A 120,634-nucleotide genomic window follows, 5' to 3' on the forward strand; every position below is an offset into this window, starting at 1 on the left:
TATTTATTTATTTATTTATTTATTTATTTATTTATTTATTTATTTTTTTTACAGAGAGGAAGGGAGAGGGATAGATAGTTAGAAACATCGATCAGCTGCCTCCTGCAGAGCCCCTACTGGGAATGTGCCCGCAACCCTGGGACCCTTCAGTCCGCAGGCCGACGCTCTATCCACTGAGCCAAACCAGTTAGGGCGGGAAAAAACTTTTTAAAAATTGATTTTTAGAGAGGAAGAGAGAGAGAGAGCGAGCGAGAAACATCAATCCGAGAGCCAAACATCAAGCGGCTGCCTCCTGCACGCCCCCTCCCAGGGATCCGCCTGCAGCCCAGGCATGTGCCCTGCCTGGGAATGGAACCGGCACCCTTTCCGTGCACTGGACGCCGTCCAACCCAGTCACACTGGCCAGGGCTGTACTGATTTCTTAAACCTTAATGACATACACGGTTATTTGTCTTTTGAACATACTTTGTAAAATGGGGTTAACAATACCCATAGCGGGTACATCAAGAGGCTTACATAGGAGCTAAATATTGAGGGCTAGACCTGAGAAGTGACGAAGTCTGCATCTCACTGAAGGCTGTCATCCCTGTAGGAAGAGGAAGGGGACCAGGACGCTGGGGGCCACGCCCTAGTCCCTCGAGATGACCTAGGTGGGAGGAAACCTCAGAAAGGGAAATGGGGAAATTGAAAGCACCCAAGACAAACTGCCTGGCTCGCTATTTTTTAAAAGTTTTAATAAAGTTTTATTTTTTCAAAAACGTGCAGGTTGGTGGGACCTGTTGTTCACGCATCTTCACCAACACCTGGGGCATTGAGGTCTTTGGTGTTTCTGGTGTAAATTACTTGAGCTCTGTGCTTTGAAACTAGTAGAACCGAGGATCTTCAGTCTCAGAGGCAATAGCTGGGCACTTCCTGACAGCCTGCCACGTGTTGCTTTGCCAAACAAGACTGGGCTACTTGTCCTGCACTTTGCCTTTGGACCACCCCGATTTCTTCACTGGGTCTTTGTTTTCCTTGGCCTGTTTCTTTGACTGTTGTCCTTGGGCAGCACCGCGAAACACGTCGAGGCTCGTTGCAACCCTAATCAGGGTGTTTCTTTTTTTTTTTCCTTTTTAAAATATTTATTGAGAGGAAGGGAGAGGGATAGAGTTAGAAACATCGATTAACTGCCTCCTGCACACTCCCTACTGGGGATGTGCCCGCAACCAAGGTACATGCCCTTGACCGGAATCGAACCTGGGACCCTTCAGTCCACAGGCCGACGCTCTGTCCACTGAGCCGAACCGGTCAGGGCAAGGTTGTTTCTTTTACTCGCTGAGAAACTCCCAGAAAAAAACGCGAAAAGCCCGCTGGGATCCAGTTTCCCCCATTCATCTCCCACGGTTAACCCGGAGGGGGCGTGGTCTGTGGGTAGGTCCCGCCTTCTTCTCCAACCCGAGCCGCGATTGGCCGGAGGCGCGGCGGCGCAGGGAGGCGGGTCCAAGGGGCTCCGCCTCCGCCGGGGCCGCCGCCATCTTAAGTCGTGCGGGGTTCCGGGAGGGTCCGAGCGCATCCCCGTTCCCAGCGGTTCGGCGGGTCGCAGTCCCGGGCCCGCGTCCGAGTGTCAGGTTGGAGCCGGGAAGCGTCCCTGGGGGGAGCGGCGGCGGGGGCAGGATGAGCGCGGAGGCGGCGGACCGGGAGGCGGCCACCTCCAGCCGGCCCTGCACCCCGCCGCAGACCTGCTGGTTCGAGTTCTTGTTGGAGGAGTCGCTGTTGGAGAAGCATCTCCGCAAGCCCTGCCCGGGTAAGCGCGGCGCCTGCAGCCCGACGGGAGCGGGGCCCGGCCCCCGGGCTAACCGGCGGGCTTCCAGGCCCCCCGCGCTTTCTGGGCCCCGAAGCCGCGGGCAGCCCGGGCCCCTCGCCGAGCAGGAGGCAAGTCCGGGTGCGGGGCACCCCCGCGGCGGCCGAAGGAGAGCGCGGAGCAGGCTCTTGGACCCCCGGGTGTTGGTCCTCTCACCGCGTGGGGTGTTAGCACCTGCGCGGCGGTCTCTTCGGAGGTGGCCTGGGTGGCGGAGCCTGGCTGTTCGGAGAACCGGGGCCGGGATCGGGCGTGGGGGGCGATGGGGAGAAATCAACGGTTCCGGGGCGAATCCTGCCGCCAGTGAGGTCTTCGGTTCTTATTTAACTGTTTTGTTCCTCAACGAGAGGGTTTTTTACTGAGTCTTAATCACGTATTACAAAGTTGGGCTACACCTTACAATGAGAAAATCTTTGAAGAACGGGAAATGCTATCCATCTGCAAGATGGTTATGGTCGCAGTGGTCGGCAAACCGCGGCTCGCGAGCCGCCTGCGGCTCTTTGGCCCCTGGAGTGTGGCTCTTCCACAAAAGACCACGGCCTGGGCGAGTCTATGTGGAAGAAGTGGCGTTGGAAGAAGTTTAAAAAATGTGGCTCTCCAAAGAAATGTCAATCGTCGTCCTGTTGACATTTGGCTCTGTTGACTAGTGAGTTTGCCGACCACTCTGTGTAAGGGTGATAACCATCAGTATCCCAGGCCGTGCGGGCTGCTCCGGGAGGAAGGCTGGTTTCCAGGCATTTTCTGGAAAGAGAAGGTATGAAGAGGGAAGGTCCTTGGGCAGGACTTTGCTGGTTCAAAATTGGAACCCAGATGTGGTTGGTTCAGCCTGAGAGACTGGCTTTCACGGATGGAAAACGACTGTGTGCGGAGTTGGTGTGCTTCACCTGGGTGATCTTTTTTTTTTTTTTTTTTAATATATTTGATTTTTTACAGAGAGGAAGCGAGAGGGATAGAGAGTTAGAAACATCGATCAGCTGCCTCCTGCACACTCCCTAGTGGGTGTAAGGCCGTGACGACCCTGTGGCAGAGCGACGACCCCAAATCAAACGCCGAACTCGAGTCTTGATGCAAAAGCAAGAGGTTTCTTTTATTCAAGCGCAGCGCAGGGACTCACAGGCAGCAACTCTGACAAGAGACTGCTGACCGGAGCCCTGAGCCAGGGTTGATTACAAGCTTTTATGGGCAAAAACCACACGCAGGTGGGGGTGGAAAGGTGGGGGAGATGGCCCGTTCTCGTGGGAACGGAATGCTTTATCTTTAACAGAAAGCTCGTAAAAACAGGAGTTTGCTTTAACAGAAACTAGAAGCCAGGATGTCTTTAATTTGTTTCAACAAAGACCAGGACATTTACTGATAAGCACTAAAGGGGAGTTCAGCACGCTCTTTTCTGGGAACTGAACTATGCCCACTTAATCTTAACTATCTCTGCCTCCCAGAACAGCCTCCGGAGCGCCAGCCCTGAGAGTGCATCCTTTCATGGGGATGTGCCCGCAACCAAGGTACATGTCCTTGACCGGAATCGAACCTGGGACCCTTGAGTCCGCAGGCCGACGCTCTATCCACTGAGCCAAACCGGTTTCGGCTCACCTGGGTGATCTTCCCACCTGTGTTACCTTCTTTTCATTCATGGCTTTTGACAAACATTGGCTAAGTGCCTTCCGGGTGCCAGGCGCTGTGCCTAATGCTTCAGAGGTTGTCTCATTGAATTGTTTCGTTCCTAACAACCCTGTGCGGTCAGGGGTGTTATCTCTGTGGTGCAGGTGTGGAGAGGTAGCTGGTGCAAGTCAGACGAATTACGTTTCAACACAGTCATGCTAGTGGTTTCATCCCTTTCCTCCAATGTGGACAGTGGTTATTTGCTGGATTGGAAATCTGTGGCCATGCCCTTCTTACCTGGCAAGCGCTTTCTTCTGCATGTGAAGACTCCTCTTCTTTTAAAAAAATATATTTTTGTTGATTTCAGAGAGGAAAGGAGAGGGAGAGAGAGAGAGAGAAACATCAATGATGAGAGAGAATCATTGATTGGCTGCCTCCAGCACACCCCCAAATGGGGATGGAGCCCACAACCCAGGCATGTGCCCTGACGGGGAATTGAACCCAGGACCCTTCAGTCCGCAGGCCGGTGCTCTATCCACTGAGCCAAACAGGCTAGGGCTGAATACTCCTCTTTATCCCTTCCTCTTTACTCCTCCTCTTCCTGACCTCCCCCTTTATCCCCAGGTACAATTCTTATGTATCATATTCCGCAGTCATTACAGCTACACAGCTGCTTGGGTTTCTTTTGTTGCCATAAACCAAAACGGTAAATCCCTTTGCATCTTCCTAATTACAACTTAATTTTAAGAGTTTATTTTCTTCTAAATCCTAGATCCTGCACCGGTTCAACTTATAGTTCAGTTTTTGGAACAGGCTTCCAAACCTTCAGTTAATGAACAAAACCAAGTTCAACCTCCACCTGATAACAAGAGAAATCGCATTTTAAAACTACTTGCTCTTAAAGTTGCTGCACATTTGAAGTGGGACTTGGACATATTAGAGAAAAGGTATGCGAGATTCAAATGAAGTTTATTGCTTTGGTGGCTCTGAAGCTGGGGAGATTCTGGCCAGGCCGAGGATGCCAGATTGGTTTGTCCTCCCGGTCCTTAACCCTCACCTGAAGGCCCTCAATAAAATGGTGGGATCCAAAAATATTTTAAAAATGAGTAAAAAAGAAGAAATTTATTTTGAAGTACTATTTAGATAGCTTGGTTTATTTTTATATATGCTTTTATGATATCAGCCTTTAAAATGAAAGTTATTTTTCTGTATATTCTTGATAAAATATGCAAGTATTTGACAAGAAAGTATTTGAGTGTTAGATGAATTTAAATCACCTTTTAGAGTAAAAACTTTATTAATATCAAGGCAGTTTAGTTAATGGTGATAATGATTTGATGTGGTGACTAAAATTCTCACTTAAAAGGTTTTAAGTGTTTCAATTTTTACATATCTGAAGAAAATGGATAAAAATTAATGCTATAACCCTGGCTGGTGTTGCTCAGTGGGTTGGTGCATCAGCCCATACCCAGAAAGGTGGTGTGTTTGCCTTCCTGTCATACCTAGGTCGGGGGAGCATTGGAGAGGCAACTCGATGCTTCTCTGATCCCCACTCCCCCCCCCCCCCCCCCCCCCGCCACACACACACACACACACTTCTTCCTCTTTCTCTCTCTCTCCCCCCCTTCTCCCCTCTCTCTCCCTTTTCCCCTCTCCTCCCCTTCTTCCTCTCTTCTCCTTTTCCTCCTTCAATACCCCTCTCTGAAAAATCAATAAACATATCCTCGGGTAAAGATTAAAAAAAAAAAAAGGTATGTTACATAATATTATGAATTATTTGCTATTGAATAATAATTCAGTTAATTTTACTGGGCACAAATCAATAACTATCTCCCAAAATATCTTATTAGAATCAGTGTTTATTTGTTTACAAATAAGTAATACTTTCAAATCTATGCTTAGAAATGATTTATTTTAAAAATATTTTTATTGATTTTTAGAGAGGGAGAGAGAGAGAGAGAGAGAAACAGAAACGTTGGCTGCCTCTGCACACCCTCTCCAGGAATGGAGCCTGAAACCCGGGCATGTGCCCTGACTTGGAATCAAACAAGCAGCCTTTCAGTGCACAGGATGACCACCAAGGGAGCCACGCCAGCCAGCGTGAAAATGATTTATCTTTATCCTCTTCTCACAATTTAAATAGAAATACCTTATAGGAAGTTTGAAAAAATTCAGAAAATAGGAAATAACAGGAGAGGAGAAAGAAGTGTTTTTAATATTTTTGCTGGTTTTTTGCTTTATTTTTAAACAAGGTGTGATCATACCCTATATACTGTTTTAACAGAATATCATGAACATTTTCTTATTTTATGTATTTTATGTAATTCCATTGTATAATTTATTAACTTTTCCTTCATCGACAGTCATTTTGTTTTCTAGTTTTTTCACTTTTATAAATCACAAACCCTTAAATATCTTTGTCCTTAAATTTTATCTGAATTTTTAGTTACATTCATAGTTTAGATCATTAAATTGCTGGATCAGGTAGTGTAAACATTTTTGTTGTTGTTGTTAATCCTCACCCGAGGATTTTTTTTTTCCCATTGAATTTTAGAGAGAGTGGAAGGAAGGGAGGGAGTGGGGGAGAGAAACATCGATGTGAAGTAGACACATGGATTGTTGCCTCTCATACATGCCTGGATTGGGGCCAGGGATTGGACCTGCAACCCAGGCACGGGCCCTTGACCGGAATTGAACCAGAGACCCTTTGGTGTGAGGGCCAACCATGGAGCCACTTTGGCCACAGCCAGTATAAACATTTTTAGGGCACAAGTTGCCAGATTGCATTCCAAGAGAGTTGTGTGAATTTATAACTCTCATTAGCAGTGCTTAAATATTTTTTGCACCACCTATTCTCTAGCATTGCATATTAAAATTTTTAAAAAATATATTTTTATAGATTTCAGATAGAGAGATAGAAACATCCATGATGAGAGAGAATCATCTATTGGCTGCCTCCTGCACTCCCCACACTGGGGATTGAGGCTGCAACCCAGGCCTGTGCCTGGACCGGGAATCGAACCGTGACTTCCTGGTTCATAGGTCGACGCTCAACCACTGAACCACACCGGCCGGGCAACATATTAAAATTTTAAAAATTTATTCTTTAATCTGAAACCTATCTATTAATAGACTCAAGAGGCATAGCAACAGATAGCAATGTGTAAAAAAGTGTGTTTATGGGATAGTTGGAAAATTGAACATCGATTGGCTATTTGGTGATAATAAGCAGTTTAAAAATTTTTAGATGTGCAATTAATGCTGTAAATATGTTAAGAGTTACTTTTTGGGAGCACTATTCTGAAATACTTAGGGAAGAAATAATTTAATATTGGAAATTGGCTTCACAATAAATGGGAAGGAGGCAAGAGCGTAAGAGTAGAGATGAAACAAGATGGGCCATCAGTTGATAATTGCTGAACTGAATGATAGGACATGGGGATTCATTATATTATTCTGTCTACTTTTCTATGTTTATTTCAAAATACAAAACTTTCAAATCTTAAAATTGGATGTTTTCATATAAGTTGAGACAAATTAATAAGATGGCCCTGTAGATTTAGTCCTTTTAACAATGTAATTCTTTGCAGTGAAGATACTCAATTGTATATTTCGTGCTTCTTATGCAGACATGTACCTTTGCTTCTTCCTTTTAAGTTTGTCTGTTCCAGTATTGAATATGCTGCTGAATGAACTGCTGTGCGTCAGTAAAGTTCCTCCCGGGACAAAGCATGTAGACATGGATCTGGCCACTTTACCTCCCACCACTGCCATGGCTATACTTCTCTACAATAGATGGTAAAAATAAAATTTTTTGAGAGTACATTTATTAAAGCTGGGACAGTGAAACAAGAAAGGGCTTAGGATAGAAGCAACAGGTGAGAGCCTATGCAGGATTGCTTTGTTGCTTTAAAAAGGTTATAGGAAAGAAATGAAACTAGGTGGGGCTGCTTTGGCTGGCTGAGAAGTCAGAGAAAAGGGGGCCTTGGAGACAGGGTCCCGGGGTAAGCGCGGGTCGAGCTGCTGCTGCCCATTGCTCCCTTGGTCTCAAGTCTCGTAGGGACCCTTGAAGTTCAGGAGATGCATGCCTCTGGGGGTAAATAAGGGTTAGGGAAGGTGCAGGTGTGCTCCCAGGATGGAGAGCATAATGGTAACTTTTTTTATAAACCTAAAATGTGTTGGCAGCCTCCGTTTAATTTCACTTAGCTTTCAGGTGTGTGCATTTAAGGGTTCCTTTTACTTCATAGCTCTCTCAGAGGATCTTGGGAAATGAGTCTAATGGAAAAAACTTGTGACTGCATAGATGGAAAGCATTTTGATTTAAAATAATTGTGGATGATTTAGAAAGTTTTTATGTTAATTCAAACTCCCGGTAATTTATACTATGAATCTTCTAAGGAATACTTGAAAAAATAATTGAAGTGACATTTATAATGTATTAAATTTTCTTCTTCCTGTGTTTTCTTCAGGGCAATTAGGACAATCGTTCAAAGTAGTTTTCCTGTCAAACAGGCAAAACCTGGACCTCCTCAATTAAGTGTGTAAGTTGGCAGATGTGACTCTTACCTGGCACTTTTTTCATATAATCTTTACTTGGAAATTTTTAATAACTTCTACATAGTGGTAGAGCGAAAATTGGAGGGCAGGAGGCCTTCCTCAGAAGCTGGAGTTGGAGGAGTTAGAGAGTGAGAGAATCATGTAGTGTTCTGGATATTTAGCGTACAGAGCTCTGAGAGAAGGGGAGTGCTTTGTGGATTGTGCCTTTCATCTTACTGAGTATTAGCTGACCTTCAAAATACTAAGATTTTTTTTCATTTAATTAAATTTACTTGAAGATATATTTGTTTTTATGGGGGGAACTATTTTAATATATGTAAATATTGTTTTAGAGTGCAAGAGTTACTACAAAAGTTTGATCATATCTGTAATTTAAAAAAATATATTTCATTGATTTTTTACAGAGGGAAGGGAGAGGGATAGAGAGTTAGAAACATCGATGAGAGAGAAACATCGATCAGCTGCCTCCTGCACACCCCTTACTGGGGATGTGCCCGCAACCAAGGTACATGCCCTTGACCGGAATCAAACCGGGAACCTTTCAGTCCGCAGGCCAACGCTCTATCCACAGAGCCAAACCAGTTAGGGCCATATCTGTAATTTTAAGCTTAATTCTTAAATGCCAGGTGGCAGCTTATTAAAATTTGGAGCTAGAGAGCATAGTTTCTAACTTGAAATAAATAAGTTTTTGCTGCCAGTAAGTTTTATTCTTTAATTGAGGTGTTTGTTTTTTTTAATGTGAAGCATATGAGAAAATAATGGTAAATGAGCATTTTAATTGAGTTTTTGTTTTTTTAAGCATGAAAAGAAATAGCATGAAAACATTTTTATTAAAATCTTGTTTTCAAGGATGATGCTTTTAAGTTTTGAATTTTCAGTTCTTTGAGTAACATTTGGTATTCTGCAATTATTTCTCTTTTAGTATGAATCAGATGCAACAGGAGAAAGAGCTAACAGAAAATATTTTGAAAGTGGTGAGTGTTGGCATCAGTTATACTTTAACATTCTGGGACATTTAGAGCATATTTAGATGCTTCTCCTAAGCTTAGGTATGTGAGAGTTGGCAAGGTCTAGGTGCAGTGACATTTAGGTTTTCACTGTTTGAACACAGCTTGCTAATACGGTAACTTGTACAGATTTTCATTCTTAATGATAGAGTGCTTTACTACCAGTTCTGTTGTCGAATATTTCATAATACTTTAGCAGATATGACATCTTTATATTCTCTAAAAATTTTACGATAAACATTACTTATATTTTAAGTTATGTTTGTAGTTAGAAAAATCAACATTTTTTTTATTGATCTAGTAATATAAAAGTAGAAATGTGGGAGTTGCTAAATACAGAATTACAATGATCTGTAATTCTGTATTTAGCATCTACAAATTTTTTTTAAAACTTTAAGGTAACTATTTCAACAAATTTAATTGCATTTCAGTTGATTTAAAAAAATTTTTTAATAACTTAGTACACTAAGCTACTAAGCATCCTGTAAATGTGTTTTGATTAATATAGTCCATTGCTGCCATTTTTGTATTTTAATAATTTGTTTATTGAATTTTTATAGCTAAAAGAACAAGCTTCTGATTCTATTTTGGTACTAGAGGCAGCCCTTAAATTGAACAAGGATCTTTATGTCCATACAATGAGAACATTAGATTTATTGGCCATGGAGCCAGGCATGGTAAATGGAGAAACCGAGAGCTCTACAGCTGGATTGAAAATCAAAACCGAGGAGATGCAGTGTCAGGTATTTATTTCAGTATTTAATTAGTGCATGTCAAATTGTTGGAAATCTTATGGGATCATCCCATTATTTATTATTTTGTTGTTGATTCTCACCCAAGGATATTTTTCCATTGATTTTTTAGAGAAAGTGGTGGGGTGGGGAGAGACAGAGAGAGAAACATCAATGTGAGAGAGACATTGATTTGTTGCCTCCTGCATGTGCCATAACCAGGGACTAAGGCTAAGGATTGAGCTTGCAACTGGGGTACCAGCATCGAACCTGGCACCCTTCAGTCTGCTGGCTGATGCTCTATGTGCTGAGGCAAACTGGCTAGGGCTTTAGAAAATATGTGTATTTTTATTGATTTTAGAGAGAGGAAAGGAGAGGGAGAAAGAGAAAGATCGATGAGAGACAATCATCAATTGGCTTGACTCCTGCACGCCTCTTACTGGGGATTGAGCCTGCAACCTGGGCATGTGCCCTGATCAAGAATCGAACCGTGACTCGAACCGTGACCTCCTGGTTCATAGGTTGATACTCAACCACTGAGCCACTTTGGCTGGGCAATTGTGTTAGACTTTAAAAAAAAAGTAGGCCTTATTTACTTATACTGTTATTTTTAACATACTTTTATTGATTTTAGAGAGAGAGGAAGGGAGAGAAACATCAGTGTGAGAAAGAAACATTGATGGGTTGCTTCCTGCACGCCCCCACTGGGGACTGAGCCCGCAACCTGGACATGTGCTCTGATAGGGAATCGGACGGTGACCTCCTGGTTGATAGGTCGATGCTCAACCACTGAGCCACACCAGCGGGGCCCCCTCCTCACACTTTTGGAGTGATTCCCCAGTATCTCTTCCCCTCTTCTATTTTAGAAGAACTCTCTACCATCTGAAATTTGGTGGGAGGAGGCAGAGCTTGCTTCTAGTAATAGAGCTGAAAATTCCAAAAGCTAGCTTTCTCTAGCCTTACCCGGCTTGGGGGCAAGAATGTCACGTAGGTGTGACAGACACATACATTTAATTTAGACTGCATCAAGAGCTAGTAAGTCAGTGAAGGGGGGATGACAGAGTCCATTGTGATGATGAGGAGCAACAATTGTGATAGTAAAATCTAGTTTCCAGGGTCAGGACTAGCAAGGGCGTATGCAGTTCCTCTTTCAGTGTTTCTAGCACTGGGGGCTAAGGTTGAGAGGAGCTGTGGAGTCCAGTGTTGAGGTAGCTGCTGCAATGGTATCTCATTAGACCAGTTGGTTCTTGTCCTGACTGCTTGCCTCCCTGGCCCCTTTGTTTTTCAAGCCTGATGCTTTGACCTTACCAATAATTCTGTAGGCCACTTGAAATCTTACCGATAAATCTATTTTCTGCTTAGTAAGAATTGGTTTCTGTTGCTTGTGACGAAGGTCATTAATTAACTTCTCGTTGAAATGTTGTTTTCTTATGGATGTACCTGTGTTTTGCTGAGATAAAGATAATTTTGGATTTTGTCAGCTTCTAAGTACATGAAAAATTAAGCAAATTGGTGTTCATTACCATTTTAGGTGTGTTATGATTTGGGTGCAGCATACTTCCAGCAAGGCTCTACAAATTCAGCTGTCTATGAAAATGCCAGAGAAAAGTTTTTTAGAACCAAAGAACTAATTGCAGAGGTAAATACGGTCATACCAGACACATGATATTCAATCCTTCACAATATTGTACGTTTTTGGCTTTAATTTTTTTGATAAACGGTAAGTGTTTATTGTAGTAGTAACTCTGCCAAGTTAAAAAGAAAATACTGAACACAGTTGTTAAAATCTATACCACTACTGACTGGAAGTAACCCCTGTTGTCATTTTAGTTTATTTTCTTCACCGGAATCGAACCTGGGACCCTTGAGTCCACAGGCCGACGCTCTATCCACTGAGCCAAACTGGTTAGGGCTGTTTTTATACAATTAAGCTTATTCTGTATATACTACTTTGCTTAAATCTTTGAATAGACATTTAAAATGTATTCTGTTCTGTGATTTGCTTCATTTCCCTGATGTTAGGGCATTTAGGTTGTTTACTGGTTTTATTTATTACAAAGCAGCAATTTTATATCTCCAAGCATAAATTTTTCTTTGGATTTTAGATGCTTTCAAGTTAAATTCTTGCAGGTAGAATTGCCACTTCCAGTGGTTACTTTATTTTTCCCAATCCTCACCCAAGGACATGCTTAGAGAGAGGAAAGGGGAGAGTGGGAGAGAGAGAGAGAAAAACTGATTGGTTGCCTTTTGTAAGTGCCCCAACTGGCGATGGAACCCAAAGCCTGGGTATGTGCCCGGACCGGGAATCAAACCAACAACCGTTTAGGGCACAGGAGGACACTCAACCAACTGAGCCACTCTGCGCCCACTGATTTTTTATAGGCTGTAAACCAGATTGCTTTGCCGGATACCTTTCTCTAAGAGTACTCTAATCAGCAGTGGGGTTTCTTTTATAAATTGCTAATTTGATGAGTGGAATATGGTATCTTTAAAAATTTTGCATTTTCTTAGTTCTTAATAAGGATAAACTTTTTCAAGTGTTTATCATTTGCGTTTTTCTTTTTATGGTTCAGACCACTGAAATTTGAAGTGTATAACTGTTTTTGTATGCCTGGTGCCTAGAAAATGTCCCACTTCAGTCTCCTTTCCTCACCAGAGAAAACATTTAAATTCACCAGAGATCTATGTTAATTCTAATCTGGACTCATTGGGAATCCCCATTTTACTTTGCCTGGGGAACTCATCAAATTTCTAATTTTACGGTATTTAGGGAGAGTAATTTAAAGCTTTATATTTAAAAAAATGTCTTTAAAACAATTTTTCTGTTTTGGTAGAAGCATTCCTGTTCTTTCTAGTTGACAGAAGAGTGAGCTTTCTCTGTTCTGTAAATTTCTGCCAAGTATTATAAATTATAAGTTTCTAACAACGTTTACTTTGTTAATCAGATTCTTAATTGTCATACCTACTTAGAGTGACAATGTCTACGTGTATGTTGGCCTGAAAACTCTAAACCAGGAGTCAGCAAACTTTTTTGTAAAGGGCCACATAGTAGATATTTTAGCTTTTGTGCACCTTACACAGTATTTGTTGCATATTCTCATTTGTTGCTTTTTTCCCTTTAAGACCCAAAGAGTCATTCTTAGCTCAAGGGTTATGCAAAAATAGGCCACAGGCTTGATTTGGCCAATGAGCAATCATTTTTCTGACCCCTGTTCTAAACTTTTAACCTTTATATTTTTTATGTTTCCTCCAGCCCCGAATTTTTCTTTAGCATTTTCTTGTATTGTTCAGATGCACTAAGTGGGTGTTAGACTATTGTTTCTATTGCATTGATGGATAATGATATATACCTCTTACTTTACAGATAGGTTCATTATCTCTTCATTGTACCATAGATGAAAAGCGGCTAGCTGGCTATTGTCAAGCATGTGATGTTCTCGTACCTTCTTCTGATATTACATCTCAACAGTTAACTCCATATAGTCAAGTCCATATTTGTTTGAGATCTGGCAACTATCAGGTAAGTCTTAACGATGGAGTTGCATTAGTGTAGTTGAAAAATTTTGGAAGCTAGATAGAACTGAATTTGAATCCTGGCACTATCATTTACTATTCGTGTGATTTGTGGCAAGTCAAACTGTGAGATTGGCCTATAAAATGGTGGTAGTAATTATCCAATTTCATAGGCTTCTTGTGGGAATTAAGTGAGAAGTTACTACTTATAGACTCTGAGGCAAAACACTGTATAGATGCTGACTATTATTGATATTATCCTCTCTTGAAGTTGTACAGTTTGCCCATTTTAAGTGAATTCTGTAAGAAACTTTATATGCAGAATTTTTAACTTTTTAAATTACAGGTAGAGAACTTTTAGTGTTATGTAGCCTAAAGTTTTTTAAAATTTCAATTACAGTTGACATTCAGTATTGTATTCATTTCAGCTGTACAGCATAGTGGTTATACATTTATATAACCTACAAAGTGATTCCCCCAATAAATCTTGCATCCACCTGACACCATGTATAGTTCTTAGAATATTATTGAGTATATTCCTTAACCTTTTGCACTCGGATGTTGAGTGTGACTCGACACGGTTAGCATTAGAATAAAGGAATTGAGAAAAAGGCAAGCGAGTGCAAAGGGTTAAGCTGTACTTTACATGCCATAACTATTTTATAACTATCTATCTGTACTTCTTAATCCCTTCACCTTTGTCACCTAGCCCCCCTCCCATCTGGCTACCATTTGTATGCCTGGTGCCTAGAAAATGTCTCACCAGAGGAAAGCAGGCTGAAGTGTCCTCTGTATCTATGAGTTTGCTTCTGTCTTGCTCGTTTATTTATTTTGTTTTTTTGGATGCCACATATAAGTGAAATCATATGGTATTTGTCTTTTCTGACTTATTTTCATTTAGCAAATACCCTCTATATGGAGACTAAAGTTTTGTGTCTGATTTGAAACTATAACCTTGTAGTCTAGCCTTACTGTAGCCACTGCAAATATTAAGACTGGAGGAGAAAGTGAGCAAGGCAGTTTTGGTAGGTTTGGATGGTATGTTGCAGAACCCACTTTGCCAACGAGCCTGGTCATTATTTTAATTTTACTCATGCAAAGGGCTTAAAGTAGTATGTTGAGATTTTTTATCCCCCCTCCCCGCGACCCCCCCCCCCCCGGCCTGCCCTCTGTGGGTATATATTTAGTTTTATAATGAAAATCACTGGGAATTAGAATTTGTACTTTAAAATCTTCTATTAGAAAGCCTTTATTCTAGAAGGTGAACAGTGCCTTCATGTTGTTTAATCCAAAACAGGAATCATGAAATGAAATAGCTATAGCATACCTTTAGTTTTGTGTCTTCAAATATGCTTTAGTCCAACTTTTTAGTTCATTCTTCTCAACTAGAATTATTCCCCCCGCCCCCCCCCCCCCCCGAAAATAGAAGAAAAGAGGGGCTAATACTTTCTTCCCCTCCCTCTGGCCCTTTAAAAAAAATAGTTCTACTTTAACCTAGGGAAGAAAATTAAACTTTCTTCAGGATGAATTATAGATGCAGATGCATTTATTAAAGACTGGAGGTCTTTCAATTGTATGTCCCTAGTAAGGCTTATGGAGGGTGGGGATTAATTATGGTTAAGAGAGAGAATCTTTAAGAAGCTACCTGTGCAAATAAGACCTTAGAAATAGATAGGTACAAGTTACTGTGAATATAACAAAGTGTCAAAATGTGTAAATCAGAAAGTAGTATAATTGGGTAGCTAGGAAGGGGAAATTGCGTTTTTGTTGTAACTGAAATTTATCACTTTAGTTATTTATCACTCTAGTTAGAAATTATATTTCACCTTTTACTACTTGAATAGGATTCTCTGTATGAACTATCTTGTGTTTGTTTTGTGCTGATCAAGCAGTTGTTGAACAACTGTAACAAATGAGTCTTCTTACCCGTAACAAGGGCTATTTTGCCCTGTGTAACCATCCCTTGCTCATGTTTGACTATGGAGGTGAAACAGTGGTTGCCCTATAGTTTTGAAACCACTTTTGTCAGTACTTTTGGGATAGCAGTTGATCAGCGTTAACTGTTTCTAAAATCTTCCCCATCTCCTCACACTGTCACCCCTTCTTTCTCTCCTCTTCCATTGCTTGATAAAGAGCTGAAAAAGTCTGTATGTAACAATGTGGGTATTTTCTGTAATTCACTAATTTTAAACCACTTAAATTTATTAGGATAGTATTTTGGCATGTATTTTTCCAGCTGAATTATTTTAAATTTATTATTTTTTAAAGTTTGTTGTATTAATTTGTGTTTAAAGTGAATGAGAAGAATTTTTTAAAAGTTCTGATAATGTAGCGGCACTGCCTCTTACTAATGGATTCTTTTCTCACCTCTCATTTTTGGTCCATGATCTTTAATTTAAAAACCATGAGGGGAGGGAGCATCTGAGATCCTGTTCCCCGGCAAGTGTTGTCAGTTGGCTCAAATATCTTACACAAATTTTCATTCATAAATAAGTGTAACATTTTATGATTTTTCTTCAATGTGTATTTTTATTATAGAAAGACTTATTTTAAAAATTTATTTTTAAATTTAATATTTTTTGGGGAAAGGCTTTATTTTTTTGGGGGGGGGGGGAGACTTTAAAAGTAAAGAAACTTTGCCATGATTTTTGAAATGGATGCAATTTTATGTCTGTTCTAGGAGGTAATAAAGATTTTCATTGAAGATAACTTAACCTTCGGTTTACCTGTCCAGTTCCGACAGTCAGTACTAAGAGAACTCTTTCAGAAAGCTCAACAGGGGTAAGTAAGTAAATCCAAGAATTACTTTTTGGTTTTTGAATAAAAGAGCAAGTGCGCATTTCAGGTTTATCTGAAACCTCCAAATTACCTATAAGTCTGTGACAATACTTTCACATTTGTTAGTATATGGAAATTAACATAGTCAGAGGAACCCTTAAATGTTCTATTAAAAAGTGCTTGGGAGAAAAGATTATACATAGCAGAATTCGATTCTATTACCTAATCTGTAACTAACTTGTCTCTTGATAAATTCAAAACTTTTCTGTTATGCTTTCCCCCCTGACTCGGATATTTACTAGTGTGCCTGCATAACCTAAAATCTTAATCTCTCAAGAATAAATGGCTCATTCTTGTGAATTTAGTTTTGTAATATATACCTTTTTTTCATTTAAAAAATATTAGTGGATCTACTTTTGTATTCTACAGAAATGAAGCTCTAGATGAAATCTGTTTTAAAGTCTGTGCCTGTAACACAGTCCGTGATATATTGGAAGGTAGAACAATTAGTGTTCAATTTAACCAGCTATTTCTTAGACCTAATAAAGAGAAAATAGACTTTCTCCTTGAGGTAAGACATTATTTCCCCTTTTGACTTACAGTTTTGCTTTAAGACCAATGACATCTTAGTTGCCAAATCCAGTGCCCTCTTTTCTGTCTTCATCTGACCTGATAATTGATACTGCTGACAGACTGCACTCTTCCCTTCCCTTTTTCCCAGTTCTCCTACATTATTGGATTTTCCTTGGTCCTTCATTGACTTCTATTTTACTCTCCCTTTAGTGTTTTTGTTTTACAAAAGTTTTGTCCTTGACTCTTTCATCTTCTCAGGTCATTTTGTATTCTCATCCAAAATAAAGTGTCAGTCACCTTTTCTATCACCTGTTTACTAAAAACTCTCAAATCACACCTTTAACCTCCTCTCATGTCAGTTCTAGAGTCTGTGCTTCTATGGGATTTTCCAGCCTCTTTCTTTTATTGTTTTAATGTAATAGATATTGAGAGAAGTACAGAAAGCATAACTAACACCACTTAGTTCCAAAGTGCAGCGTTACCAACACTGTAAAAGTCCTCCTTATGCTCTATTTCCAAATCCTCTCTGCCTCTTTGAGGAAATCGCTGTCCTGCCTTCGATGATAATCATTTCCTTGCTTTTCTTCACAGTTGTATCACCTTTATATGCACCCTTAAAGAATATTCTTTAATTTTCCTGTTTTGAGCTTTTATATAAATGAAATCATACAAAATGTATTCACTTTCTTTGACTAAACATATATTTGGGAGATTTTTTTTTCCAGTTGTTGAATGCAGATACAGGTTTTTGTTCTTTTAATCTTCACTTGATAGTTTTTCCATTATTTTTTTATTTTTATTTTTTTGAGAGAGTGGTCGGGAGGGATGGGGTGGTGGGGGGAGAGAAACATCGAGTGTGAAAGACAGATTGATTGGTTACCTCCTGCATGCATCCCGAATGGGGCCAGAGATCCACCCTGCAACTGAGGTACATAATCTTGACTGGGAATGCAACCCGCAACCCTGAGCAAAACCTGCCAGAGCCAGATACAAGTTTATTTTGTGGTGTGTTTTTTTTTTCTTCACATTGCTGTAAGGTGTTTTTTTCCAAATAGAATTAATTTTAATCCTATATTTTATATATCCAGCATACTATCATTTCAACATAAAATTAGTGTAAAAAGTTGAGAGATTTTACAATCTTTTTCATACTAAGTTTTTGAAATCTGTATTTTTCATTTAGAGATTTCAATCTGTACTAGTCCTATTTCAAATTATCAGTAGCTGTATGACTTCTGTATTGGACAGTGCAGATTTACAATATGGCAGGTGGCAGGTGTTTTAATACTAATGGTGAAATATGTTCCATTGCTGTAAGGTGTTTTAACATTATATGACAATGCCACAATTTATTCATTCTTATGATGATAAACGTTTGTGTTGTTTATAGTTTTTTGCTATTGTTCTGCTTGGAATACATACTATTTCTTTATACACTTAGAGGAAGTGTATATGAAATATTACTTTTATAATATTAAAGTTGTTGGTTTTTTTTGCAACCAGCCAGCATGCATGAGAATTCTCGTTGGTCAGCATCTTGGGATTTTTTGATTTGCCTGTCAGATCATTGTAATGGTTATCTCATTGAGTTTTAAATTTCCATTCCCCTCTAAGGAATTTACCGCTTTTCATTTACTTTTTGCTTATATAGATTTCGTCTTCTGAGGTATCTTTTTTTCAAGTGGTATGCCTTATTTTTCTATTGGATTTTATTATTATTTTTTGCAGGCATTTTTTGGATGGTTCTTTATAGCCTTTGTCCTTTACCATTTTTATATATTACAGGTATCTTCTTTGAGTTTGACTTCTCTTTTAAATTCCTTTTTATTGTTTTAAAAGCTCTTAATTTTAATATAAAGTTTGTAAAGGTTTCATGATTGCTGTGTGTTATTTAAGAAAGCTTTTCCTATCCTATAGTCATGAAGATGGTCTCATACTTTATTTTCTAAAAGTCTTATAGCATAGCCTTCTTTTCACATTTGGGTCTTTAATCCATCTATAATTGATTTTTTGGTGTCAAGTGAAGTAGGGGGTCCAGTGTAATTCCCCCCCCCCCCCCCCCATTATATGACTTGGTTTGTTCCTGTACCATTTACTGAATGGTCCATTTTATTCCTTCCAATCCCCAGTGCTGCCTTTATAGAATGCCAAGTGTGTATAGCCTGTTTTTGGGCTCTATTCTGTACCACTTTGCTATTTCCTATACATATGTCCATATTCCTATGTCTTGATATCTAAACCACAGATGTTGTTTTTCAAAGTTGTATTGGCATGCTTGTCCTTTGCATTTGTTGTAAATAGTAGATTCAGATTGTCAAGTTTTAGAAATAAGCCTGATGGACTTTTCTTTGGAGTTACCTTACATTTAAAAATCAAGAAGAATTAATATTTTTTATAATATTGAGTATTCAAATCCATAAGCTGGTCCAGCTTTTGATTTATTAAAAGGCTTAAGAATTTTTTTTAATACGTTTTTTACTGACTTAAGAGAGAGGTATGGAGAGGGAGAAAGGGATAGAAACATCAATGATAAGAGAGAATCATTGATCAGCTTAGGCATTTTTTTAAATGTCCTTCAGAGCTTTTTAATTTTTCCATAGAGGTCTTTTTTGTCTTTTCAAATATGCACTTAAAAGTAGTTTATGAATTGGTACAGAGCTAGAGTTGCATAATGATTTTGTTTCCAACTACTTTGCTAAACTTTTTTTAAAAAAATATATTTTATTGATTTTTTACAGAGAGGAAGGGAGAGGGATAGAGAGTTAGAAACATCGATGAGAGAGAAACATCGATCAGCTGCCTCCTGCACACGCCCTAATGGGGATGTGCCCGCAACCAAGGTACATGCCCTTGACCGGAATCGAACCTGGGACCTTTCAGTCCGCAGGCTGACACTCTATCCACTGAGCCAAACCGGTTTCGGCTACTTTGCTAAACTCTTAAAAAATTCTAGCCCTAGCTGGTTTGGCTCAGTGGATAGAGTGTGGGCCTGCAGACTGAAGGGTCCCAGGTTTGATTCCAGCCAAGGGCACATGCCTGGGTTGTGGACTCGTCCCCGGTAGGCGGCGTGCAGGAAGCATCCAATCAGTGATTCTCTCTCATCATTGATTTTTCTATCTCTCTCTCTCCCTTTCCCTTCCTCTCTGAAATCAATAAGGAAATAGATTTTAAAAAGTTCTATTAATTTATCAGTGAGTTTGTTTTTCTAAACAGTCTTCATCTGTAAATAATGCATTTTGTTTTTCCCTTTTCTAACCTTTTCATTTTTATTTCTTTTTAATTGTTCTTACTGTGCTGCCTGTGACTAGTGCAATGTTCAGTATAAGGGGCTCTGGTGCGCTTCCTCGTCTCATTCTCCGTTCAGAGGAGAAGCTTGCACTGCTTCACCATGTGGAATGATGATGATTTTGTTTTTCTTGTAGCTCTTCTGTATGTGATTAAGGAAGTTTTCATCTATCCTTAGTTCACTACGGGCTCTTTTTAAAAAAAATCATGAATGATTTTTAGATTTTTATCAAATGTTTTCTATGTGTCTATTAAAATCTTGTAATTTTATTTTTCTCTTCTAATCTGTTAATGTGGTGAAGTATATTAATTGTGTTAAACTATCTTTGGAACACAACCAATTAGGTCATGATTTTTCAAAATCTTAATTGACATTAGCATAACTGCTTTAGGTGTATGTCGTGACTTAAAAAATATATATTGCTTGATTTGGTTTGCTAATATTTTAAGATTGTTATACATTTTTGTGCAAGACTGATGCATTTGCTTTTTTTTTTTTTTTTTTTTTTGGTCGTTTGATTTTGGTTTAATTGTCATGCTTACCTTATAAATACTAGAGAGACCGGGTGCAGGAATTCGTGCAAAGGTGGGGTCCCTCGGCCTGGCCAATGATTGGGGCTGATCGGGGCCATCTCGCACAGTCCTGATCTGGGCCAGCTGGCCCGGGGGACGGACCGTGGGAGGTTGACTATGGGAGCGCACTGACCACCAGGGGGCAGCGCCTGCGTTGAATGTCTGCCCCCTGGTGGTCAGTGCGCGTCATAGCGATGGGTCGATTGGTTGTTTGGTCGCTTAGGCTTTTATACATATAGATTGGAAAAGTTAGTGTAAAAATAAACTCATTGCTTCTTTTGATGTTTGATAGAATTTCAGAAATGAAGTATTTGGGACTAGAGACTTTTTTGTGAGAAGATTTTTGGCAGTGGGTCCATTTTATCAGTGATTGTAGAGCTATTCTTAATAGTTTTAAGAAGTTATTTTCTAAGAATTTGTCTATATCATCTAAATTTTTATGTTAGTATTAAAGTTTTTATTACCTTTATAATGTTATAACATTTATAGAGATGTCCCTTCTTGTTTTTAATGAGGCTTTTAAAAAAATTGAGGTGAATTCACGAAAACATATGTTATGTTGCTTATCAGAAGTTAACAAATCTTCCCTAAATTGTTCCATCACACATGTACAATGCCTCTCTATATGTGAATAAATAATCTGATATGAAAAGACACTCAAGTGTTACTTATCATAAGATCTTACATATGATATCAATTTTAATACTAGTTTTAATATAAATTTTTTTTTTTAATCCTCATCTGAGGATATTTTTCCATTGATTCTTAGAGATAGTAGAAGCGAGAGAGAGAGACACACACACAGAGATAGAGGGACATCAGTGTGAGAGAGATACATTGATTGGTTGCCTCCTGCACATGCCCTGACTAGGCCAGGGGATCGAGCTTGCACACAAGGTACATGCCCTTGACCGAAATTAAACTCAGGACCGTTTACTCTGCAGGCTGATGCACAACCACTGAGCCACATTGGCCAGGCCACTTAATGTTTTCATTGTTCATGTTGTAGCATGTGTCAATACTTTAATTCAGCGGTCGCCAATCTTTTGGACCTCATGGACCAGCCGTTGGCGACCTCTGCTTTAATCCTTTTAATGGCTGAATAATATTCCATTGAATGGGTATACTATTTAATGTCTCGTTTGTGTTTCCATTCATCTAAGTATGCTATTCAGTGTCCATTTGTGTCTCTTCATTTGATGCACTTCAGGATTGTTTTCATTTTTTGCTGTTATGAACAATGTAGCTACAAACATTCTATATCTTATTAGAGAATATTAGATAGTTTCTTGAGGTTAGGGACTTTTATACTAATTATATTTTATTTTGGCTTGTAAATGTATGGGAGGAATCCTAATCTAATGAATAAACTCAGGATAATATTAGAATATTTGTAGATAAATAATATTTTTATAACTGGTTTCTGTAATTCTTTATTTTTATTGTTTATTTTCTAAACCTTGGTTAATTTTTTAAGCATTAGTTTCATAGCTATTAGTTTAGCTATTACTGATACTTCTTTGCAACTGAGATGAATCTTCTCTTGCTTTTCTGACAGTAGCTACTGATTCTTATAGTTTATCACTACATATAATTGGTAACGATTTATAAATTCTGGGAGAACTTTATACCATGCTAAATAGACTATTCTTATTAATACCTGCAGTTATTGAAATGATTAGATTTTAGATTTTACTCCCTCTCCCCATTATGGATTTTAATTTTTTGATATCATCTTTTAATTTAACCAGATTTGAGATTGACAAATGGCTGAAAAAGGAAAATTCAGTTGTTTTTAAATTGTAACTTTTCATACCTAGTGTATATTTTTTAAAGCCCATACTCTAATGAAAATACTCAAACTTCTAGGTATGTTCAAGATCAATAAACTTAGAAAAATCTTCAGATTCTTTGAAAGGAAACATGGCTTCTTTTCTAAAGTAAGTACCTTTCTTTTTCTCTTTTCCTTAACTTTGAACTTAGTCTTGTGAGAAAAGTACCTTTTATTATTTTTTGTATTTGAACTGCATATCTTATAAACCAGCAGTAACTGATATTTGAGAACCAGATATGGTTGATTGTATAGTTACTCTTTTTTTTTTAAAAAAATATATATTTTATTGATTTTTTACAGAGAGGAAGAGAGAGGGATAGAGAGTTAGAAACATCGATGAGAGAGAATCATCGATCAGCTGCCTCTTGCACACCCCCTACTGGGGATGTGCCCGCAACCAAGGTACATGCCCTTGACCGGAATCGAACCTGGGACCCTTGAGTCCGCAGGCCGACGCTCTATCCACTGAGCCAAACCGGTTTCGGCATGATTGTATAGTTACTCTTATATTGTCATTGACATCACAGTTTTAAATAAGGACCAAAGTGAAATTTTAAAATCTATTTCAAAATATTGTTAATGTGGTTTATGAAATGGTAATTTGTTAAATGGTTTGTTAACAAAAATTGGTTAATATTGTTTTTCCCAAACTAAATCATGTCCTTCTTTGTTTTATAATATTTCTTACTGATCTAGGAATGTGTGTCTGGGGTTGGAAGATCTGCAGTATGTGTTCATGATTTCTTCACATGAGCTTTTCATTACTTTGTTGAAAGATGAAGAACGAAAGCTGCTTGTTGATCAGATGAGGAAGAGATCCCCTAGAGTAAACCTGTGCATTAAACCCGTGACTTCATTTTATGACATCCCAGGTTAGTTCTCCAGTCTGCTAGCTAACGTTGGCACATTTTGCCCCTCAGTATATTTGAGGATGCCCTGTTAATTGTTTTAATTTGCACTTGTATTGGTAATTAATAGAAATCTACCTGTCTTCCGTTATTATATTTCTATCGAGGCAGTTAAGTGCTGAGACTCTGCTGAGTCTGTGGTTAGTGGAGAATTAGGCCTATCCTCTCTAATAAAATGGTAATATGCAAATTAACCACCACTCCGCTACATAAGCCACGCCCACAAGTCAAGCCACGCCCACCAGCCAATCAGGGCGAGTATGCAAATTAACCCCAATCCAAGATGGCTACAGCCACAGAGAGCAAGGTTTCCCAGGTAACAGAGCAAGCCAAGCTTTCCATAGCCGTTGCAGGCCTAAGCCTCCACTCAAGCTACAAAGTTTCAATTATAGAAGGTAAACAAATTCAAACAAATGGCGGCAGAATGGAGCTGGAGAGAGCAGGCCAGGGTTGCCGGTGGCAACAGGGGAAGCAAAGCTTTCCGCACACCCTGGCCGGGCTCACCCGCTTAAGGCTACAAAGTTTCAATTGTAGAAGGTGAATTAACTGCCACAGAAATGGCTGCCGCCCCAGGATACAAAGTTTCAATTGTAGAAGGAAAATAAATTCCAGATACCAGGGCCTCCCTTTGGGTTGCCAGGGTGCGTGGCCGGCCTGCAAACCACCACAGGCCCCTCACTCAGGCTGCCCCACACCCCAAGAGACCCCCACCCTTATCTGTGACACCCTTCAGGGCAAACCAGCTGGCCCCCACCCCTGTACCAGGCCTCTATCCTATCTAATAAAAGAATAATATACAGATTGATCATCACTGCAACACACAATATAGCTGCCCCCATGTGGTCAAAGATCCTGCCCCCATGTGGACACAAGATGCCCACTACAAGATGGCCAGCAGGAGAGGGCAGTTCGGAGGCACCCGGCCTGCAAGGGAGGGCAGTTGTGAGGGACCAGGCCTGCAAGGGAGAGCAGTTGAGAGGGACCAGGCTTGCAAGGGAGGGCAGTTGGAGGTGATCAACCCTGCAGGAGAGGGCAGTTAGGGGTGACCAGGCTGGCAGAGGAGGGAAGTTGGGGGCAAACAGGCTGGCAGGGGAACAGTTAGGCATCAACCAGGCTGGCAGCGGAGTGGTTAGGGGGTGATCAGCCTGGCAGGCAGAAGCGGTTAGGGGCAATCAGGAAGGCAGGCAGGCAAGCAGTTGGGAGCCAGCAGTCCTGGATTGTGAGAGGGATGTCCCAGATTGGAGAGGGTACAGGCTGGGCTGAGGGACAACCCCCCGCCGTGCACGAATTTCGTGCACCGGGCTTCTAGTATACATAAAAGATTGTAGCTAGGGAAATGGACCAAGGTAATTCTGCTGCTAATGTGTTCTTGGGAGGTAACAAAAGAGGTAGGAGGGGACTGGTAAAATGTGCTAAGACCATAAAAAATACAGGATTCCATGCATTTCAGCCTATATCACTGTGATACTACCTAGTGGCTAAGCATTTAGCTTTGGCAATACTATTGTCTTTTTTGCCTTATTTACGTGATTTTCTTCAATTTTTGCCTTTAATTTATAAATATAACTAGAAAATATAGTCCTGTTAATTAATAAGAAAAATAAGCTTCAATACTTAGTATGGGTGAGGTAGAGAATTCAGTTGGTTTAACAAAAAGGCAAAATTTTAGCAGCTTTGAAGCTCACTGGATTTAAACTGGTTAACTGTTGTAAAGGAAAGGAATAACATTAACACATAAAATGCTGGAAATTGAGGACTGTCTCAAAGGTGAGTTGTAATTAAGGGGTTTAATGATCATTTCATGATTCTTTGAGAAGGCAATATTTCCTCCTCTTCCTCTCCCTTCAAAAAACATACATTTTAAATATTTGTTATTTAAAATTATTATTCAAAATTAACCTTTTATTTATACATGCTTTTGTTAACACATTATGTTAAAAAAGTAGGAGACTGTCTGTATAAGTTTGTTTTTATCCATATATACCACATAGTTCTTTTCATGAACCACTTACTGATTTTTACCTTTGTTTATATTTTCTTCATCCTTATTAAATGTTTTTTTAAATGCAGACATAATACAAATTGTATTAAGTTTTCTCTGAAGATAAAGCTAATATGTAAATTACATTATGTTGGTGAATCAGTTCTGAAGATGAGAGCTGTTTTTAAAATAGATATACTAAGAATAAAAACCCCATAGATATAATACTTATATACACAATTTCAATAAATTATCACTCATACTTACATGATTATTTATACCCTTGACTGAAATCATTATTAAAATAGGAATCTCTTCTTAGCCTCAGCAAGTGTCAACATTGGCCAGTTGGAGCATCAGCTGATATTGTCAGTGGATCCCTGGAGGATTCGGCAGATTTTAATTGAATTACATGGAATGACATCAGAGCGCCAATTCTGGACAGTATCCAATAAGGTAAGAAACCCTCTGTGAAGAACAGAAAATAACATACCCTTTTATTTGCCAACAATTTAGGACCTTCACATGACAATAATTGTGTACTTTGAACATCCATTGACAGAAATAAAAAATACCAGAAAAGATACTATTAAATCAGTAGCCTCTAACAATAAGTTTATATCCCACTTATTATGATAGCATCTACATACACTTTATTTTATTTTATTTTAATATATTTTATTGATTTTTTACAGAGAGGAAGGGAGAGGGATAGAGTTAGAAACATTGATGAGAGAGAAACATCCAACAGCTGCCTCTTGCACACTACCTACTGGGGATGTGCCTGTAACCAAGGTACATGCCCTTGTCCGGAATTGAACCTGGGACCCTTGAGTCCGCAGGCTGACGCTCTATCCGGGTAGGGCTACATACACTTTAAATATATCTATAAATCCTATATAATAAAGAACTAATATGCTAATTAGACCAGACTGTGGACCAACCAGTGGTTGGGGGGCGGGGCCGCGAGGCAGCCAGGACTGCCAGTGCCTACTCTTGCACAAATTTTGGGCATTAGACCTCTAGTGTATATATATAAGATATATTACTTATGTAGTTTGTAGCTAATACTTGCTATGTGCTTAATAGAGTGTTTTTGTTGTTTTTAATACCTTTGTGAGGTCTAAAGCCTACAGGTAGGAACCAATTTATTAAAACTTCTTTATAGACATTTTTGGGTCTAGATACTCATTTAGAACACCCAGCCAGGCACAGTGAGCCCTCCCCTGTGCTCGATCCCAGAATTCCCCTGGCTTGCCTGTGTACCATGGCTGACGAGGAAACAGCCTTTGATGATGCAGTAGAAGAACGTGCGGTCAACAAAGAGTACAAAATATGGAAAAAGAACATCCCTTTTTTTTATGATTTAGTGATAACCTATCTGAAGTGGCCCAGCCTAACTGCTTGGTTGCCTCCACATATAACCAGACCAGAAGGGAAAGATTTGGCTTGTCCTTGGAACACACATGTCAGATGAACAAAACCACCTTGTGATAGCCACTGTGAAGCTCCCTAATGATGACACTGAGGTTGATGCTTCATTGCGACAGTGAGGAAGGAGGATTTGGAAGTTTTGGGTCTGTTGGTAGAAAAGTTGAAATAGAAATCAAGGTCAGCCATGGAAAAGAAGTAAATAGGTCACATTATATAAAGAGAACCCTTGCATGTGATGTTCTTGTTTTTGACTATGCAAAACATCCTTCTAAACCAGATCCTCTGGAGAGTGCAGCCCAGACGTGTGTCTTCGTGGACATCAGAAGGAAGGCTGTGGGTTTTCTTGGAGCCCAAATCTCTGTGGGCACTTACTTAGTGCTTCAGATGACTACACTATCTGTCTATGGGACATCAGTGCTTTTCAAAAGTATGGAAAAGTTGTGGATGTGAAGTCCATCTTTATAGGGTATATATAGCAGGAGTAGGAGACTTTTCTTGGCATCTGCACCATGAATCTCTGTTTGGGTCATTCGCTGATGATCAGAAACTTATGATCTGGGGTACTAGTCAAATAATACTTCCAGATCAGACCAAGCCAGATCTGTTCTGTATGGGAAGACAATTAGCATACAAATGTGGCAAATGGCAGAGACCATTTATAATGATGAAAATCCTGAAGGAAGCATGGGTCCAGAGGACAGGGGTCTTAGATATCTGTACTATCTGTGATTTTAGACTCCTCTTTTTTCCTCTCTCATCCCTGAAATTGATTTAGCACTGGCTTTGAGACACAGAGTTTGTTCAGCTATCCCTCTAGAGTAGGTACCATCTATAAACTGAGGGTGTTTTCTAAGTATTAACTGGGGGACTTGATTAAGTGAAGCCACTGACTTATATTTAAACTAGCGTTCCCGTTGCAGGAAAAATCCTGCAATAGGGTTTCCTGCTGCACTCTACCCCACCCTGCCTGCTCTCCTCCCTTGTCCCCCCGCCCCGCGATCTCCTCCAGCCCCCCTGCTTTTCTAACTTCTCCTCCAGCCCGCTCTCCTTCCTTCTTCCCTGGCCCTGCCTCCGCTTCTCCCTTCTCCCCCGGCCCGCCTTTTTTGCCAGCCCGCCTGCTTTTCCCTTCTCCCCCGGCCCTGCCTCCGCTCTTCCCTTCTCCCCCGCCCCGCCTCCGCTCCTCCCTTCTCCCCCGGCCCCGCCTCTTCTACCCCGGCCCGCCTGCTCAACTTCCTTCTCCCCTGGCCCGCCTGCTCAACTTCCTTCTCCCCCGGCCCCGCCTGCTCAACTTCCTTCTCCCCCGGCCCCACCTCCGCTCCTCCCTTCTCCTCCCCCCGGCTTGCTTGCTTCTCTGCAGCTTTGCTCCCTTCTGCAGCTCTTGGCTTCTTTCTACACTGTCGCGATATGCAAATCAGCCGCCATCTTTGTTTGGATAATTTGCATATTCATCCTGGTTGGCTGGTGGGCGTGGCTTGGGCGTAACGAAGGTGCGGTCAATTTGCATATTTGCCTATTATTAGATTAGATTTTCTTGAGGAATTTTCCAATAACAAGTATCTAAAGTAGCCCCTGAAGGGGGAATATCGTGTGTGCTTATTTTATTTTTCTTATTATGTCATATCACTACGTTCAGACTCATTTAAGTAAAGGCTAGAAGTAAGTAAAGAATAGAGCCGAGTGAGGTCGGTGTATGAACTATGAAGTATAAGTACTGCAGTATGTTATTTTTATTCAGGAAGTAAGGAAGATTCAAGTCATATAAATTTCTATTTTAAAATCTTCATACCTGACTTTCTGGGATGCACATTTTCCTATGTAGACCAGTCTCCTCTTAGTTTCATAAATTAAGTTAGAACTACATGTTTATCTTTCCCCTTATATTTTCGCTTCTTAATGTATTTTTTAAGCTCTTTTTCTAAAATATTCTTTTTAAAATTGATTTTAGAGAGAGAGGAAGGGAGGGGGAAGAGAGAGAGGGAAACATTGTTCCTTTGCCTTGCTTACATGCCCTGAATGGGAGTCGAACCTGCAACCTGGGTGTGCCCTTACTGGGAATAGAACTGGCAATCTTTTGGTGCACAGGGTGATGTTCAGCCAACTGAGCCACCGAGTTCAGGGGCTTCAGCTCTTTTTATATCCTTGTTTTCTTTCTGTGAAATGGTTTTTTAAAAAAGCTTGGGGACCACCAAGATGTATGTTTTTACTGGGCAGTTATACCAGGGGTAGACTGTCTAGTTAAGTTGAGAAGAGTGAGTCAATAGCTTGTATTTGTTTTTAAAGTTAAATTAATCCTGGATTTTAAAAAAAGAACCCAAACAAACAGGTAATGTATATACCTGTTTCTGAGGTTATCTATTTAACAACTTTCCTGCATGGAAGTGCAAATGAAAATAGCTATATATTTTATTGGACTTGAACATGTAAGTGCAGTGAAATGGGAAATTGCTGTGAACATTAATTGGGCCTCATTAGTATTGACATGGTTGTTAATGTTCATTTTTATAGATGAGGAAGTATAACATAATATTTGAGAGGGAGTTCTGACACTTAACTACCTGAGTTTATATTCAACTTTGATACTTTTACTAGCTCTATAACCTTGAGGAAATTATTTAACATCTGTGTGCCTCAGTTTTCTCATCTGTAAAAGGGGGATAACTACTTCATAGTACTGTTGTGACAACTACATAATACATATACTCTCTTTTTCTGTAACTTTCAGAATGTTCCAGTCAATTTATTTATTATTGACTCATTATAGTGAATATGTTCATTTTTAATAGCATTTTGTTATGGCTGTTTGTTTTTTTTAAAAGATGACCTTTGCATGATTTTTTTAAAAATGTGATTGAGGATTATTGAAATATTCTTATCTAGATTGGGCTTTCTCTAAGTGTGTGTATTTACATATTTTTATTTCTTCTAGTGGGAAGTACCTTCTGTTTATAGTGGTGTTATCCTGGGAATTAAAGACAGTTTAACAAGGGATTTGGTATACATTCTCATGGCCAAAGGTTTACACTGCAGTACTGTTATGGTGAGTAAAAGTGTACATTAACTACTGGTTAAGAATATGCTTTACTGCCGAAACCGGTTTGGCTCAGTGGATAGAGCGTCGGCCTGCGGACTGAAAGGTCCCAGGTTTGATTCCGGTCAAGGGCATGTACCTTGGTTGCGGGCACATCCCCAGTAGGGGGTGTGCAGGAGGCAGCTGATTGATGTTTCTCTCATATCGATGTTTCTAACTCTATCCCTCTCCCTTGCTCTCTGTAAAAAAAAATCAATAAAATATATTAAAAAAAAGAATATGCTTTACTAATTTTAACATGAAAGCCAGGAATCAGAATTTTCTATTTTCCTTATCTTAAAATGATAGCCAGTGGCCTAAAAGGATTTTTTAAAAATATATATTTTTAATTGGTTACTGAGAGAGGAAGAGAAAAGGAGAGAGACAAAGAGAGAGAGAGAGAGAGAGAGAGAGAGAGAAACATCACTGATGAAAGAGAATTATTGATTGGCTGCCTCCTGCACGCGCCCTACTGGGGATCGAGCCTGCAACCTGGGCATGTGCCCTTGACCGGAATAGAACCTGGGACCCTTCAGTCTGCAGGTGCCCGGGCGCTCTATCCATTGAGCCAAACCAGCCAGGGCTCATATACATTTTTCTTTTTTGTTTTTTTAAAATATATTTTTATTGATTTCAGAGAGAAAGGGAGATGGAGAGAGAGATAGAAACATCAATGATGAGAGAGAATCATTGATTGGCTGCCTTCTGCACACCCCCCACCGGGGATGGAGCCCACAACCCAGACATGTGCCCTTGACTGGAATCGAACCCCGGGACCCTTCAGTCTGCAGGCGCCCGGGCGCTCTATCCATTGAGCCAAACCAGCCAGGGCCATATACATTGTTCTTAAAAAACAACAACTCTGCAGAGGGTATTATTTCAGTTTTTAGGTGAGAAATCAGAGACTTGAAGGTATTAAATTGTCCAAGGTCACACAGCTAGTAAGTGGCATAAGTGCTAAAAAGGATAGAGAGAAGAGAGCATATTAGAGAAATCTTGAAGAGGTAAAGTCTAGAATTGATTGCTGATTTGCTGTGGAGGGCAAGAGGGAGAAAAGGATCACGGATGATGCTCAAGTTTCTGTTTTGGGTGTCAGGGAACAGATGGAAGTGCCAACAACTAAATGTAAAGAGAAAAACATTTTTGAAGGGCAGATTATGAATTCATTTTTACAGTGTTTAATTTGGGCCTGCAATTGGACACTTGAGCTTGGGAGTGGTCTGGGCTGAAGATACAGATTTGGGAGTCATCAAAGATCACTCAGGGAGAATATACAGAGCTTGGGGGGTGCAACATTGGGTCCAAGAAAGGGTGGTATGATGGATATGAGGACCAGGTACATGTGGAGTTACAGTAGAGAATGTCTAGTTCAGTAGATTGGACAATTAGAAGATTTTTAAAAATATACATTTTATTGCTTTTTTACAGAGAGGAAGGGAGAGGGATAGAGAGTTAGAAACATCAATCAGCTGCCTCCTGCACACCCCCTACTGGGGATGTGCCTGCAACCAAGATACATGCCCTTGACCGGAATCGAACCCAGGACCCTTCAGTCCGCAAGCCGAAGTTCTATCCACTGAGCCAAACCAGTCAGGACCAATTAGAAGATCTTTGTTTAGCTCTGGCTGGGTGGCTCAGTTGGAGCATCATTCTGTATACCAATAAGTTGTGGGTTTGATCCCTTCTCAGAGAGGCAACCAATTGATGTTTCTCTCTCAAATCAATAAAAACATCCTTGGGTGAGGATAAAAAATAAAAAGGTGAAGATCTTCGTTTAGTGAACTGTTTCTTCATGATGATGGGGGGTGGAAGGGAGTAGAAGCCAGACTGGACTGAAGGGGTCCTGTGGAGAGTGATGGAAGACTACTCTTTGGAAAAATTAGGAGATGTGTAGGAAAGGGCTTGGATTGTAGCTGATTTGATTTACAAGTCAATTATGTAGATTAATAGTGTTGTGTGCAAAGATTTTAGAATATGGAATCTTGTTGAAGGGTGTAAGGTATATGGAGAAGTCTGTTAGGAATTTTACACCCATATAAAGTATATAACATAATTTATGTAAAATTTTTTATTTTTGTTTTATAATTTATGTAAAATTTAGTAATATGGCATGTAATTTATATTGATTGATTATTGGATCTTTTTTTAAAAGTTGCAAAAGGATTAAGTATTTATTGGAATAAATCACCAATACAGAGATGATAATAAGATAATTTAGCCTCATTGCCTGAGATAGTGAGTGTTAATCATGTAAATTCATCTTTCTCTTTGTACTCATAAAGTTACATATTTTTGGTTTACAAGGAAAGGTGATCCAGGCTATCCTGTTACTTCTTTTCATAGGACTTTTGTCATGCTAAGCAGTTATTTGCTGCTTGTTTGGAGTTGGTAACAGAGTTCTCACCAAAACTTCGTCAAGTCATGCTGAATGAGATGCTGCTTTTGGATATTTATACACACGAAGCTGGAACAGGGCAATCAGGAGAGAGACCTCCTTCTGATCTTATTAGTCGGGTGCGGGGATATCTGGAAATGAGGCTTCCCGGTAAGACTTGCACAAAGCTACATTTCAGAAATTCATTACTCAAGTAATTGTGGGGAAGTCTAAGAATGTTTCCTTGACTTTTTACTCTCTGAAAAAAGTTATTTCTCTCCGAAAACAGAATTCAGATGTGGACTTCACTTGAGAACATTGGGGAAAATGTAGGAAACGAGTCATTTCCTAAGATTGCTGTAACAAAGGACCACAAAACAGATGATTTAAAACAATAGAAATTTATTCTCTCATAGTTTGGAGACTAGGCATCTGAAACGAAGACATCTGCCTGCAGGGCCATGCTCCTTCTGAAGGTTCTAGGGAAGAATCCTCTCTTGCCTCTTCTTAGCTTGTAGCTGTGTCACTCCAGCATTTACTGCCTTTTTTTCTCCCTCCGTTTTCATTTTCCCCTCCTTCTTTATATGGCAGTGTGTGTGTGTGTGTGTGTGTGTGTGTGTGTGTGTGTGTGTTTGCTCTTCTTATAAGGGACCAGTCATTGGATTTAGGGATTGCCGTCATTCAGGATGACCTCATCTTAACTGAGTACCTCTGCAAAGACCCTATTTCTGTGTCAGGCACATTCTGAGGTTTCAGGTGGACATGCATTTTGAGGGGACACTACACGACAGAAACTATGTTGCAATTTGAAGATACTCTGTTAAAACAGTCAGTGTCCTTAAAGGTGCATCTTGAAGGTTTATTTCCCCATTACCATCATAATCATAGGAAGGCCTCAAAATGATTGCCACTGAATCAGGAACTCACTGTGGTCACTTTAGGAAAGTCCTCTTTTGCCCCATTCTAAATGTAAATATCTTAGAAAAGGAGCTTATATCAATTATCACCTATGTTATATATACATCTTGCTTAGTTAAAGCAATTTCTTAATTTTACATGTTTTAATAAAGTCTTTAGAGCAATTAAATCATTCTGTACTAAAGGTGAAGAGAGAGAGAAACATCAATGATGAGAGAGAATCATTGATTGGCTGCCTCCTGCACGCCCCACACTGGGGATCAAACCCACAACCCGGGCATGTGCCCTGACTGGGAATTGAACTGTGACCTCCTGCTTCATAGGTTGATGCTCAACCACTGAGTCATGTTGGCTGGGCCATACTATACATATTTAATGTTATGAACAATAAAATTGAAGTGTAAAGGAAGGTGCTGATGTGCCAAAACAAATGGCTGCTGGTCTTCTGGGCTCTTTGAATGAATTTAATGGTTATTACATTCTGATTTCTAACAGAAGTTACAACTTTCTAGCACTCAAGATAGAATACCTTTGAGTTTTAATGCATCAGTGCCCTTCAGTATTATAAAAATTAGTCTAGTATGCTGGCACTAACTGTTGACTGACATATACTACTCTGTCTGGGTAGGGTGGGGTTTAAGGTAGAAGGCTGAGTTTTCATACATGCTTTCTCTAAAATGGAAAAGCCCAAACATTTATTGATTGCTAAATACATGTCAGATAATTGTTTTAAGAGCTTTAGGTGCATAACTCATTTAGTCCTCATGGCAGCTCTGTGAAGTAGCTACTTATTTAATTATCCCCATTTTATAAATCAAGAAACTGAGGTGCCGAGAGCATAAGGAAGTTAGCCAAAGTCATGCAGTAAGAGACAGAACTGTGATTTGAATCCATCAGTCCAACGTAAGCCTATGCTCTTCCTCTTTGAATTGGCTGGAAAGGCATTTAAATATCGTTTATTTGGCATTTAATTATACCTTAAGGCATTTAAGTAGTTTGGAGTTCATACCACTTTTTCTACTTTTTGTTTTTTTGTCTAAGACTCATAGCTCTGCACATAATTTGTGTAAATTCCTAGCTACTTGTTTAGCTATGCATTTCATAGCTTGTGCCATAAGCGATGTTTAAAATGAGAAGGAAAGGATGTGATATGTATTGTTAGGAGGAACAAGAAAACAGGCACAGTTCCTTATCTTTGACTTTGACTGGGCCCTCACTGGTTTGTTTCAGTGGATAAAGCATCGGCCTGCAAACTGAAAGGTCCCAGATTTGATTCCCGTCAAGGGCACATGCCTGGGTTTCGGGCTCGATCCCCAGTAGGGGGTGTGCAGGAGGCAGCTGATCAATGATTTTCTCATCATTGATGTTTCTCTCTCTCCCTCTTCCTTCGTCTCTGAAATCAATAATATATTTTTTAAAATGTTGCTAGAGCTAAAAAACTTGCATTTACAAAATAGTTGATAAAAATATTCCTTTTGATTGTATAAGAGGGGAGATAGACCACTTATAAAACATGGTATATGATATTAATCAGACTTGCCTCCTTTCTCTCCTGCTTCATCAGAGTCTGGGCTCACCTCATTTTCAGTTTCCCCAGGCACAGCTTCCGTTTCCTGCTCAGCCACTTCTACCTGCTTTCCCTTGGCTCCCCTTCCCCCTTTCGTTTGTCTTGTCTGCAGATTTCTCTCTTCCTGCCATCTTTTTTTTACCGTGTTTTCACTTTTGAGGAGCAGGTTTAGCCAGCAGCCTTGCCCATCTCCTCTTGGCTCTTCCTTCTCGGGCCCCCTCAGAGGAGCCGACCTTCCTCTTGGGCATCTTGGCAGTGGGGCTGGCATGGACCAGGTGCCTGCTGGCCACAGCGCTCATCTAGAGCCATTGTGAAGTTGGGGCTGCCTGGCCACTCCCACTTCTTCTGAACTCCTCCTCCCTCCCCCTGTAAGGAAAAAAATTGTTCCCTGGTGATATTGGGCCCATTTTGAATTAGTTAGATGCATGCCCTCTATGGAACAGGGAAAGAGAAGTTCTCCTTTACGTGGGTGGACCTGGCTTTGCTATCAGGAACAAGAAGTTATCTTAACTGACAGCAGACCCAACCTTTTAGGTATAGAAAGAAGAGCTACAGATTAATTATCTTGGTATGTCTTTTGGGAGAGATCCTCCAACGTTCAATACCTCTGTGTTAAAGGGTAGCTTTCTGTTGAAACACGTGTCCTTGTTATGTTTCTTGGCTGCCTGTTCCAGCATATGACTCCATGCTTTTTGATAATGAATAATTGTATTGCAGGTGCTTAAAGGGAAGGTTAGTCTCCAAAGCACTGCCTCTCAGGCTGTATCAGGACTCCACTCTCCAGGTTCTGATTCAGCTTTAAGAGCCAGGGCCATCTGACTGAGAGGGACTGCCGGCTAAGTAAAGGAGGCATTGGAGCCAACTGCTGTGTAGCACTCAGTGACATGCAGCATTTGGGATACTGACTTCACTTCTGTCTTCATTCCTTCTTTAAGAAGATAAATCAAATGTATTTGTTACTTGGCTGTGTTCCTATGCTGTTTTTTGTCATCTCAGATTCTTTTTTGGAATAAGATGAGATCTAAATTAAATAGCCACAGGCAATCTTTTTAGAAAGACTGAATATAATTACTTAAGTTTAATAGCTCTTTCTATTTAAAGTTTTAACCTTGTTCTTTAGCATTCATTGGGGCTTCTTTTTCCTGCAGTACATTAAAACCTGACTGTTATATCTGAGGAAGTGTTCAAAACAATTGTTTCTGGTGCAGTAATATTTTTTGAAAGAGTGAATGAATTGTCTCAGGAATATTTATTACATTTTAAGCAGAAAAATAATAAAAATGATATATTAACTCAGATTTATTACAGTTTTATATGGTTTAGCTATTTCTGTTCTCTAAAAGTTTATGCCATACCATTTTGTACTTGTTTCATTTGTGTGTTCTTTCTCTCTGCTCATTTGAATTATAAATTTCCACAATAGAGTGTTGGGCATCCGAGGTGTTCTTAAGTGCATACTTTTTTGATTAATAGTGGGGACCACGGCTCTAGCTGGTTTGGCTCAATGGATAGAGCATTGGCCTGCGGACTGAGGGGTCCCAGGTTTGATTCCGGCCAAGGGCACATGCCTGGGTTGCGGGTTCGGCCCCCAGTGCGGGGGGTGCAGGAGGCAGCCAATCAATGATTCTCTCTCATCATTGATGTTTCTATCTCTCTCTCCCTCTCTCTTCCTCTCTAAAATCAATAAAATATATATTTTAAAAAATAGTGGGGACCTCGGCAGTCTGTTGGGAAACCTTTAAGCTTTCTAGAGAAAAGTATAAAATGTTTTTTATCTGTAACTGTTGTTTTTAATATGTTTAACTGAAATCTGAGCAAATTTTGCTTTGTTCTCATTATAATGTCATGATGGTAATTCCAAATATTTTTTTGGCTCTTTAGATATTCCTCTTCGTCAAGTAATTGCTGAGGAATGTGTTGCTTTTATGTTAAACTGGAAGGAAAATGAATACCTTACACTGCAAGTTCCTGCCTTCCTGCTTCAGAGTAATCCATATGTGAAGGTAATTCACGTTTAATCTAAGTAAAATAATGATTAGGATGGAATTATTATACCTATTTTTTTAGGTCTGTACTACTTAGGGAACTTGTCCAATTTTAATGATACAATGTAAGATTGGACAAATGTTTGTTGGTTTATAGTTAAAAGTATAGTTTTTGATAATTCAGGCACTTGAGTTTGCCTTCTCTAATATTTTTTTTCTAATACCCTATAGTTCCATGATAATGCAAGGAAAAATAATGTAGTTAAAAAGATAAATTTTTGGTATAATCCTAAACTGGTGAAAGGCGGGTCAGCTTTTATTTCTTTGAATGATAAAATCAAACCCAGCCGGCAAGGCTCAGTGGTTGAGCATCAGCCTATGAACCAGAAAGTCACGGTTCAATTCCTTGTCAGGGCACATGTCTGGGTTGCAGGCTCGATCCCCAGTGGGGGTCGTGCAGGAGGCAGCCAATTAATGATTCTCTCTCATCATTGATGTTTCTCTCTCTCCCTTCCTCTCTGAAATCAATAAAAATATATTTTAAAAAAATCAAACTCTAGTTTTAAGCTCTGGAATACACAGGTATACATGGGTATACACTGGTGGGAGCTGTAAGGAGGGTGTAGTTCCACCCATTTTCCATTTGAGCACCTTATACTTTTTTTTTTAACTCGCACCAAAGGATAGGAGAGACAGAGAGAGACTCTGATGTTAGAGAGGAACATTGATCACTTAGTTGCCTCCCGTATGCTCCGACTAGGGATTGAATGCGAAACCTAGTGTGCCCTGACCAGGAATCGAACCTGCAACCTTTTAGTGTACAGGGCGATGCTCCTAACCAACTGAGCCACTCAGCCAGGGTGGACCTTACCCTTCTTTAGAGTCTGTTTACTTCTCTAAATGTGATGTGCTGGATTGTTGTTATATGTTTGTATATGTTTGTTACCAGTAGTGACACCCCTGAATTGACAATAAGTTGTTCATTCTTTTTTCCTTTAGTTTAATCTTTATTTTTTTCATTTATCCCTTCTATGTCCTCTTCCACCTCCACTCACACATTCTCCTCTCTTAATTATCTTCCCTGTGCTGAATTTGCTATAAGGCTGATTTTCTTTTTCTACATTTAGGATCTGTCTTTTCTCTGCCTTTTGCTTTCAGCCCTTCCACTTTTTATTATTTCTGGGTCCTCCTCCATCTTTGGTCTGTACGCTCTTTTAATTTAGGTCAATCATTTTCCATAATCTGTCCTTCCCTAATTCTGCCTCTTCACAAAGCAGTATCCCCAGTTGCTACTATTTCTTAGAGAAGAGTTGCTTTGAATCTTGTTCTGTCAACTTCAATTTCCATATTTTTTTCTCAAATATTTTTTAATGATTAAAATGTGTGGTATGTGTGTGTGTGTAAAACTTAAGCACTATTTTAATCTCATCCATGGACTTTTACCCCAGCTAACATTGTGGTATATACATTTCTTTGCAAACCTTTTTTTTTTTTTTTAAAGCAGGATCATACTATATATATTTGGTAACTTGTTTTTCCCCCCCACTTAACAAGTCACATACCTCTTTGTGTCATCGCAATTTGTTCTCATTAGACTATACTTGTTTGGAACAGTGATGTTTATAATATACTAAAACCAGAGATTTCTTTCCTGAGCAGATCCAGATCTGTCAGTAGACAGTGAGGTCTGAATTTCTCAGTTGTTGGGTAGAAGGCACAGCATAAAATAACTGCTTGGTGTACTTGGGCAGTTGTCCATTTTTCTTTTGTGCCTTAATAATAGAACTAACGTGTGACATTGCAGATGATTTCTTGTGTATTTTCTGTTTGTTTTTCGTGTTATAGCTTGGACAGCTTTTAGCAGCTACAATCAAAGAGCTTCCAGGCCCTAAAGAAAGTAGACGGACCGCCAAAGACCTTTGGGAAGTTGTTGTTCAGATTTGCAGTGTGTCCAGTCAACACAAACGAGGAAATGATGGCAGAGTTAGTTTAATAAAGCAGAGGGAATCCACATTAGGTATAATGTATAGGTATGTTTGGATCAGTTTATTTTTTTAGTTATTATTTATGCTATTTGTACTATTTCCAGAACATCTACCATTATCCTTATATATCATAAAGATAGACAATGTAAGAATTTGCTGGTGCTGACATCTGATGGACTTGTCTGACATGATCACCTTTGGAAATACCTTGTTTGTTTTTAGAAACTATCATTTAATACAATCAATGAAAGCTTACAGTTGGATAGTAATATAGAAATTACATTGGCATGGCAATAAAATATATTCTTATACATGCAGAACTGGAGAGTTTGGAATAAATCTTCACCTATAATTTATTTTCAGTGTATATATGAATTTTTTTATTTTTTTTTGTAGGAGTGAACTGCTTTCTTTTATAAAGAAATTACGGGTATGTTTTCGTAAAAGTCAATTTAATTACTACTGCTGATTTTTTTATAAACTATAAAAAATATTGAGTGCTTACATGATTATTTAGGTGAACTGTTAATGTGCTTCAGTGTTGAGGATAGGATAGTCTAAATGGAGAAGTTTATTTTGCATTTACCTAACTTATGTTCTAGTGACTACAAATAGGTATTTTTTAAATGACAAAGAAGTCTTTATAATAGGGCTAGATGTATGAAGCCTAGCTTTAATTTTTGTTTGATCAGGTTAATGTCATACTAATTTACTGGACATAACCTAGATTCCATCCTTTATTATTTTAAGGAATAAAAGTCAGTTTGTTTAAGGTAGCTGAAAGTACTTGTGGAATGTGATCTGTTTACTCACTTTCAAAAGTCATGAGGATTTATATATTACAAACCAGACTCCTAAATATGATTAATTTTTGTGTAAATTGTGTGCCATGATTTCTTTCATGATCAATTTGATCTTTAGTGTGTTTTAAACTAAAGTAGATAGTAAATTCCAAAGAGTAAGAATCTTAAGAAAATACTTGGTATCCTTGATGTTGATGCAAGAAATATTAACACAATATATAATATTTAAGGATTCTGTGTTTTCTTTCTCATAGGAACCATTGGTTTTGACTATTATTTTGTCACTCTTTGTCAAACTTCACAATGTTCGGGTCAGTATTTCATAATTTCATTGTTTTAAAAATGTTTGAAATACTCTTCCTTTTAAATCACCTTTTTTTTTTTTTTTTCCTTTTAAGGAAGACATTGTGAATGATATTACAGCTGAACACATTTCTATTTGGCCATCCTCCATCCCCAAGTAAGAAGTATTATAGCTTACATTTTATTAAATTATTTATATATTTAGTTCCATCCTGACTGGTATAGATACCTCTTAAATAGTTGGATTAAAAGGCTACAGTGTTTGGGTTCTATAGCTAAGTTTGTGTTTCTCTATAATAGTAATTGTCTTTCTAAAAGCTATGACTAAGGTGCATATAAGCATAACCAATGGATGCAAAACTCTGGGGGGTGAGGGCATATATAGGTGGGGGGTAGGGGTGGGGCAATGGTAAGATATGTACACATATAATACCTTAATAAAAAAAAGATTATAAGAAATAATGATAAAAGCTATGACTAAGGCATAACTCTTAAAGAGCTGAGGTATACCAGCCTTAGATAGAACAGAAGAGCTCTAAGTAGTCCTGATTACTTGTCAGTGGGTAAAATTTAGAAAATGGAAGCTAAAAAAATGGCTTTCTATCAGGTTTCCGGGATCTTATCTCTTTTACAAGTATCTATTTGAAAATGTTTATTTTTTAATTTTTATTTTTTAAGTAATTCTTTGTACATCTTCTCTAGCACTGTGATTATCAGAGGCTCCAATCCCTTTTAGTTGCTTTCCTAAGCTCTTTAATTACTTTAAGAAATCTTCCCCCTTACTTTCATCACCTGAGAATCACATTAAGATGATGGGAGAATTTTTTTAGGGGAGAAAAAGTGTTCTTTTTCTGGAAGAAGAAACCATTTACATGTTTCTCTTCATACACACACACACTCACACACACTCACTCACTCACACACTCAGAAGAGTCCATGTTTGTTTCCTCACCAATGTTACTTTCCTTCCCTCTCTTCCCCCCAGTCTTCTTACTTTGTGCCTGAAGGGTATGTCCTAGGCCTTATTTTATTGCTCTTAGTGGCATCTGTGAAGAAGAAAGGATTTCAGTAGGTAGGGAAGCAATCAGTAGAATGAGTAATTTGCTTCCATCTCAGTCTTTGAGACTGGAAACAGTTTTATATCTCATATGGAGATTGGAGGGTCAAAAATGGCTGAGGGGCCCTTCCCTCCACTTAACTGAGGCTTGGTTCCCAAAGGAGTACCATGCTTTATTTTTAGTGTGTGTTTATTATAAACTAGAAGCCCGTTGCACGAAGTTTCGTGCAATAGACTTTCCTTCACCTGGCGGCCAGCACCAGTTTTCGTCTGGCCACCCGCTGATCGGAGCGCCTCCTGAAGGCTGAGGGCGGGACTCGGGAGGCGCTCCGATGGGGGGCGGTGGCCAGAGGAAAACTGGTGCTGGCGGCCACGCAATCGGCCACCGGCGTCTTCGGCCGCCACCGGCGTCTTCCGTGGGCCCCCTGGGTCCTCCCGCAGCGCCAGCCGTTTAGGCCTGCGGGAGTAGCGGGGAACGGGGACTCGCGAGTCCCCGCCCCCCGCTCCTACTGCCAGCCAATCGGCCACCCTGAGTCCCGCCCCCCGCGCCTCCAGCCAGCCCAATCGTGGGCATAGCGGAGTGATGCAATTTGCATATTGCCTTTTTATTATGTAGGATGAACAAAAAGAATGGTTTACCTAGAGGCTCTTAGCCAAACTCTTAGGACTGGAGTCTCAACCACTCCACTTACCTGGTATATGACCTTGGACAAGTTGCTTTCTGTGCCAATTTTTGCATCTGTAAAATGGGTATATGAATAGTACCTCCCTCAGAATTGTGAGGATTAATTTAATTTTGTTACTGGTAAATTGTGCCTAAAAAGTGGAGCTAGGTGTTTATCCTAACTCTTTTATATGCTTTATATTGTAAAATATTTAAAGAGACCTTTTTAGAGTGGTCTAGTCAACCTTCTTTGGCATTTTGGGGAAAAGAAAACAAAAATCAGATTGTTTTCGACTGCTTATAAAAAATTAGCTTATCACACTTCCTCTGACTTAGATGTTTTGATAGTTTTTATATATTTACAACTAGTAATATTTAGACTATTTATGGTTACCTAAATTTTGGGTAAGTCTTTTTGTTTTTAGTAAATGAGTGTATGGAATATGAAATTGTTTCTTAAAATGGAGCTTACTGGTCATTGTCTTCCCTTTAGCCTCCAGTCAGTGGACTTTGAAGCTGTGGCAATCACAGTGAAAGAGCTGGTTCGGTATGCCCGCAGTATCAATCCAAACAACCATTCCTGGTTAATTATTCAGGCAGACATTTATTTTGGTAAGTGAGATGTATGCTTGCTTTGTGTTTTGTTTTTGTAGTATTTTTATAAGTGAAAATAAATATAATTGATAATTATGTTTTGGGGAATACATTGATAATTCTCCCATTTTATGTGATAGATTTTTTTCAACTTGATAAAACTTTTGTTAGTGTACAAGTCATATAAAATTTCTGACTGGTATCATTTCATGATCAGTGTTTTAGTAGTTGAGTTTTTTAAAGAGAAGATTTCAAATATTATAATAGAGAGGATACTATAATGAAACCACATGTATGTGCCACCTAGCTCTAGCAATAACTTATGGCCAGTCTCATTTTATCTGTACACTCACTACATTATTTCGCTGTCTCCTATATTATTTTTGAAGCAAATAGTTGATGATTTAAAAAAATATATATTTTTGTTGCCAAAACCGGTTTGGCTCAGTGGATAGAGCGTCGGTCTGCGGACTGAAGGGTCCCAGGTTCGATTCCGGTCAAGGGCATGTATCTTGGTTGCGGGCACATCCCCAGTGGGGGGTGTGCATGAGGCAGCAGGTCGATGTTTCTCTCTCATCAGTGTTTCTAGCTCTCTATCCCTCTCTCTTCCTCTCTGTAAAAAAATCAATAAAATATATTAAAAAAAAAATATATATATATATATTTTTGTTGATTTCAGAGAGGAAGGGAGAGGGAGAGAGAGAATCATTGATTGGCTGCCTCCTTCTGGGGATTGAGTCTGCAATCCAGGTATGTGCCCTGACTGGGAATCAAACCTGGTTCATAGAAAAAACAAACAAAACAAAACAAAACAAAACAAAAAAAACCTGGTTCATAGATCAGCGCTCAACCACTGAGCCACACCGGCCAGGCTAGTTGACGATTTTTAATGCTTATTTTCACACCTTGCACTCCACGCCCCTCCCCCCGCCCCTCCAAGAATTATCAGTATCTTATTATCTATTCAGAAAAGATTTACTGGTTTTAAACTACCTGAGCAAATTAAGTACGACATTTGGGAAATAAGTACTTCCAAATACTAAGTTCTGTACTAGTAAGTTTGACAAGAAATCTGACACAAATTTTTGTGTAGTCACTTTTAGAAGGCAAAAACTATTATATTGCTTCTTTAAAGTAGGTTTTTAAAAAAGGCAATATTTTGCAGTGTTTTCTTGAGTGTTATCTCTAAGCCTATGGTTTGAATCTGCTTTTGTCACCTGACTTCACCAAAGAGGCCCATCTGTTTTTCTAACTGATAATTTCTTGATCTTTTTTCTACTCCAGCGACAAATCAGTATTCGGCAGCTCTTCACTATTACCTCCAGGCGGGAGCTGTGTGTTCTGATTTCTTTAATAAAGCTGTACCCCCTGATGTTTATACAGACCAGGTAGGTTGTTTTTATTGGCTTTTTTCCTCCTTGTCTGCCTTTAAATGCTCTTCCTGGGTCCCCTTTGGGTGAGTTTCATTTCTCTGTTTGTTGTGATTACTCCCAAATCGATTGCTTTAGATCAGATTGCTGTCTAATATTTAAACATTTTCAGTAACTATTTTTTTAATGAATAAATTGTTTTTTAGAACAGTTTCATTTATTTTTTAAATTTTTTAAAAATATATTTTTATTGATTTCAGAGAGGAAGGAAGAGGGGAGAGAGAGAAAAAAAAACATCAATGATGAGAGAGAATCATTGATTGGCTGCCTTCTGCACGCCCCCTGCTGGGAATTGAGCCCTCAACCCGGGCATATGCCCTTGACCAGAATTGAACCCGGGACCCTGCAGATGCTCTATCCATGGAGCCAAACTGGCTAGGGCTACAACAGTTTTAGATTCATAGCAAATAGAGAAAAAATTAGAGTTCCCATATACCTGCTTTGTATCAGCTATCACATATATCTTAGTAAATGTTCCCTGTATACTTTAAAAAACAAATGTGTATTCTGCTGTGGTTGGGAGTTTTGTAAAAATGTACAACCTCTCCTGCTGTTCACATCCCATATCAGAACGGTACATTAATTATAATTGATGTTAATTAGTTTCTTAAAATAATCCACATTGTTTTTATAGGTAATAAAAAGAATGATAAAGTGTTGTTCTTTGCTGAATTGCCACACACAGGTTAGTTTAATATTTTGATGTTGGTTTATTTTTCTGTATATCAGAGTTTATAGTAAATATAAAGCATTGGACTGGGAAATAGCTTTTATTTTCCTTACTGTTGCTTAAGTTTATGGTATTTAAGAATTTGGCATATTTAAGTTCTTTTTAGTTCTTTATAGCAGCGGTCGCCAACCTTTCGGACCTTACAGACCACCAGTGGTCCAGACCACCGCTTGGCGACCGCTGCTCCAAAGGTCTCCTTAAACCAGCAGTCGCCAACCTTTTGGACCTCACGGACCACCGGTTGGCAACCGGCTGCTTTATAGAATTTAAGTAAAATGAAAGAATATTGGTCTTTAAACCTTCTAAGTGGAAAAGAAACATTCTCAAGTGTGTTTTCTTATATTTAAGAGTAGATATGTACATTAGTTATTAGGAAAATGCAGATCAATACCATGGTAAGATACCACTTCATACTCACTAATATGCCCGTTACTCAAAGACAGAAACAATTGTTGGTAAAGATGTGGAGAAACTATGATGCTGGTAGGAATATAAAATGGGGCAACCTTTTGGGAAAAGTTTGGCATTTCCTCAAAAAATTAAAAGTGTAATTACGATATGACCCAGCACTTCCTTTCCTGTCTATGACCAATAGAAAACATATGTTCACAGAAAAACCTGTACATGAATGTTCACAGCAGCATTGTTTATAGCAGCCGGAAACTTGGAAACAGCCAGTGTTTGTTAGCTGATGGATAGATAAACAAAATTTGATGTCTCTACAATGGGATAGTATTCTGTCATAAAAAGGGATGATGTATTGATATGTGCTAAAACAGGGATGAATCTTACAAGTATTATGTTGAGTGAAAAAAGCCAGCTACAAAAGGCTGTTGTATAATCCCATTAATATGAAATGTTTAGCAGAGGCACATCCATACAGTCAGAATGTAGAGTAGTGGTTGCCAGAGACGGCGGGGGAGAGGAATGGAGAGTGATGTCAATGGGTATGGAGTTTTTGCAAGGGGAGGAGATGGGAAGGAGACCGGAAGGGAGGATATTTGATAGTTGTGATGGTTGCACAACTTCGTAAATATACTAAAAACCACTGAATTGTGCACTCTAAAAGGGTGAATTTCATGGTATATGAATTATATTTTTTTAATTTAAAAATATTTTAAAAATAAATAAGCATTATGACCTACATACTTGATTGAAGTGGATCTGCTTTAGGTTAAGCAGACTGGCAGCCTAAATTTTGCCAAAATGAGCTGTGTCTGCCATCTGTCAAGGTTTAAGCATGTTCTTATGTCCTTGAATGTCATGACACTGTTGACAGTTTTCCATTCCCTTCAATTTTTTGAACTGGCTTTTTGCTAGTTTCTCATTCAAATAAATCTCTAAAAACTGTAGATGAAGAAAATATTGGGAAGGCAGTTGTTTGTATAGAGGTTTTTGCAATTGAAATTGGATGGGATCCATCAATATGAGCTAATCCCTCAGGGTGAACTGTAAGGCTGATATATTCTTGATATAATAATCATTAAAAATTTCCCCTCTAAAACCAGGAGTTATTGTTCACACTAGTTACCTTAAACCATTTTCAAATCCTTATTTGTTCATGTAGGTGGCAATTTTATGTCAGTTCCTCAGAGAAATTGACTACAAAACAGCCTTTAAATCACTGCAGGAGCAAAACAGGTACGCATGATTTTAAAAAAAGAAATGAAGCTGCTATATTTCTGCTTAAGAGGAAGTAACTGAATTCTATTTTTTCAGTCATGATGCTATGGACTCCTACTATGACTACATATGGGATGTTACCATTTTGGAATACTTGACTTGTATCCTTTCATCTAATATCACATGTGATATTAGTCCAGTTCATTTCTGTAAATTAAAGAAGTATTTAATAATGTGTATCTTCTAAACCAAACCTAAAAAAGAGTTGAGATTCTGTTGTGGTTTTTAATAGTATTAGATTTATTATTCTTAACTGATTCATTTAGATCTTCATCACAAAAGAGGAGAAACAGATAAAAGACAAATTGCGGTAAGTTATTTTGTGTCTTGCTTCAGTAATATACTTAAGATTTTGTGTCTATTATTTCTAAAAGTTGGTTATTAGTGTTTTTTTTTAAAAGATCCTATTTTGATAATGAGCTTTTGCATCTAGTTTATTTCATATTAAAATATTAGATCATGTCATCTCTCTACTCTAGACCTTTAAATGGTTTCTCATCTCACACTGTTTAAGTCCATACAGTGGCCTGTAAGGCCACATATGATTTGCCCATCTGACCCCCACCTTGCTATAACTTCTATACCAGTAAGTAGTTTCATGTATGTATATGTTAGCAAGACTTTACTTTTTGCCAGATCTCTAATAACATCACTTTTCTGTTTTGGAAGATCAAAGCCATTGGTCAGACAGAATTGAACGCAAGCAACCCCGAAGAAGTGTTACAGCTGGCAGCGCAGAGGAGGAAAAAAAAGTTTCTACAAGCAATGGCAAAACTTTACTTTTAAGCAGTTAAAATTTTTTAACTTTATTTTTTAAACAATAGGCTAAATATAAACAGTATTAAAAGATGAAGTTTATATATAATACAAATATATACATTTAGTGGTGTTTTCTTTCCAGACAAAATACCGAAACAATTTAAAAACAAACTATACAGAAGATTTCATGCCATAATAGCTTAAATTTTATAATTTCTTCAAAGAAGAGATTCACACGTCTAGTAACAATAAACAATCTATAATTTGTTTTCTAATTAAATCCATTTTTGATGCTGAAATTACATTTTTCCAAAAACATTTATGTAGAACTAGTCTATATACCAACTTCTTATGTGAAGTTTACTTGTTTTTTAAATAAATAGATAGCTGGGAATTGGTATACATTTAATACTTTTCTGCCTTAATAGAAGTTTAGGTCAGGTGTTAAGGACAGTGTCAAAGTGATCAAGCTTAACTCGTGTAGGAATTTAAAAAGGACCTTAGCAGTTTTGCAAATGTAAATAAAGCCTTAGTCACACTAAATAAAAAATAATAATCCTTAGGGATATCTTAGAGCAACGGTTGCCAACCAGTGGTCCATGAGGTCCGAAGGATTGGCGACCACTGCCTTAGAGTAATAAAGTGACTTTCTCATATAAATAGTTTGAAAGGGTACTTCATTTTCACTCAAATTATGATGTACAAAAAGTTACTATAAAGCAACCTGTATGTTGAAGCCCCATGTAGGAGCCACAGCATTTACGTTGTTTATAATTTCTTTGGTATTCCCACTGTTGAGAGCGCCGTTTTAAACACCATGTTCTTAGCCTTATGGGTTAAAAATGTTATGTATGGCAAGACAAACTAGCTAAAAAAACATTTTAAAGTTCACCATTAATAAAAATTCAAGTTTTATAATAGCTTGCTACAGCAGCTATAGATAAATTAGTCACCTTATTACAAAACTAAACCTTTGTAAACATGCTTAAATTTTATTTTCAAGAACCAAATTGCACTAAGCAAGTTAATATGAATTTTGAGAATCTAAAAACTAGATTCAAAGTACTGTATCACTTAATGTATCTTTTAGGTAGCACTTACCTAGTCTAAGATTTTAATGATAAAATTCCTAGTCCATCAAAATAGTAACACTGGATCAAAAAGTTTTTATGGCATAAATTGTGGCTGGCTTCTCTCCAGTCACCTTGGGAATGAATTTTTTGTAAACAAGGCTTGCTGTTTCTTTAAACAGCTGACAATGAAATACATTTCTTAGTGCCAATTTTACGTGGTTTTTTAAATCAAAGAATGACATTGAAATTTCTGAATTGCTAGGGTAGTCCTGCCACTATTTTCCTGTAAAACGATAGTACATTTTAATGCCATTTTGCCCAAAACTGAGTGAATACTTGTCAGCTTAGTTAGCTTCTTAGTGTTTTCCTGATGGTTTTTCAGTGCTCTTCGGTGGCGTCATGATGCCTCCATTGCACACCGGTGACAGTTGCCCCCCATTCCTGAGGGTGTTTACGTAACTGACTTCCTCCTACACGTGTGAAGAAATGCAGAGATTAGCAGCTAAGGTAAAGTATTGACATAATAAAATAAAGTCTAACCAGATTTCTGGATACGAAATTGAGGCTGCTTAGGCCTAATATAATGGTCTTTTTTATTTTTCCATTTATGACAAATTTTACCTTATTTATAAAAAGCATAGATATAAATACAGATAATAGATGCAGAGAGGTACATATAAAGGAAATGAGCATGTCTTTTTCTTATTGGAAGAATTACATATGACCCCCTTGCTCCCCACACCAGGCCTTCACTACCCTATTGTCTGTGTCCATGGGTTATGCACATATGAGTCAATTGGTTGATCTCTTCCACCCCACCCCCACCCTCCCCTGCCTTCCCTCTGAGATTTGATAGTCTGTTGGATGCTTCTATGTCTCTGGGTCTATTTACAATGGTCTTTTTTGTGTCTTTGCAACTTGATGTCATATTCTAAGATTCAGCAATTTTAACTGCTGTAACTGTATTTTTTTTAAACTCTTAGACTGTTGGCATTGATCTTAAGAAACTTCACAAATCTTGCTTTAACTTCAAAGTTATTAACTCTTCTACATTTTGAAATCACTGTGCCCATTAGAACTTTCTATCTCTTTATTCTGTAGCATCCTTACTGTCATTGTTTTGGTGACTTACTATCAAGAACAAAAAAACCCACAAGAAACATACCAGCATAGGCAGATAATTTGTGTGTGTCTGGATATTGTGTCTGTCTTCCATAGAAATCTTCTTAAACATCTTCAGCTTCACTGGACTAGTCCTTTTTACTACACTGGCAAAAGGCACCATCCAATCTACACATTCAGAAATACTGTCCCATTCCAAACCTAGGAAGAAAAAAGTTAGCAAAATGTAAGGTTACATCAGAAAGTATCTAATATATGCCTAATGAATTTCTTCCTGCTTCCAAATTTAAGGATAGTTATATTAAAACTCATTTTAAAAAAGAAGCCCAAATCAATAAGTTTTAGCAAGTCAAAACAGATTATGACTCAAACTATGTGTGACTATTTTGAGGAAAAAAGACTTAGAGCTTCTTAACCAGTACCTTCTATATAGGAAATTAAAATGATCAAAACCCAAAGAACTCTTAAAGCACAACTATAATCATGTTGATTAACTTCAAATGGATTTAAATTCCATTTGACCTTATTTTTTTTTGTGGATAGACTTTGAGGATTTGAACTAGCAGAAGGGAAGATAATCACTACACTGCTAAATTTTTCCCATTAAAATTTTAAGTTTCTGTTTAGCAGCATGCTGGAGTTCATAAATTAATAGTCCTCTAAAAGTTGTGAACAGGTAAGAAGGTAAAATAATGGCTTACCTGCCGCTTTCTTAACGACTTCAATAGAGGTAAAATGGCACAGGGCGGCAGCAGCCAGTACTCTGTACTGGAACTCTAATGAACCAATGGATAGAATACACAGATCTAAAAGCTGACAAAGGAAAAAGCAAAAGTACAAAGTATTTAGGAGACATGAAATATCAAAACTCAGTAGCACTTTTGAATACACAGTACCTATTTTACACATTAGAATTAAAATTACCTTAACATTTTTAACAATTTAAGTTCTCTACTTCTTAAGGCTGCTGTAACTGCCACATACAAGTGAAGAAAATCTACACTCTTATTCTATGTAGGATGTGAAAATCTAATAAATACCAATCATCTAATATTTTAGAGTGTTTATGATATGGACCACATGCCAAGAACTGCTAAAACGAGAGGGTTCCCAAAATAAGCCGCCACCCTGAAGAAAGTGGAGTCTTGGGGGATTGTTACATAGTGTGACCTTGACGAGTAGGAAGGGCACCTAATCCCGTGTGGGGAAGACCTTTTGCTTCAATGACCAATACAAGGTAGCCAGGGAGATTGGGAAGTAGTGTTGTAGGTATAGAAAACGGCATTTGTAAATATAAATGAGAAAGCATTTCCTTTGGAACTCAAGTAGTTCAGAACATCTATAGTAAAAAATGTTAAATAAGCAAGGAGTACTTTTATTCCTTATTTAAAAATGGGGTAGTTGCAGAGGCATAACCTAGGTTAGATCATAAGGGGTCTTTAAGAGGCCAGAACTTTTAGAGTTCTGATTACTGGAACATTTTGAACCTGGAAAGTTACATTTTAAGAACCATCTGTTAAGACTACGGTGAAGTAGATACACAAGGAGAAAACATGTTTCTAAACAGATTAGTTAAGAAGCAGTATATTTCAGGCAATAAGAGCTGTAAAAGGACTAGATTTCAGAGGCCTGAAGTGATACCAGTCCAGTGAATGAAACATAAATTATGCCCTAGCCAGTTTGCTCAGTGGATAAAGCGTCAACCTGCAGACTGAAGGGTCCTGTCCTGGAGGCACATGCCCAGGTTCAATTCCCAGTAGGGGGCATGCAGGAGGCAGCTGATCAATGATTCTCTATCGATGTTTCTCTCCCTTCCTCTCTGAAATAATTAAAAAAAAAAAAAAAACTTAAATTATGTTTGCCCCATTGATCCAGAAGATAGAAAAGTGAGAAGAACTGGAAATGAATTATATACCTCTACAAATGTTTCTATGTTGTTTATGAACTTATCAAAGCTCTGCTGTCTATCAAAAGGATATACATGGCTGCTTATGATAACCTAGGACAGTGGTCGGCAAACTGCGGCTCGCGAGCCACATGCGGCTCTTTGGCCCCTTGAGTGTGGCTCTTCCACAAAATACCACGGCCTGGGCGAGTCTATTTTGAAGAAGTGGCGTTAGAAGAAGTTTAAGTTTAAAAAATTTGGTTCTCAAAAGAAATTTTAATCGTTGTACTGTTGATATTTGGCTCTGCTGACTAATGAGTTTGCCGACCACTGACCTAGGATGCTGGGAATTCTGACTAAAAATATTAAGCCTTCATGTAAAAGTTTTAAAAAACGAACCAATTCCAATCTATTTACTGGTTATCCAGTTTTAGTGCTCACGAAGTGTTTTAGATTTTCACATCCTACATAGAAAAATAGATTTTCTTTTTTTATATATACATTGATTTTTTACAGAGAGGAAGGGAGAGGGATAGAGAGTTAGAAAGTGTCATTTGTTGGATAGCTTATTTATGACTATAAATACACTAACGGCCCTGGCGCCTGGCTCCGCTGAAGCAGCATCCCAATGCGCCAGGGCTGTGCTGGTTCGATTCCTGGTTGGGGCACATGCAGGAATCAGCCTGGGAATGCATGGGTGGGCGGAACAACTAATTGATGTTTCTCTTTCAAATCAATCAATTTTTTAAAAAGCTAAACAAAACCTGTAGTCAACATTAGCATATATTCAATAACAATGTCAATACCTGAGCTATCTGAATGAACTTTTCCTGAGAATACTGAGGTAGAAGAACTTTAGGAGCATCTGTAAGAGCATCGACTTGAAGGAAGAGATTGAGCCAGGAGATGACTGTTACGGGACAAAGTTCCCATTTTAAAGCCTGTTAAATGAAATTAAAACGCCTGTTAATAAATACAGGTACATAGATACCACATTGTATAGCTACTTTCTAAACTAGCCATGTAAGAAACTGTTTTTAGGCTTATTTTTTCCTAGGAGTTTTATTATTCTGCACCCCTATTTTTATTCAAGATATTTATCGATACCTCACAAGCTAAAGCTGCTTGTGTGTTATAGTCTATTATTGACATGGACCCTCTTATTCTCTAGTTGTCTTTATTTACAAGGTTCATTCAGCCTATTATTCATTACTGCTTTTCTCATTTCTTGCAGTCGCTGGTCTTCCAAATCTGTTCTCTACTTCATTAAAACTACTCTTTTAATTGTATTCAATGACTCCATAACAAATTCCGTTCAGATTGTCAAAGAATTGATTCTAAACTTTTTCTTTACTACTGTAATCTCCAGTGACATCTTTCCCTCCACGAAGCCCTGAGACTTTACCATTTATAAGAAGTCCAAAATAATTAGGAGAAAGCAGAGGGTCTTAACACCTGTAGAACTGCGCAGAGAATGCCATCTTCCCTTTACATCCTTCTTGTACTACAAGTCTGAATCTGGATAATTTTATTATTAAAGCAGTATCAACATGCCAACAAGATCCCATTCTAACAGAGCTACCCGAGTGTTTACAGTTTGTAAACATAACATGATAATTTGTAAATAAAAGTCATATTGATTAGGTTTCCTTGTATATCCTATTAATAAACCCATGATGTCCAAATTTAATAACATGCTAGAGTAGTTTACACTCACTTTTTAATCTCTAATCTCTCCTCCATTTTTCTATTAATAGCCCTTTCTCTGCATATAGAAAAAAGGCAGTGAAATCTATTTTCTGTCTGCTGGAAGAAGGGGAAAATGACTAAGGTCTGGGAATCGTTCGAATTCATTTATATATATTATATGCTAACTACTAACTATATGTTTCGAAAATGTCCATAATTACTTTGAATAGTAGTATATTCTCAATATAGAAACTTGAAAGATACAGAAAAATAGAATTTAATACGTTAAGCCAGTGGTCGGCAAACTGGTTTGCCGCTCTGTTGACTAATGAGTTTGCCGACCACTGACCTAGACTCTCGATTCCAATAATTACAGGCTGCTGTTGTTCCTTGTGATTAAGCCCCTAAGCAAATTCCTCTTTTATCCATAACATTGTTAATATTTTGCATTAGCCTCTTTAGAACTGGATCCTAATACTAAAACCTCGGTTTTGATTACTTACATTGTAGTATTTGAGATTCAGTAATAATTACTGTTATTAAATTGCAGCTAGAATAATAAAATATATAATTATTATTACCTTTAATATAATGAGTTCCATCCTTAAGATATCCTCTTCACTGCAAGCACCATCAGTGACATAAGCAAACTCTTGGAGCTTAGGAGCATAGATTTCCTTTAACATGGATTTTAAAATTAGTGTTAAGCACAGTTGAGATTGAGGTAAAAACAAAAGAATTATATACAAACTACCTACAGGCTTCATTTTATATGTGTGTGTGTGTGTGTATTGATTTCATAGAGGAAGGGAGGGGGAGAGAGAGAAACATCAGTTATGAGAGAGAATCATCCATCGGCTGCCTCCTGCACGCCCCACGACTGGGGATCTAGCCCGCAACCCAGGCATGTGCCCTTGACCAGAATCGAACCCGGGACCCTTCAGTTCATAGGCTGACACACTATTCCGAACCCGGGACCCTTCAGTTCATAGGCTGACACACTATTCATGAGCCAAGCTGGCTAGAGCCAGGCTTCATTTTTAAGGACAGGTTCACAAAGGGAAATAAATCTTAGTAAAATAATTCTACAATAGCCAAAGCAACCGTACATTTAAAGGTATCTTTCATATCTAGGTCTAAATTAGCCAACTATATTAAATGAGACTTATTTTCATGGAATTGATCTTGAATTGCAGTTAATAAACATCACCAGTATTTTGAACAGTCATTTCAGTTAAAACACAAAAAGCCACTCTTGTTTTAAGATTGCCTACTACGTTGGTCAGAATAAAACAACACTCAATAAGTTCTAGAAACTGAAAACATTTCCTTTACGCTAATACAAAAGGATGGTTTGTGCAGTTTGGCTGATAACAGGTCTGCTTTAGCAGTCCAGAGAACTAGGATGGTCAAATGAGCAGAAAAGATGCCTGCCACAGATGAAAACAGGTTAGATATGAAGATTTCAGTCTAGAAAGATATCTGAAACAAAGTATGATTTCAGTTAAGAATTGACTGAATACTAAGTCACCAAATTTGGCAGAATTTGGGGATATCTCTTAAAGCTCAAAAGGCAAATTTGGAAGAAAAAAATACACAAGGAAATCAATGCATGATTTAGTCCTCCTACCCTCCAAACAGGCTTCAAAAATTTCAGATGAAGGTACCAATGATACTCATATTCATATTGAGATTGTGTGAAGGAAAATCTCAAGCAGGAAGAGTTGCCTTCTATCCTGGCACCACCATCAGATACAAAAATATTATTTTAACCCAAAAAAGCATTTCATTTGATTGGTTAATCAGTTTTCAAAGACCATTCTATTGAGTCCAAGTGCCATAATTCCGTATATAGGGACAGCATCAGTATACTGGTATTTTGTTTGGCAGAATGAGCCATGTAATATTTGACCTAGATACTAATTCCAGAATTTAAACCAGAAACTTATAATAGGCTTGGATACTAAAAAGGAAACTATGATATTTATCCAAATCATAATGTTCAGAAAACATTGAAAAACCCACTCATCTTCCCTAAGGAGTTAATATCAAAGTAGTAGTGTTTCTGGAATTGATGTGTTGATTTTAAAAACTGGGTTGGTAAATATGTCTCTGGATAAACTTTGAGAACTTACCTCAAGTTTGGAAGCAATGAATAATGAGGTAATTCCGATGAGTTGGAGCATATTTTTATTTATATCCTTTTGTGTCAACATAAATCTATCAAAAAAGTCTTGCGCAAGGTAAAACGTCTCCCTATGCAGTGTATATACTTCACATACCTAGACAAGAACCCCAAGGTTTAAATATTACTCCATGAATTTCTCCAAATTAGAAAATTGTATTTTAGCATACCAGACCTTACAATACTTTTATAAACCCAACTTTGCTTTTTAGGATACCAAAGTTAAGATTGGGGAGAAAAATAACATGCACTAACAGGATAAACAAATCTATTGTCTGCATTTACTCTTATTTTAGTTTTTTTTTCATATGGACTTAAAAAATGTATTTATTCCCAGATACATTTATATTTTTACTGAGTATGAATGAGAACTTTTTTCTACTCATTTCCTAATTGTTTATTGCTGACAGATAGGTAAATTTTCATGCTTAGTTTATATTCTTATCCTAATAGTTCCAACTGATTCTCTTCTCACTTTAGATATTTAACTAAAAAATGACAATGGTGTTTCAATGTCATTTATTTTTCATGTTTTATTGTACTGGGTAAAATTGTAGAAGAAAACAATGAATAACATTAATGATAAACTTTTTTTATCATATATCTTGTTTAGGACTGTAATGGGAATTCTTCTGTTCATTATTGTTATTAATAATAAATAGTATCTGTCATTTCCACATTTATCATAGGGGAAACTTTTAAGGGCCGTTATCCCCATTTTGAAGATAAGAAAACAGGGATAGAGGTTCTGATAAACGGTGTGTTAAAGAAACTTATTACTAGTTTACTACATGTTTTAAAATAAGAGATGGATACTGAATTTCAAAAAATCTCCTACATATAGTGAGATCTTATGATTTAAACTATTTAGGTAATAAATAGATTTTCAAATGCTGAAAGGATATAGGGTTGGGCAAAAGTAGGTTTACAGTTGTGATTACTCAATAGTTTATTATTTTCCATATGAACAACTCTAAACATACTTTTGCCCCACCCTGTATACTAAGACAAAGTAGAATTTAACACTGTTGGATTTGTCTTAATGTATTCTGTACAGTTTTGCATACCTAATCATATATTTAAGGGAAAATAGAAATACATTTGATAGACCATCACTAGATAAAAATCAATGAAACGTAAAAAGGAAAATAAAGCAAAATCAACATAATTGTGCTTAAATTGCTTCCATGATCACAAGACACTTAGAAAAAATAAAAACCCAACCACCACCTTTTAACTTCATGACTGAAATACAATCTTCCTTTCTAGTCAGAATAAGGAATTAAGATAACCTGACTCAAAAGAACATTTTGTAGTCCTAAAGACTTTTTTGAGTAGCTTCTGGCAGGTCTACTCTGTCTGCCATGTGTTACTCCACCAGAAAGGCTATAGTTTTTCTCCCTTAGAATATATCATTTCTATCTACTTTAATAGGGAAATTACAGAGCAAAAATCAGTTAGTCTTCAATGTAAGCATTTCCTCAGTAATAGTGAGTGGGCTTAAACAAGTTAGTTCTGGCACACTCTGTAGGGACTTCAAGATCACTCATTCCTTTAGATCAGTGGTCAGCAAACTGCGGCTCGCGAGCCACATGCGGCTCGTGAGCCGCGGTTTGCCGCTCTGTTGACTGAGTTTGCCAACCACTGGTTTAGGACATAGAAATCAGGATTACAAATCATAACTTGATTTTGGTGATACAGAAAGGACTTCTGAAAGCCCTGAAGCCTAGTCTTTTCACTTTGCACATCTTGAATACCCTCAGCACCTTGAACGGCGTCTGGTACACAGCAATACCCCAATATCAAGAATTCTGAATTGGGTTTGGGTTGTGTGAGATGCAGTGGCTGTGTCCTCATGATTTTACTCTTACAGACATTTTCCATTTCGGTACTATCAACTACAGTAAGTAGCCCCAAACAAGGTGGCTGCTGGCAATGGGTAATACATCATGAGGGCACATGAAAAGCACCTTTACGTCTAAATATTTTCCATCATACAGAGAGAGGAAATTTGTATTGCTGGAACATACCTCTAAAAGCCAGTCTAGAAGTATTGACCTCATTTGTGGTTCCAAGTCAGAATGCAGAACTTCAAAATGTTTGTCATGAACATACCGGGTCTCTTTCTTTAACATGTTTAGCCAAACATCATTTGAACATCCCCAGCTATGGAAAAAGGGTAAAAAGAAATAACTGTGTGGTTTACATAATATACAAGCTGTGTTTTACATAGGAAAAATTCAACTATAAGACACTGAAATCCAACTTTCAATTTAGAACTTGGAAGGAGACACTCTTAAGGTAGTTTTATCTAACTTTTAGCATGAAAAAGTAGAAATCTGAAATCATACAGCAAAAACTTGATTATGATAATCTAAATTGACAGATTTCAAAAGAATGTTTGTTTCCATTTACTTATAATATTCCTGTTTAAGATAGCCATGTTTTCTCAAGAGCAATACTAAAAAGGCAAATATTTAAAGCATATGATCCCAGTAGAGTCAAGTTTCAGTTGCCTCCAACTAGTTCACCAATAGTAGAGTCACCTACAGTGACTCTAATTACTAGAGGTTTGGTATAAGCTGTACTTCCTAGTCCTGTTCATTAACTAGAAAAAAAGTATAGACCTTACTAAGCTTGGTAAGAAATAAATGGGATATATCAAATGATACATGTTAAAATGTTTCCATCGTAACAATTTAGATAAATTATTTAAACTCCATTAAAAAGGTGATTCAGTTCTGATAAGGCTTACCGTACTCTGCAAGCAAATGAAAATAACCTTATAGAATCAATGTTTAAAATTCCTCTATCATTTGCAAATAGCACTAGTCAGATTATATATGCTTAAATATCAGTAAAGAAAGCATTTTTACAAGTTTTTCTATCTTATAATGAAGGCAAAAAATAAAGTAATGCCCTTTATGAAATCCATACAATTTTAATCTGATATTAAATTACTGAAAATTTTCTTACCTTAAATCAGGCAAAGGTGAAGGATTAATAAAAAGATTTTTAAATCTGTAATTTGTAAATCTGGAGAAGTCGCTTGTTTCTATTTCTTTGTGGGGTGTTTCAATGATAATGCAAGGGCTGATCCCCCCAGATAATACAGGTGGCCAACAATTCTGTCATTTAAAAGAAAAAAAGAATATCTGTGCAATAGGAAACCAGCTTTTATCTGAGATCTTTCATAAATGGAAGCTAATATTTCTAAACAGTCTACAGTTTCCCCCAAACACCATTGCTAGCTAACATGCTGACAATGTAGTTTAGTAAGCTGGCAGTTCTACTTATATTTTATAAGTAAGTCATATAGCTCATGTCAATCTTCATAAAGAGTAACTGGTATTCTGGAAATACAAGACATTACGTATTGGGGGAATGGAGGAATAACTGCATCTGTAGTCAGATACTAATAACTTACAGATTTATAAAATTGCTGTTATTTATCAATAGTGCCAAGGGCACCTTGTGTTATAAAAAGCTTCCCCACGTGCCCCCCCTCCAGTTAATCTTGCTCTGATACCTTAGATTACTTTCAGGCAAAACCTTAAGAATGGAAGCAAGTGGAATCAATTACTTAAGTCCTCCTTAAAGGACCCTTTCCCCCAATCAATGCTGGTTTCAAAGAGAGCCACTGTCTCTACAGTGTTTTCTTTACAACACACAGGAGGACTTCGGTAGCAGGGGGCTGGTGCCAGTCTGGCAGTGACCTCGCATCCTATTTGCGCCACAAGGAGCAGCTAAGAGGGCCTCCCCTCCCGTCGGAGGGGAACAAAGAGCGGTACACGGGACCGATGAGGCGGGCCCTGGTGCACTGGGCAGCTCCGCTCCGAGAGGGAGGAATTCACAAAGAGGAACCAGCTGCTTCAAGGCAAACTTGAGCAGGATTCAGGCACTTCCAAACCACCCTCCGGAGAAGCGCCTCCCTGCTGACCTCTAGGGGCATCAAGTGAAAGTGTCAGGCGAACCGACTGCCAAGCCAACCCCACGCAGCCCCGGTCTGCATTACCCTGATCTCATACTGCTGCTTCTGGGCGACCTTCTCCTCGCTCCGCTTTCTGACATCCTGAAAAACAGAGAAGGCGACTGTTACACCGAGGTCCCCGCCAGCCCTCTCCTCTCCTCTGCTCTCCTCTCCCCTCAGCTCACCGGGGCTGTTTTTCTCTTCTTGGCCTGAATGATCTGGGCTTCTTGGGGGGAATCCGTCTGGCTGGGCTGGGGCTGCTGCTTAGCTTGCAAACGGCTACTACGATGGATTTTAAAAAAGAACGTTTAATTAGTAAATCATGCGTTTCAAAGGCCGCGGCTAACACTGAAACACTTCTCCAAGACAGACAAAGTTACCTGCGTCTTGACATTCTCTTCAGGTGTAGGAAACCTCTGGAGGGGGGAGAGAAAACGAGTCAGACACCTCGCCATCCCAGTTCCCCACGTGCCCAGAGGACGCTGATTCGGGGGTGACAGCTAAGCCCCCCGGAGGTGGTCTGACACCCCCTGCTGCCCGGCACGACATTCGCTATCTCATGGCGTTCATTTTGGACACAAGCCTGCATTTCCTCAACTTACTGTACAGCCAGGGTGCGAGTCGAGTCTTCAAATATCTACAAAGCACACCCCAGCACCCCGAAAGCGCAGGGAGGGAGATCTCCCCCACATGGGTCTTCTCGGCACCTCCCCACCCCCCGCGAGTGGGTGAGACAGCGCCCCCACTCCCTCCATCCCGGCCGAGCCGCGGAGGCTGCGGAGAGCCGGTTCCGCGCCAATTTGGAGCGGCGGTGGCGGGGAGCAAGGGGCGGGGGGAGCAGGCTGGTCGCGCCCTTCATTCTCCTTCCCCTCCCCACCCGGGCCTGCCTGCCGCTAAGAGGGGGCGCCGGGACCCCAGCTCCAGGTAGGGGTGACAGTGAAAGAAAGAGGGTTACATTCCAGACGGGGAACTGCTGTTCGGGGACTTTTCTCCCCGTGAAGGGGACCCAGACACCCATCCTCCCGCGGGATGGCTCCCCAAATGGGGGTGGGAGAGAAGCCCGCAGGACGAGGGGAGTTCTCCGTGGCTGGGCACTCAGGGGCAGCCCCCCACCCCCGTCGCTCCCTCGACCCCCTGCCCCAGGTCCCGACAGGGACGGAGCGCGGGGAGCCAGCCCCACCAGCCGCCTAGCCCTCAGCCCTCCCTCCTCCCTCGGCCTCCCGCCGGGAACGGAGCAGCCAAAGGAGCGGGCTTTCTTCCCTCCCGCATCCCGCGCTCCGCACCGCACCTCCTCACCGCCGGACCCGCCGCTCGGCTCTCAGCTGGCGCCGGCGCCAACCCAATATATAGGCCCGCCCCGCACGCATGCGCCTCGGACTGACACCTCCAGCCAGCGCGCTCCCCGCCCCCGCGCGCCCGCGCGCCGTCCCGCAGCCCACGCGCCCGGCCTCGGTCCGCGCCGGCCCACCCCGAGGGGCCGCGGGACGTCTCCAGGCGCGCAGCCCGCGGCCACCTGCGCCCCCTTCACCTGCCCGCGCGGCCCGCCGGCGGGAGGCAGCGCTCAGAAGCTCCTCCTCCGGACCCGGCTCCCCGCTCTGCTTCCGCACCTCCCGCCAATCGGTTCCGTTCCCTCCCGCCCGTCACCCCGGATCCTGAGGGTGTCAGGCTCAGCCCGGCGTGCGACCCAGCGGGAGCGACCCCGGGAAGCACCGAGCGGCTAAGAAGGGGCCATCCCGGGGCGCGCCCGAGCCGTCCCGCCAAGGCCCACGGGAACCCGGCTCTTTCCGGAGAGGCGCGGGGAGCCAGCGGCCCGCCCCCGCGGGAGGAGCTCTGCTCGGGCTGGCGCGCGGGCCAATGGGAGGCGAGGGCTGCGCACCACGTGGAGCGGCTGCAGAATGTAAACACAGCCCGGCGCGCGGCCGGCCACGTGGGCCCTGCGCCACGCGTCTGGCTCCAGGAGCCGCGGGAGCCGCCGTGGGAAGCCACGCTCGGGGACGCCGACCTTGCCCTTGGCTCCAGCCCGCCGACCGAGGTACGGTTCAGCCCTGTGTCCCGCCCCCCGCTTAGCCGACTGGCTCTCCCTCCCGCGGGCGGGTCACCCGCCACCCCGTCCCTGCTCGGCGGCTTCCCACGCTGGAGTCCCCGCGCTGGGGACGTTCGCGCCGCGTCCTCCCTTCCTCCAATGTCAGGGCTCCCCAGGGGAAAACACCCCTCCGGAGCGGGGCCGGGGTAGCCTTCTCCTGTCCCCAGGAGCGGGGCTGGGCGGCGGGGAGAGCTGTCCCGCCACGTGCAGGCCCCGGGCCCGCCCGCGGCGCCCCGCCCCGCCCCGTCGCCGCCAGCGCGCCCTGCGGAGCCCGCGCGAGCTGCCCGCGCGGGAGGCAGCGGCCCGCCTCCGAGCTATCTTGGGAGGAGGCCGGTCCACTGCGTCTCCCGCCTCTGCCCCCATATCTAAACTCAGGGTCCCCTCGCTGCCCGTTAACGTTCCCGCCCCAGCGCGCCCCCAGTCTGGACACCTCCCCGGAGGACACGCCGGCGAGGACTCGCGGGCTGCTTTTGCGGCGGGAGAGGCGGGGAAGGGGCGGCCTGCGGAACAAAGGCTCCGGGTGCGAGAGCCGTGCGCAGGCTCCTTGGAGCCCTGGCCGCTGCGTCCGGACGCGGGCCGGCGAGCTCGTCTCCCTGCCCCGGCGGCGTGTGCGCGCGGGAGCGGGCCGGGAGGCCGAGCCGCTGGGGCCGAGGCCGGGGCGCTTCCGGAGGTGCACCGGGAGGCGGCGGCCGGGACTCCCCCAGGCCCCCCCGCCCCGCTTCTCCCCTCCCCGGGGTCCCCTCCCCGCGCCTTTTGTGCTTCGCGGGCCGTACGGGCCTCCGAGCCTAGCGATACTGAGCGCTCTCGGGCTTTGGGGCCGGCGGAGTCCTCCTCCCCACTTTCTCTTTCGTGTCCGACCACAGTCTCGTGACGCTGGCAGAGTGATGGTTTTTGTCCCAAATACACACATGAGGACATGGGAAGAGTCTTGCCCAGACGGAGTCAGAAGAGACCCAGCATCTTGTCAGTCCCAGGAAGCGCCAGACCCTGGGCAGTGCTTGCGATGGCGCTCTGGCCAGGGGCGGAGGTGCCTCCGTGCGCGGCGACGGTGTGAGTCTGTAAGGCCTGGGGAGCGCACGGCAGGATGTGTTAGGAAAAAAGGGCGGCCTCCACCCGAACGTACACAGAACTGGTAGCCCCAGGGAGTGGACTTGACCATCACAAGACACTGGACACCGGGGATGTCCATGAGCAGCTGCAGGATTAATCTTGGAGTACTGGGTGCCCGGCGCTGGGCTAACCAGTAAATTACTCGAAAACAAGAATTAGAGATGTACTTTGGTCCATGCCCTGGACTGTGAAGTGAAGAGAGGGCAACTTCAGAAAAGGAGAAGTTAGAAACACCCACCACAGAGGGACTTCTGGCGTTTGCATGTACCTGGTCAGTGGTCAGGTGAGACTAGACAGGTCATGGGCTTAACCTGTCAGTCGCCTGAGGTTAAAATCCTGCTCCCGGGCAAGTTACTGGGTTTCTCAGAGCAAGGGTTTCCTCTAGAAAAGATAAAACAGCACACTTGTTTGAAAGCTGGCATTTCATAATGTACCCAGAGACTCATGCATTTGTCCCTGCCGCAGAGCGGAGGCGCCGTGCTAGCCCTTGGCTCTCCTGCCCTTCTCGCGCCTCCTTTATACCCATAGATAGAAAGTAGGAAGTGGTTGGAAGGGTCCTGAATAAAACGGAAAGGTGAGTCGTAAAATCGCAATTTCTCAGAACTGTGTTCATGTAGCCGTCCTTTCGGGTCTCTTAGGCATCGCCATTCAGTGTTCTGTTTCCTTTTTTTTTTTTTTTTAATTTATATATTTTATTGATTTTTTACAAAGAGGAAGGGAGAGGGATAGAGAGTTAGAAACATCGATGAGAGAGAAACATCGATCAGCTGCCTCCTACTGGGGATGTGCCTGCAACCAAGGTACATGCCCTTGACCGGAATCGAACCCAGGACCCTTCAGTCCGCAGGCTGATACTCTGTCCACTGAGCCGAACCGGTTAGGGCTGTTTCCTATTTTTATATGTTCATGTCCGGCTCCTCCTTTTACCACTCACCCCACTTTAAAAATTCCCTTATTTTGAAATGTATGAAATGCCTATGTACTTGTAATCATTTTAGAAATGTGGGCATTTTCTAAAGTATGCATTTCCCTACTGTACATGCAAAGTCAAAACACATGGTTAAAGAGACGCTGGGTCTCCACAGTGCTTTCGCTTTCAGAAGAAAAGGGGGAGGGAACCCAGAACATTCTTAGAGGCACAGGATTTTTTTTTTTTTTTAATTAGGGCCAACCCACTATTTCTTGCTTCCGTGCATTGTCACTTCCTCTGTGGAGCCTTCCCGGGTTCCTTCCTCTGCACTTCCGCTCACCTCACAAGGACAAGAAGGACCTGGTAAAATGGCTTTTACTTCCAGCGAGGCCTTGGCCTCGGTGTAGTCATCTTCCTATAGCCCGGGCCCAGCAGCTCAGAGGCATCCTGGTCAGACCGTGGTAGGCCCCCCTGAACTGAATGATGCATAGTATATCCCATTAGGAAACTCTCGGTCTCTGGTTAGAATGACGGATGGTGGAATTATTCCCAATTAATATTGGGGGTTTTTAATGAATAAACTGGGTGTGTTTTTTAGAAAAGTTTTACCGTATTTTCCGGCATATAAGATGACTTTTTAACCCAGGAAAATCTTATATGCCCAGTCTTAGACGCCGGAAAATATGGTAGATTTTCAGAGGAATTGAGCATGTAGAACAGAGCTCCCATATACCCCTCCACCCGCCCCTGCCCCTGCACACAGTTTCCCCTGTTGGCATCTTACCGTCAGGCGCTGCGTTCCCTGCCAGGTGGACCCGGGGTGATGCATGGTTAAACAAAGTCCACACTTGACCCAGACTTCCTCAGTCTTACTCTCTTGTCCTTTTGCTGCTACAGGGTCCAAACACCGCCCCCCGCAGAGGGCATGTCTCCTTAAGGTTCCTCTTGGCCGTGACAGTTTCTCAGACTTCTCCTGGTTTTCCATGCCCGTGACGGTTTTGAGGAGGGCTGGCTGGTCCAGGGTTTTGCGGGGCGCCTTCCTGTTGGAATGTGTCGGGTGTTTTGCGGAGGTGATGGGCTTGGAGGAAGAGCACAGAGGTCAGGTGCCATTTTCATCACCTCACACCGAGGGCACCTGCTGGCAGCCAGGTGTACGCCTGCGGGTGCCGCCTTGGTCAGCTGGCAGTGGCTCGCCCCGCGTCTCCGTGGCGAAGGAGCGCCCTCCTCTTCCCAGGCCGCAGGCCGGGAGGAAGTCACCGCGCAGCCCACACCCTGCCCTGCTCCTCCTCGAGGGTGCGATAGTACAGAATTTCTGTGGAATTCTTCTGCCTGGGAGGTGTTTAGAAATTGGGTTACACTTGCTGATTATCCATCTTAAGCCAAACTATAGCTATAAGAAAAGTTCTCCCAAATGTTAACACTGGACCACTCAGCAGAAACAGTTTTCAGTAAACTGGCTTTTCCCCCTGATGGTGAGTGCTGGTGATACAATGACTGGCGTATGGAGCCACCACCTTGGTTGACGCTGGGGCACCAGTGCTGGCATTTGCCTGATTGCAGCAATGTCAACACAGTGAAAAAGAGCACATGTCTTAATTTTACTGCGAAAATAGTTTTGACTTTGTGGTCGCCCTGAAAGAGTCTTTGGGGTCCCCAGAGGTCCACACTTTGAGAACGGCAGATCTAGTGTCCAAACTAGAATGCTGGAAGTCATCTTAGTCCTTCTTCTTTTTTTTTTTTAATCCTTACCTGAGGGTATTTTCCCCCCATTGATTTTGAGAGAGAACAGAAGGGAGGGAGAGAGAGGAACATTGACTTGAGAGAGACACATCAGTTGGTTGCCTCCTGCACAGGCCCTCCAACGGAGGTACCTGCCCTTGACCAGGAATTGAACCCAGGACCCCAGTCCCCAGGCTGACACTCTGACCACTGAGCAAACTGGCCCAGGCCCTTTCTTCTTTTTTCTGAGCTCCAGAATTATAGTTAGCGCTTCCTGAGTGAGATGACGTGCTAAGCTCTACTCTAAGCTTGTACATTCTAGAATCCTCCACCAACACTGAGACAGGGGCTAGTACTGTCATCCCCACTTGACAGAAGAGCAAGCTGAGGCATAATCTGCCCCAGACCCATGGTGGAGTCTGACTGCAGCAGCCCTGTACCGGGCCTCCTCCCGTCACCGTGAGCCCTCTCTCCCTCTGCCTCAGTTCAGGACTCCAGTCTTCCTTTAGTTAGTGCGGTCATCGCCTAACTCAGTGGTCGGCAAACGCATTAGTCAGCAGAGCCAAATATCAACAGCACAACGATTGAAATTTCTTTTGAGAGCCACATTTTTTAAACTTAAACTTCTTCTAACGCCACTTCTTCAACATAGACTCGCCCAGGCCGTGGTATTTTGTGGAAGAGCCACACTCAAGGGGCCAAAGAGCCGCATGTGGCTCGCGAGCCGTGGTTTGCCGACCACTGGCCTAACCCACAAGCTGCTTGCACCCAGGAAGTCCACCTGCGTGCAGTTTTCCATACACCTGCCCTCGCATGGACCTTTGCACCTGCGCCTAGCATGCTCCCCCAGCTGACTGCCATCTCCATTAACACTCAGGTAACACCACCTCCTCTGGAGAGCTGCCCTGCCCTGCCCTGAGATGGGGCTCTTCCTTCTACGCCTCCCTCCCCCACTGCTCCCTTCCCCCGCCACACATGCCTCTACCCTGGCCCTTACCAGGCAGGGGCGTGCTCACTGACTCCAGGGAACACTTCCTTGACAGAGCTTTGCAGCGGGCACCAGCTTTGCAGTGGGCGCAGCAGGTCACAGCTGAGAGCTTCCCTCTGGAGTCAGAGCAGGCCCTGGCCTCTGGGCTGCCGGGAGTCTAGCGGAGAGTGCCTGGCCCAGGGCTGCTCATGGCCAGGAGGGAGGGGCAGGGAGGCGCTTCCGATGGCGGGCATCTTCGGGTGTGAGCGCTAGAGCACGCCCTGGCCCTGGCTGGTCCAGCTCCCTCAGGGTCTGTGACACTGAGCAGGGCCAGACTGGGCATTCTGGAAATCCCAGGCCCTGGGTAGAGGTTGAAGTGGACAGGAGGGCGCGTGCTGGGCCAGGTGGTGAACTGGAGGGTGTGGCCCTGCCCACCAGACCATGAGGTGGGGGCCGGAGAAGAAATGCGTTGCAGATCACTCTCACGGGGCGCTGTGGAGAGACAGTAAGGTCATGTGGCGGAGGGCACTGCCTTAGCTGCAGTGGCTGGGAGGGACCTGGGAGGACGCGGAGGAGGTGACATTTTAGTTAGTTCACTCAGTCATTTTTGCACACACCAGAGCACCGAGTGAAGCAAACAAAAATTCCTGCCCCCTCAGAGCTTGATTCCAGGGGGAGGGGCCTAGGAGACAAATAAAGGTATTGTAGGATAGTAATGAGGAGGAAGAGGGCAGCCCTGGCCGGCTTGGCTCAGTGGATAGAGCGGCAGCCTGTGGACTGAAGGGTCCCGGGTTCGATTCTGGCCAAGGGCACATGCCTGGGTTGTGGGCTCAATCCCCAGTAGGGGACATGCAGGAGACAGCCGATCAATGATTGTCATCATTGATGTTTCTATCTCTCTCCTTCTCTCTTCCTCTCTGAAATCAATAAATATATTTAAAAAAAAAAAAGAAGGAAGAGGGCACATGAGAGCAGCTTGGGGGGTGCTGGGAGGTGCTGGACTAGATGGAGGGCAGGGAAGCCCTCTGCCCTGACATCTGAGCAGGGACTGCGCAGGGGAGAGCGGCCCGCGGTGCAGGTTCGGAGGAAGAGTGTTCCAGCGGGAAGGGCCGGTCCAGGGGCCGCGGCGTAGCTGGTGAACAAGGAGGTCAGCATGGCTGGGATGTGGTGAACTGGAGAGAGCAGGAGAGGCCGGAGGGAGCGCTTTAACGGATGGATGGCCGTGTGGCTGTGTGGAGAGCAGCTAGTAGACCAGTGCGGCCAGGGAGCCTGGAACCCTTGGGGGCTGGGGCTGGTGAGCAGTGGCTGCCTTCAGCATGTATGTTGGAGGGAGAGCTGAAGGTGTGCTGACGGGTGAGATGGATGGGGCAGAGACCACTCTGAGGGGAGCAACCGGATGCCCAGCGTCACTCCCTGGAACGGGGAAGATGCAAGGAGTGGCTCTCCCCTTCCCTCCCACTCTTTCTACAAATCAGTGGAAAAATATCCTCGGAGGAGGATTAACAAACAAAAAGATCAATTTCAGGACAGTGGTATCTTACGGTGGTGGGGGAGATGAATGGGATCTGAGGGATTCGTGGTAGGCTTCAACTGTATCAGTAAAGTTGTGTTTCCTTAAAGGCATCTGAAGCAAATATGGTAAAAGGTTCAAATTCTCAAGCTGGTTGGTGGATCCATGTTCATGTCTGAAGTGTTTGGTTCTCTGTTTGCAAACTTGTCTATTTATTTCATGTATTCACTTGGCCTCTGGCCCCCACTTCTGTAGGTAATTGGGATGAACCTCACTTCTGAGCCTCCCCTTTGGCTGCCACAGTTCAGGGGAAGCTCCTTAGACACCCCAGGGAGGAGGCTGGGGCAGATAGTGAAAGATGAAATAGAGGGCCGGAGACCATGGGATACCAGGACACAGGCTTTATTGGCGATCACCCTGCCGGCCGCCTTCCAGAGGGGAAAGAGAGAGAGAGAGCGTGCCGGGGTGAGAGTGCCTATTAAGGGGAGGTAAGGAAGGGATGGGGCTTAGGGCACTCAGCACGCGCTGATTGGTGGCTTCATGTAAGGCACATGATTAGGCACCTAGGGACTTAGGAATTGGGGGTTTAGGGTATATGGCAGGTGCTGATTGGTGGTTCAATGTACAGTCCATATAAGGTGTTCAGGAATGTCTGGCTACAGGTGGAGTTGACGTCATACTCCGTCCATCAGTTGGGGGAAGGGAGGACCTATCAGATAGCACCTCAGCCCACCCAGCCTTCCTTCCCCACCTCCTTCCTAAACTTAGGTCTGTGATCGAGGCCAAGTTCTCCTACTTCAGTTGTGAGTAGGGTTTACAACTGGGGTTGCAAACCCTACTTAAAATTGAGCTACACTTTAAAATATTTGTTCTGTCTCATTGCTTTGTGTTTTTTCTTCAGGGACGCTAACCTTACATTTGTACGACTTCCTTTGCTTATCTTCTCTCTCCCTAATGATTTATTAATTTTTGTTTTATCTTCTTCACGTTTATTTCTGTTCTTTATATATTCCAGAGTCCCTTACAGGGGTGTCTCCTCTCTTGTGTTTCGTTATTTGTTGTTGTTTCTGTATTTTTTTATACGTATTTTCTGAATCTCCCCGTTCCTGTTCCGTGTCCTGTTGCCGGACCGTGGCTTCCTTGAGTTAGTTCTGCTTCGTCAGCTTCCTGCAGCCGCCACTGCCTCGGAGTATTTCTTTAGGTTTACAAGAGGGTGTTGTGTTAACACGTCCTTCTGCTTCGTGGCCACTTTCCTCCGGTGAGTTTTTGTCGTCTGCAGGGGGTATTGCTGCTCCTTTTCAGACTTTTGTCTGACGGTGCCTTTGCCTGGATGGTTTTCCTCCAGTGCTTCCGATTGGGTGTTGGGTTACCACGCTCACTTATTTCTGAATGAGCTAGATTTCTGTAACCACGTATCAGCAAGAGAGTCCTGTGATGGGAGGGAGTGAGGAGGCGTTCCTTGTTTCTCAGCTCAGGGTTCCTTCCCCTGTCGTGACAGGGATGCATCCTGGACTACAGGCACCTGGACGTAGCCAGGCCTCCTCCGAGGTTAGTACCCTAACCTGGCTCAGGTGGCTCTTGCAGCCCCTGCTTCCTTGGTTCCTTCCTGAGCCGCTGACTCTGAGGCACCCTGCCCCTTCCTGCCAGCGGGCTCCTCTCTCTTTCCTAAGCTGCACCTGTGAGCGCCGCCCCCCCCTACCCCCCCATCCCAGTACTTAGGGATTTAGTTCTCCATGTTTCTGCCTCTCCCTGCTTAGCCCTGCTCAGCGGTTCCCACCCAGGCGGAGTTCTCCCCCCTGAAGCCGAGTTTTCCCTGGGGATTGCTGGGATCTGCACCACCTGGACTCGTGTGCAATTTCTGGTCTTTCCTGTGGCACCCGATAAACCTTTCTTTTCCTTTTTCTCTACTTCAGTTTTAAATGCTAGCCTTGCTGGGTAAAGTAGTCTTGGTTGTAGGTCCTTGCTCTTCATCACTTTGAATATTTTATGCCAATCCCTTGTGACCTGAAATCTTTCTGTTGCAAAATCAGCTGCTTTTAGGTTTATCGTTAACCTTTGACATTTTAATTATGATGTGTCTTGGTGTGGGCCTCTTTGGATCCGTCTTGTTTGGTTGGGACTCTCTCTGAACTTCCTTCACCAAGATAGGGAAGTTTTGGGTCATTATTCACATAGGTTCTCAATCCTTGCTCGCTCTCTTCTTCTGGTACCCCTATGATGCAGATGTTACATTTCATGTTGCCCCAAAGTTACCTTATACTATCCTCATTCTTTTAATTCTGTTTTCTTTTCACTACTCTAATTGGGGTTTTTTCTACCTTGTCTTCCTCTCACTCTAAAATCACCTCTGCCCGTATATTACTGTTATCGCAGCTGAGAGATGGTAAAAAATCTCCCTTGAAGTAGGTTTTGGTTCTAGAGTCCTGATCTTCCCCCAAGGACTCATTAACACGGAACTGATTCTTTGAGCTTCCTAGTCAAGCATTCCCAATGTTTATACTGGCCTGTTTAGAGCAGAGCCACACAATAGGGGACATTCATGGACATGGGGTTTGTCCATACTGCCCCTAAAATGTTTTTGAAGATTGTGTCTGCCTTTCTGTGGGAAAAGAGCCATTGCGAATTCACTAAGCTAGCTTGGAAAAGTCTAAAAACCAATGTATTAAGTTCTATATTTGTGGGTGTGTGTGTTTTTTTTAAGTCACAGATTGGTTGGAGGGAAAAAGTACTGGCTGTGAATTACCTTCAAATTCATATTCACTTAGCGGTTATACTAATTTACACCATGTTTTTAAAGTACTTAAAGTGTATATTAAACACATCTTGTGGACAAGTAAAACTCAACAGCAAATATTTTAAGATATACCTAGTTTTAAGACTAACAAACATAAAGAAAAAAAATGGAGAATCTGACAAATGTGAAGTTAAAGGACATTTTATTTACTGAAGATTAAGAACCATAACTCCAGGTGGTGCAGAATGCACCACTGAAACCAATTACACACAACTGGTGTTAATACACAATGTTTAAGCAATGCTACACTTATTTTTGGCAAAGTGCTGTATTGTTTAGTCTGTGTATAAAACTGACCAGCTACGAACTAATCAGTATAAAAAATTTCTATAAAAACAGAAAAATTTAGACAGTGGCTCAAGAAAACAAGCTGCCATTTATGCATAGATTGATGTACAGTATATAACCTAACCAAATGTCCCTTTTTTAGATTTCAAGTTGTTGAAAAAGTTGTGTGTCCAGAAACACATCAAGAAGGCACATAGTACAATCTACAATACTCTTCAGTTTCTGTAACTGATGCCCTGCCCTTGAAAAGCAAATGTGTTCACAATTTTACTTGAGAAAAAAAAAAAAGCCACTTTTTTTCTTTAAATAACATACACAGAATTATTGATTAAAGTTCCAAACCTCTGGAGGAAAATACAACCAAAAAGCAAGCAAAACCACTCACACACACCAAACCTGAAAACACACACATCTCATCTCCCCAAGTACTGGTTTTCAGAAGTCCAGTCGGAAAACAGATACTAAAACTTCAGGCAAATACAGAGCAAAACTGGGCATTCAACAATGACACAATTTTAAAAAGTGTAAGGAAAATGCTCAATAATATACAAAACATTATCCCCGTAAGCTGCCTTCCTCTGAACAGTAACTTCTCCCACATAAAGGGTACTGTTGCAAATAGAAAAATATATCCTTATCGGAATGCTTTCCAGTACCTCTTTCTCCACCCTCAACCAGTGATTGGTGTCAAATTTCAAGTGAAACTGGTACATGGCAAGGCTGACACCAAACATTATGTTGGTTTTCTAAATAAAGCATTTTAAATAAAATTTTAAGCAATAAAATAAGTAGATGAGGATGCCACTGATAACACATCAACCTGGCTAATGGCAGTGAAACATCCATGATAGTAGCCCCCTTTAAAAGAATTTAATCTATGTATGGGCCGTATATAATAAGATAACTTTACGGTAACATTACAAACATGCTAGTGTCTCCAGTACAAGGAGCAGTCTCTTAACTGATTCTACAAACAAAAACTAATACTTGGAAACTCTTTCTCCATTAATCTATTTAAGTTTAAATGTCTATCTTCTAGTTGGAGTCCTTCATTTTTGTTTGTTTGTTTCCATCTCAAAGAAAATGAGGATAAGAAAGATATTCTTCTTCGCTCTTTTCTCCTAAAAACATAAAAGGCAATACATGTCCTTGAGGAGGAAGAGAAATAGCAAAGACAGACTCAGCGAAGATGTAAGGTTACCAACCAGTGTGCTACACAGATCTGAGAAGTAGAAACAACAGGCAAGCTGAATGGCCCTCGCAAGTTTTAAGTCAACTGTCTTCTTACTAGAATCAAAGTACTGACACACAGAGAAGGCATGTAAAAAAGGAGCAGTTTGCATGGAAACTGGAAAAATGAACTGAAAATTAATGTCAAAAAAAGCTCCCTGGAATAGGAAGTCAGAAATTCAAACACTTTGCACCTTCTGTAAAAAATTCCCCCCTCAGCCAACGATATACATGCATTGCCACAGAAGATAATGGATGGCTAATCTTCAACTTACAGTGCAGTACATAATCCAATTAGCTAAGGAAGAAGAAGTAATAAACATAGGATAGACATTATAAAATGTTTTATTAACAAAAACACAAACTGAGAAACGTGGTGCATTGTAAAAACTAAGAAACTCATTCATAAGCACTGCTGTGTACACCACCTATTCCAGACTTTCTCCAAGTAACATTCTCTATTATCAGTTTAGAAACAGTCAGAGCACTAAATTCAAAGGTGTCTTATTTCTCACTGTGTGAATTTTTAAGAAATATGCATTAAAGCACATTGTAAACCACTAATATTTACAACAGCAAAAATAATAATTTATTTATAATAAATTGTATTTTGGCCGTGTCTCAAAGAATACTTAACTTGTCAACATCATTACTGGTGTGTCTTGTACATAATAGATGCCTAACAAACATCTAATGACCAAGAACCTCAACTGAATGATGTAACTAGTTTCTTCACTTCTTATATGTGCCAATTTTAGACAGAAACCACAATATATCACAGATGGTGTGGTAGCCCTTACCCTGAAAAAATATCCCAAAGACTAAAATCATTTGTCTTCCAGGAACAATGCATAAAAAAAAGGTCCAGATAAGGAAAACAAAAAGACAATAACTGATAGAGATGTAAATGTGTTTAAAGTATCAGGAAATCTGAAAAAATAAAAAAGGGCCACTCGGTTTTATCTAGAAATCTGTTCATGCTACCAAGTAAATTCTCAAGGCTGACCTGCTATAGCTCGTGAGGTACTAACAACCTGCATGTAATATATGGAGAGAGGCCCATGTACTCAGAGGCTTACATCAAGAAACATTTAGCTGGTCTTTTTTCAAGTTACCAATATATGGCCCTACAACAGACATATGTGAAAACATACACACCCTCTTGAAAACTACCTTATCTCCCAACTCAGGTAAACACAAAGAGGAACAAATAACTTCTAGCTCAGTTCAACAACACTTGTCAGACCTGGCCCCTATTAGAAAACAAATAAATAAAGGGGTCGTGGAAAGGGGAAAGGAGAGACATTCCTGGCCCTTCGTCAACGCCGCGGAGGAACAGCCTCACGCCACCATCTGCCACCCGACCTGACCGTCCTGAGCCCACCCCCCGGCCGGTCAGAGAGCACAGCTTCCCTGGAAGAAAAGCTCCAGGGCTCCCCGCAGGGAGCGCGCAGGGTCACTGAGAAAGTCATACTTCACATAACTATATGCTGCTTTTCCCCTGAAAACATTGTAGAGACGTGTGCTTACTTAGTCAGGTTTGCGGAAGAGATGGGAAAAGAAGTGGTTTGATTTTGACGGCGATACTCCTGTCTGTCAGCAGAACGTGCTTTGGATTGTAAATGTGTGCTTAACGTAATTTCCGAAGACATCAGCGAGTGGATGGCTCAGCAGAACCCATCACAACTGCTGAAAAAGAAAGTGACTGGCTAGCGGCAAGAAAGATCTTCTCCGTGAGTTAACTGGCCTCCCTGGGCATCGAACGCTGCACTCCGGCCTCATGAGCACCAACTCTCTGAAGAACAGTGTGGCAGAAACATTGCCACGGCCCCTCCCCCATCACTGGGTCAGCAGAGGGGCCCTGGAGTTTCACACTTCAAACAGCTGTGAGGGAGGTACCTCTGCCCGCTACCCTGTGGGTGGAGGAAACAAGCCAAGTGGTTCAAGGTTCTGCCTGAAGCCAGACGTCAAAGATGAAAACGGAAGGACGCCAACCTGTCACTCTTCCTTTGGACACCGTGAGAAGATATCCCAAGGACCCCTGCACCCTCACCTGCGACTGTACCAGAAACAAAGCCTGGCGCTCTCCCCTGCGGCGGGTCTAACTAGGAGTCACTCAAGTGCCTGGACAAGTACTCCTGAATTTCCAGCTGATGTGGTGAGTGGGCAGAGCTGGCAGGGAAGAATCCAAACAACTTAAATCGTGCACTGAAGGGTTAGCTATGGACACACGTTTTCCAATGACAACTTCACAGGTCTGCTTTAATCCCTCTGCGGGTGCGACAAGTGCTTTTGTCCCACGATACCTGTTAATGTCTGTACCACGTCACAGTCACACCGGAACTACTGAATGCACTGTTCACTAACACTTAATGTACCTGAATTCCAAAATGAACTGCATGGCTAATCTGGAAAAACAAAACTAAACACCACACACAGAGAAATATATCAAGTTTTCTTTCAAAAGACAATTCAGCCATAATTCCATTATAACTATGGCAACTATAACCTGTTAATGCTCATGTTAGTGTGTAAAAATGTATTCATTATATACAGAAAAGATTATCAAGTACTGGTCAATAAAGTGTATGGCTGACCCTGAGAATAAATTTTTGTTTACTCAAAAGATTGATTAAGTAATACAAAATAAAATGAAATTGAAAGATGCCTATTCTCATACTTGAGAAGAAATGTCTTTAAAATGCTAATTCATGTACATTTTAATAGATTTAAAGACATTACCAAACACTGCAATTGTATTGATATGTTTCCAAAAATATTCTGAAAATATTTACCAAAAAGTAAATGTTAAGAGCAAGGCATTATGTGATCCACAGCATGTAAATCTGGTTTTCAAGATAGTGTCTACACGCACTAATAAAACGACTATGTGATTGGTCACCAAGTGGCTGTAAAGAGACTTCACATCCAAACACACACATCCACACACATATGTACAAACCAAGAGCAACCAACCAACCAACCACACTTGAAATTCTTAGTAATTGTACTGACGTGGGCAGGGCTGATGGACAGCCCAGCCGCTGTGCTTGACCTGCCGGGAGTGGCAATCCCTGGTAAGGTTTTGGCGACGGAGGCTATTTCTGTTCAGAGCCTGCCTTTCACTGTGTTCTTTTATCCACTGGGAGGGGCGGAGGCTCTTGGGTTGTTCCAGAAAAGCTGCGTGCGCAGCAACAGCTGCCACATAGCAGTGAATGTGCGGCCCCACTTCGTTCTGAGCTTCCACTCTGAAACACAAACAAATGGGCGTGTATTACACAACAGAGTATGTGAGCCATTCTGTCCGCCACACTGATTTATGGTTGAATGAGAATTTAGTGTCTCATGGCTGACAGACAAGTTTATATTTTGTGATCATTCTGACAGTGGTAGAAAGCAGCAGCCAACTTGTAATAGAAATATGCCATATAATTGACAGGTGGTTAATTAGGTAGATTGTTTTGTGAGGTTTTTTTAAAATAAAAAATGCTTTACACTTTGAATAAATTTCAATTGCAAAGCAAATGCATTTGCATATGCTTTTCTAGGAGGGAAACTAACATTTACTGAATATCTGCATTTGCCAACTATTTTGCAAATATTCTGTATTTTAATTCTTGCCATGATCCTAATTGGAAAATATTTTAATTTCTAAGTTTTACTGAACAGAAATCCAAGGCACTGAGATGTAAGGTCACAATGATTAACCAGGATTCTAACACAGATTTCACTGTAAAGGACCATGGTTATAAAGCAGGTGAGGTACTGTGGCAAAGCACCTTCACAGCGTTTTCTGTATATAAGTAAAATGTTCTAGGAAACAAGGTTTACATCTGTATTAAACAGAAATATGCACAAGGAGAATCTACTCAACACCTTTCTTGTAAGAAGCAGCCCGCTTATTATTTATATCATAAAGGGCACATTATGGGACAATATTTGCATAATAATATTATAAAGACCCTTGGCTACAAACCATATGATTATGTTTTCTATATTAAAAGCTAATGAAATAGGGTATATCTAAACTACATTGAAGAGTTTTAAGATTTTTAAGTGTTATTTTATACAGAAGGCAGTTACCAGTATACTGTTTGTAATAACTAGAGAAAAACACTATTATTTTTTAAGATAGCTTTTTAAAAAACAGAATTGAAACAGGTCCCATTAAGAAGCTAATAAAGAGAAGTTAAAATGAAGACTGGTTTTTAAAAGGTGGCACCTTGAGTCCTTAACCTCCCTGCTCAGACTGATAACAGTATCACACAGGCCCAAAGCGAATGTACTTACTCTGTGCCAGTGAGTCTTACAAGCAGCTTTTCCTGGCCCTACAATGTTAAACGGTGAGCTATTAAATCACTAGTAAGATTTAAAATGCTAATTAATTTTACTGTTAGGATGTAGTCAACTTTTCTTTGTTTCAACTGGTTTACTATGGGTCATTAAAGGCACTTATATTACTTAAAGATTATAATATTTGTAAAGGTTAAAACACAATAAAACACACACTCTGAAGCTCATCTGTAATTATAAAGCACCTTTTATGTGCTTTGCACTAATATTTTCAAGGCTAAATAGAATGGAAATTATCTAACTTTTGAAAAATGATTTTCTACTCAGAAAATACAAATAATTACTATATAGCCATTCTCCTAATGTTGGTTAACACCTAATTTCTATCTTGATTTAATAGGCCTTACAATAATTTCAAATCCAAAAATAAGAATATTAAAAAGTATTTTAGTTATTATAATAACTTGCAGTACTTCATGTTCAGAAAGAATTCATATGAAGTTAAATGTGTTTTTTTGAACTGTTACATATGGAAAAGTACATACTTAACTTCCCTATGTGTCATTATGAAAGTAAAAAGATATAAAAACAAGATACAAGAAATGACAGTCTCACTGCTTCAGAACTACAAACATATAACCAAACGCAGTGCAAGGCCTGGACTGGCTGCTGCTTTGTACAAACTGGATGAAATACTCTGGGCTCCAGTGAGGAAATCTGAGCACATGGTTTTTGTAGCAGATGAAGTGAAATTTTACTAAAAAAAAAAAAAGGTGGAGATCATTGCCTAAAGAGCAGATTATAAAACAGCACATGCAGCTTGATCCCGTTTAGGGTAAAAATGGTGTGTGGGTGTGTGCACACGGGCGCACAGGACATACAGGAGAAACATCTGGAAGGCCGTGCCCCGGGATCCCAACAGTGTTCATCTCAGGGAGTGAGAGTCATTTCAAATGTTTGCACATTTGCATTTTCTGTTTTCTGCAATACATATGTACTGCTTCTATGATAATGTTTTTATAAAGCTGCTGAATATGTGTATATGTACTTATATATAACATGTATCCTCATACATACACACATACTTTAAAATACTGGTATATATACACACACACACACACACACACACAAACTAGTGGCCCTGCACACAAATACGTGCGCGAGTAGCTTGCTGCCGCTTGCCTCAGCTGGTTGCCCACCCACCACCGCTGTAGCTCTCCGCTGCACATAGCTCGCTGCCCCGCCCTCCCTGTAGCTCTCCCCAGTTTGTAGCTCGCTGCCCCACCCTCCTGGTGATTGGTCATTATGCATCACGGCGTAACGACCATTTGCGTATTACCTCTTTATTTATAAAGATGACAGTAAGTTTAAAGTGACTATTAATCATGCTAAATTCTTGAATGGAATTTCTCAAAAGTGAGATCAGAATCAGGAAGAATTTTTAAGAACTGAAGAAATTAATTTGAATTAAGTATGATGCAATTAAATCAGTATCACCTCCAAAAAAAATTATATTGTGAATTTTTGTTGGAATGCCTGAAACACTGACCTCTTAATAAACTTATGGTGCTGAATAAAGTGCCAGTTAAAGTCACATTTCCCACAAAGATCTTACCTAGTAGAAAGCCTGGGTAACTATATAAGCAAATTGTTTTTCAATTTGGTACAAGCATATGTTTATCTTCCTTCAAGATAATCTGCAATATCGAGACTTAAGAGTCCAGCAAACTCTGGTGAAGTTAACCAATCAGTGAGCTGCTGGGCTTTGTTTAGATTGGGCAAACAGGAAATGGAAGATATACACAATGGTCTAGTTTGCAGAGTCAGAGCTTGGACAATCCGAAACGAAGCTCTCTGGCTGACAACACGAACTACAGGAACACCCTGAACTGCTCCAAAGAATCCGGTTCACCCTACCCTTGCCAGGTGCTGAGGGAATTAAGGCAGTCCCAGCGTCCAGAGGGAACCTCCCACTAATGTACATCATGGACGAGCCAGCCTTGGAGCTAATGAACTCTGCCATGAACTTTATTTTAGTGGGAGGGGCAATCTTGAGTATATTCCCTGGATCAAGGCCACAAAATGTCTGGAAGTTTGCTTTGGAACATATCAAACGTCACTGACCAGGCACTCTCCTTGAACCTCTCTAGGCCCTCAACCCACCTGGCACTGAAGCAGCCTGTCAGACCACTTGGCTCCCCCACCCGTATTATCAACAAACACTGGGTATGAAATCTTCCCTCTCTGAGGCAGAAAACAACTCTGAGCAAAATATTTTAGTAAAACAATCCTTTTACTTCATGCTTAAGATAGCTCAGGCTTTCAAGGTTAAGAGCCATTTGAAGTGACCTCGCTAGGACTACTTGGACGAAAAGAAGAGTTTTATTTTAAGACATATTATTCTTGTCAAATTTGTCACCCTCAAATAATCCGGTCTATACAGTGCCAGGGTTAGATTCTAAGCAGAAATGCCGTCTCTTCTTTCCATGAATTAGCCAAATATTATAAATGGAATGGCTCTCCATTATATAACTGGAGCATGCTACAATGTTTTTCTTTCCCCCCCAATTGTATCTTATATTTGAAATGTCATTCCTACAAAATCATCCTCTTCCCTTAAGACTCAGTGGTTCTCAACCTTTCTAATGCTTGCGACCCTTTAATACAGTTCCTCATGTTGTGGTGACCCCCAACCATAAAATTATTTTCGTTGCTACTTCATAACTGTAATGCTACTGTTAATGAATCGCTACGTACTGCTTCTATGTTAATAACAGTAGCAAAATTACAGTTATGAAGTAGCAACGAAAATAATTTTATGGTTGGGGGTCACCACAACATGAGGAACTGTATTAAAGGGTCGCAGCATTAGAAAGGTTGAGAACCACAGCCTTAAGTGTTTACTACTGAAAATTACTCAGCATGTCAGCTATGTGCTTTCTGCAGAATAACAAATATATGTTTATCTAGGTCAGAAATGTTAACATGTGCACTGAAGACAATGAAAAAACAGATTAAGAGGAGATATAACTTTAAAAAAAAATCTAAATTGAACACGCTTTTTATACCATCAGCTGCCTTGCGCACTATGCACATACTTCCATAGATCTCTAACAAAACTACTCTTGTGCCTTCTAAAAACTTAGCTTTGAATTGTAGTAAAAATAAATAAAATACATGCTAACCAGAATGCCTGTGGAGAGAAGCACATACAACGTACCTGGAACTGCTTGGGTTATGAAGTTCGTCAGCCCCACAGCTGGCCTCACTGAGAGCAGGGCAGGAGTTATGCACGGCATAGACAGACATGCTGGGATGTTCGATGAGCAGGTTTTCCATAGGACTGGTTTCCACCTTGATAGTGGTCAGGCCTCCTGCAGTGAAACACGGTGGAGGGGTGATAAACCAGCTCTCTTCCATGGGGCAGGACTCAAACTGGAGGAAGCAGGAATCGTTTGTGTCAGCCAAGCATTCAAGAGATGCAGGTAAACAGGAAAAGACTGAAGGATGTTCGGTAGGTGACTCTTCAACGATGTCTTCTTCCTCATCTTCTGCTGCCGACAACCCAGTGCAAGTGTCTAGACCGGAGTCCACGTGCCGTTGAAGTCCCACAGGAGGATGAGTGTCACAATGATATCATGTCAGAGAACAGAAAAAGGAGAGAGATTCTATTAGCTCACATTCCTTCGTTTTATTTTTTAAAATTTATTTTTATTGATTTTAGAGAGACAGGGAGAGAGAAACATCAATCTGTTGTTTCACTTATTTATGCTTGCATTGGTTGATTCTTGCATGTGCCCTGATGAGGGACTGAACCTGCAACAATAGCGTATTGGGATGATGCTCTAACCAAAGGAGCAATGCTGGCCAGGGCACATTTTCTTTTTTAAAAAATACGTTTTTATTGATTTTAGAGTGAGAGGAAGAAAGAGAAATAGAAACATCAATGAGAGAGAAACATCAATGGGCTGCCTCCTACACACACCCTCATCCCCCGCCCACTGGGGATCAAGCCCGAAACCCAGGCATGTGCCCTGATCAGGAATCGAACTGTGACCTCCTGGTTCATAGGTCAGCACTCAACCACTGAGCCACACTGGCTGGGCTGTTTCAACAATTTTTTAATACAAATTTTTGTTTCTTTTAAGTCTTAAAAACCTTCAAAGTTATTATTTATGCAAAAACTAAGATGCAAGTGTTTCCACTTTTGCTGTGATGATTAGCGGCAGAAGATACCTTACCGATGAAGTCGACAAGAATCCATTCATCATCTTCTTTCTCACTGAATTCTGGTTCTTGGTTGGAAGAAGTATTGCCTTCACCCACAAACATTTTGTTCAGTCTCTGGAACATTGTTAAGGCAAGATTGAGACTTTGGCTGGATGCCTGTACAGCTGAGATTTCAAAACCCTGTCTTCAGTCAGCCTGATGGCACTGACAGGAGATTAAAGTGCGCAAGGTGCTTATTCAGTTTAGGCGGGGAGGAGAGTCATTATCCCTAAAATAAAACAAAAATAAGGTTACTTCAGACCAGCATCTCTTTATAGAACGTGTGTATGTGGTTTCAAAAGCGCACACAGGCCTGGCCAGGCGGTTCAGTTGGCTGAGCATTGTCCCATGCATCGGAAGGTTCCAGGTTAAACTTCCAGTCAGGGCACATACCCAGGTTGTGGGTTCCATCCCCAGGCTGGGAGCGTACGGGAGGCAACTGATTCATGTTTTTCTCTCTCTCTCCCTTCCTCCTCCGCCTCCCTCTCCCTCTCCCTCTCTCTCTCTCTCTTTCTCTCTCTGTAAAAATCAATTAGAAAAACAAACATCCCTGTGTGAGGATTAAAAAAATTAAATCGAAGTGTGCACACCCTTAGAAAGCACATGCCTTAGCCTCCAGTTACAGCTGTTCCTTTCCTGCAAGAGCCAAACCTAAGAACTGCAATAGCCATCATTTACAAAACACAAATGAGTACTCAAACACAACCTTAAGTATTTTAAAATGTGAAATAAAAAGGAAAGAGTTGGCATAAATAGAGAATAGACTAATGGTTGCCAGAGGGGAGGAGGGTTGGGGGGCTGGGTAGAAAAGTTGAAGGGTTTTAGAAGTACAACTTGGTAGTTACAAAATAGTTATGGGGATGTAAAGTACAACATAGGGAATATAATCAACAATATTGTAATAACCATGTAATAACCATGTTCTCTATTTATGCCAACTAATTGAATTATGTGGGGGAACACTTATCAAAGTACATGACTGACTAACCACTCTGATACACACCTGAAACTAATAGAATATGGAATGTAAACTATAATTAAAAGACAAAAATTTAAGAAAACTGTGGATTCAGTGATTGTAGGATTTACTTTCACAGCCCGATCAGGCTGTGCCTCTGGCCTGGTGTCCATGCCGCCGCGCACGCCCAGCCCGCCCGGATGTGGAGGGGCCCCGCGGCGCCCACAGGACCTGGACCCCTGTGACCAGAGGGACAGCCCCTCTGGCAGGGACGATGCCATTCATTTCAGTTGCCTCAGCTCTTAGTGCAGCATCCAATCCAAAACAGAAATTTAGCCGTTTATCGTATGAATTAGGAACAGTTTCTTGTAAATAAAATTGTAATTCATTCTAGAATTCATTTTTTAAAAAGATAAGAGCAGTAATTCCAAACGGCAATACTGCTTCTCTGTAAGGAGAGGAGCAAGAACTAGATATTGACAGTCAGTTGCCCAGGAGCTGCCAAGTGAGCCCAGCAGTAGTGCCCAGTGCCCACCTAGGCCAGGCCTCATCCTCCCCTGGCTCATGTTCTCCTGTGCTCTGGATCTCTGCTATGTGACGGGAAGCATCCCTAACTGCATTTAAAATCTGCATGTTCTGCACACTTGAACCTTCACAACAGTTCCGACAGCTGGCATGGAAAGCTGACTAGGAAACAAGGTGGAAGCAGCCGTCGCTGCAGTGGCAGCGGTGAGCGGGCTCGGTGCTGGCTCCGCCTCCGCCCTGGGAGGTGGGAAAGGACGCTGGCCCCTGGCAGCAGTCGCACCTCAGGGCGTTCCGGTGAGTCCTGAGGGACTCCAGCCTTGTCTGGTCTTACCCCAGATCTATATATTCATGTCTCCTGCTTACCTGAAGAGCACATCAAAGCTAACGCATCCCAAAGAGAACTTTTAATTCCCCCCACAGACTTCCGCACTGCCCTTCATCCCGTTCTCAGCGAGCAGCAGCAGCAGCATCCAGCAGTTATTCAGGCCCAAACCTAGCAGATACCCTTGGCTTCCTTATGCTTGGCCATCCTCCCTTTCCCCCATCCCACCACTCCTCTGAGCTATCAGCAAGTGCTCTGGACTCCAGCTGCCTGTGTGTGGCTCAATCCACCTACTTCCCTCCACCACGCTCATCCTAGTTGAAGACAATTTTCCTATTGTCCGCCCCCCCACCACTCTGCCGATCACCACCTCCAAGGATCCCTGATCCTACTCTAGTAAAATGAGATAATGGCCTGGCCGGTGAGGCTCAGTGGTTGAGCATCAACCTACGAACCAGGAGATCATGGTTTGATTCACAGTCAGGGCACGTGCCAGGGTTACAGGCTCGATCCCCAGTAGGGGGCGCACATTCAGCAGGCAGCCGATCAATGGTCCTTTCTCATCATTGATGTTTCTCTTTCCCTCTCCCTTTCTGAAGTCAATAAAAAATATATATACAAAAAAGAGAAAAATGAAATGAGATAATGCAGGCAACCTACTTGGCAAGGCATTTGGCACAAAGTTCTCAGTCAATGTCAACTATTCTACAAATACTTATTGAGCACTTAGGATGCATCAGATGTAGTGTTAAATGCAGGGAAGACCGTAGTAAATAAAGCCCTCTGTGACAGGTGTAACAATCAGTGTAATATATGCCATGGAAGAAGTACTGGTTGTCCCTCAGATCTACACAGGTGGTCAGGAAAAGGAGAACTCCTTCAAAAGTGACTTTAACCTTGAGTGGTTGAGATGAGCAAGAATGGAGGAAGGGGGAGAAGGGACACTGGAAACCTGCCACTGAGTGAGCACGAGGCACCTTCAGTATGTCTAAGGTTCAGATGGACAGTTGTGAGGGCAGGCTGGGCGGGGCGAGTCAGAGGTTCAAGGGAGGGGAAGGTCACGGATGGCCCAGGTTTGGCCAACTAGAGGATGGTGAGACCATTTCCCGGAAGGGGAGTACTGCGTTAGGTGCAGGTTGCGCGTTTTGGACAGGCTGAATTTGGGAGACCTCCAGGCACGCACCTGGAGACTAGGTCTAGCAGGCAACTGAATGTGGGGCTTTGGAGTTCGAGCACAGCCTCGGCTGGGGGCACAGACTTGGGAGTTGTCAACGCAAAGTGGGTGACAGAAATGGTAGGAGTGGATGGGACCACCTAGGGGGGTGGAAGGGGCCTCACTAAATGACACTTCTGTTTCTCATGAGCATGAGCCTTGAATCCATAACTTCAGACTGTTGACGTTTTTCAATTAAAAAAAAAAAAATCCGCCGAAACCGGTTTGGCTCAGTGGATAGAGCGTCGGTCTGCGGACTGGAAGGTCCCAGGTTCGATTCCGGTCAAGGGCATGTACATTGGTTGCGGGCACATCTCCTGGTGGGGGATGTGCAGGAGGCAGCTGGTCGATGTCTCTCTCATTGATGTTTCTAACTCTCTATCCCTCTCCCTTCCTCTCTGTGAAAAATCAATAAAATATATTTAAAAAAAATAAATAAATAAAAAATAAAAAAAATAAAAATAAAATAAAAAAATCCTCATCCAAGGATGTTTCTCATTGATTCTAGAGAGAGAGGAAGGGATGGGGGTTTCGAGAAAGAGAGAAACATCGATGTGAGAAACACTGATCACGCATGTACCCCGACTGGGGATCAAACCTGCAACCTGGATATGTGCCCTGACTGGGAATTGAACCCACAGCACTCTAACCACTAAGAAACACCGGCCAGGGCTGACTTCACCTCCAAAGCAATCACCGTTAGCTGTAAATGTAATTAGCACCTGTAGCTCATGAGATTCCTGGTTCACGTTTTTACATCCAAATTGGACTGTTACAATTGTTTGGCATGCTATTACAACTACTACGAATGGTCTTCAAGTCAATGACATTTAAATACTTTTTGGTCACAACCCATCACCCTTAAGCTAGTGGTCGGCAAACTGCGGCTCGCGAGCCACATGCGGCTCTCGAGCTGTGGTTTGCCGCTCTATTGACTGAGTTTGCCGACCACTGACCTAGACTCTCGATTCCAAGATTAGAGGCTGCTGTTGTTCTTTGTGATTAAGCTCCTATCCCAGTGGTCTAGGCCCGTGGTCGGCAAACTGCGGCTCGCAAGCCACATGCGGCTCTTTGGCCCCTTGAGTGTGGCTCTTCCACAAAATACCACGGCCTGGGCGAGTCTATTTTGAAGAAGTGGCATTAGAAGAAGTTTAAGTTTAAAAAAATTGGCTCTCAAAAGAAATTTCAATCGTCGTACTGTTGATATTTGGCTCTGCTGACTAATGAGTTTGCCGACCACTGCTCTAGGCCATTAAATATGGAAAGCAGCTAAACAGGAAGTGTCACTTGCATAACAGTCTTCCTGAAACCCTTCTGGAAAGCAACATGGCCAAATCGTGAGGGCTGGAGCTCTGGTCTGAGAATGCAAATTTGGCTTTATGTTCCATGTGCAACAAGTCGGAAGAGAAGTGGGATATGTAGTTTGCCTGACCTACTGTGGTGTGACACATATCCCAAATGATGGGCTATGACAAGCTTTGGTGTAAAGAAAGGTTTTGCATATATAAACTAGAAGGGAAAAAGTTATTTTAAACACCCTTTCTCCATTTCTTTTACATTACGGAGGCAGACAGTGGCCCAAGTCTATTTCTGTCTGCTGAACCAGCTGAGACTAATCCCAGGTCGCCGGAGCACTGGGCTGGATGCAGGCCCGGCACCAAACAGGAAGCTGGAGGTTCGGGGGTGGGATGGCAGAGGACACAGCCACAGGGGAACCCTTGCTCATCCTAAGGGAACTCTGTGTCCCCCAACTGTGCTGCTACATGGGGCCCAGACCAGACAGATGGCAGCTGTAAGGCAAAAAACACTGCTGGGGCCACTGTGATTGGGCAGCTGTGGGTTCCCAATTGCAAACTGCCCCTCTGCTACAGCTCCAAACCGACGCGATGGAAGCCAGCTTGTCCTGGAACATACACAGCCCTGTCCCAGGAAAGCTGTCTCCGTCTCCAGAGGAGCTTCCCATGGGGCGGCACACGCCAACCTTCTTTTGTCTTCCTGCAGCCAGTGTCCCGGGCCCTGCAAGCGCACCCAACCCGGGGTGCGCCGTGTTCAGGAGCACGGCCAGGCAAGAGGGCTCATCCTCCTCTCTCCCGAGTCACTGCTGGTTTTCACGGGACACCTGTTGGAGCCCAGTGGGAAGGACACACAATGGAGTCTTGCCTACCCTCCCGGTGACCCAGGGACTATCTCTACCCAGTCACTGCCACTCTTGACCTTGGCTCCCACCGAGTAACAGTGCTGGTTCCACGTGGAGCCGAAGAGCAAAGCAGGACGGACTTCACCCCTCACCACATGTCACGGACGTTTTGATATTCACAACTCAAGGGCAATGATGAAACTACAGTGAAAATTCCCACGAGGACAAGTTTACGAAGACAGCTCTGAATTTAGTGAAGAGACCCGGGCGGGTGGCGCCGCTTTTCTTGGGGGCACCTGCGAGCCTTCAGCCTCAGCCAGCCTCAGCGGAGCAGGCGCACCCCCTGGAGGAAGGAAACAGAGTGTCTGGTGGGGCCCCAGCATTTCAAGGCAGCTTTGTCCCTGTCACCCTGGCTCCGAATACCTCCCTGTAAAAAATGTCCTTTTCATCATAAAACGAATGGAATCACATTATAGAAAGTTTAGAAAAGAGTTGTTATTCCGTGTCTTGTTGCAACCATTGTTAGTATAGTGTAAATTTTGCTCTAGCCTTTCCTTCTACACGTTTCTTTTTATCATTAGTGACGGTCTAGTGAAAGCACAATCTTGCACCCTGCTGTTACTTCACATTTCATCATCAGTGTTTTGCATATCACGTGGGTAGCAATGCTCTGTGAGCGGAAAAGATTGGCTGAGTAGATACTTCTGGGGACGAGCATTCTAGCTGGAGAAAGGGGTTGCTAGTCTGGAAGAGCTTGTTTGTTTCTCACTGAGACGGCACCAGCCCACAGGCGGCGAGGCCTGGTGTCAGCCCGCTGTTTGATATCTTGGCTCTGCTATTTGCATCTTGCCTGAATTTAGGATATTTAGTAACTTCTTTATGCCTCAGTTTTCTTACCTCTGAAATGGGGATTAATAAAGATTTAAGTGTAAACCACTTAAAATATCACCTGGCATATAGGAGGTATCCGGTAAATATTAACAAGTTCATGCCAGTTGTTGACTGTGAGCAAGTAATTTAGCATCTTTGGGTCTGAGTGTCTTTGTCTGCAAAATACATATATAATAATTTGAGCTACAATTTACTGCGTGCTGATGGTATGTGACAGGGACTTGAGGTACTTATGTGTCCCGCTGCACCAATAAGAAAAGGGAGGCTCAGAAATTGAGTAACTTGCTCAGAAGTGACATTGGAGCCCAGGTCTGTCTGGTTCCAAATGCATTGCTTTTCGCTGCACATGACCTGGCAGGCTCCTCCCAGCCTCGGCTCCGGCTCTGTGAACCAGAGAACAGCACTTTTCAGTTGGTTTTGGCTGCCAGTAGGCGGCTCCAAAAACAACATTAAAAAATAAAAATCCCACAGCTTTGATGATCTAACTTCTGTATGTACAGATGCGGCTTCTTGACAGTTTCTAAATGCCAGGTGGCTAAACGAACACATCCTCACTGAAAAGCGGCCTCAGAATTATGTTTCTCTTTACATCCTGTCCCCCTCACTAGTTTAGAAAAATAAACATGCTGACTTGAGTCATTTAAAACCCATTTTAAACTTCAGGAAACTCAAGCAAGAAAGCTGTCTTGCTTGTTCCCCTGTAACCCTTATTCATCTAGCCCTTGTACAAGGGGGTTCTTCTCCCGGGGACCCCTCAGAGTTGGCCTGGAGGCTGAATGACAGTGGACAAAGACAGCCACAGGTGGTAAATCATGGCCTGTTAACCTTGAACTTTGGAAAGTAGGGCCATTCCCAAAAGAACTAGGAAGGAGCACTCACAGAAAAGAACAAAAGACAGAATGGGGGAAAAACAAGAGAACTTGGTCACAGAAGTGAGCAAGACCCTGTGCCAGGCAGGGACCTTTGAAAATGATGCTGCCAGTTCAGAATTACCGTGGCTGCAACTTAGAATCACAAGCTTTCCGAGTGCTTTTCACCTCTGCAATGAAAAATGTATTTCAATTACCAAACAATGTCAGGATCGTCGTTAACTTCCCTTCAGTGACCCCCACCCTTTCCCCAAAACTACTTTGTATTCAGAAAAGTGTTACTTTTAGCAACAGATGCGCAAGTCCTCCTAAGTTAGAGATGGAAAGGGGTTCTTCCTTCATCTACTTCAAACTGGAATGAACCGCGGATAATGAGCAGACATATTGGGCAATGCCATGAAAACAAGAGAGCCTCCCTTGAAGTTCATCTCCATCTTTGAAAGAGAAAACACCGAGTCCTTTTAACGGGCCTTGTGTACGTTTCTCTCTCCGGGCCTCGGGTTTCCTGTCCATAAAATAAGATAAAGCTTGTGTGGCACTTCGTCAACCCGCCACCGGCGTGGGTTACCAGGACCAGGATTTTGATGCTGGTGGTGGAGTGCTCTTGGCACAGGTGCACCCTCCAACAGGGATGCGTAAGGACCAGCAGGGTCACAGCCCGCCGCGGAGGGGTGGGCGGGCACTGCCAACACTTCGGGTTCCGGGAGCCGCCGGGCCCACGGCGCCCCGAGGGCGCCCCGGGCAGGAGGGCAGGCGGCGGGGGCGCGGGGCGCAGGGGCCGGGGCGGCGCACCCAGGGCGGCGGGCGTCCAGGAGCCCCCGGCGGGCAGCCCCAGCCCAACGGCCAAGCGCAGGAGGAGGCGGAGGAGGTCCCGCCGCGGCCCAGAAAACAGGGCACGCTCGGGGGAGGAGGAGGGAGAAACCAAACACCCAACCGCCACCCCGCGCCCGGCTCGGCTCGGCCCGGCCCGGCCCAGGTCCGCGAGGTCGCCTCCGCCGCACCCGGGTCGCGGGCCCGCCGACGGAGGGGGCGGCCCGGCGGCGAGGGGAGGAAAGCGGGGTCCGGGGGAGCGCACGGGCGGCGGCCCCGCGGGCAGGGCGCGCGGGTCGGGCAGCGCCGCCGGGGCGGCCGGGGAGCGGACGCGGCCCCCGCCCCCCCCGCACTTACGTGGGCCGGACCTGCGGGACCGGGGCGGCGCGGGCGGAGGGAGCGGCGACTCGGGAACAGCGCGGCGCCGGCCTCCGGTGCTGCCGCCGCCCCGCCGGCCCGTCTGCGCCTTTTGTTGTTGTGCGGCGCACGGAACAGCTGATCCGCCGCCCCGCCCGGCGCGCCGGGCCCGCCTCCGCCAATCGGCGGCGCGGGGGCCGCGGGGCCGCCCTGCGAGAGGCTGTCGCCAACGCACGTGACCTGGCGCCGCGCCGGCGACGCGCTCCGGTTAGAAACAAGCCCGGGCAACAAAGCCGGCGGCCGGCGGCCGGCGGGGGGCGGGCGGGGAGGAGCGTGGGGCGTGGTGGGCCCCGCGCGGGCCGCCCCGAAGGGCTGGGGTGCAGCGATGGGACCCCCCCGCCGCCGCGTGTGAGGAAGAAGGCGAAGGCGACAGAGGGACCCGGGCCCGGCTACGCCTCTGGCCCAGGGCTGTGGATTCAAATCCTTTGTTGTTGTTGGGAGAGGAAAATGAAGGGCATGGAGAGGGTTGGGGGCTAAAGACCCCAAAAGGCCCATCCAGGCCCATGGAGGCTGAAACCGGAGCGGAGGCCCTAGCTGGTGTTGCTCAGTGGTTAGAGCGTGGCCTGCTGACGGGAGGGTCCCGGGTTCGATTCCTGGTCAGGGCACATGCCGGGGGTTGTGGGCTCAGTCCCCAGGAGGCAGCCGATCAGTGATTCTCTCTCATCACTGATGTTCCTCTCTCTCTCTCTCTTGCCCTCTCCCTTCCTCTCTGAAATCTATAAAAACATATTTTCTTAAAAAACAAACCCGGAGATGTGGCAGGTCCGGCAGGCTCACTTCTTGGAAGGAAAGTCTGGCTCCAGATGCAGAGGACGCCGGCCACCCGCCCTTCCTTTGAAGGTAGGGCCCAGGCCCCACCTGGCGGAGGTCCTTGATACCAGGTGCTGACAACTGGCCCACGGGCTCCGCGTTCAGCCTGGGGGACGGCGAGGCAGAGGAGGCGGCAGACCGGCCCTGAAGGCCCAGAGGTCGGGCTGGAGGCCCTTGCGCTGCAGAGACAGGAACCCCGGGAAACCCTGGAGGAAGGAGGGTTAGGAGACCTGATCTCCCCCGCAGGCTCTGCAGCTAAGCTCTCCAGTGACCAGGGAGGTTATACCTCTGTTCCACCATCGTACATGCAGTCCCGCGTGGCCTACCTGCTCACAGGTATAGCGTACATTGCCGTATATGAAAGACGCGCACATTCTGACGCTCACAAGAACCCCATGTTCAGTGCACTACCAACAATACTGGTTTTAAAGGATGCAAATCAAAGTGCAGGGGATCATCTGACACCCAGAAATAATAACCAAAATGTGGTGGCCTGTGACGTGTGGACTGGACAATCTCGCAGCATTGAGCATGCTTTGGATTTTAGGCAAATCAGGCTCATCCTAATGTTTTCTCTCTCTGTTTGGAGTCCTGGAATCTCTTGTTCCATTGGAATCTAATGAAGAGACCCTCTTTCCATTCAGAACCGAGGCATGATCATTATAAGGGTCTAATTTTTAAAAGTCAAACTAGACTTACCTTTTCCAACTTGGTAAGTTTTATCACCAGTAAGGCAAAACGTTGTTTTCTCAATCATGAAAAGCACACAGTACCTCGTTATGATTGAGAAAACAACGTGAGGCAGACAACGTTTTCAAAGATGGTCACAACAATATCTCCTTCATCATGAAGCCAAGTCTACTTTTCCTCCCCTTGGATCTGCGTGGGCCCTGTGACCGATTTGACCCATAGAACGTGGCAGAAATGATGTGCTAGGGCTTCCAAGACCAGGCATTAAGAAAGCCCGACAACTGCTTTGCACCAAGAAGAGAGCACCATGCTACGAGGAAGCCCAAGCTCTGTGGAAAGGCCAATGGAAAAAGCAAGGTGTGTGGCCAGCCCCTGAGTATTTAGCCCATTCCAGCTGAGACACTGGACGTATGAGTGAAAAAGCCCACCAGGAAGTGCCAACCCCAGCATGGAAAAGGGATGAGGCATCCTCACCGAGACCTGCCAACACTGCAGAATTGTCAGCAAATGAATGACTGTTGCTGTACGGCACTAAATATTGGGGTGGTTTTAAAAGTAGCAATAGGTTAACCGAAACACAAAGCTAAACAACAGAAAGACTCATAGCACCAAGTGGAGTGCTAGGGATAAAAACGTTTTTTATCTTATCTTAGGCATCATTTGCTTTCTGTTTACTCTCTGACTGGTTTAGAATTTTCTCACCTGGTGCTTGTTTATCCCAGTGGTGTACGAAGGTGGTGGTTGGTGGGGGGCCTGGGAGAAGTCTGCCCCTGTGAGGGATGAGTATTTTATCACTGATATTGTTTGGGAACAGTTTGAGCATGAATATAATAAAAAAACAAGCTGACTTTTAGTCAATGTTAAAATTCTCTACACACACACACACACACACACACACACACACACAGAAATTCCCTGCTTATTGCCCGTACCTGGGGTCGGTCGTTCCCACTGCTTCCCTTTGGGTCTGCCACTGGTTTACAGACACACACGCAGCCAAAGCGAGACCCAGGAGTGATGCCATCTCCACAGCAGAGAGCTGTCTGAACACAACCCAACTGTCACACCGCACAGCTGCAAGCCAGCCTCTCATCCGTCGGTTGACAAAGACCCAGCCAGGCTCCCTGCCCGGGCAGACCCAGTGAATCCAACCATCCTTTAATGCAAAGGATCATTCTCAGTGGGTTGCTATAGTACCCACTTCCAGGCCGCCCCCCCCCCCCCCCCCCCCCGCTGCTGTGGGGAGTGACCTTCCCCATCTGTCAGAGTCCTCCCTCTATTCTCCATGGGGCTCGATGCACTCCCTTATCTCACACAACAAAAGGCATTCAACCTCAAGTGTTTTTGTCCTGAAGGACCGCAGGGCAGGACCACAGTTATGCCAACACCCAGACACAATACAGCTAAGGCCCCTGCCTCTGCTAATAAAGGCAGGCGTGGCCATTGCCCTGCCAGTTGCACGAAGGCTGCTAAAGACTGTTGTTTCCTACCAAGCTGCAGGTGGGGACCCCACAGGATGGCTACTCAGTGCAACCTTGGGGCAACGAACAAGTCATCCAGTCTATTTTGAATCTATGTACCAATAACTACGGTCTTCTGAGCTTCTGCCATCTAGTTAGCATGTTGTCAAGTGTCTGAAAAGGACAGAATAGTCTTTTAATAGAATTGCATTTTAGGAGAACAATCCTTGGTATTCCAGCAAAACCTATCGTCCTAAGAAAGGGAAGAAGGTGGTCCGACTTGGTCTCCAGAGAGCCTGGAGCAGAAGGAGGCCAGAGGTTTGTGAACTCCACTTTCTGAAATAAAACAGAAATCTACGTGGGCTGCCTGTTAGCATCTCTGGAAGAGGGATATACGTCTAATAACTTTTGAAGATCCTGGGACCTTTCGAGGCCCACATTTTAGTTTGTTTATCCCTATGCCACCTGATGATGAGAAATAAAACCTGAAAATGAAAAGGCTCTGTGCCGGCGGGGGCACCAGGAAGGAGAAGGAGGATGTAAATTGACCACCTCACGCAGCAGCCAGGGTGTAGGGACAGGAGCCCTCAGAGCTGTGGTAGGGGATGCTGGGTTAGGAGTGATCCGTGAGTTCCGCAGACTGAGTGCTTCTTTCTCCAGTTTCTGTAACAACCTGACTTTAAAGGCCGTTCAGTTTCTAGGTGAATGCACAATAAGTATCCAATTATTTAAAATTGTATTAAAACCTATCCTCACAGCAGAGCAGAAAGCAAGTCACCCTGAATGGATGTGGCCCAGATACCTGGCATACGCTGTGCCTCCATGTGCCACCCGCGGCCCCAGGGAGCCATGGAGCTTGCCGAGACCCGCTGCGTGGGGCAGGCCAGCCGGGCCTCGGGCAGGTGCAGCGTTATCGCAGGCGTGTGAGCAAAGGTCCTCCCCAGCTCCTGCTGCCAAAGCTGCCTCTTCGCTCACACGGCCGCTCGGGGTCCCTGCCCACCGTCTTCAGGTGCCGGGAGCAGCCCCAGGTGGGTTTGTAGCCATAAATTGCTCTGTGATGGGGACAGGCTGAGTAGAACGTGTCTTTCTGGCGTTCTCGACAGGATGACGCTGGCAATATGATTGCTACTTACGTAAGCCACGCAGTGCTTACATAGTCTGCCTGTTTAAGGAAAACTTGTTTATTCTTCTGGCTGGAATTAACCGACTTAGATATCCATTACATCTTGCAAGATTAATTTGTGTTCTTAAATGTCCAGGCTTTTCATGGCTTTGGCAAAGCCAGACCTCAGCCTGTTGATAATCTAAGGGAGGAGGTTTTTGATTTCTGTTCTTTCAGGGCCTCTCGTGCTTTAGTCCTCTTTGGTAGGAGTACTCCTTTCTTTCCCTTTATAATCAGACAGAGGGAGGATACCAATAGCATAGCCCCATCAAGGTTGAACATCAGCCACTTACTCATTCAGGCCTAGTGTGTTCACAGCATCCATCCATTCATTCAATAAGGATTTAATGAGCACCTAGTCTAATCCAGGCAGGAAATATAATAAGCAAATCCTATCTAATAAAAAAGTAATAATGCAAATTGACCGTTACTCCAACACACAAGATGGCTGCTCCCATGTGGTCAAAGATGGCTGCCCCCATGTGGACACAAGATGGCCAGCAGGGGAGGGCAGTTGTGGGCAATCAGGCCAGGAGGGGAGGGCAGTTGGGAGGGACCAGGCCTGCAGGGGAGGGCAGTTGGGGCAGACGAAGCCTGCAGAAGAGGGCAGTTGGGGGAGACCAGGCCTGCAGGGGAGGGCAGTTGGGGGCGATCAGGCCAACAGGGGAGGGCAGTTGCGGGGGACCAGGCCTGCAGGGGAGGACAGTTGGGGGGGACCAGGCCTGCAGGGGAGGGCAGTTGGGGGGGACCAGGCCTGCAGGGGAGGGCAGTTAGGGGTGACCAGGCCAGCAGAGGAGGGCAGTTGGTGGTGACCAGGCCTGCAGGGGAGGACAGTTAGGGGCGACCAGGCTGGCAGGGGAGCAGTTAGGCGTCGATCAGGCTGGCAGGGGAGTGGTTAGGGGGTGATCAGGCTGGCAGGCAGAAGCTGTTAAGGGCAATCAGGCAGGCAGGCAGTCAAGCAGTTGGGAGCCAGCAGTCCTGGATTGTGAGAGGGCTGTCCCAGATTGGAGAGGGTGCAGGCTGGGCTGAGGGACACACACCCCCGTGCACAAATTTTGTGCACCGGGCCTCTAGTAAATATAGAAAGTAATAAGTGCTGTGCAGAGAAACAAAGCTGGGTAAAGGGTTAGAGAGAGGCTGGTGAGGAGGTAGGATGGTCAGGAACGCTTCTCTGAGGAGGTGGCGCTTGTGCAGCAAGCATGGCAGGGCATGAGGGAAGAGGCAGCTGGAAGAGCCGGTGCAAAGGCCAGAGGCAGAAGAGCCCTTGTGCTCAAGGGTTAGCACTGTTCTCGTGCTAAGCGGTGTCACTGAGCAGTCGGCGTGATCTGGTAGCTGCTGGTTCCCTGAGCAGAACCGTAGGTCTACAGGCTGAAGAGGACTGGCCACAGAACTTTGAATTCCTGTGCATTCCTTTGGGTTTTTGCAGCACTTCCAGAAAGGCATATAGGTCCCTGAGAAGTAACTTTTCGTGTTTATCATTACACCATGGAACTAAATTTCAGAGTCCCGAGAAGTGGTCTCACAGTTTGGGTCTCAGGTAATCAGTTGTGCTGCATGATAGGAAGGCAAAGCCGCTTTGGAGTATATGCTCTCTGGTAAGGAAGAAACAGGCTGTTACTAGTTCCTGCTCTAGAACAGGGAGAGTCACTTAGCTCCTGAGGGCCTCAGTTTCCTCAGCTGTAAAAGAGGGAAAGTAATACCAACTCGGAGAGACAATAAAAGCAGAAAAGTGCCTGGGACACGTAGATGTTTGATAAGAGTTTGTTCTTACCAGAACACAGAAGTTTTTAAAGGGTTTTATATGTGGAAATAGGATTTTTTTTAAAAAAAGGAAAACACACACTAAAGCGTAAAAGATTTGATAGCTTCTGTGAACTTGAGCCACAAAACATACAAAACGGTTAAGATCTCCCATCATTAAAACGTCTAAATAAGCAAGAACCACAGAGGTGGTCGAGATCCAAGTTTAAATTTGTCCTTAGCTCATTTGCATTTTTATTTTTTTGTTAAGCCTCACCCAAGGATATTTCCTCCATTGCTTTTTCAGAGAAAGTGGAATGGAGAGAAGGAAGCGGGGAGAGAGAGAGAGAAACATCGATGTGACAATGTGACATACATCAACTGGTTGCCTCCTGCACACGCCCCAATCGTGCTCTCACTGGGGACAGGGAGAGAACCCGAAACCCAGGTACTTGGCCTTGACTGGGAATTGAACTGGAGACCCTCTGGTGCGCAGGCCAATGCTCTAACCACTGTATAACACTGGCCAGGGCTTATCTGCATTTTGTATTATCTAAATGTTTAAAGTCAGAGTTTGGAAAATAAGCCCTGAAAATTAAACTCCTAGAAGCCATCCTATATAATAAAAGGTTAATATGCAAATTGTGCCCTCCCCAGGGAGTCCCACCTCGGAGTTTGACCAGGGGGTCGGGGCGGCTGGTCAACCACCCAATGCCCCTTCTCACCCCGATCGGGGGTGGGGCCAGTCCAACCCCACCCGTGCACCGGGCCTCTAGTATTGTTCATAAGTAAGAATAGCATTTAAGCCCTGGCTGGTGTGTTCAGTGGTTAGAACACCAGCCTGTGCACTGAAGGGTCCCGGGTTCAATTCCCGGTCAAGGGCATGTACTTGGGTTGGCTGGACGTCCAAGATCAAGGTGTCAGCAGGGTTGGTTTCTCCTGAGGCCTCTCCTTGGCTTGCAGATGGCTGCCTTCTCTCTGTGCCCTCACCTGGTCTGTGCTGTCTGTGTTCTAATTTTCTCTTCTGGGAAGGATTAGGGCCCACTCAAACTGTCTCAGTTTAACTTAATCGCCTCCTGTCTTCAAATACAGTCACATTCTCTGAGGTACTAGGGATTAGGGCTTCAATATATGAATTTGGGAGGGACACAATTCAGCCCATAACACTAAGCAATTCTCTGTTGGGAACTTTGCTGTGAGGAGAACAAAGGATTGCAATGGAACTAGAGGCGAATGGGGAGACAGGGAGGTTTTGTCTTTATTCTGAATATTTACTGGGCAAGAAACTTCAGCTGCTGATATTACTGGTGAGAACGGCATGTAGAGAAGCTGAAACTGTGGCTGCAGGACAGAGAGGGGGGTCATTAAAGTAGCCAATAAGAGAGGCTGGGACCAAGAGGTGTTAAAAGTGACCAGGGGTCACTAACTGGTGAGTGGTAGGTCTTGCACTTGACCCCAAAATTCTCACTCTGAGCCGCTCTATCCCACCAACCACATTTCAATACCTGTCCTTGGGAGCAGTAATAACCGTAACAATTCCTCAGGAAGGGAGAAGAGGACACGTGCTCACATGTGGAATTACAGCTGTCCTGGAGGCCTACCCCCACGGCACCCAGGGCTCGGGAGGGGTGAGGGACAGAGGTCGTGGGGTCATGGAAGAGGAAGGAAGAGAAACAGATGAGGCTCTGTGTGACTGAGGGAGGGATGGACAGAAACACCCCCGGGAAGCCCAGTCCGGAAGGGGTTCGCGTTCTGAATCTGAAACCCAGCATTGGCCTATTTATTGGAACTGCGCTTGGCTTCCGGTCACCGCCAGGTTCAGACTTTTCACGTGTGGACTGCTAACCTCTTTCCCCGGCGCCAAGGCACACGTGGCTTTTTGGCTTCATGATTTTGCTTCTACAAACTCTCTTATCACAGCACTTGCGTGTTGGAGCCCAGATGTTAAACAAATCCATCAATAAATAAACCTTGGCTTCACATTTTGTACATACAAATTTAACGGACAGACACAATCTCCTAGCTCAGTGGTCGGCAAACTGCGGCTCACGAGCCACATGCGGCTCTTTGGCCCCTTGAGTGTGGCTCTTCCACAAAATACCACGGCCTGGGCGAGTCTATTTTGAAGAAGTGGTGTTGGAGGAAGTTTAAGTTTAAAAAATTTGGCTCTCAAAAGAAATTTTAATTGTTGTACTGTTGATATTTGGCTCTGTTGACTAAGGAGTTTGCCGACCACTGTCCTAGCTGCCTCATATCCTCTGTGTCATGGGGTCTTTGCCTGCAAACCCTTCCTTCTTCTCTTCCTTTTTTTTTTTTTTTTTTTTTGGTAACAGCTTTATTGAGATATAATTCACATGCCATACAATCCCATTTAAAGTGTACCATTCATTGGTTTTCAGTGTCTTCATAGAATTTTAAACACTTCCTCAACGCTACGGTTTTCACTTGAGTAGACAGGTCAATTTCCCAGCGTCAGAATGGCTCCATTTTAGTCCTGGCAATTTCCAAACCTGAGAAGGCTATCTGAAGGCCTGGGCAGACCCGACTGTGACTTTCCTGAGCCTAGTGAGCAGCTGATGAACTGCCCAAGTTCACCGGTGAAAACCTCTCAGTGCCTGTTATGTGGGTGACTGTTATGGAATGAATGAACACAGAATTGAGAGAGCAGGTTTTTCTCCAGTGAGGGATGGACACTCTACTTGGTACTCAGACAACGGTGTCTCAGTATTTTTTAAAGTATTGTTTTAAATATATATATCCTATCTAATAAAAGAGTAATATGCAAATTGACCATTACTCCAATATACAAGATGGCCGCCCCCATGTGGTCAAAGATGGCTGTCCCCATGTGGACACAAGATGGCCGCCACAAGATGGCCTACAGGGGAGGGCAGTTGTGGGCAGTTAAGGGTAACCAGGCCAGCAGAGGAGGACAGTTGGGGGTAACCAGGCCAGCAGAGGAGGGCAGTTGGGGGACCAGGCCTGCAGGGGAGGACAGTTTGGGGGGACGACCCAGACCTGTAGGGGAGGGCAGTTGGGGGGACCAGGCCTGCACGGGAGGGCAATTGGGGTGGGCAGGTCTGCAGGGGAGGGCAGTTAGTGGTGACCAGGCTGGCAGGGGAGGGCAGTTGGCAATCGGGCCAGCCAGGGAGCAGTTAGGCGTTGATCAGGCTGGCAGGGGAGTGGTTAGGGGGTGATCAGGCTGGCAGGCAGAAGTGGTTAGGGGCAATCAGGCAGAGGCAGGTGAGAAGTTGGGAGCCAGCAGTCCTGGATTGTGAGAGGGATGTCCAACTGCCTGTTTAAGCCCTGATCCCGGTGGGATCAGGGCCTAAACAGGTGGTCAAACATCCCTCAAGGGGTCCCAGATTGGAGAGGGTGCAGGCTGGGCTGAGAGACACCCCCTCTCCCCCGTGCATGAATTTTGTGTACTGGGCCTCTAGTATATATATATATATATATTTAGTAAATATATATATATATATATATATATATATATATATATATATATATATATATTTCTTGATTTCAGAGGGAGGGAGAGGGAGAGATAGAAACATCAATGATCATCAATCGGTTGCCTCCTGTGTGCCCCCTACTGATGATCGAGCCCGCAACCCAGGCATGTGCCCTGACTGGGAATCGAACCTCCTGGTTCATGGGTTGACACTCAACCCCTGAACCACACCGGCTGGGCGGTGTCTCAGTATTTTTAATCTAAATGGCAGAACACCAAATCCCTTCCATTTGTTGTTTCACATCTTACCAACCCTCCCCCTAAATGCTCCATTTCATTATCCTCTGAAGTGTTTGTTTTGAAACCACGTATGTCCTCCTTCCTCTCATGGAAACCACCTGTAGCTGCCACCACTAGGGCTGGTACAAACATTTGTTTTTGATAACAGTGTATTTTGAAAGTCTGTGGTTTCCATTTCTATTTTTGTCCCTTACTGTCGTAACATTTTGATCTCTTTATATCTTTCACGGGTAGTTTTGCTTTTCCCAGGCATTTTGCACTCTGCTGAATGTGTCGGCTACATAACTGGGACAAGACTACTGCAAGTTTCCTATATCATTATTATCTCCAGAAAACGTCTTAGGAAAGACATCAAGATGCTAAGAGGCCAACATATACAGCACATTTTTAGTCTTGTATTGATTATATACAATCATCCCCAAACACTAGAAACTATGCCAAGAGAATATCTTTTCTGAAATGCTGGCCTACAATACAGAGGAGCACAATAAAATAAAGCATTCAGTCCCAGTGAGAAAATGTCCTCTCTGTATTCGTCAGGGTCAACACATGAAATTAACCCTCACACTCCTCTTAAGTTTTATTTTGTCTTTGAACTCCAGGAGTCACCTCACACAGACTTTTTCCTTCCTTAGCACCAGCCAACTTTTCATTTATTCAATGGAAACTTTTACAATTTTAAAATCAGTGCAATTGTCCAATGACACATTATTAAAATGTTTTTATTTGATGTTAGAGAGAGAGGAAGGGAGAGGGAGAGAAAGAGAGACAGAGACACACCTAGGGGTTGCCTCCTATATGCACCCCGAGCCAGGAACCAAACCCACAACCTGGGCATGTGCCCTGACTGGGAACTGAACCAGCAACCTTTTGGTGCATGGGATGACCCTCAACCAACTGAGCCACACTGGCCAGGACCAATGACTTACATTTTCTATCTACATTATTTAAATTGGTCCTCACAGCAATTCATTGAACAAAATCAGGGCAACCATTAATATTCCATTTTAGAAATCAGAAAACTGAGTTCTCCTGGCTAGCAAGTAATAAAACTTGTATTGAAAAAATACATGATTTGGGCCTTGCTGGTGTCGCTCAGTTGGTTTAGTCTTTGTCCTGTGCAACGAAAAGCTGCTGGTTCGATTCCTGGTCAGGGCACATGCCTGGGTTGTAGGCTTGATCCCTGGTCGGGGGGCGTGCACGAGGCAGCCGATCGATGTGTCACATCAGTGTTTCTTTTTCTCTCTCCCTCTCCCTTCCTCTCTCTCTCTAAAAGATCACTAAAACGTATTTTTAAAAAAATACATGATTTGAATTCTAGTCTAGGATTTTTCCCTACCATAATACTGGCCATTACATATGACTGTGATTTTCTCCTCTCATAATAATGGCTATGATTCTCCAACTTCAGATGAATCAGAATCATTTGTTTTTTATTATTATAGCATAGATCACGGGCCCTATCCCCAGCATTTCTGATTTAGTAGATCCGGCGGGGGGGCAGGACCAAGAATATTCTCATTCACACCCATGCTCCAACATTTTCTCCCTTGTCTTCCCCTTTTCAGCTTCCCTTGCAGCTAGGGGGATGGTCATGTGACATAATTCCAACCAATGAGATGTAAGCAGAGTATTGCGGCAAAATCTATTCTTTCCCAATGATAAGGGAGAAATGTGACTCAACCCTTCCTACTTCTTCCTGCCTAGAACTTACATGTACTTACAAGTACACATGTGAACTTAAAAGTATAGCAGCCATCTTATGACCCACACAATAAAACCGGAAGGACTGGAAGGTAGGAAGAGTGGACCTCTCACAGCCCAGGGGGTTGCTTACCTCCGAACTTCTTTTTGTGTGAGAAAAGTAAGTCTCTATGTAAGCCACTATAGTCAGGTTCTCTGCCACTTATAACCAAATGCATTTCCACCTGATACAGAGAAAAAGAAGGATAAGAGAGTCTGGGGGACTATTGGAGAAAGGGCATTTAACAAGCATTTGTGAGGCCCTATTCTGTAGCGGACACTGTGCCCGGTGAATGACATATGGTTCCCCACCTCCAAGGTGTTCATCGTCAAGGTGAAAAGGCCACCAGATAAGTACATAATAATGTATTGAGATAAGCACAGGGGTCTAAGCAAAATGCTGTGGAAACCCAGAGAAGGAACCCTCTCTAGGGAGGTCAAGGGAGGACCCCAGGAGGTAGCATTTGAGCAAGGTCCCGAGGAAGAACAAAGCGCTGTCGGGTAGAGAAGAGGGAAAAAGCTTTCTGCACTTGTCCCTTCCCACCCGTACCCTTGGGGGCTAGCGGTCGGCCCAGCGGGGGGCGTGTTGGGACAAGGGCTGCAGTAGGACTTCTGCTTTTACAATGGAGGATTCCCAGACCCAAGCTGCCAGCAGAGTCCACGGCTCTGTAGGAAAACCCAAAGTCCAAAGAGCCAGGAGGGAAGTGGTGAGGGTTGGCACACAATCCTGACAGCAGGTCTAGGGAACCGGAAATCTGGGGCCAAAAGACAAGCGCAAGAGCTCAGAAGGCACGCGGGCCAGGGCAGGAGCCTGAGGAGGTGGGTGGAGGTGCTTCTCAAGCGGGTAGAAAACTCAGTGCACTCAATCCCCCATGTCATGATTCCTTCTCATTCCGTTCCATCTCCACTCTCAGCCCCCATCCGGTTAGGTGTGAAATTCAATCTTAGTCCTTCCTGGGGCTTCCCCCTGCACTCAAGGCTGTGCTAAACACCTGGCGTGTCACTCGGCTCAGAGAGCCCGTCAGTCCTCTGTGCTGCTGCTTCTGTGACACAGGGACCCCGGCTGTAGGATCCCATCTCTCCAGTGTAGCCTGGGTATTTCTACCAAGTGCCTGGTACATCCTCTGGAACATCCAGAAAGCAGGACACAGGACCCTGCTGCGGGTGGGCTCAGAGACCTCTGTTTCCCTTCCCAGGCTGATGTATCTCTTCTTGGTTTGGGGGAAATCCCTCCTTCTAGTCCTGTTTCTGCCAGAGACATGGTCTCTAGCCTTAAGCACGCTTCAGCTCAACCAGATTAGGATTGGGGACAGATGAGCCAGCAAGGGAAGTGTCTCCAGGCCAACGCTGCTATTCACCTGAGAGAAGGGTGGGAGATCAAGTTGTGAAGAGCCTGTTGCTGACCGTAGAAATAAGCTGTACAAAAAAAAAAAAATTTTTTTTTTCAAAATTAAAGCACAGTGTGGAACAGTAAAAGGATAGTATTGACCTTTGAAGTTAGCTCTTTAGTGTACTTCCCTCCAATGCCTCCAAATACTATACTATAGGAAGAGAAACCTGCTTTCTATTACACTTCGTTCTGTAGCCCAAAGGCAAAACAGCTCAGTTTAACTCCCCACACTTGTGGAGCCTTGGCGACCCTGGGCTAGACTCGGAGGGGGCGTTTCCTAGTGCTGTGGGAGGCCAGAGGGAGCAGCTGCGAGGTTGGGCCAGCTTTTTGGAAGGCTTTGTTGAGACAGTGGTGCTTGTGTGGCATCTTTGAGAGTGAACGCCATGGCCAAAAGCAGAGGTGGAAGGGGACCGAGCCTCAGGCTGAGGCACTGCACATAAAAGGCGGGAGGCAGGAAGGTAGAGGGTGCCTTTGGGGTGTGGGCTCCATTGTATTGTTTGGGAAGGAAAGGCCATGTAAGAGCTGGGAGAGTCTTAAAGGTGACATCATGGAGCAGAGGATAAAGGCGTGGGGCAGTGATGGCGAACCTATGACACGCGTGTCGGCACTGACACGCGTAGCCATTTCTGATGACACGCGGCCTGTTGAGGCGGCCGCATGCCGAGGATGAAACATTTGCGAAATAATGTTTTTTCCTCAAAGTGACACACTACCCGAGTTATGCTCAGTTTTTTGGCGAAGTTTGACACACCAAGCTCAAAAGGTTGCCCATCGCTGGCGTAGGGTCTGTCTGGACAGACCTGTCAGGTGACCTGCCGCCTGGGCTGACAGCTGGTTGCCAGGCCCAGAGCCAATCCCCATGTGCTCCCCTTGCTGGAAGAGCGACCTCTCTCTACAAAGGCAGGGAATGGCAGGGATCCACTTACCAGCCTCTCTTGCATTTAACGCATGGCAGTGTGATCCCACGCTGGCCAAAGGGAGTCCACGGGGTACTTCTGGAAAGAGTTTTCTCCCTAAAAATAAAATAAAATAAAATAAAATAAAATAAAATAAAATAAAATAAAATAAAATAAAATAAAATAAAATAAAATAAAATAAAATAAAATAAAATAAAATAAAATAAAATAAAATAAAATAAAATAAAATAAAATAAAATAAAATAAAATAAAATAAAATAAAATAAAATAAAATAAAATAAAATAAAATAAAATAAAATAAATAAAATAAAATAAAATAAAAAAAATAAAAAAAATAAAATAAAATAAAATAAAATAAAATAAAATAAAATAAAATAAAATAAAATAAAATAAAAAAATAAAATAAATAAAATAAAATAAAATAAAATAAAATAAAATTAAAATAAATAAAATAAAATAAATAAAATAAAATAAATAAATAAATAAAATAAAATAATAAAATAAAATAATAAAATAAATAAAATAAAATAAATAAAATAATAAAATAAAATAAATAAAATAAATTAAATTAAATTAAATAAAAAATAAAAAAATAAAATAAAATAAAATAATAGAATAAATAAATAAAATAAAATAAAAAATAAAATAAATAAAATAAAATAAAATAATAAAATAAATAATAAAATAAAAGAATAAAATAAATAAAATAAAATAAATAAAATAAAATAAATAAAATAAAATAAATAAAATAATAAAATAAAATAATAAAAAGACTCGAAAGCCAGAACTTCGTTTTGCCTTTGAGCACAGTTGTATGACAGAGCTTTGGGGCTATGGCAGCCATACTGTGACCACGAGGGCACAAGCTGAGGATGGCAGAGGAGGAAGACGGAAGGCCAGCCAATCCTTGAAGGCATCATCATGCAACACCACACATCAGGCAACGCCCCTGTGACTGGAGCTTTCTGTTACATGAAATAGATTTTTCTTACCGTGTAAGCCACTGTGATTTGCTAAATTCCTGGATTAACATCAGCCCCAGTGATGGGCAACCTTTTGAGCTTGTTGTGTCAAACTTCGCCAAAAAACTGAGCATAACTCGGGTAGTGTGTCACTTTGAGGAAAAAACATGATTTCGCAAATGTTTCATCCTCAGGAGCAGCAAATGTTTCATCCTCGGCATGCGGCCGCCTCAGTGGCCGCGTGTCATCAGAAATGGCTACGCGTGTCAGTGCTGACATGCATGTCATAGGTTCGCCATCACTGTCCTATATAATAAAAGGCTAATATGCAAATTGTCCCCTCGGGAGTTCGACTGGGAGTTCGACCGCTCACTATGACGTGTGTTGACCACCAGGGGGTGGTGTGGAATGAAGGATGGCCCTGACCAGCAGCCAGAAGGAAGGCCCCAGCTGGCAGCCGGAAGGCCCAGATCAGCCCTGATCACCGGCCAGGCCCAGAGACCCTAACCGTGCACGAATTTCGTGCACCAGGCCTCTAGTTCAACCATAAAAAGGAATGAAGTACTGACACATGCTATAACATGGATAAGCCATAAAAATTTTATGCTAAGTGAAAGAAACCCAACATAAAAGGTCATATATGTTATGATTTCATTTATGTGAAATGTACAGATTAGCTAAATCTGTAAGGACAGAAAATAGATTAATATATTAGCTAACGGGTATGGATGGGGTTTCTCTCTGGGGTGATGATAATGTTCTGAAATTGATTGTGGTATGGCTATCACAGACTCACAACTCTGTGAATACACTAAACACCACTGACTTGTACACTTTAAATGGTAAGTTGTAGGGTGATTGAATTATATCTCAATCAAGCCGTTATTAAGAAAATAAACTAGTTTCTTCCTAGCTCAGCTATGCTGTGACTTCCAAATAAGTCATTTTTCAATTAAGAGACACAGTTCAAACCACACAATGATAATTATTTCTAGGTTTCATTACTTGCCTACATTGGAAGCTGATATACTAAGGGTTCCCCACTGATAACTGGCATTCACATAGACCAGAGAAGCAGTGCTGCTTACAGCTATGTGCATGACGGTCAGGTAGGAGGGAGCATCTAAGAGACCCTGAGAATGATGAGGGGAGGGGAAACAGCTGGACTGTCAACAGCTCCTTGAGGCCAGGGATTGTTGCTGTCTGGTTCTCTTTTGTAATCCCAGCGCCTAATACAATGCCTGCCTTCAGTAAGTGTGAATGAATAATGAATGGATAAGTGGTGAAACCATTGAGCTGGGATCAACCAAGGAAAAGGATGACACACCTTCGCTCAGCCAGTAAACCATTTTACCAGCCAACACAGTCAGGTCTTGCTTTGATGCTGACAGTCGCTGGGGATTTGGGTGTTTTACTTACTTTATTCCGCTACCTAGGGAGCGCTAGTTCTTTCTGAAGTGTTGCAGATCCCCGTGGTTCTTATTTCTCCGTCAGAGCGCCCAGAGGGAAAGTTTTACTTCGTAGTGACTTCCTCAGAGTCATGGCTAACACCCACTTCGTTTTCTGTGAGTTGTGATGAGCCGAGGAGAGGCTTGGTCTCCAGAACAAAAGCATCATCCAGTCTGGCCTGGTCATGCTGGGAGCACTGAGGGCCTGTGGGACAAGCTGGGAGGTCGGCATCGCTGCAAGACAAAGGCAGAGCATTCCTAAGGCGCTCTGAAGTGAGGGCAACGATTTTGGGTGGTCCTGGCCTTGTAAGTTACTGTGATGGGGACAGGAGTCACCAGCCTCGGGAAGGAGCAACCGCTCTCCGGTTTTCCATTTGGAAAAAGTCCTGGGAAAGGGCTTGTGACTTTGGCCCACGTTGGCATCATGGCAAAGCAGTGCCACTGCAGCTGCGATGACAGGGGAGAACCAGCCAAGGAGAGGGCTCTATTTCCTACTCTGAAATATCCACATGATAGACTATTATGACACTCCCTCCCTCTCATTAAACTTAAAAAAAAAAAATCCGCCCTAGCTCATTTGGCTCAGTGGATAGAGCATCGGCCTGCGGACTGAAGGGTCCCGGGTTCAATTCCGGTCAAGGGCACATCCTCAGGTTGCAGGCTCATCCCCAGCGTGGGGCGTGCGGGAGGCAGCCGCTCCACGGTTCTCTCTCATCATCGATGCTTCTATCTCTCTCTCCCTCTCCCTTCCTCTCTGAAGTCAATCTATAATAATAAAAGCATAATATGCTAATTAGACCAGACGTCCTTCAGGATGTCCTTCTGGACAACTGTCAAGACGAAGCCGGGGCTGCGAGGGAAGCCCGGGGCCTGGGTTCCAGAGGGAAGCCTGTGCCAGCAGCCGGGGGAAGGAAGGCCTACTCTTGCACGAATTTCATGCATCGGGCCTCTAGTAAAAATATATTAAAATAAGTAAATAAAATGTTAAAAAAAAAAAAATCCTTGCCATCCATAGACCTCTAATTAAAACCCCTCTGAAGGACACAGAAGTAACAACCATGTAACTGATGGACGTCAGGATCTGGACTGCTCAGAGCAAGAGCTACTTCTTCATTCCAGGCCTGGATATTTCCACTTAGAAAACCAATCTGGCTTAGAAGAGATTTCCTCATGACCGGGAAAAACACAATGGGTTAAGCAAAGATCTAGAACGCACAGTGTAATTGAACCGGCTGCCAACGCCTTCGTGCAGTGGATGAACTCCAGATTAGTCTGCTCATGCTCAGACAGCAAGTCCTCCCGGCCCGGAGACCTGGCAGCCGGGCCAGCAGAAGCCTTCTCCAGGAAGAGACTCAGCTTCACCTTTCATTCCCCTTCCTCTATCTCCAGTCACTTTCTTGGACAGCATGGCTTGGAGCTAAACAGCATAAACTCTAAACTTCAAAAGCCTCCATAAAATAATGACTTGCCTAAGAGAACGGTATGTACCTCATAAAGTGGATCATCTTCTCATCCCCCTCCTCCACTCATTTCTTCCAAAACAGACATCTCAAAAGCCAGCAAGTCAACAAAGGAACAAATAAACAGGAACAGCCAGTAAAACCAGCCCATTTTTACTAAAAAATATCTCCAAGTCTCTCGCCCCTTGTATTTGTATAAACACCTTAAAATATACTTGGCTATGACTTTTGATTATTCTGCCTTGGATGCTATTGATTTTAGATCACAAATCTGAAGACCAGGGCCCCATATTTATCCGGGGGACAGTTCGAATGATGCTCCAGGGTAGACTTTGGAGTTGGGCAGAGCGAGGCTGGACTCTGGCTCCACATTTACCAGCTGTGTAAATTGGTAAAGCGGGCAGTCGGTGACTTCATCTTTCTGATCTTCATCTGTAAAACGGGGAAGAGATTACTTGCCTCACATTTGCAATGGGATCTAATGACACGGTGTATATGAATAAATAAAAATCTAGACTAATCCACCCTCTCTACACCCTTCTCTCCAGATAACCAATTTTGTTTCTTATCTCTCCAGTTTCTTTATACAAATATAAGCAAATTATATAGATATATATACACACATATATTATACTTATATATATCAGTGTATTTCTTTTTTTTGCCTCCTTGTTTACATAGACGGAGCATACAACTGCTCTGTACTTTGTTTGTTTCACTTAATCTACCTTGGAATCTCTCCATATCAAGCACCAGGAGAGCTTCCTCATTCTTTTTTTTTTTTTTTTTTTTTTAAACAGCAGCACAAGATTCCATTGTGTGGCTGTAGCACAGTTTATTTAACCACCCCAAATTATGAGACACTTGGATTATTTCCAGATTTCTTTCTATAACAAATGAAGCTGCAGCAAATATCCTTGTATGTAGTGTCATTTTGCATGTGTGTAAATATATCAAAAGGGTTTGTGCACTGGCAATATTTTTAAAACAACTTTATTGAGATATGATTGACTGCATTTGTAATTTTGATAGTTTTTTTTGCCAAGTTGCCTCTAATGGGGTTGTGCCATTTTGTATTCCCCAGCAATATAGGAGGATATGCACTAAACTCCGAGAAGTGGGTACTTCCAAAGGATAGCCCAGAGAGGACTTTGACTTCATTGCTTTAAAAATTACTATATGTTAACAAAAATTTAAAAAAAATATTTCTTGATTTGAGAGAGAGAGAGAGAGAAACATCAATTTGTTATTCCACTTATTGATGCATTCATTGGTTGATCTTTGTATGTGCCCTGACAGGGGATCGAACCCATAACCTTGGCATATCAGGATGATACTCTAACAACTGAGCACCCAGCCAGGGCATGTTAACAACATTTTTACATGTGGATATGTCTTACAGTAAAATATTTCAAAGCAGCAGAAATATATGGTAAGAATGTAAAGATCTCCTTGGTCAATGCTGTTTCTTTCCCTGCAACCAATCCCAGCCCCTCCCCATTGGGTGTGTCAATCACCGTTGTCAAATCCATTCTCAGTCCCCATCCTCCTTGAGATCTGAGATCTCCAAAGGCCTCTTTCCCAAGTCTCTCTTCCGTTGGCTTCCACTGAGACAAGCTAACAAGCCAGGACAAGTGGAACAGGGAAACTGAGACAGATAGTTTAGTGGCCAAACAGTTTACAGCTCACCTAGCGAATCGCAAAAGCCTGTCTTCCCTAACCCAGGACAGTGAAGAGTAAGTGGTTTACACTTCTCTTCCCCACCGACAGGGTAAATAGCTTAAATCACCCTACTCGGGGAGATGCTAGTAGGTAACAATAATCAATTAGTGTCATTGGTGCCGATCGCAGCCAAGAGTGGATGAAGGCAGGGGAATAAATCTCATTTTGGTGCATCAGCACAAAGCTGATGACTATTCTATTGAGCTCCTCCCCTAAGACCTCCCTTAAACCCCCAGCCTTTAGAGCCCTCAGGAAGGACCCAGCGCACATTCTCCCTCCTGCTCCCTCTGGGGAGCATGCCTGCACCTTTCCCATCCCCTCTTCTTCCGCCAGGGACCTCACCTTGGCCTTTCCCCTTCCTAAGTCCAAGGGCCCTTCTTTGCTTCCGTAACTTGTGTCCTGAGCCGACGAAGCCCCTCGGCTCACTTGTACTACCTCTGCAACTTTCTCAACTTTCTCTTATCGCTTGAGTTCTTGGCTCTGAAGTCTTCCTTTGCCAAACTCTAGAACTGAGGTCCAATTTCACAGCATCACCTCGGGTAACACCATAACATAAACATTCATCTGGTTTTCCCATATTTCTCCGATCCTTCACCATCTTCTCTTGCCTTGAAAAACAAGTCTAAAAATAGGCAATATGTATGTATGTATGTATGTATGTATTTAAAACTACCTTAAAAATTTTTTAATCCTCACCCGAAGATATTTTTTTTAATAGATCTTTAGAGAGAGGAATGGAGAGAGAGAGAGAAACATCGATTGGTTGTCTCCTGTACGCGTCTGACCAGGGATCAAACCCACAACCTTGGTATGTGCCCTGGCCACGAATTGAGCCCACAGCCTTTTACTGTACTGGAAGACGTGCCAATCAACTGAGCCACGGGGCCAGGACAGGCAATACTGATTGAATGCTGAAGAACAACAGAACCCCAAACCACGAGGGACTGAAGGTCTTGGGGTGTGGCAGATTGTGAAAAAAGGCAGCTGCAATAACGTCTCCCGTCTCTCTAAGTGTGTTAGATTGCTCGGGCAGCCACAACAAAATACCACAGGCCGAGTGGCTTAAACAACAGAAACCTTTTTCTCATAGTTCTGGAGGCTGTCAAGTCCAAGATCAAGGTGTTGGTGAGGTTGGTTTCTTCTCAGGCCTTCCCTGCTCCTTGGCTTGTAGATGGGCCGGCCTCCTGGTCACGTGGTGTGCTCCCTCTGTGTGTGTCTGAACCCTAACCCCCTCCCCTTATAAAGGCACCAGTCGTGTTGGGTGGTGCTCACCTTGCTGGGAAGGACAACAAAGTCCTATTGTAAAGGAGCATGCTGACTGTTCTGAGCCGAATTGGCCCCACCCTTCCAATTCGTATGTTGAAGTCCTAATTCCTAGTACGTCAGAAGGCAGCTGTGTACAGAGATAGGGTCTTTAAGGAGGTAGTTTAGTTAAAATGAGGTCATAGAGTGGGTCCTTATCCAACATGACTTGTGTCTTTATAAGAAGAGGAGGTTAGGTGACTGACGTATACGGAGGGAAGGGAATGTGAAGACACAAGTTATATCGGGAGGAGATGGTGTGAGAGTTCAGAATGTCAAGAAGTGTGGATTGTTTTGAATTAAAGGTAACTTTAGAACTGAGAAAATCCAGTGGGGGAAAAAGGTAATTTTAGCTTCGGGCTCAAGAGAAACTTTTGCCCCCTGCCCTTGCCCATAATAAGAGATTATCAGAGATAACATTTTTTTAAAAAATCCTCACCCGAGGATATTTTTCCATTGATTTTTAGAGAGAGTGGAAGGGAGGGAGGAGGGGGAGAGAAAGCATTGATGTGAGAGAGACACATGATTGGTTGCCTCTCACATGAGCCACGACCCTAGCTGATGATAGCAGGGATGACGCCTGCAACCGAGGTACTTACGTGCCCTTGATCAGGAATTGAACCCATGACCCTTTGGTCTGAGGCCCAATGCTCTAATTACTGAGCCAAACCGGCCAGGGCGAGATAACCTTTTTGACCTATCTGTAGAGCAGGGCAAAGTACTAATTACTGAATTTGTGCTCTCCGGGCAATGACCTTCTGAAGCCCCATGATGCATTACCCCAGTTCCTAGCTCCGAATGTTTTATAAACCTGTTGTAGGTGTCGGGAGTGGCACCAGGTGTTAGAGCCAGGGGGTCAGACGGGACCTGGGTTCAGCAACCTCTGGACCTCCTCGTCTGGGGAGGAGGAAGAGGAAGGAGAGGGAAAGGCACAGCATGTTCCAGGACAGAGAGTGCACTGGGTCCTCCATCCTCAGGGCTTTAAGGGCGGAGATTTCAGGGGAGGCCCCAGGGGAAGATCTCCATAGAATATTCAGCAGGTTTCCAGGTGTGTCCTTTCAGGGTTGATTGGCCAGCACCGGGGCAGGGGGTCATCATTCAATGCAGCTGGTCCTGAGGTCCGCTGTGGCTGGTTCTGTGGATTTTCTGGGCCTGAGCTGAAATATAACTGACCCTAGATGTTGTCTCCAGGAAGGAAAGGTCAGGGGGTCCAAACCGCAGGACCAGTGATATGCCAGGGGAGGTAAGGCCACAGGGGGGTGCGGGGTGGGGCGAGGTCCCACCTTCCTGGTCCATCGTCCTTGCTCTGCTCACGTCCTTCTAACTGCCTACCACACACCCATTTTCCCTGTCTCCGAACCTCTCCTGCATGTGGGGGTCTTTGACTCTCTCCTGTACACAGGGTTTCCGTAATATGCATGCAGTTTAATTTGGTTTTTTTCTCTTACTAATCAGTTTCATGTCTATTTGGTTATTAGACCGGCAGAAAGAACCTTGAGGGTAGAGGAAAGTTAATTCCTCCCCGACAATGGCCATCAACAAGCCGAAGAGAGAGGCATCCGAAGAAACCAACCCTGCCAGCAACTTGATCTTGGACTTTGAGCCTCCAGAACTGTGAGTAAGTAAACTTCTGTTGTTTAAGCCACCCAGTCTGTGGTACTTTGTTATGGCAGCTCTAGCCAACGACTACAAAGGGTTAGGCCGTTTGCTTTACAATAAGCCAAGGAAAGAACTTGCTTCAGAAGATAACGTACGTTTGAAAACATGAATCAGAAAGGACCCGTCTTAGGGACCCCTGTTTGGAGTTCATCCTCTGTGGCAGTGAATTCCCTGATTCCACAGGAGCCACAGTAGGTCACCCCTGCCAGGATTTCAGTAGGCACTTAAGAAAGAAAGGGAGGGAGGGAGGGAGGGAAGGAGGGAGAGAGAGAGAGAGAGAGAGAGAGAGAGAGAGAAAGAGAGAGAGGCGGGAAGGGGGGGGAGGGAATTCAAGATACAGATTTTGAGCATATAACATAAAAGAGAAAATATTTTCTTTTACTAACAGACGCGATTAGAACATCCCCATGATATTCCTAAAGTCACCATGAATATTATTTTTGACCCAGAATCATTTCAGTGACTTTACCAGGAGACATTTTGCTGGTTTTTTTTTTTTTTTTGAAGTTTGCAGATTTCCTCAGCCATTCTTGTTATAACACGTGGAGTAGCTGATCTCAATGGGTTGTTTTATTAAAGGATTCACAGGGCTACCTTTTATTAGTGCACATTATTTTTCTCAATGCTTCAGACACTTTGGCATTTATTTTACTGTTGCCATAGAAACCCAGGTCTGTAATAAGCAGTTCTTTTAATTCCTACAATTAGGCTTGTATAAAAGAATATTTTAATGGAAGTGAAGTATTTGGAGAGCCCAGCCAGGGGACTGTCGGAAGAAGAACCTTGTTCTCCAGACAGTTACAAAATTAGCTTATCCTTTGTTACAACTGCCTTCTCTGACAACTGCCAAGCGTCCATTAGTCAGGCCTTCCTAATGATCTGTGGTTTTCCATAAAGACTGGAGGTTTGCTTATTTCTTAGAAACTGCAATTCCACCCCCACCCCCGCCCCCTTCTTACTCCCAGGCTGCTCTCCTGGTTAGAGGGAGATGCCACTTCCCCTTTTTTGCTGTAAATCAGAAAAGGTCTATGTTTACCTTGAAGTTTCACAGACAATAAAGGCCTTTTCTAAAAAATCAGTGACTAGGCCGTGGCCAGGTAGTTCAGCTGGTTAGACTGTTGTCCCCATACTCCAAGGTTGTGGGTTCGATCCCCAGTCAGGGTACGTACAAGAATCAACCAATGAATGCATAAAAAAGTGGAAAACAAATTGATCTCTCTTCCTCAATAAATTTTAAAAAGTCAGTTAATAGAAAAAAACGATCTATGTCTTTCTTCATTATGGGATATTTGAAAGCCATAAATCTTGTCTTTCGTATCTTCATTGCCTATAAAAAATATTTTGGAGAAATATTTACTAATTAATTTTAGTCATAGGTTACCCCTGCACATAGCACAAAAATCAAGAGGCAGACAGTGAAATATTAGTCTCTTCTAGGCATGCCCAGGGTGGCAGCCATTGTTAACAGTTTCCTTTGTATTCTCCCAAAGCTATTCCCCACCATCAGATGCACAGGGCACACACAGATACGATGGCAGCGACACTGCACCTCGCTATTTTTCACTTACTGCTGAAAAATGTGGATGCTATTCTACTTCATTAATAAAGAGATGCTTTCTTTTTGTTTTAATTTTTTTTTTATTGGTTTCAGAGAGGAAGGGAGGGGGAGATAGAAATAGCAATAATGAGAGAGAATCATTGATTGGCTGCCTCCTGCACCTCCCCTACTGGGGGATGGAGCCTGCAACCCGGCGTGCACCCTTGACTGGAATCGAACCCGGGACCCTTCAGTCTGCAGGCCGGCGAAGAGCTGCTTTCTTCATGATCAGGCTTTTCCCTGTCATTATTGAGTGCTACAGGCATCATGTGGGGTCTGGCAACACTGAGGTGAGGACCACGGGGTCCTGGCTCTCAGGAGCCACATAGTAGGAGAGGCAGCCACCTGTGGATGGACCGCTGTCCGGGGCACAGCACTGCCGTGAATCAGGTGGGAGGGGAGATGGAGGCGCATGGAGGGAGGCTGGCTTTGCTCAGAAGGGTCCCAGAGGGTCCATAAGCAGGTCCTGGAGCAGCATCTAGGAGAGGAAGCTAGCCCCCTGCCCCTCCCAGCAGACAGCAGGGCAAGTGCATTTCAGGTAAAGGGAACAGGAAGTGCCAAGTCCTCTGCAGTAGAAAATGGCACGGTGTTCTGGGGAACTGAAAGTGGTTTGTTATCTGGCTGGAGAGCCGGGTGTGTGTGTGTGTGTGTGTGTGTGTGTGTGTGTGTGTGTGCGCGCGCGCGCGCATTAGACGAGATCAGTGGCTCTCAAACTTTTTTTTTTTTACCACAACCCAGAGTGAAGAAATACATTTTGCATCACCACACCGTGTATGCAAAACGGAAACAAAATTTCATGAAACAATACCCTTATTAAATGTACTCTGGTTTCTTTCCTGCTGAATTCTATTTTTTTAAAAGGCCAGTCATGACTCACTACATTGATTTCACAAAACACTAATAGGCACTATTTGCAAGTTGGAAAATTATGGCCTACATACCGTCCTATGACCCTGATAGTCTATGAACTAGTTGGTCTTTCCCAGCTTAGCACGAAGGTGAGCACTTTTTAGATTAGAATAGATTGATAAATGGAGCTTATCTGGGTATTTATTCAGCACCTACAGTGGCTTACATGCCAGAGGCACAGTGGCAGAGCAAAAACAACAACAACATGATTTTACCTCCACAGAACCAAAAATTGGTCTCACAGATGAACTATTTGATGCAATAATTAAAAATGCACATTTTAATAGAAAAGTACAATATACTTATTATAACAAAATTCAAGCTATGTGAATATAACTAATCCCTTCTTTAAAAAATGTTCTTTATTGCTTTCAGAGAGAAAGGGAGAGATAGAAACATCAATGATGAGAGAGACTCACTGATCAGCTGCCTCCTGCATGCCCCCCACTAGAAATCAAGCCTGCAACCCGGGCATGTGCCCTGACCAGGAATCGAACCATGACCTCCTAGTTCACGGGTCAGTGCTCAACCACTGAGACACGCTGGCTGGGCAGCAAGGAGATATTTTTCTGTGTGCTTACAAGAAGAGGGGATTAAGCCCAGCTGGTGTGGCTCGGTGGTTGAGCATTGACCCATGACCCAGGAGGTCACAGTTTGATTCCTGGTCAGGGCACATGCCCGGGTTGTGGGCTCAATCACTAGTGGCTGAGGGTGTGTGGGGGGCGGGGGGAGGGAGGAAGGGTGCAGGAGGCAGCTGATCAGTGACTCTCTCTCATCATTGATGTTTCTATCTCTCCCTCTCCCTTTCTCTCTGAAAGCAATAAAAATATACTTTAAAAATATTTCTTACCTTTTTGTGCATAAAGATTCTGTATTTCTTTCACTAGGATAGAAGGACTGCATTTCAGGTTGGTTGAGTCTCTGACCCTTGGGCAGTGTTTTTAAGGGGAGTTAATTCAGTTTCCCAGAGTTTGATTGCAGCTACTATGATGGTTCATTTATGTATCAACTTGATTGGATAAGGGATGCCCAGCTACCTGGCTTAAAACACACATCATTTCTGGGTGTGTCTGTGAGGGTGTCTCTGGAAGAGACCAGCGTTGGGACTAGTAGACTGAGTAAAGAAGATGGCCCTCCCCCATGAGGTGGGCATCTCCCATCAGCTGAGGGCCTGACTAGAATACAGACGCGGAGGAGGAGTGAATTTGCTCTCTCAGCTTTAGCTGTGCCATTCACCTCTTCATGCCCTCGGATATGGAGGATTCTGACTCAGAGGGGGACATACATCATCACTGTCCACCCCCATTCTCAGGCTTCTGGACGTGGGCAGGATCACACCAGCAGCTTTCCTGGCTCTCCAGCTGCAGGCTGTGGGACTCCTCGGCCTCCACAGCCACATAAGCCAATTCCTATAGTGCACCTCCTCTTAGGAATCTCTATATAGTATATCCTACTGGTTCTGTTTCTCTGGAAAACGTTGACTGAATACACCTATCTTAGGAGAGTAGGTCTCATCAAGTTTCTGATCCGGAAAAGTTGAAGTCCTGAGCCTTTGATGCCTCACCTTGGGTGATGCTGCTTGGGGATGACATCGTCCTGAGCAGCCAGCCAGCTGGTCTCTCCATATCTTTTTTTAAAATATATTTTTATTGATTTCAGAGAGGAAGGGAGAGGGAGAGATAGAAACATCAACGATGAGAGAAAATCATTGAGAGAAAATCATTGATCGGCTGCCTCCTGCATGCCCCCCATTGGGGATGGAGCCTACAACCTGGGCATATGCCCTAACTGGGAATCGAACCGGTAACCTCCTGGTTCCTGAGTTGACGCTCAACCGCTGAGCTACACCCAGCCGGGCGGTCTCTCCATATCTTAACTGCAACTTTCAGGGGACCACGGACACTAAACAGTGCTATTCCTGCTGAGATGGCATGATCACTGTGGGCGCATTTTCCCAGATGCTTTTTGCCCGATTCCCCCAAGGCTGCTGAAGATTACACGAAGCTTCCTGGATTCTTGCATAAACGTTCGCTTCAATTGGGCTGCCCAGGACTGGACTCTTAAACTTGGGAAGGGGGCTGAGGAGGAAACAGTGTGATGGAGTTGGATTAATCACACCCTCAGGGAGATTCGGTGTGAGTCGTTCACCATTCATTCAACAGCTGTTCCTAGAATATCTGCCCACTGCGAGTGCCTGTGTGGGTGGCAATGGGGCCTCAGTGTGGAACACGGTAGAGTGGGAACAGCTTCATGCATGTTCTCTGGAGAAACAGGGCGTTTCGTAGCCATCATGTTTACCCAGGGGTTAGACACATGCAGAAGATCAAATGAACTTACCCCATTTAGTTGGAAAGAAATGCGGAGACAATGAAAAGAGGATTTAGTGACGCCTACTGTTGCTAAATTGTGTCCAGGCAAATGTGTTTGATGGTACTTAGGAGGGGTTTTATATTTCCAGGGTATGGGTTCCCGATCTATTTATAAAATGTTTCTGAGCTTGTTCCGCATTCTTCTGAAACTTCCTGATAAAAATATCTCCTGCTCTCAGTTGTTTCTCCAAAGGGGATATGGGATACTTTCTTTCTCCCGTATTCATTTTCTATTCAGGCCAAGGCAAAGCACAGGTGCGGCAAATGCCTCAAGATCAAACTCAGCCTCGCCCACTTTTTTCCTCTGCACAACAACTGGCACGTAGGCGTGCGATTTAGCACAGTTAGCTTTTATTGAGTGCCTACTGCCCAGACGTAAGCCCTGCATCCTACTTACTTATTATCCGGAAGGAAGAGGTGGCCAAGAACACAAAACAACTAAATGAGAAGCAGGGTCTATGAAGTGCCACAGGAGCCACAGGTTCTGTAAATGCTCCTAATTGGTTTGGGGTTTCAGTACAAATTTTTTTTTTTAATTAAAAAAATTTTTTTAATTGATTTTTTACAGAGAGGAAGGGAGAGGGATAGAGAATTAGAAACATCGATGAGAGAGAAACATCGATCAGCTGCCTCCTGCACACCACCTATTGGGGATGTGCCCGAAACCAAGGTACATGCCCTTGACCGGAATCGAAACTGGGACCCTTCAGTGCGCAGGCCGACGCTCTATCCACTGAGCCAAAACAGTTAGGGCTCAGTACAAAATTTTTTTTTTTAATTATTGTCTTCATTTTTTTAAAATTTCTTTATTGATTAAGGTATCACATATTTGTCCTCGTCCCCCCATTCCCATCCCACACCCCTCCCCACACATGCCCCCACCCCCCTGTTGTCCTTAACCGCCGGTTAGGCTCATGCCTGCACACAAGTCCTTTGGTTGATCTCCCCCTTTACCCCCACCCTTCCCTACCCTCACCCCGAGGCCCGACAGTCTGATCCATGCCTCCTTGTTTCTGGGTCTGTTCTTGTTCATCAGTCTATGTTGTTCATTATTTCCCCTAGATGAGTGAGATCATGTGCTATTAGAAATACACCTATAAGAACCGAAAATGAGACAAGCAATAATGGTTATGGTGACAGGCAAATGAATCAGTGTGTAGTGAGTTTCTTTCTGGGCCAACAGTTCTTTTGAGACCCAATTTCAATGTCCAACAGTTCCTTATGTGTACATGTCAGCACTGACATTTCAGTTCTGGATGGTGGACAAATGGTGGTAATGCAGGTCCGACTCTGTCTGGTTTGGTCCTGGGCAATCTGCAGTGATGCACAGCTGCTAACTGCTAGTATGGGAAGGCCACATCAGCGTCTTCCGTCTCTGGACTGCTTCTCTTCTGTCTTCATGGCTGGAGTAGTCCTGTCGATTCCTCTCTTGCTGGAATCCACATGGTCTCGGAGTTGTTTTCTGAAAATATACAAACATATTCTCGACCAAAAGTTAATAAAGGAATATTTTCTATAAATTTGACTGGGGATCCTTTTTCAATTTTTGCCCAAATGATTTTCCTCTGGCTTGTTTTGTCACCTTGTGTGTTTTTCATGGGTGTCTTGCTTTTAGCCTTACAATTAATTTTCTAATCAGTACAAATTTTTATAGAAGTAAATGAAATTGGACCTGGAGTAATTGCTAGGGGATTTCAGCCTTTATTTCACAGTTCTAAGCACCCGTTATGCTAGATGCTGGGATGCAAAGTCTCTGCACAGTCAAGGACTCAGAGTTTCGCAGAGGAGACAACATGTGTGCTCACGGAGAACTCTTTCAGGGACAAGTACACAAAACCAGCTCGTGCTGGCTTAAGCAAAAGAGTCACTTAAATGGCTGGTACAACTGTGAGGTGCAGGAAGGTAGGCGATATCGGGCATAAGTGGATCTCAGGGGTCAAATAATGTGATCCCTGCTTCAGTCTCCTCTTTCCCCCCATTACCCGGGGGCTTCCTCTATGTGGTAGTGGTCAGAAGTCGTGGTGTGGAAACTTCTGGCTTACATCATCTCAGTGAGTATACCTAAAGCAAGAGAGATCTTTTTACTTTCCACATAGGCGATGCTGAGAAGAGATGCCGATTGGCCGGATTTGGGTCATGTGCCCATAATTATAGCATAATTCAGGAGTCAAACCAGAGCCACAATGAGTGAAGGAGGGGCAATTCTTTAAATTTATGGGAGTAGGGATGTTGGGTAGATGAATAAAACAGATACCCTCTATAAATGCAAACAAAAAAATCACAACAAAATGTGACTAGGGCCGTAACAGAGATGTGCGTTAAGTACCATGAGAACACTGGGAAAGGAGAGAGTATGTCATGGAGAGGGCATTCCTGAGGGAGCAAAATACATAAGCAATGGCATAAAGGTGAGGAAGCAATGGGATGTTAAGGTCCGATTTGGCTTCGGTTGGTAGACCAAGAGGAACAGGAGGAGAGAAGACACAAGAGAAGGTTTTGGAGATATGTCCAAGGGGTGTCTTTGGGACCTACTGGGGGAAGGCTTTTAATGCAAGCTCAGCCTGTATTTACATTGGTGGGTTCAAAGGGAGGGGTGTGATTGGAATTGGGACTTTAAAAAAACTCTCCGATCAATTTAATAAATAAATTTTAAAATAAAAAACTGATGAACAAAACAGAACCAAAGACATAGATACATGGCACAGACTGACATGTCAGAGGGGAGGTGGTGTGTGTGTGTGTGGAGGAGGGGGGGGGACGAGATGAAAGAAAGTGAAGACTAGCCAAGGACCATATATGCTTGCCTATGGACACAGACAACAGTGTGGTGAGGTCCAGAAGGAGGGGAAGGAGGGTTCTGAGTGGAGGAGGGAAAAGGGGAGGGAGGAATGGGGGACATCTATAATAATGTCAACAACAAAAATTAATATAATTAAAAAAAATTTTTTAATAGTTTTTTGTTAAAAGATATATTTTATTGATTTTTTACAGAGAGGAAGGGAGAGGAATAGAGAGTTAGAAACATCGATCAGCTGCTTCCTGCACACCCCCATGCCCTTGACGGGAATCGAACCTGGGACCTTTCAGTCCGCAGGCCAACGCTCTATCCACTGAGCCAAACCAGTTAGGGCTAAAAAATTTTTTAAGAGCTCCCCTGACAAGTGTGTGTGACACAGCCATGCTCTGTAGTTCCCAGCCCCTGGCCCTGCCGGCCACCCCTCCCCCACCTGCAGAACCTGGGCCCCCTTGAACCTCCCTGTGGCTTCTGCAGCTACTGCTTTAAACTCCGCTGCACCTCCAACTTGGCGCCATCGGGGAAAACTCTAAGCCAGGGCGAGGCCCTCCTCCTGTGCTATCTCCTTATCTGACTTGGGTAGCTGAGCAGTGCCTGCCACGGACTACACATTCAGTCCAAGTTTGCTGAGTGAATGCGTAGGTAGAGAGCTGGTTTTTCTCCATTTGCCCCCACCTGGTCAATTCCCTACGTCTCCGCAGGGGTGGCTGACCACTGCAGACCTGGCTGGCTCTGAGTTTGAGCCGAGGGCGTCACCAGCAGATCAGAGGATCAGGAACAGAGGGGTGTCCTCGCTGCTTCCTTCCATTGCTATAGCTCCTCTGGAGCACTTTGGCCTTAGGTGTGCTTATGGCTTCCCACTGTTACTAGGTTCTGGATATCCCCCCATTATGTTTTTAAATTCTTTACCTTGCCCACAATTCTGCAAGTAGTCCTTCTCTGACTCCAGCTAATAACAGGTAGAGACCAGTTATAAGACTGTTGTCCAAGCAAGAGGCAGGGAGGAGCTGAGTCAGGAGGAGACACAAACCAGAAAGATATGGATGGATGCACGATAAATGGACCCCACAAAGTTTAGTAACTGTCCCATGTATGAACTGCATGCTAAGAGCAGGAACTGTATTTCATTCATCCTTTAACCCCAACGCCTAGCTCTTAGTAGGTGCTGACTAAATATTGGTGAAATGATTGATTAGGAGGGTCAAAGATATTCCAAAGTTTAAGGCTGGCTGATTCCCCTCAAAGAAAGAAGGGGAAGTCAGGTTAATTTGCGAGCAAGAGTTAAAATAACAATAAGAATGACAGAGAGCACTGAACAGTTTTGCTCAGTGGATAGAGCGTCGGCCTGCAGACTGAAAGGTCCCAGGTTCGATTCCAGTCAAGGGCATGTACCTTGGTTTCGGGCACATCCCCAGTGGGGGGTGTGCAGGAGACAGCTGATTGATGTTTCTCTCTCATCAATGTTTCTGGCTCTCTGTCCTCCCTTCCTCTCTGAAAAATCAATACAATATATTAAAAAAAAAAAAAAAAAAAAGAATGACAGAGAGACCTGGCCAGGGTTTCTCAGTGGTTTGAGCACCAGCCGCCCAACACTGAAGAGTTGCAGGTTTGATTCCCAGTCAAGGGCATGTACCCGGGTTACAGGTTTGATACCTAGTCCCAGTTGGATCGCATAGAGGAGGCAACAGATTGAAGTGTCTCTCTCACATCTATGTTTCTCTCTCTCCCCCCTCTTCCCTCCCTTCCACTCTCTCTGAAAAGCAATGGAAAAAATATCCTCAGGTGAGGATTAATAACAACAACAAAAAGACAAAGAATGATACTGTAGAAATACCATAATTTTTAGGGTCAGATGGATCTGAAGTCCAACTTCCAACCCAATCTTGGGCAAATGACTTGGCATCTCTCTTTGAAGTCAGATGGCTTATCTATAAAAGGTGCTGCCACGAGGAATCCTTGAGATTACACACGCCGAGCACAAACCTCGCCTGAGAGAGATCCTCATAAAGCTAGACATCTTGAGATGTGACTCAGAGACCAAAAGACATCAGAGACCATTCACGGGGGCTTCCTTTGAAGTGTATTTCTTGTCACCATGAAACGAGCCATTGGTTTCCTGTGTCTCTTACTCTCCTTCCTAGAGTACCACTGCCGGTGTCTAAGCCTGCCACTGTGGAGTCCTGGGCAGTTACAACTTGTGCCATCCTTACTCCATAGACAGCATTTTAGCTTTTAGAACTCTGGGCTCCTTAGGGCGGGACCGATGATGCAAGCCTTCCTCCTAACGGTTCTTTTATTTTAAGCACTTGAGCTAGGATAATTAGGAATACATGAACCCCATAGCAGAGATGGAATTCGGACCCAAACCCTCTTTTCACCTTTGGTGCCCATGGGAGCCTTTGCTCCCCTATTCTGCTCTCAATGCCCTTAGGCCATCCCATTGGTCTCAAAGATTATAATTTTCCCACCCCGATTGCACAGCTGGCTTCGTATTTCAACCTGTTAAGAGGAACCAAAATAGTTGTCTCCAACATGCCGTACTGGATTCGCTGGGCTAACTATGAAGGCTTCCCCAGGAGGCAATGCAGTGTGGGAGCTGGGCAAGAGGGAGAAGGTCCCTTTCAAGGTATCAGTAATTCAAATAGTGACCTCTGTCACCTGCTACCCAGAATTAACCTTCCCTCCTGAGCATGCGCGTTGACGGTCCTATTGTCTCTGTTGTCACTCCTTTCTCTTTTAAAACATCTCTGTAAGACTTGTCTTTCAAAGAATCTTTATAGATCGGGCTTTATTTTAGTGCTCCAGGCCCTGGGTGTCCAAAAACCCTTGTTCTTCATGCAGTCCGCTCTGGCTGAACATTCACAGCTTCACACACATGCCGTTTCTATCAGGTTACCAAGGCATGTGAGTGACTTCAGATTGAGAAAGCATGTTTTAAAGATATAAATATTGCATATTTTAAATATGCATCAACATTTTGG

The 120,634-nt window shown here is 43.2% G+C and overlaps 3 protein-coding genes across 7 annotated transcripts; 1 reads left to right on the forward strand and 2 right to left on the reverse strand.

The window, feature by feature from the left end:
* Positions 1-1,506: 1,506 nt before the first annotated feature.
* Positions 1,507-46,640, forward strand: INTS8 (integrator complex subunit 8). Its single transcript, XM_079796084.1, has 27 exons — positions 1,507-1,783; positions 4,206-4,380; positions 7,091-7,231; positions 7,903-7,974; positions 8,913-8,964; positions 9,558-9,740; positions 11,260-11,367; positions 13,093-13,248; positions 15,922-16,022; positions 16,449-16,590; positions 22,320-22,390; positions 22,981-23,156; positions 25,496-25,629; positions 29,534-29,644; positions 32,018-32,219; positions 36,415-36,536; positions 38,364-38,548; positions 38,900-38,933; positions 39,561-39,617; positions 39,705-39,766; positions 41,824-41,942; positions 43,209-43,312; positions 43,989-44,039; positions 45,652-45,725; positions 45,804-45,868; positions 46,034-46,077; positions 46,437-46,640. Exons 1-27 carry the CDS (start codon positions 1,654-1,656, stop codon positions 46,551-46,553), a joined length of 2,988 nt encoding a protein of 995 aa, XP_079652210.1. The 5' UTR covers positions 1,507-1,653; the 3' UTR covers positions 46,554-46,640.
* A 1,298-nt stretch (positions 46,641-47,938) lies between these two features.
* Positions 47,939-60,679, reverse strand: CCNE2 (cyclin E2). Of its 4 annotated transcripts, none has more exons than XM_079796085.1 (12): positions 59,979-60,679; positions 58,831-58,866; positions 58,636-58,732; positions 58,496-58,552; positions 57,457-57,608; positions 56,511-56,646; positions 54,431-54,577; positions 52,877-52,972; positions 51,413-51,547; positions 49,423-49,534; positions 48,765-48,922; positions 47,939-48,069 (listed from the first exon to the last, which is right to left on the reverse strand). In XM_079796085.1, exons 2-12 carry the CDS (start codon positions 58,842-58,844, stop codon positions 47,956-47,958), a joined length of 1,218 nt encoding a protein of 405 aa, XP_079652211.1. In that variant the 5' UTR covers positions 58,845-58,866; positions 59,979-60,679; the 3' UTR covers positions 47,939-47,955. The 4 variants fall into 4 exon arrangements, with proteins under 4 accessions (XP_079652211.1, XP_079652214.1, XP_079652212.1 ...); XM_079796088.1 differs by having other exon boundaries at positions 60,058-60,243; XM_079796086.1 differs by lacking the exon at positions 59,979-60,679 and adding an exon at positions 59,739-59,777.
* Positions 60,680-69,668: 8,989 nt separating this feature from the next.
* TP53INP1 (tumor protein p53 inducible nuclear protein 1) lies at positions 69,669-87,860 on the reverse strand. 2 transcript variants are annotated; one of them, XM_079795805.1, is made up of 5 exons: positions 87,706-87,860; positions 79,596-79,852; positions 78,575-78,932; positions 75,352-75,389; positions 74,187-74,309 (listed from the first exon to the last, which is right to left on the reverse strand). In XM_079795805.1, the coding sequence occupies exons 2-4, from the start codon at positions 79,705-79,707 to the stop codon at positions 75,368-75,370; spliced, it is 492 nt and encodes a 163-aa protein (XP_079651931.1). In that variant the 5' UTR covers positions 79,708-79,852; positions 87,706-87,860; the 3' UTR covers positions 74,187-74,309; positions 75,352-75,367. The 2 variants fall into 2 exon arrangements, with proteins under 2 accessions (XP_079651930.1, XP_079651931.1); XM_079795804.1 differs by lacking the exon at positions 75,352-75,389 and having other exon boundaries at positions 69,669-74,309.
* Between the last annotated feature and the right edge of the window lie 32,774 nt (positions 87,861-120,634).

This window comes from Cnephaeus nilssonii, assembly GCF_951640355.1.
Source record: "Cnephaeus nilssonii genome assembly, chromosome: 18".
NCBI lineage: Eukaryota > Metazoa > Chordata > Mammalia > Chiroptera > Vespertilionidae > Cnephaeus > Cnephaeus nilssonii.

What these genes read in the sequence shown, in the direction of transcription:
- INTS8 (XM_079796084.1), top strand. Translation starts at nt 1,654, where the DNA reads ATGAGCGCGGAGGCGGCGGACCGGGAGGCGGCCACCTCCAGCCGGCCC. An exon ending in ATACTTCTCTACAATAGATG is followed by an intron (nt 7,232 to 7,902) that starts GTAAAAATAAAA and finishes TGTTTTCTTCAG; the next exon opens with GGCAATTAGGACAATCGTTC. An exon ending in TGAGATCTGGCAACTATCAG is followed by an intron (nt 13,249 to 15,921) that starts GTAAGTCTTAAC and finishes TGTCTGTTCTAG; the next exon opens with GAGGTAATAAAGATTTTCAT.
- CCNE2 (XM_079796085.1), bottom strand. An exon ending in TTCTAGACTGGCTTTTAGAG is followed by an intron (nt 54,578 to 56,510) that starts GTATGTTCCAGC and finishes GTTCTTGTCTAG; the next exon opens with GTATGTGAAGTATATACACT. An exon ending in AGTTCATTCAGATAGCTCAG is followed by an intron (nt 49,535 to 51,412) that starts GTATTGACATTG and finishes TTCCTTTGTCAG; the next exon opens with CTTTTAGATCTGTGTATTCT.
- TP53INP1 (XM_079795804.1), bottom strand. Translation starts at nt 79,707, where the DNA reads ATGTTCCAGAGACTGAACAAAATGTTTGTGGGTGAAGGCAATACTTCT. An exon ending in GATTCTTGTCGACTTCATCG is followed by an intron (nt 78,933 to 79,595) that starts GTAAGGTATCTT and finishes ACTCCGGTCTAG; the next exon opens with ACACTTGCACTGGGTTGTCG. An exon ending in CATAACCCAAGCAGTTCCAG is followed by an intron (nt 74,310 to 78,574) that starts GTACGTTGTATG and finishes TTTGTGTTTCAG; the next exon opens with AGTGGAAGCTCAGAACGAAG.